This window comes from Scyliorhinus torazame, chromosome 16, assembly GCF_047496885.1.
Source record: "Scyliorhinus torazame isolate Kashiwa2021f chromosome 16, sScyTor2.1, whole genome shotgun sequence".
NCBI classification, from domain to species: Eukaryota; Metazoa; Chordata; class Chondrichthyes; order Carcharhiniformes; family Scyliorhinidae; genus Scyliorhinus; species Scyliorhinus torazame.
The window spans coordinates 183,410,297-183,529,633 of NC_092722.1; the positions used below are offsets into that span (position 1 = coordinate 183,410,297).

The 119,337-nt window shown below is 47.0% G+C and overlaps 1 protein-coding gene across 1 annotated transcript; it reads right to left on the minus strand.

Annotated features, from left to right (window-relative positions):
* Window positions 1-3,958: 3,958 nt before the first annotated feature.
* On the minus strand, window positions 3,959-74,421 carry LOC140393279 (alpha-centractin-like). The gene is given in 12 exon segments (XM_072479576.1): window positions 3,959-5,806; window positions 13,184-13,224; window positions 15,979-16,040; window positions 25,865-26,039; window positions 27,744-27,836; window positions 29,514-29,730; window positions 31,321-31,445; window positions 36,232-36,357; window positions 37,619-37,694; window positions 44,658-44,722; window positions 74,303-74,355; window positions 74,358-74,421. Coding segments are annotated over 12 exon segments (1,185 nt in total). The 5' UTR covers window positions 74,407-74,421; the 3' UTR covers window positions 3,959-5,703.
* Between the last annotated feature and the right edge of the window lie 44,916 nt (window positions 74,422-119,337).

Consider the following 119,337-nt stretch of genomic DNA (forward strand, 5'->3'; position numbering starts at 1 on the left):
CTCGTCCCTCTGTGCAACCGAAAGTACTCGGACCTCCTCCTATTTGTGGCCACACTCGCCATCGGGACCTCATACAACAGCCTAACCCACCTGACAAACCCCTCCCCAAACCTGAACCTCTTCAGCACCTCCCACATGTACCCCCACTCTACCCTATCGAAGGCTTTCTCAGCGTCCATCGCCACCACTATCTCCGCCTCCCCCTCCCTCGCCGGCATCATGATCACGTTCAAGAGCCTCCACACATTCGCTTTCAACTGTCTCCCCTTCACAAACCCCGTCTGGTCTTCATGGATGATCAACGGCACACAATCCTCAATCCTCGTGGCTAAGGCCTTCGCCAGCGCCTTGGCATCTACATTTAGCAAGGAAATCGGTCTGTAAGACCCACATTGCAGGGGATCCTTGTCCCGCTTCAGGATCAAGGAGATCAGTGCCCGGGACATCGTCGGGGGTAAAGCCCCCCTCATCCTTGCCTCATTGAAGGTCCTAACTAACAGCGGGCCCAACAGGTCCATATATTTTTTATAGAACTCGACCGGGAAACCGTCTGGCCCCGGTGCCTTCCCCGCCTGCATGCTTCCTATCCCTTTGATCAGCTCCTCCAGCCCAATCAGGGCCCCCAGTCCCGCCACCAGTCCTTCTTCCACCTTTGGAAACTTCAATTGGTCCAGGAAACGGCCCATCCCTCCCTCCTCCCGTGGGGGTTCGGATCGGTACAATTCCTCGTAGGGCTCCCTCCCCTGTCCTTAACTCCCCCGATCTCAATAGCTGTGTCCCGCTTCCGAAGCTGATGCGCCAGCATCCGGCTTGCCTTTTCCCCATACTCGTAGACCGCCCCCTGGGCCTTTCTCCGCTGCACCTCCGCCTTCCTGGTGGTCACCAGGTCGAATTCGGCCTGGAGGCTGCGCCTCTTCCTCAGGTTCTCCCGCATACCTCCTGTCTACCCTCACCATCTCCCCCACCAGCCTCTCCCTCTACCCCCGCTCCTTGTGGGCCCTGATGGAGATCAGCTCTCCCCTCACCACCGCCTTCAGTGCCTCCCATACCATCCCCACTCGGACCTCCCCGTTGTCGTTGGCCTCCAAGTACCTCTCTATACTTCCTTGGACCCGCTCGCTCACCTCCTCGTCTGCCAACAGCCCCACCTCCAAGCGCCACAGTGGGCGCTGGTCCCTCTCCTCCCCCATCTCCAAGTCCACCCAATGCGGGGCGTGGTCCGAAATGGCTATTGCCGAATACTCGGTATCCTCTACTCTCGCTATCAGCGCCCTACTCAAAATGAAGAAGTCGATTCGAGAATAAGCCTTATGGACATGTGAGAAGAATGAAAATTCCCTAGCCCCCGGCCTTGCAAATCTCCAAGGGTCCACCCCTCCCATTTGGTCCATAAATACCCTCAACACTCGAGCCGCCGTCGGCTTCCTACCCGTCCTAGACCTGGAGCGATCCAGTGCAGGATCCAACACCGTGTTAAAGTCTCCCCCCATTATCAGGCCCCCCACTTCCAAGTCTGGGATCTGACCCAACATACGCCGCATAAAACCCGCATCGTCCCAGTTCGGAGCATACACATTGACCAGTACCACCCTCTCCCTGCAACTTACCACTTACCATTATGTACCTACCGCCATTATCTGCCACAATGCTCGACGCCTCGAATAGCACCTTCTTTCCCACCAAGATCGCCACCCCTCGATTTTTGGCATCTAGCCCCGAGTGAAACACCTGACCTACCCACCCTTTCCTCAGTCTTACCTGGTCTGCCACCTTCAGGTGTGTCTCCTGGAGCATAACCACATCCGCCTTGAGCCCCTTCAGGTGCGCGAACACGCGGGCCCGCTTAACTGGCCCATTCAGCCCCCTTACATTCCAGGTTATCAGACGGATCAGGGGGCAACCCGCCCCCCTCCCCCGCCGACTAGCCATGACCCCTCCTCGGCCAGCCACGCGCCTGCACCCCACACCCGGCCAGTTCCCCACAGCGGCATATCCCCGTCTCGACCCACCCCCCTCGCTCCAGCCCCTCCTTGATCTTAGCAGCAGCAACTCGATTCTCCCCCCCCCTCCCCCGGCTAGGACCCATCCTAGCTGGTTTACTCCCCCCATTGCACTTCCGCAAGTCAGCTGACTCCTGCTGACCCCGGCCACTCCCGCCTCCCCTTCGACTCCTCCCATTATGTGGCACACCCTCCTCTCCCGCTCCCCATTCACAGGCTCTCCCCCTCCGTTCTAAGCGTGGGAAACAATCCTGGCTTCCCCGCCCAGTCCCGCCCACCCCCAGTCTTCGGCGTGGGAAAAGAAATCCCGCGCTCTCCACCTACCAGGCCCCCCCACCAACCAAAACAGTGCCCAACCCGCCCCATCCACCCTCCCCAACCCGAAAGAGAAAAACACAGAGAAAAAGAAACCCAAAACAATGCAGAGCCCCCCCCCCCCCCCCCCGCCGAACCAAAAATAGGCATAACATATCCACCACAGTCCCCAATCGCCTATCCCGACCCTCAGTCTGTGTCCAGCTTCTCGTCCTGAACAAAGGCCCACGCCTCCTCCGGGAACTCAAAATAATGGTGCCGGTCCTTGTAGGTAACCCACAGTCACGCCGGCTGCAACATGCCAAACTTCACCCCCTTCCTGTGCAGCACGGCCTTCGCTCGATTGTACCCGGCCTTCTTCTTCGCCACCTCCGCACTCCAGTCCTGGTATATTCGAACCTCCGCGTTCTCCCGCCTGCTGCTCCTCTCCTTCTTGGCTCACCTGAGCATACACTCCCGATCGAACCGCACCAGCACCGCCCGCGGAGGCTCGTTAGCCTTGGGCCTCCTCGCCAACACTCTATGGGCCCCTTCCAGCTCCAGGGGCCGCTGGAAGGACCCTGCGGCAAGTAACATTTGTGCCATACAAGCGCTAGGCAATGACCTCCAACAAAAGAAAATTCAGCCATCTACTGTTGACATTCAATGGCATTAACCCCTCCCATCCTGGGGGTTTCTACTGACCCGAAACTGAACTGAACTGGACCTGCCAAGGCAAAAGTCAGGAGTGTGATGGAATACTCTCCACTTGCTTGGATGAGTGCAGCTCCAACACCACAGAAACTCCACACCATTCAGGACAAAACAGCCCGCTTGATCGGCATCCCCAATTGCCACCACCTGAAAGTTCCCTTCCAAGCCATTTATTTTTTGATTTGTTCATGGGATATGGATGTTGCTCGCTGGGCCAGCATTTATTGCCCACCCTTGAGGGTATTCAAGAGTCAACCACATTGCTGTGGGCCTGGAGTCAGATGTAGGCCATGCCAGGTAAGGGCGGCAGATTTTCTTCCCTAAAGGACATTAGTGACCAGATGGTTTTTACGACAATTGACGATGGTCGTCATTCGACTTTTAATTCCAGATTTTTCCTTTATTGAATTCAAATTCCACCATCTGCCCTGGTGAGATTTGAACCCAGATCCCCAGACCATTACCCTAGGTCTCTGGATTACTAGTCCAGCTATTAATACAACTACACCACTGCCTCCTATAAACCTGACTAATTGCTAGGTTAAAATCCTGGAACTCCGTAACAGCACTGTGGGTGTACATACACCACATGGACTGCGGCAGTTCAAGAAGGTGACTCTCACCATCATCTTAAGGGCGCTAGGATTGGGCAACAAATGCTGGCTGAGTAAGTGACATCCACATCCTTTGAAACAATATGTTCTCCACTAAAATCTAAATTAAAAAATGGAAAGTTGCTAAAAGCAGTCTGTTGTGCTTGTAGAATGGTGGAATTACTCCCCAAATCCAATCTATGCCATATACAGATTATAGAATCACTATTATTCTGCTATAAATTGCATGAATTATAGTTTTATTGGATGTCCATGTGGCTTAATTTGATACCTTTCTGCTTACTCTTTTCAGTAGGAGTCTTGATCTCCCGTTACAATAATGGAAGCAATTGCAAGTGCTTTGAATAGCTTTATTTTAAGGTTTTCAAGTACAGTGGCATCACCTGGCAGCACAGTTTGCAATACTTCTGCATGGTAAAACATTGGATGATAACATAATAAAAGTTACAGTCAGAATGGACCTATTCATACTCTTCACCATCGTACAGGAGACCTAGATCTACAGCAGCCATGACAAGCTAATGCCGGGGGGGTTCAGTCAATTTTGGTGACTTGCCAAGGCATATGTGACAAGGTAAAAATTTCTTAAACGATTTCGTCTACCATTCAAATGAACTCTAAACAATAAAAAGGAGCCTGTCTTACTGTGTTGTCATAGTTATGCTGAGCAGAACACGATCAGTGGTACAACAGCAATTCCCTTCATTACAGCTGCATTAACAACTGCACTTCTTTTAAAAAAAAACAATGACTGGCACTTTTAACATCACTGCTCGACTGTAGTGATACAACCGACACTACAAACAGTTCTAAGGCTTAACGTCAGCTTTTCATTTTAAAATGAACACTTTTTTTTGTTGTTTCTTTCATGCTACACATTATGAGAGTTATTAAGAGGAAGGGTCTCCGCCATAGGTTTGAATTTTGTTCCTGATTCTAATCAACTCAAATTGCAATATCTTTCTCTTTTCTCCCACCACCACCCCATCCCCGCAGTGCCAATGGCTGGGAAATAAATATTTGAAACAACTGCAGCCCGAACCACTGTTTGCATTCCTTTTCTGGAAGCGAGGGTCAGCAAACCAGTGTTGTGCACAATGGGACCATGGGGTGGCGATCTGAATGAATTGAATGACACCTGTTTGCGATTGGCCTTGCATTTACTTCTCGCCTATTATTAACGACACGTTTCTATTTTTAATACGTTTCATTTCTTGCATGCAGCAACCAATATTTAAGCTGGGATTTCGCCAGGATTTCGGACCTGTTTGTAGAGGCTTAGCTTAAAACATTTGAGGGAAGAATGAAGAAAAATAACTTAAAATTATCTTACATGCTGCACAGCTTTACCACAAGTCTTTTTTTTTCTATGATGGGTTTTCCCGTAGGTTCTTTCTCTCCATTAACACCTGACTAAATATCACAAAATGCTTGCAGCCTGCAGGGGTAAGTAGTACCTCTAGTGGGCACACAAGCCAGTATATGTTAGTGTTACTAGACATGGACAAAAAGCATACAGAGCTCTGCTGATATATTTCTTTAAAAAAAATTCGGGAACATCAGGTCGTGCAATTTGTCTACACACAATAGGTTACAAATTCCTTACCAGTCTCAAAAGCAATAGAAACAAAAGCCTGTTAAAAATTATCATTCATACTGCACTTTTAACATCCACTCAATTGCCTCAGGAGCTTTCATTTTCTCTCACTGCTAACTCTGGCTTCTGATCAAAAGTTCAAAGAAATTACAGACAGTGGATGGAGCCAAATACACTTGGCATATTTTAGTGTATGTAGCTGGCTCCTACAACCAATATGTTAACAGCGAATGACAACACAACTGTGAGGGAAGAGTAAAGGGATGTTTGGGCAGGGGAGGGGCGGGGGTGGGGGGTGTTGTTGCAGAAACAATGAAAATGACCAAAACCTCTTATTTTGATCATGTGTCCCAAAACCAGTCTTTGTACCTCCTCTATGCTCTCATATTACACACATTCACCTTCTCACAGGCATACAGCATACCCAGACAAGCAAGGTTTACATCAGAGTGAGTTTGTATATGGACCAACTCCGACCAGTGCTTTAGAATGTCTTCCTGTGGATTGCCCTGGCCCCATCTTCCTCGTACTCTTTCTTGGACACCCACATTTTCTTAAACGTGTCAAGTGATGCCAGAATAGAACCCCTGTGAAAATAATAAGATATTTAAAGAACATAAGACAACAAAGATATCCTTCTCTACTTACTAATTTACCCTTTAGAACAAGCATTGTCAAACTCAGGGGCGCGCCCCGTGGGTGGGTCGCGAGCGGGTGTCGGGAGAGTCGTGGAGCCATCCGTCGCGGCGCTCCCAATCGCGTAAATCTGCGCGCAACAGCCGGTTGTTTTTTTTAATTTTAAATATTTTATTGAAATTTTTTTTCCCTGAGCAACATTTTTCCCGCTTACAAAACAAACGAAACGATAACAATAACAAAACAGAATTTTTTAAACTTTTTAACAATAGTAATAATAATAATAATATACAAGTGACAAAACCTCGTACTCTATTGACCTATACTCAACTAAGCCTCCTCCCCCCCCTCTCCCCCCCCCCCCCCCCCCCCCGGGCTGCTGCTGCTGGTCATCTGTCTTCCCTCTAACGTTCCCCTAGGTAGTCGAGAAATGGCTGCCACTGCTTGGTGAACCCTTGAGCCGATCCTCTCAGGGCAAACTTTATCTGCTCCAGTTTAATAAACCCCGCCATATCGTTTACCCAGGCCTCCAGTCCGGGGGGTTTCGCCTCCTTCCACATGAGTAGGATCCTGCTCCGGGCTACGAGGGACGCAAAGGCCACGACATCGGCCTCTTTCGCCTCCTGCACTCCCGGCTCTCCCGCAACTCCAAATAGAGCTAACCCCCAGCCTGGTTTGACCCGGGCCTTCACCACCTGTGAAATCACTCCCGTCACTCCCTTCCAATACCCTTCCAGTGCCGGGCACGCCCAAAACATATGTGCGTGGTTTGCCGGGCTCCCGCCACACCTCCCACATTTGTCCTCCACTCCAAAGAACCTGCTCAATCTTGCCCCCGTTATGTGTGCTCTATGTAGCACCTTAAATTGAATCAGGCTAAGCCTGGCGCACGAGGAAGAGGAATTTACCCTGCTTAGGGCATCAGCCCACATACCCTCCTCTATCTCCTCCCCTAATTCTTCTTCCCACTTTCTTTTTAGTTCGCCCACCGACTCCTCCCCCTCTTCCCTCATCTCTCGGTAAATCTCTGACACCTTGCCCTCTCCGACCCACACCCCTGAAAGCACCCTGTCCTGTATCCCCTGTGTCGGGAGCCGCGGAAATTCCCTCACCTGTTGTCTAGTAAACGCCCTCACCTGCATATATCTCAAGAAATTCCCCCGGGGTAACTTATACTTTTCCTCCAGTGCTCCCAAGCTCGCAAAAGTCCCATCTATGAATAAATCTCCCACCTTCCTAATTCCCAACTGGTACCAGCTCTGAAATCCTCCATCCATTCTTCCTGGGGCAAACCTATGATTGTTCCTGATAGGGGACCCCACCAGGGCTCCCCGCACCCCTCTCTGTCGCCTCCACTGTCCCCATATGTTCAGTGTTGCCGCCACCACCGGGTTCGTGGTGTACTTTTTCGGTGAGAACAGTAGCGGCGCCGTCACCAGCGCCTCTAGACTCGTCCCTTTACAGGACCTTCTCTCCAGCCTTTTCCACGCCGCTCCCTCACCCTCCATCATCCATCTACGTATCATTGCCACATTGGCGGCCCAATAATAATCTCCCAAGTTCGGTAGTGCCAGTCCTCCTCTGTCCCTACTGCGCTGAAGGAACCCCCTCCTTACTCTCGGAACTTTCCCTGCCCACACAAAGCTCGTAATGCTCCTATCTATTTTATTAAAAAAGGTCCTGGTGATTAAAATAGGGAGACATTGAAATACAAATAAGAACCTCGGGAGGACCATCATCTTAATTGCTTGCACCCTGCCCGCCAGCGATAAAGGCTGCATGTCCCACCTCTTAAAGTCCTCCTCCATTTGTTCTACCAGCCGTGTCAGATTAAGTCTGTGCAAGGTTCCCCAGCTCCTAGCGATCTGAATCCCCAAGTATCGGAAGTTTCTTTCCACTTTCCTTAGCGGTAAGCCTTCTATCTCTCTACTCTGGTCCCCTGGATGTATCACATATAATTCACTCTTCCCCATGTTTAACCTATACCCCGAAAATTCCCCGAACCTCCTCAAGATTCGCATAACCTCTATCATCCCCCCCGCTGGGTCCGACACGTATAGCAATAGGTCATCCGCGTATAACGAGACTCGGTGTTCTTCTCCCCCTCTAGTCACCCCTTTCCATTTCCTGGAGTCTCTCAACGCCATGGCCAGAGGTTCAATTGCCAACGCAAACAACAATGGAGACAGCGGGCATCCCTGTCTTGTTCCCCTATATAATCGGAAATACTCCGATCTATGTCGACCTGTAACTACGCTTGCCGTTGGTGCCCCATAAAGTAGTCTAACCCAGCGAATAAACCCGTTCACAAACCCAAACCTCCTTAACACTTCCCATAAATACTCCCACTCCACCCTATCAAATGCCTTCTCTGCGTCCATTGCCGCCACTATCTCTGCCTCCCCCTCCACTGAGGGCATCATTATCACCCCTAATAGCCGTCGCACGTTAACATTCAATTGTCTCCCTTTTACGAACCCTGTCTGGTCTTCGTGCACCACCCCTGGGACACATCTATCCTCGATGCCAGCACCTTTGCTAGCAGTTTGGCGTCCACGTTCAATAGTGAAATAGGTCTATAAGACCCACACTGCAACGGATCTTTGTCCCTCTTCAAAATTAGCGATATCGTCGCCTCCGACATTGTCGGGGGTAGTGTCCCCCCTTCCCTGGCCTCATTGAACGTCCTCGCCAACAACGGGGCCAACAAGTCCACTTATTTTCTGTAGAATTCCACCGGGAACCCGTCCGGCCCCGGGGCCTTCCCTGCTTGCATGCTTCCCAGTCCCTTAATAACCTCGTCCACCTCAATCGGCGCCCCCAGGCCTGCCACCGCCTGCTCCTCCACTTTCGGGAACCTCAATTGGTCCAGGAACTGCCGCATCCCCTCCTCTCCCTCTGGGGGCTGAGACCTATACAGTTCTTCATAAAAGGTCTTAAACACCTCATTTATCTTTCCTGCCCTTCACACAGTGTCTCCCCTTTCATCCCTAATTCCTCCTATCTCCCTCGCTGCTGCCCTCTTTCGCAGTTGGTGCGCCAACAGGCGGCTAGCCTTTTCCCCATATTCATACCTCCTCCCCTGTGCCTTCCTCCACAGTACCTCCGCCTTTCTGGTGGTCAGAAGGTCAAACTCGGTCTGGAGTCGTCTCCTCTCCCTGTACAGCTCCTCCTCCGGGGTCTCTGCAAATTCCCTGTCCACCCTTAAAATCTCCCCCAGTAATCTATCCCTTTCCTTGGCCTCTGGTTTCCTTTTGTGGGCCCCAATAGAAATCAGCTCTCCTCTGACCACCGCTTTTAGTGCTTCCCAGACCACTCCCACAGGGACCTCGCCGTCGTCATTGACCTCCAGGTATCTCTCGATACACCCCCTCACTCTTGCACACACTCCCTCATCCGCCATCAGTCCCACATCTAATCGCCAGAGTGTTCTCTGCTCCCTGTCCTCTCCTACTTCCAGGTCCACCCAATGTGGGGCATGATCCGAAACCGCTATGGCTGAGTATTCAGCTTCTTCCACCCTAGAGATCAACGACCTTCCAAAAACAAAAAAATCTATCCGGGAGTACACTTTATGGACGTGGGAGAAGAAGGAATACTCCCTAGTCCTGGGTCTAAGAAATCGCCATGGATCCACTCCCCCCATTTGGTCCATAAACCCCTTAAGTACCTTGGCCACTGTCGGCCTTCTTCCAGTCCTTGAGCTGGATCTATCTAGCCCCGGGTCCAGCACCGTATTGAAGTCCCCTCCTAAAATCAAATTTCCTGCCTCCAGGTCCGGAATACGCCCCAGCATCCGTCTCATGAACCCCGCATCGTCCCAATTTGGGGCATACACATTAGCCAACACGACCTCCATTCCCTCCAGCCTACCACTCACCATTACATATCTACCTCCACTATCTGCTGCGATGGTCTTTGCTTCAAATGCTACCTGTTTCCCCACCAAAATGGCCACCCCTCTGTTCTTTGCGTCCAGTCCTGAGTGGAACACCTGTCCCACCCATCCTTTCCTTAGCCTAACTTGGTCCGCCACCTTTAGGTGCGTCTCTTGGAGCATAACCACGTCTGCCCTTAGTCCTTTCAAATGCGCGAGCGCTCGGGCCCTTTTTATCGGTCCATTCAGGCCTCTCACGTTCCACGTGATCAGCCTCACTGGGGGGCTACCTGCCCCCCTCCCTTGTCGACTAGCCATTACCTTCTCTAGGCCAGTCCCATATCCCGCCTCCGCGCTCCCGCTCGCTCCCCCAGCGTCGCATTCCGCCCCCGACCACCCTCTCTTTAGCCATTTCCTTTTGGATTTCCGCAGCAGCAACCCAGTTGTCCCCTCCCCCCCCCCCCCCCCCCCGCTAGATCCCTATCTAGCTTGATTGCTCCCCCCATATCACTTCCGTAAGTCAGCTGACTTCAACTGACCCCGGCTACACCTGCTCGCTCCTCGACCCCCCCGGTGTGAGGGAACTCCCATCCGCCTTGCGCCTGTTTTCCCGCCTTATTCTTTCTGGCGCGGGAACATCCCTTTACCTGACCCGCCTCTTATGGCGCAGCTCCCTTTCTCCTCCCCCTCTCCTTCCCCATTCTCCGACTATGTCCCGCCTCTCCCCCCTCACCAGGGCCCACATTTCCCCAGTATCCCCCCCCCTTCCCTGTTTACTTCTCGATTAACTTTCACCATCCCATTAACAAAAACAATAATAACAACAATAACAGTTCCCTGCAGCATCAGTCCCTCAGTTCCGGTCCAGTTTCTCTTCATTGATGAAGGACCATGCTTCCTCCGCCGTCTCGAAATAATAGTGTCTCTCCTGATGCGTGACCCATAGTCTTGCCGGCTGCAGCATCCCAAACTTCACCTTCTTTTTGTGCAAAACCTCTTTGGCTCGGTTGAAGCTCGCCCTCCTTCTCGCCACCTCCGCACTCCAATCCTGGTAGATCCTTACCACAGCATTCTCCCATCTGCTACTCCGCACCTTTTTAGCCCATCTTAGGACCTCTTCTCTGCCCTTAAGGCGGTAGAATCGCACAATTATCGCCCTCGGTGGTTCTCCCGCTTTTGGTCTTCTCGCCGGGATCCGATTTGCCCACTCCACCTCCATGGGGCCCGCAGGGGCCTCAGCACCCATCAGTGAGCTCAGCAACTTACTTGCGTACGCTCCACAGTCCACTCCTTCCACACCCTCCGGGAGACCTAGTATCCTAAAGTTCTTCCTTCGCGCTCCATTTTCAAGGGCCTCAATCCTGTCAGCACACTTTTTATGAAGTGCCTCGTTCGTCTGAGTCTTGACCGCCAGGCCCAGGACCTCGTCCTCAATACCTGACACCTTCTGCTCCACCACGCGAAGTTCCGTCTCCTGGGTCTTTAAAGTCTCCTTAAGCCCCTCAATTGCCTGTAACAACGGGGTCATTGCCTCCTTCTTCAGCAGATCCACGCACCGTCTCACCACCTCGTCCTGCTCAGGCCCCCATGTCACCTGCGATCCCTCCGCCGCCATTTTGTTCTCCACTCCCTCTGACCTTCTGATTGCAGATTCTTCGGGCTGCAGCCGCCGCCGCCGGTTTTTCCCTCCGTCGTTCGGGGGGGGGGACTCCCTTCCCTCGCGCCTCGCACCGGGTTTTTCGGCCGGCAAAGTCCCCGTTGGGGCTCTCAAAAGAGCCCGAAGCTCAGTCGGAGCTGGAGCCGCCGAAACGTGCGGCTAGCTCATCCCTGCCGCAACCGGAAGCGCCAACAGCCGGTTGTTAATAACGCCGGCTGCAAGCCGGAAATTTTACCGGAAAAAAGTGCAGAACTTTGGACAGATGGAGACTCCATACTTTCCGACACTGGAAAGCTTCACCTTCATCCAACAGGTTCCATTGGAGGAGCGTGTACGAGGGCCAAAGGGACCCAAAACCATTTCCTCCATTTTTGTCAGCAGCAAACAAGGCAAGAGAAAATGGTGGGTCGCTCAGGTTGGCCGGCGTGGGTCGCGAAGGTCGGCCGGGTTGGGTCGTAAAGGTCGGCCGGGTTGGTAAAAATGGATCTCCGGGAAAAAAGTTTGAAGAACACTGTTCCAGCAGCAGCTTGATTTTAAAACTCTCATCCTTGCTTTAAAGTATCGAGGTACTGGTCACGCTCGACTAGCTGCGATGGGTGGGCCACATTATCCGCATGACCCACACAAGAATCCCAAAACAAGTGCTCTGCTCCGAGCTTCACAATGGCAAGCGATCACTAGGAGGGCAGAGGAAACGCTACAAGGGCACTCTGAAAGCTTCCCTAAATAAATGCAACATCCACATCAACGCATGGGAATCGTCTGCCTTAGAACGCATAAACTGGAGAAGCATCCACGAAGGCGCCAATCACCTCGAGCATCACAGGGTGGAGCACGTGGAGGCCAAGCGTAAACAGCGGAAGAAGGGTGCATAATCCGGAGCATCCCACCTCATCAAACACCAAACCTGTGGCAGAGTGAGCGGATCCAGGATTGGAATATTCACCCACCGCCCCGGGGTGGAAGCAAGTCATCCTCGACCCTGAGGAACTGCCCAAGAAGACGATGGGGGAGCAGATAAACTGGTTCCAGCAGGTAAGCAAAAAGGCACTTGAACTATCCTTGCCTACCGGATCCTGCAGTCCCCACCTCCCTTCAGTTGCCAGGTTTCCCCAAGCTCCTGGAAACCCAGTCAGCCAGGGTAAAATTGAAAACAAGGATTAAATTTGAGGCACGTGTCCTCATTATAATACCTAAATGACCTTCCGTCTCCTGGGAGTGAACTGGTTGCAAGTTTCCTGTTCTGCCTCTGTTAAAATTAGAAGTAGGATTGAGATTTTGAACATTTCTACATCCAACCTGATCCAAACCCACCTGTTCTGGGTTAAAATTATCCCCAATGTCTCTTCAAAAGCAGAGCCAGAGCAGTGGATGTTATACAGCTCAGTGTTTCCATAGCAATCAAACACCCCACTGATTTTTATATGAATAGCATTATAAAGTACTAGATGACAAGATGAGTTATGTTTTTAGAGGTTTGTTCTGTGATGTGTAGCAAGCAAACCAGAGCAGGAAGACATGTTTGCAGAAGAAGGCTATTACGAAGAAAGAAAATGGTTATTAGATGGGTTGAAGAATCGGCAGACTTCTCTCCCATTAATCAACCATCAACTGCAACAACCATGGTAAGTACCAGAATGTTATAAAAGATGGAACTAACAGACTTCCTTTCAGAAGGCAACATAGTGAACTCCTACCAACATTCACTATTTTGTCAAAGAAAACAGTGCCCTGACCAGGCAGGAACATGACCAAACTGTATTTTCCTGTGTTATCTCTCATATGAACACTTACCCTATCCATGTGGAGTATAGCCTTTCCTGAGGAGCAGAGATCTATAATGAAACAGGTACACAAAGGATAAACTATCACATTCTAGCTCAGACGTTTACATTTTATCTACAAGGTCTAGCTTTTCAGAAAATGTAATTTAAAATGTAAACTGCAACACATCTTTTAGGGGCTCAAACATGCCTGTTCTCAATAATTTTCTAGAAACTATTCCAAAATACAAGTTTTAACGTGGACTAGGGAAACTGCATCGGCACGTATGATTCTAGAGTCCTCTCTGCATTAGATTTTACAATACCCTGGAAATTAAATGTTTAAAACTTTTATCTAAAAGAAAACTATACTCCTAATTTGTTGATATGTACAACAGTGACAGTTCTATCTTTGTTCTGAATCTAAAATGAGAAAACCTTGGTGTGTGGTTGAGTCCAAATAGTGTTTGCATGAGATGGGCATATTATAATGGAGTGCTTATTTTACTGAATTAATAAACCAGAGACTGCAGGGTCAAAACCCGCCTTCGGGGTTAAAGATTCAAACAGATTAGCCAAGGTCCAATCGAATGATGGGACAGACTTGAGAAGCTGAATTAGCCAAGTACCTTAACTGACTGTAAACATTTCTGTAGGTATATAATAATCTTTATTATTGGTCACAAGTAGGCTTACATTAACACTGCAATGAAGTTACCATGGGGCGGCCGGTAGCACAGTGGTTAGCACCGTTGCTTCACAGCGCCAGGGTCGCAGGTTCGATTCCCGGCTTGGGTCACTGTCTGTGCGGAATCTGCCCATTCTCCTCATGTCTGCGTGGGTTTCCTCCGGGTGCTCCGGTTTCCTCCCACAAGTCCCAAAAGTTGTGCTTGCTAGGTGAATTGGACATTCTGAATTCTTCCTCAGTGTACCCGAACAGGCGCCGGAGTGTGGCGACTTGGGGATTTTCACAGTAACTTCATTGCAGTGTTAATGTGACAATAATAAAGATTATGTGAAGAGAAAAAGATGATGAAGACAAATGTAAGTCCCTTACAGTCAGAAACAGAGGAATTTATAATGGGGACAAAGTTGGCTGCGCAACTAAATATGGTTCTGTCTTCACAAATGAGGACACAAATGAGAACCAGAAATGTTGGGGAATGCAGGTTAGGGAGAGGGAGAAACTGAAGGTGATCAATATCAGTAGAGAAATGGTGTTGGGGAAATTGATGGGATTGAAGGCTGATAGATTCCCAGGGCCTGATAATCTTCATCCCAGAGTACTTAAAGGAAGTGGCTCTAGAAATAGTGGATGCATTTCCAAGATTCTATAGACTCTGAAACTGTTCCTACAGATTGGAGGGTAGCTAATGTAACTCCACTATTTAAAAGGTAGAGAGAAAACAAGGAATTATAGACCAGTCAGCCTGACGTTGGTAGTGGGAAAAATTCTAGAATACATGATCAAAGATTTTACAGCAGAGCACTTAGAAAACAGTGGCAGAGGGGCAGCACAGTGGCATTAGCCCTGCTGCCTCACGGCGCCGAGGTCCCAGATTCGATCCCGGCTCTGGGTCACTGTCCGTGTGGAGTTTGCACATTCTCCCCGTGTTTGCGTGGCTTTCGCCCCCACAACCCAAAGATGTGCAGGCTAGGTGGATTGGCCACGCTAAATTGCCCCTTAATTGGAAAAAATTAATTGGGTACTCTATAAATTTAAAAAAAAAACAGTGGCAGGATCGGACAGAGTCAGCATGGATTTATGAAAGGGACATCATGCTTGACAAATCTACTAGAATTCTTCGAGGATATAACTAGTAGAGTTGATGAGGGGGAGCCAGTGGATGTGGTTTATTAGGACTTTCAGAAGGCTTTTAACAGAGTCCTACATAAGAGATTAGTGTGTAAAATTAAAGTGCATGGGATTAGGGGTAGTGTATTAAGATGGATAGAAAACTGGTTGGCAGACAGGAAACAAAGAGTAGGAATTAATGGGTCTTTTTCCAAATGGTAGGCAGTGACTAGTGGGGTACCGCAGGGATCAGTGCTGGGACCCCAGCTATTCACAATATATATTAATGATTTGGATAAGGGAACAAAATGTAATATCTCCAAATTTACAGATGACACAAACTTGGGTGGGGTGGGGGGTGAGCTGTGTGGAGGATGTAGAGATCCTTCAGTGTGATTTGGACAAGTTGAGTGAGTGGGCAAATGAATGGCAGATGCTGCATAATTTTGATAAATACGAGGTTATCCACTTTGGTAGCCAAATTGGGAAGGCAGATTATGATCTGGAAAAAAAAGAGGGCTGGAAAGATACAGAAACGGAAAGCTATTCTCCTATTCTATATGGGTCTCTTACTCAAACCAGGCATCAGTAAAGTCTGTCTCACTTCCTACAAACCAACGGTGTGGCTATGGTACCCGCATGGGTCCCGGTTTTGCCTGTCTCTTTATGGGGTATGTAGAACATTCCTTGTTCCAGTCCTACTCCGGCCCCATCCCACAACTCGGTACATCAACGACTGTTTCGGTGCCACTTCATGTTCCCATCTGAATCTGGAAATTTTTCCTATTAATTTCACTTCCAATGCCCACTCCTATATCACCTTCACATGGTTCATCTCCGACACTTCCCTTCCTTGACCTTTATATTTCAATTTCTGGGGATAGACTGTCCACTAGTATCCATTACAAACCCACCGACTCCCACAGCTACCTCGACTATAGCTCTTCACACCCCACATCTGGTGATAATTCTGTCTCAGTGAAGTCTGTTCTGTATGCTCCCATCAATTAGCCCGTGCCACATAACAATACCTTTATTTTTATATCTTTTGGAGCCAATTTCTTTACTTCACTCAGCAGTCTATCACCAAATCCTGGGGATAAAAAAACACAGCAAATTAAAAGCAGTTGGCGATGAAGGCCAGTGAAAACTAAAAGCACTACATCATGTGCATCAGTCCTCAGTAGATTTTCCAAACAAATGTTGGTGACCGAGCCGAATTCAACATGTGTTTTGGAAATTAAATGTTGCAGATTGTGAAACTCATTTAGATCCAGACCCGTTTCACATCTCAGCTTGAGATTGAATGCATCCATAATCTACTAAACAGGCGGAAGAAATCCGAACATCTAAAAAAAATAAGTGATTTCTTGCAACAAGAAACCTGCCTCATAATCAAAAACCTTAGCGCTGGTATTTAAAGAATTGTGATGGAGAGGTTTCACTTGTGCTGGTACAGAATAGCGTTTGTTTTATAGAATTTACAGTGCAGAAGGTTATTCGGCCCATCGAGTCTGCACCGGCCCTTGAAAGAGCACCCCACTTAAACCCACACTTCCAACCTATCCCTGTTACCCAGTAACCCCACCAACCTTTTTTGGACACTAAGGGCAATTTAACATGGCCAATCCACCTAACCTACACATCTTTGGACTGTGGGAGGAAACCGGAGCACCCGGTGGAAACCCACACAGACACAGGGAGAACGTGCAGACTCCACTCAGACAGTGACCAAAGCCAGGAATCAAACCTGGGACCCTGGAGCTGTGAAACAACTGTGCTAACCACTGTGCTATGATCCAGTCACATTACATGCTCCACAGGGTCAAAAGATCAGAGCTGCGAATTCTATTCCTCCCAAATCCTGAATGTCTATGGGAAGATATTAGTTGGTCAGTTAATAGTTATTAGTTTCAACTGCTGTTGATAGGGAGAATCTACATTTATATAGCACCTTTCACAACCTCAGGATATTCAAAAGCACTTTACAGCCAATGAAACACATTTTTTAAAATTCTAAATTTAGATTATCCAATTATCTTTTCCAATTAAGGGGCAATTTAGCGTGGCCAATCCACCTACTCTGCACATTTTTGGGTTGTGCGGACGAAGCCCACGCAGGCACGAGGAGAATGTGAAAACTCCACACGGACAGTGACCCAGAGCCAGGATCGAACCTGGGACCTCAGCGCCATGAGGCAGCTGTGCTAACCACTAGGCCACCGTGCTGCCTATCAATGAAGCATATTTTGAAGTGAAGTCGTTATGGTAATATCGGGAATTTGCCGATAGTACAGGTAATTTGCACACAGGAAGCTCCCACAAACAGGTACAGAATGATACCCAGATATTCTGTTTCATTAATGTTGGTTGAGGGATTAACGTTGTCTGGGACACGAGGGGGAACTCCCCTGCTCTTCACAATTGTGCCACGGGATCTTTTGCATTCAACGGAGAGAGAAGTTGAGGCCTCGGATTAACATTGCGCCTCCAATAGTGCTGCACCCACAAGAGTGAGCTACAGCTAACGCCGGTTACATTACATTAAACACCAGTTCTACTCAACAGATTAAACAAGAATGAAAGAGGATACTTATTGGCTGGAAATTGGAAACGCTTTTCCCAAATGGCCGTCCTTACATCCTGTATCTTTTCAAATCTTGTCAACTCGAAGAACAAAACACCAAAGAAAAACTGAAAAGAACATAACATAAAGAGAGCTTCTTTGCTGCCCTGGACAGTTGCTCAATGTGCTGCGTGTTCCCAGTGGAACTTCAATTATTCACCAGTTGCCATTAATAAACTGTGGGTAAGGGTGTTCCCTATTATGGCAGATGACTGCTTAAGAACTACCTAATGGTTACTATAATTTCACAATCTGCCTGGGGTATGAGAAAAATTAAAACAGATCCAGAACTCAATTTCCTTCACATTGACAAAATGAGTTGTATTTATTGCCGAGACTTTCCCTGGCGCATCAAGGAAGCTAAACAAATGTAAATCGATTTTGAACTGAACATTCAAGACACACTCAAACGTGAGGACTGCTGGAGGATAATATTCAGCCTTCTATTTGGCCGGTTTGAAAAACATATCAAGCATTTAAGAGAACCAATCTTTCAGACAAATGGACATTCCCCTTTCTGTAAACTCTCCATATGTTGGTTTATTCACTAGGGGGCAGTGCACTGCTATAGAAGGACTGTTCCTCAGTAACACAGTGTTGTAAAACCCCAGTTACACTGCAAACTAAATTGCTGCATAATTCACATAAAGGTTCTAGTGGCACACAGTGGAAGGTATGAGACTTCACAACTACAATTTCAATGGAAGCGAATCACTGGTGCAACAGAGCCACATATAAGTGGTGCAGTCTGTTCCTGTAGCATTTTCTGTTGAATGCATTAAAGTCAGGTGATTTGCGTGCTGAAGAGAGAGGAATAAATGTAAGAAATAAAAAAGTGTCCGCTCTGTTATTCTTTAAAAGGCTCAGTATGACTTTGAAAAAGCTACTCAGAACAAGCATTCCGACTACTCATGTTATAAAAAGGATATAGAGGCACTGGAGAGGGCGCAGAGAAGATTTAGAAGGATGATACCAGAAATACATGAGTTTTGGGTATATACAGCAAAGAATTGACAGGCATTGGAGTGACCTAGTGGAGACCTTTAAAATTGTGAAAGATTTTAATGACGTGGATGCAGAGCGAATGTTTCCTCTTGTGGGGAAGAGCATAACTAAAGGCCAACAATATAAGATAGTTACCAAAAAATCCGATAGGGAATTCAGAAGAGACTTCTTCACCCAAAGAGTGGTACAAATATGGAACTTACTACCACGGAGTGGTTGAAGTGCATAGTATAAATGTGTGTAAGGGGAAACCAGATAAGCACATTAGGAAGAAGGGAGCTGAAAGTAATGATGTTCGGTTTAAATCAAAAAAAGGAGGTGGTTTGGGTAGACCATGAACCGCAGCATGGACTATTTCGGCCAAATATCTGTTTCTGTGCTGTATAAATGATCTGTTCCATTGTGAGTTGTATCAGGAAAATGATGAAGAGTAAGTAAAGGCAGCACTAGGCAGCGCAGTGGCACAAGTGGGTAGCGCTGTGGCTTCGCGGCGCCGGGGTCCCAGGTTCGGTTCCCCGCTGGGTCGCTGTCTGTGCGGAGTCTGCATGTTCTCCCGTGTGTGCGTGGTTTCCTCCGGGTGCTCCGGTTTCCTCCCGCGGTCCAAAGACATGCAGGTTGGGTGGATTGGCCATGCTAAATTGCCCTTAGTGACCAAAAAGGTTAGGAGGGGTTATTGGGATAGGGTGGAACTGAGAGCTTAAGTGGGTCGGTGCAGACTCAATGGGCCGAATGGCCTCCTTCTGCACTGTATGTTCTATGTTCCGATGTGGGTATATTCATGTTTCACACTCTTGCGGGAAGCGATGACAATCTAAGTAGAACATTCTCCACTGCTTCCCCCCCCCCCTTCCGCCTCTGTAGAAAATAAACACTCTCCTTTCCAACAGTTGGGCAGATTTTGTTAATTTTTAGCTGGCGAGGACTCTTGGGAATGTAGGAAGGGAGGGAGGAGAGAAAGGGGGGAGAAGGGACAAGAGGTCAGTAAGCCCCAGCAGGATTTTCTGACCATTAATTTTAAACAGACCAACTGATTAAAAGTAATGTAAAGAGGGAAAGAAGTTAAGAGTTACATTGAACTTTTAAAGGAATACTGTTTCCAATCATTGAAGCCCATAAGTGGTAGGTTCTTCAACTCTGGATTTTAGCTCACGTTCTAGTGCAATTTTTTTATTTGCATTGTTTCTGTCGAGACATTAATTATTGAGTCAATTGATACCATAACCAAAAAACACCATACCTCTGTCAAAGTCCTCCTGGGTGTTATTAACAGCAGAACAAATCCCCACAATTAGGTAATAAAATGCAAAATCTGCAGAGATGATGGGGGATTATGCTGAATAATTGTTACGTCCTTAGTTAATTTAAAAAAAAAATATTGTACTAAAGTGAAAGCAACATTTAACTCCGAAAGGGCAGATTAAAAGAGAGGGGAGCTCCGAGGCAGGACTACAGAAACTTTGACTCTATAATCTACACAAAGTGCTGAAAGGGAGATCTCACTGAGATATCCAAACTATTAGATGGTATAAATGGATAGTAAGGTAAGCCCACAATCTAGATGATGCAGCAAATAGACACGTAAACATTAACAACCTACACTTGTATAGTGCCTTAATAAAACATCTGGAGTATGAGACAGGGCAAGAATTTTGGTTAAAAAAGTTCAGGGAAATGCCTGAAGGTGAGGTCGAAGAGAATCACCTCAACATTTGCTGGTGAGAAATAGTTTTAATACAGATGCTTGGAAGAACCGTTTTACTCCAACTGTAATAAGTATTTGTAACAATCTGCTAGGCAGGGTTGTAGAGACGAAAACACAGTGGAGCTGCTTGATATAATGGGAGAACCAAGACGCTAGAGACATGGGTTTCAATTGGCCAATTAAACCTTCCATAACCACGACTTTTCTTTGGGTAGATGGGAGAAATGCATTTGATGCACTTTCCCCAGAGTTATGAGCAACCTAGGATTTTCAGAAAGTCTTTGATAAGGTATCACACAGAAGAGCATTGGGGAAGATTAAGGGATATGGGATTAAGAGAACCATAGAACCCCAACAGCACTGAAGGATGCTATTTGGCTCATCGAGTCTGCACAGATCCTCCAAAAGAGCACCCTACCTAGGCTCACTCCCACTCCCGATCCCCGTTTCCGCTTAATTCCAGTTAATCTGCACATCTTTGGACACTAAGGGGCAGGATTGGGAGTGGAAACTTCAAATCGGGTTAACTTTTTTATTGTGTACACAACAGCCAAATGCACAGTAGCAATCCTTCTTTTCTCCCCTAATAATGGGGAGAGACTTCCTCTGGTCAATATCTGCGCAATCTTCCGGAACTGTTTTAAGAATAAGCAAGAAATAGCAGTAAACATCAGTGGATAGCACTGGGACTGCGGCGCTGAGGACCCGGGTTCGAATCCCATCCCTGGGTCACTGTCCGTGTGGAGTTTGCACATTCTCCCCCATGTCTGTGTGGGTTTCGCCCCCACAACCCAAAAATGTGCAGGCTAGGTGGATTGGCCACGCTAAATTGCCCCTTAATTGGAGAAAAATTAATTGGGTATTCTAAATTTATTTTAAAAAAGAAATAGTAGTAAACATAGCTGAAAGATTTTCAACCTTGCTATCACATAGAAACCAAAGGAAATTTCTCCTCATTACCCCTCAAATTTCAAACAGAAAAATATTTCTTTGTGTATCACTGCGATAGTTCTGCATCTTTTCCCCGCAATCCGTGAATCCACCGGATTGGGAGTTTGCCAATTTAGACTTGCTTTGGTCTGAATTGTGGATATGTGGGGTTATATTCAATGGGACTTGGGATGTGTTACCCCAAACCATTACACTTTTAACTATAAAGTAAAGAGAAGTAGCCCACTGGACTTGAATGGATCCGAACTCAGGTCCCAAAGGTGGAAGGACAATGGGGTAAATGTTCCAGTCCTGCCTACCGCAGGAATGATCACGAGCAGGCGTAAAATTTGGCACATCTTTTTAAGGTCCGTTGACCTCGGGCAGGAATTTCCAGTCTCTGGGTGAGCTCGACCGGAAAATCCCACCCAATGAGTCATTCCACTGTGCAAAGAGTCCCCTAGTCTAAATCAGAGAATCTACAGAAGGAGGCCATTTGGCCCATCGAGTCTGCAGAGGCACTTGTAAAGAGCACCCCACCTAAGCACACGCCTCCACCCTACCCCCATAATCCGACCTTTTGCACACTAAGGGACAATTTAGCACGGCCAATCCACCTAACCTGGACATCTTTGGACTGTGGGAGGAAACCCATGCAGACACGGGGAGAACGTGCAAGCTCCACATAGACAGTCACCCGAGGCCGGAATTGAGCCCCGGACTCTGGAGCTGTGAGGCAGCAGTGCTCACCACTGTGCCACCAGTTCTAAAAATGAAAGTAAAAGAGAGTTCAAAATAATTTACTATTTCATTTTATGTCTCATCAGGGAGTCAAAAGTGATTTTTAAAAAAAAAACAGTATGCTAAAGTTTTAATTACTGCTAAAAAAAACTCTCGTATTTAATTCTGAATTATTGTCAGAAATATTAAAACTTCTTTTTCCTACAGCTCTCAAAATCAGGGGCGTCATTCTCCGACCCCCCAGCGGGTCGGAGAATGGCCGTTGGCCGCCATGAATCCCGCCCCCGCCAGTTGCCGAAGTCTCCGATACCGGAGATTGGGCGGGGGCGGGAATCGGGCCGCGCTGGTTGGCGGGCTCCCCCGCTCAATTCTCCGGCCCGGATGGGCCGAAGTACCGCCGAGAAATTGCCTGTCCCGCCGGCGTAAATTAAAGTAGGTATTTACCGGCGGGACAAGGCGGCGTGGGCGGGCTCCAGGGTCCTGGGGGGGCGCGGGGCGATCTGACCCCGGGGGGTGCCCCCACGGTGGCCTGGCCTGCGATCGGGGCCCACCGATCCGCGGGCGGGCCTGTGCCGTGGGGGCACTCTTTCCCTTCCGCCTCCGCAACGGCCTCCACCATGGCGGAGGCGGAAGAGACTCTCCCCACTGCGCAAGCGCGGGAAACTGTCAGCGGCCGCTGACACTCCCGCGCATGCGCCGCTCGGGGATGTCATTTCCGCGCCAGCTGGCGGGGCAACAAACGCCGTTTCCGCCAGCTGGCGGGGCGGAAATCCCTCCGCCGCCAGCCTAGCCCCTCAATGTCGGGGCTCGGCCCCCAAAGATGCGGAGCATTCCGCACCTTTGGGGCAGCGCGATGCCCGTCTGATTGGCGCCGTTTTGGGTCCCAGTCGGCGGACATCGCGCCGTTGGGGGAGAATTTCGCCCCATATCTTTCATTCCTTTATTTATTTTCTGTACATGATTTGACAATGAATTTAACTCACACTCCTGGTTTGGATTATGTGGGTCAGTGAGGGTTTTTCAATCTGATTGGGAATGGAGATACAATGTTGCTTGCCTTATTCACCCAGTCCCAGATCTGCTGCTGAGGGTGCTGTGCAACTTAGTTCTCTCATAATGACAAGTTCCATTGCAAAAGATCTGTAGGCAAGTGTAAGTATAACAAATGCCTAGCACTGTTCGTTCCAAAGATGCGCAGGTTAGGTGGACTGGCCATGTTATTTTTAAAATTTAGAGCACCCAATTCATTTTTCCAATTAAGGAGCAATTTAGCGTGGCCAATCCACCCAGCCGGCACATCTTTTGGGTTGTGGGGGCGAAACCCAGGCAAACACGGGGAGAATGTGCAAACTCCACACGGACAGTGACCCAGAGCCGGGACCGAACCTGGGACCTCTGTGCCACTGTGCTGCCCCCGGGGGATTGGCCATGTTAAATCGCCCCTTGGTGTCCAAAGATTTGCAGATGAGGTTATGGGGATAGGGTGGGGGTGTGGGCCTAGGTAGGGTGCTCGCTCGGAGGGTCGGTGCAGACACGATGGGCCAAATGGCCTCCTTCTGCACTGTAGGGGTGCTATGGTTCACATTTGACTCCAAAATCAAGACCAATCAAAGAATGAGAGGATTAAATGATACCTATGTAGATTTCGAAGCATGAATTACAGCTCAATTACAACAAAAGACCTTTCAGAAAAAGTGCATTGCCAATGCAACATTTCTTATGGAGTGGGGAGAAAAGTGGGTTGAGGAAACTAGTGCTTCTTCCAGCTCCTCGCCCCCTTCATCAGCACAGACATTGACAGCAGGCAAATTATTTGACTGTGGCTCCATCTCGGGCACACCCAATATCAAAAACATTTAGAAATGACAGATTTTCAGCAGAAATCACAGGACAGACATCAGACACCGGACATTTACCCCTCCACTTCACAAGCACACCAATGTCAATCATAGAAGCTCTTATAGATCTGACAGAGATCAGCTAGCTCAGCATTGAACAGGAATTGAACTTGGCACCTGCCTGGGTAGCATAAATCAATTCTATTTTTACCATATCACTGCAGTTCATTTTCACTGTTTTGACTTTTCCCAAAAAGATTTTCCTTATCGGATTCACATTGAACTGAATTTAAATTTCATTTTACCAATGACAATTTTTTTTTCTCGGATAAAAAATATTTTTTGACTCCCAACTGATATGGAAAAGAACAAACAATCGTTTAAAGCGCTTGTCTGATATTTGTTTATCCACTAGATTAGCAATGGTAAAATAAACGGATAAACGCAGATATTAAAATAACAGACAAATGCAATGCGTTTTTTTTCCTTTAACACTGTCAGCAGGATTTCCAGACTTATATTAAGTTGTCTAATTGTAAATCCCAATATGATGAATGTCCCTGTTATATTGCAAGTTTGGATCAATGCAGTGCGATCTTTTCATCATGTCAAACCAAACATGTAATTAAACATTGCTGATATAGTTTGTCATCAGTAGTGAGAACACTGAAAATCATGGTCATGCACCTGCGGCTAACAGACACTATTGAGGGGACCATTTAAAATGTCTAAAATATTTCCATTTCAAATGATAAAAGTGGAACAAAGAGATATTCAGTTGTCACCATAATTATAACTATCATCTGCAGCGTGAACTCTTGTATATACTACTGTAGAACTCTTGCTTCCTCCCAATTAATACAAAGGACATTGGGCAGTGTGATATTGAAGGTTCCCACTGGCACTTTAATTTTCAATGTGCCTGTTGTAACCTGCACAGATCCTATTGGGTAAGGACAATTGGTTATCTGGACAATTGGAGAATATGAGCTCCTTCGATAAGGGGGTGCGGCAATCGTTAACTGTTTCTGTCTTGTATATAATATAAATATATATATATGGAGCCAGCCAGTTAGGTACCGCCCAGAGAGAAGACCAGAAACAAAGTACTGTGCTGTGTAAATAAAGTTACGTTTCATTTGACTCACAAACTTGTGTTGGACTCTTCGTAGCCCTCACAAAAGGCTTTATGCAGTATTATCAGGACAAGGATGAATACACTGAAAGATCTAAAAGTAACCTATTACCAAATATAGGGGGCTCTGAATTTACTTGTCACACCTGAATGCCACATTTTTTTTAGACTGGCCACCTCCCAACACTCGGGTGCATGATGTGCATCATGAAATTCTCTGGTTGTGATTTGTCACGTGCTGTTGTCCCTGTCCAGGCAGGCGGTTGGGGTAGCCTGCCTCCTGATAGTAATCCTCATAGCAAGAGAAGGGAAACAGCAATAAATCCCAGCTCCACCAACATACCACACCCAACTGGGTCATGAGTGGAGGCTCAGACACAATGAAGCAAGTCTTCCGGGGGCCATAAATAAGCAGCGCCCAGCCATGCCACTGTGATGTTATGAACTGTTGCTTGTTAACTGGGACTTTTCCCAGAGTTATGTGCAGCCTAGAATTAAAAAATATATAATAATTAAATTGTACATCCTTATTAACAGCTTCTATAAGCCATCCATTTATGCAGTCCGAACTTGGTACCAGGTATTTAACTGCAGCTGGCTAGAGACTTTCTCTTGCCGTAGAAAAGCACCTGATCCACACAATCGCATGGCTGAGATCAAGAATTTGGTGAAATCGCATTTGCTTCCAATGTTATGTGACTGCTGTAATGCCCTAGTGCTACAACACTGTGCTACCACTATTTATACAGAATAAAAACACATTGTGCTTTCTGATAAAAATGTTGATGAATACAGAACATGAAACTTGCAAATGATGGTTGTAGCATTTTAACACGGGGAGGTAATTAATATAGATTGTATTGTACAAGTGTCCAGGTATGATAGAGCCAATCTCAGTTTGCAAGTTCCAAACGGTTCAGTTAATACATTAAATGGGTACCTTTGAATAAAGTTGATCCTCCCGACAGCACAATGTTAGAGAAGAGCGTTCGCCTAAGATCCATGTCAGATTTCTGAATTGCAAAGACTAAGACTTCATGGATTCCTTCGCACTCTTCACCAATCAGATCAGGTCGAAAGAGCAGCTCAGGTGCACGGAACCTCGCAGGGCCGATCTGCAAAGAGGAAAGAAATACGACTGTAAATGTTCTTGGTTGTCACAGGACACCAATCAAGAAAAAAATATAAATCAAGCCAGATGAAGCATTTCTCTAGACATTCAAACTGGCCAGAATGCTATTATTTATATCGCTATTTAACATATTTGAAACATGAAAATGCGCTCAGAAACTGATTGATTTGATTTTTTATTGTCACATGTATTAGTATACAGTGAAAAGTATTGTTTCTTGCATGCTGTACAGACAACGCATACTGTACAAAGGGAAGGACAGACTGCAATATGTAATGTTACAGTCATAGCTAGGGTGTAGAGGAAAGATTAACTTAATACGATTGTGTTGGTAGAAACACATTCATTGTTCAAATTTGAGAGTTTTGAAGCAGGTCCACGCAAAATATGGCCATCACACTCTAGCATTCTGGCCAGACTCTACGAAACTCATCTTGTTTGCGCGTATAACTTAATTGTCTGTCTAATTTGAATTTAATGGACCTGGGAGTTCGGAATGGACTATTGATTCTATGGCTGATAAATCCTAATTCAGAACACACAGATCTGTTGGCATCAGCAACCTGAGATATTTGCAATATAATGGGAACTTGGATTTAAACTTTATATTTGGCCTGCAATGATCTGTGGCATTCAAGAAAGATAAAATGTTTTGATACTGCTGTTCCCAAGGTTCCATGATATATGTATGTTAAATACAGAACAACGGAGTGCTTTTTGGATTCATTATTAACTAATTTGTTTATATCGTTTTTTTTAAATTAAGCTTATGGCTTTTGGGGACTGCTCTACTTACTCAGTATGCTATTTTAGTTACCTGCACGAGAGTCCCAGCAAATGAATCCAGTCTCCCAGCATCAACTATACTTTCTGGAAACTCAATCTCTATGTTAATCAGACTGCGGAAAGAAACCATTCCTAACCTCAATCCTAAATCTGCCTTTAACGACCTTGAAACGATGCCCACTTATTTTGCTGGCTCAACACACCGAAAAACATTATTCCAGATTCACTTCCTTGGTGCCATTAGTTAACTTATACACCGCCAATCATTTCCCCAATTTATCAAATCATTCTTCATTTGACATTGTGCACTGTCCATGAGACTTGGATGTCTTCACATTATAGACTGATTTTTGTGAATGAAGGAGTCAAGGGAGTAGGGTGATAAAGTGGAGTTGACTTAGAGGATCAGCCACGATCTTACTGAATTGCAGAGCAGGCTAGAGGGGCGTTTGGCCGATTCCTCCCATTTCTTCCGTTCTTATATCCTAACAGAAATCTGTTTCCCCTTTGGCACAGTAGGTACAGGAAGGAAGGAAACCTAATCATGTTGTGTATTATGGCACTAAATTCCTCCACTTCCAAAGGGTTGAGGAAAAAGCCACCATAAAATAATGCCTGATGGCCACAAGATCATAGGATATCATATTGATGAGGAAGGTCACTCACCTCATCCTAGCTCACCTAGACAACAAAAAAGAGAGTCCCCCCCCTTATAGCATCTGACTGTTCTCTCAAGGGTTCCTGCCCCCACTATCTGGAAATCCATTCCTCTGCCTTTTGCCAGGTTGAACCTCCGCTCTCCTTGTCCAGATTGACACTGTGCTTCCCCTTGTCCGTCTGTTATGACTTAACTTGAACAAGCAGCATTAGCAACCATGCATGAGTTGAGATTGAACCTTACTTCAATTGTGCTTCCATCAGGCAAGATGTACTGGGCTTTCTCAGTCTCCAGAGTTTCATCTTTTTGTGGATTTATTGACAGGTAACAGGCACGCTGCAAAGCACAAAGACCAGGTCATTTCCCAGAAAGGCACAATGAACATCAAAAATTAAAACAGTAATTTTAAATAATTTCCTCAAAGAAAGATGACAATTATAGGTGAGACATTCTTTAACGTGATAATTGAATTCAGGATTCTGCATAAAGGTAACCAATTGGTAAAGCTAGAAGGGCATTAGGCCTTCCTTTCTGGATTGGCACTGTCACACTACCTTCTAAGCATTCTAAGCCTTCTAAGCATTCACAGTTTTTAATTCAATCAAGGGAAGCATTTATTGCCCATCCCTATAAAACTGAGGGTTTGAATGGTCATTTCAGGGGGCTGTTAACAGCCAATTAGATTGCTATGAGTTTGAAGTCACATATAGACAAGACCAGGTTAGGACACCAGTGAACCAGGTGGGAGGCACGGTAGCACAGTGGTTAGCACCGTTGCTTCACAGCACCAGGGTCCCAGGTTCGATTTCTGGCTTGCGTCACTGTCTGTGCGGAGTCTGCACGTTCTCCGTGTCACCGCGTGGGTTTCCTCCGGGTGCTCCGGTTTCCTCCCACAAGTCCCGAAAGAAGAGCTGTTAGGTAATTTAGACATTCTGAATTATCCCTCAGTGTACCCGAACAGGCGCCGGAATGTGGTGACTAGGGGCTTTTCACAGTAACTTCATTGCAGTGTTAATGTAAGCCTACTTGTGACAATAATAGATTATTAATCATTAATGATACTAGCTTTCCATTCTAGTTTTATTTATTTAACTGAATTTAAATTCCACAGCTGTCACGGTAGGACTTGAACTTATGGCTCCAGATCTATGGTTCAGGCCTCTGGATTACTAGTCCAGTAACATAACCACTTTGCTATCATACCCCTCAGGTTTGCAGTCATATGGCAACGGTTTGCAGTCATATGGCAACATTTTGCAAGACCCCCCCCTCTCCGATTTAAATAATTAAGGGGCATTCAACGGGTTAGTTTGAGGGGTTGCTGGCATATCACCCTCATTATGTGGAGGGATCGCCCATCTGCAAGGAGATGGACACTCTGCAGAATCCCAGGTGGGTGCCATTGACGTCAGAGGTTCCATGGCCCAAATAACGAGACCCAAGCAGCACTGACACTGCCATTAGAATGGCTACACCTCCGACTGTTGGGGCCTACCTGTCTGGCAGAGGAAAATAATTTCCACTCCTCTGCAAGGGCTCCTCATTCACCTTGTAGCCTCAGCAGCAGCCAGCTGTCCCTGCTGCTAAAGTTACAGAGCTGCCTGGCCCCTGATTGGGCTGGCTGCGTGGAAGAGCCAGCCCACTGTCTTAATTGGATGTTGGGCTGAGTGATGGCTAATTAAAAGGCCAACTCCAGGAAGATAGCTGTGGTCCCGCTATCCACCAATACAGAGTCGTGACTCGCATATTGCTAGCCCCCCACATTGGACATACCCCTTCTGAGAAAATCATATACATCATTTGTTATTATTGCCTACATGGCGTATAAAAAAAAAATATTTTCAATTAAAGAAGGTAATCTTTGTAGTGATTAAGGAAGACATAAATTTATTGTTTTACATTACCAAATGAGAACTCATTCCCACCACTTTAAACAAATTATCAGTAATAATATCAATAATTATCAGCAATAAGTCAATTTTATGTGCAATAAAAGTATAAGATTCTATCTACCTCTTTGATTGTTTTCACAATCTCAAATTCTGATGATGTATGAAAGTCATATCCTTCTTTTCTAAGGAACAGACGTAAATAGCGAGATACATCACGTCCTGCAATATCAATCCTCATGATGGAATGTGGCATTGCAAACCCTTCATATATAGGAACTGCATGTGTGACTCCATCGCCTGAATCTAACACCACGCCTGTTGTTCTGCCTGTGGCATACCTTCAGAAAAGCAGAAAAAGAAACCCATTGGAAAGCAGACCCAAGTGTGTTAATATTTGAATAATCAAAAGACATTTTGGCAACTCAAATAAGCAGATGAAACATATTTGCACTCTCAAACTTTAAAAAAATGTATTTTTGTCCGGTCCTTCAATAAACATAATGAGCCATGCAAGCACCTTCCTAACCCATTCCCCTCTTGGGTTACCAATTAGAGACATTTGGGAGCACAGAATGTCACTTGATAGTCATTACAGCAAAGAAGGAGGCCATTCAGCCTGTCAAGTCCATACAGGCACTCTGTAGAGCCATCCAGTCAGTTCTATTCCCCTGTTTATTTCCCTCAAGTGTCTTTCCAATTTCCTTTTGAAATCATTGATTGTCTTCACTTTCACCAATCTCTTAGGCAGTAAGTACCAGGTCATAACCACTCACTGCCTATAAAAGTTATTTTTCATAAGAGTCACACAGTGCCAGCCAGCCGGTTTAGCTCAATTGGCTGGACAATTGGTTCGTGATGCAGCACGGGTTCAATTCCCATACTGGCTGAGGTTATTCATGAATGCCCTGCTATTCTCAACCTGGCCCTCGCCCGAGGTATGGTGATCCTCAGGTTAAATCACCACCAGTCAGCTCTCGCCCTCAAAGGGGAAAGAAGTCTATGGCCATCTGTGACTATGGCGACTTTACTTACAGTACAGAAGAGGCCCTTCAGTCCATCTAATTTGCACCGACAAAACTTCACTAAATCTACACTAATCCCACTTTCCAGCACTTGGCCCATATAGTAGCGAACGTTTTGACATTTCAAATGCTCATCCATGTACTTTATTGCAAGTTCAAACAAATTCAAAATTCAAAAAAAGTGCAACGTGATTAAGTCAAGGAAAGAGTGGGAGTATAGAAACCCAGACACAATTTCCAGTCTGCGTTGAGTCAGATAATCTCAGTTGAAGTTGCAAAAGGGATGATATCCTTGGTTAGAAGAGGAGAGAGGAGAAAATGATTAAATCTGCCAGGATCCCCACCTCTGAATATAATCCTGCAATCTTTGCTGGAATTGCACTTGGCTGTGACACTATCTACGGTCAAAAGGCTTGCCAAAATCTATTGTCAAGACTCACATAAATAATGGAAGCCATCTGAACAAGTATCTGAGGGTGATCTGTACTCATATAACAGTACACAACTGTGAGTCAATGCCTTCAGGAGAGGAGTAAAGAGGAAAAATTGGCAAGAATGAGAGAAATAAAATCTGGAAATAAGTATAATCTGTACTATCCAAGTCTGTTAATGTGTTTAAGAAGCATATTAGAGACTTGGGGAATCTCTGGTTGCGGCTGCCAGCAGAACCTAATTAAACACCAATCATTCCTGGTAAGTATGAAGTTCCATCCCTTCAAATAAATTAAGGTTGTCTACGTGAGAGAAGTATAATGTTTCAGTCGCTGCTTCGTCACTTGTAACTTACTGAACAAGATGGAAGCAAAAATCAAGGGAAAAAATCCTTTGGCTTGATGATAAAACAGACAAAGAGCTCAAAAAGTTAAATTTCATTTATTCATGCATTTCTGAATATGCAATACTAACAGGCTAAGTACTGCTTGCATCGAGATGAATAAAGCAGGAACATTGAAAGTCTCAAAGAAAACCTCGGCAGCACGTTCACGATTTTTTCTCGGATTCAAGGGAGCCTCTGTGAGGAGTACTGGATGCTGGGAAAGACACAACAGATAATACAAATCATCATCTTTTCAATTAGCAAAGTACTTTCTCACATGCCCGATAAACGTAGAATGATTCAAACCGCCAAAACAAAGTTATTTTAGGATTTAATTAAAAACTTGCACCAATTTTCAAAAAAGTGAAATGTAATCCAATTTTCTTAATTGGAAAATATCCCACTCAACAAATGACTAACCGTAACCTTGCTGGCAAAATACAGTTCACTTGTCACAGTTCGCGGGGCAAGAGAAATTATGCTGACCATGTAACTTTTAAAGACATTGAACGATTACAAAAGAAAACAAAGGTGTAGTGACTGAACAGGAAGAATGGGTAATAACTGCCAAGCAGAAAATTACGCTGCAGGTGGGAGGATATTTTTCAGTGGTTATGAACAATGGATGCTTCAGAGTAGGTTTAACAAAACAGTGAATGATTACCACTACTGAAATAACATTCCATTTTAGCCAATTATTTAAAAAAAGAGGAAGATTAATTAACAGTTGAATTCTAACATGTTGATTGTCTTCTGAAACCAGTGTTCTTTTGTCTTAAATCTTTAAAAAAATTTTTAGAGTACCCAATTATTTTTTTCCAATTAAAGGGCCAATTTAGCGTGGCCAATCCACCTACCCTGCACATCTTTTGGGTTGTGGGGGTGAGACCCACGCAGACATGGGGAGAATGTGCAAACTCCACACAGACAGTGACCCGGGGCCGGGATCGAACCCGGGACCTCAGTGCCGTGATGAAACCAGTGTTCTAAATCAAAGTTGAAGCAGGTTTTATTACTGTGAACACACTTAACTGCAGGATTTCCGAACATGAAACATGTTTTTACTGTGGTATTCTCAAATGAAAACCAGGAAAATTAACACTATTTATAGGTGAAGGTTTTTTGGGGGGACTGAAGAAAGGTATGTGGAGTTGGTACTAGGACCATGATTTTCTTGATGCACTAAAGGTATACTAATATAACAATAATAATCTTTATTAGTGTCACAAGTAGGCTTACATTTACACTGCAATGAAGTTACTGTGAAAATCTCCCAGTCACCACACTCCGGCGCCTGTCTGGGTACACGGAGGGAGAATTCAGAATGTCCAATTCACCTAACAAGCACATCTTTCGAGACTTGTGGGAGGAAAGTGGAGCACCCGGAGGAAACCCACACAGATACGGGGGGATACGTGCAGACTCCGTTCAGACGGTGACCCAAGCTGGGAATCGAATCCAGGTCCGTCCTGCTCTCTGAAGCAGTTCTAACCATTGTGTAACCGTGCCGCCTCTAATGGTCTAGATTCAGATGTGCAGGGCATAATTTCAAAATCTGCAGATGTCATAAAACATGGAAGGATTGTGAACCGAGAAGAGGATACGGATTGATTGACACCCTTGCGCATCATCAGCAGTAGGATTAGTTTCTTCTATCTTTTAAATTTCATAGGCAAGCTGGTGAATGGGCGGACAGGAGGGCTGATGAAATTTAATGCAGAGAAATGTGCAGTGATAAATTTTGGTCAAAGAACAAGGAAAGGCAATATAAAATAAAGGATGCAAGTCACAAAGGTGTGGAGGAGCAGAACAGCTCCCGGATGTTATATGAAAAGGGATCATTGAAGATGGCAGGGCAGATTGGGAAAGTGGCTAGTAAGGCATACACGATTCTGCCCATTCTAGAGAGGCATAGAGTACAAATACAAAGAAGTATGCTGAACCCTTTATAAAACACTGGTCCAGCGTCAACTTGAGGGTCATGCCCAATTCTGGGTCCCACTCTTAAGGAAGGATGTGACAGCGTAGAGGAGGTGTAGAAAAGAGAAACGAGAATGGTTCCAGGGATGAGTGGTTCCAGGGATGAGAGAGTTCAGTCATGAGGATAGATTGGAGAAGGTGGGGCTGTTCTCCTTCGAGAATGGGAGGTTGAGAGGCGATTTGATAGAGCTGTTCAAAATCCTGAAGTATCTGGACAGAGTAGAGGGAGAAACTGTTTCCTTTGAAGGAACGGTCGAGAACCAGTGGACATTGATTTAAAATGAATGGCAAAAAAACAACGGTGGCACAGGAAAAACATTTAACGCATCACGTGGTCAAGATTTGGGCCTAACCGAGTGTGGTATCGGCAAATGTGATTCTAATTGCAAAAGTTTTGCACACAAAATACATCTCTGGAAATATACAATGGTATGACTAAAAATCTAGTTTTAATAAATAACTAAAAATATAAGGCAATGAACCACCCTTGCGCATCATCAGCAGTAGGATTAGTTTCTTCTATCTTTTAAATTTCTGGGTTCGCGTTGTCGGGTGGAATGCTTTGACAAGGTGCCAGCTGGAGGGCATGATATACGTTAACAGTTTATAAAAGGAAAGCTCGGTTGAAAGAAAAATCAACGACATACTCTTCCACATTAGGGGCTGGTTTAGCACACTGGGCTAAATCGCTGGCTTTTAAAGCAGACCAAGCAGGCCAGCAGCACGGTTCAATTCCCGTACCAGCCACCATGAACAGGCGCCGGAATGTGGCGACTAGGGGCTTTTCACAGTAACTTCATTGACGCCTACTTGTGACAATAAGCGATTTTCATTTCATTTCATAAACTACCAGCCATTTCTGAGTAACATTAGTCAAACCTTGAAAGCAGATCATCTTCCTGCTTAACCAAAAGACAACGGGTAAAAAAAAAGGAACTGTACCCTGTAAAGACTGGGGGCCTACTGTACCCTGTAAAGACTGGGGGCCTACTGTACCCTGTAAAGACTGGGGCCTACCGTACCCTGTAAAGACTGGGGGCCTACTGTACCCTGTAAAGACTGGGGGCCGATTGTACCCTGTAAAGACTGGGGGCCTACTGTACCCTGTAAAGACTGGGGGCCTACTGTACCCTGTAAAGACTGGGGGCGTACTGTACCCTGTAAAGACTGGGGGCCTACTGTACCCTGTAAAGACTGGGGCCTACTGTACCCTGTAAAGACTGGGGCCTACTGTACCCTGTAAAGACTGGGGCCTACTGTACCCTGTAAAGACTGGGGGCCTACTGTGCCCTGTAAAGACTGGGGCCTACTGTACCCTGTAAAGACTGGGGGCCTACTGTACCCTGTAAAGACTGGGGGCCTACTGTACCCTGTAAAGACTGGGGGCCTACTGTACCCTGTAAAGACTGGGGGCCTACTGTACCCTGTAAAGACTGGGGGCCTACTGTTCCCTGTAAAGACTGGGGCCCTACTGTACCCTGTAAAGACTGGGGGCCTACTGTACCCTGTAAAGACTGGGGGCCTACTGTACCCTGTAAAGACTGGGGGCCTACTGTACCCTGTAAAGACTGGGGGCCTACTGTACCCTGTAAAGACTGGGGCCTACTGTACCCTGTAAAGACTGGGGGCTACTGTAATCCATTACAATCTAATTTCATCTCTCCTGGCTTCTGCTTTTGGAAACAAAGTCCTTCTACAAATGTAAAATAACTCATCTTAATTTTACAATCTGCAGTAAATTTCATTTTGGTTATCTTCCTGAAAAATAACTGTTTTGCATTTGGTGAGTAATCTCCAGCTGCATCATTAAAAAAAGAGTTGAAATAGGTAATGGTAATGCTGCTACACCATTGAATGATAGGTCAAAGATTTGCATTTGATTCCCCACTGAGGAAACTTTACCTCACCCATTCTAGTTCCCCTTTGTGACAACAAGCGAAGGGCTGGATGGTCCCCACAAAGAGAAAGGTTAAAAAAAAAAAAAACCCATCTGAAGCCCAGTAATTCTACGCCACTTTCATAGATTCCTTTAAGGCTCAAAAGCAGTCCTCTTGGTTTGTAAAGTGCAAGTACTGAGAGGGAGGATGTAGGGAACGGGAAACAAAGGCAGTGAGTACGACAGAGATAACAAGCAAGCAAGGAGCATGGGCAACAAAGGGGGACAGAGACAGGAGACAGAGGGGGCGAAATTCTTTTACCTAAAAAAAAATCTAAGGTTAATCAAGGTTCCCAATTCCAAATGCTATCCAAAAGAGAGGGGAGTAGATGGCTATGATGTACTCAAAGCGAAATACCCTGATAACATTTATCGTTTACGCTACTTTATGAAACATGATCACTTGGGTAAGGTGCCAAAAGCCTACTACTGCTCATGGAACCACATCGTAGCAAGAAGTTAACTCCTTCAGGACAGCACAGCGAGCAGATGGCAGAAAAAGAGGAAATAACTATTTTGTTGTGCCATTTTCAGAAGTAGAAAAAGAATCAAGCATTTCACAGTGGGTTAGCCCTGATGCCTCACGGCACCGAGGTTCTAGGTTCGATCCCGGCTCTGGGTCACTGTCCGTGTGGAGTTTGCACATTCTCCCCCGTGTCTGCGTGGGTCTCACCCCCACAACCCAAAGATGTGCAGGGTAGGTGTATTGGCCACGCTAAATTGCCCCTTCATTGGAAAAAAATAATTGGGTATTCTAAATTTTAAAAAAAGAATCAAGCATTTGTATTTATGTGCAAAGCTTATTAAGTGTTTTAAGGGGGAAAAAAGGTATAGCCGTATCATTTTAGAATTACATTAGAGATGCTGAAAGTTTACACCTCAGAGGTAAAATAGCAAATGCATGATATTTCCCAGCAATGGCAAATGCATGATATTTCCCAGCAATGTTAACTATCTGTATAGTGTGTACATACCACCAAACAACACTTGAGACTTTTAAAATTGAAAATATATAATCAGTGACTATGGTAACAATAGTCATTGTAAGAGTGAAAAGGTTTTATACGGAAACTATCCACCTCACCTCTTCAGAGAAAGTCTGGAGTTGGTCTTTGGAATACACGTACTGCCAGATTCGTTCCATATCATTCCAATCTTTTACAATTCCATGTTCCATTGGATACCTGATTGTTAACAGGCCCCTGTGTTCCTAATCAATCAAAATACATTGTGATTTATGGTAGTTAAATATCATTCAGATTCTTTGCTAACAATATTCAAGAAAGTGGGTTATGAGAAAAATACAGTAATTACACAGATGTTCCTTGCTGTGGTTCTAGTTTGTCACCTTTCCAAATTGTTTATGGAAGTCTTCACCAGATATTTAAATATGTGTTCTCATCTGTGCTTCCCCTGTCCCTCTGCTGAGGGTGTTTTAGGAGGGAGTGGGTGGGCGACATGTTATTAGATGGCTAGCCCACTGCCATTACCACCTCTGACCCGGTCCTCATAATGGCGGGAGGGGGTGTTAGGTGCCACTAGCCTTTTGAAGGCCTTCGGTGGCCAATTACTGCCCACTTAAGGCTCGCAACCCAACTCCACTGCCGTAATATGCTGGGTAGTAGCAGATGGGCAAGAGTGAAAAGGCAGGAAGGGGAGGCACATTATGCGATGAATAATGAAAGGATAAAGGATCTTTGATGCACTAGGATGCTGGAGTTCAAGCTTTTGTTTCAGTACTTCTTCCATCTAGGCTTGAGATGGTTTTCTATGGCATGGTTATCTACTTTTTTTGCAGATTCAGGAATAGTTCAAGTATACAGCAAAGATATACCATGCACTCACTGGTTTTAGAACAATAAACTAGTTCTTTATTATGGGGTTCTTTGGGTTACGGCGATAGGATGGAAGTGAAGGCTTAAGTGGGTCGGTGCAGACTCGATGGGTCGAATGGCCCCCTTCTGCACTGTTTGTTCTATGTTTACTTCAGCAGTGAGAGTGCGATAGAGGGAAACTGTCCCTTTCACTCCCAAGGTCTAAACACATCTGCTCAGTTCTCTCAGACAGCATCACACAGGAACCAATCACTGACAGTCCGGCAGACCACTGTCCCTGGTCAACCCATTGGTTGCCAGTTCGCCAATCAAACCGACTTCCTTCAAAACGGGTTCCTAAGATTCACTCGGCGCCGAAGAATCTGGCCTCTCCTCTCCAAACATAAAACCTGGGAACACAATGCCCTGACAAGCAGGGTGCTTCAGCTCGAGTCTTCTCCTTAAAGGCATGTCCCAATTATGGGTCCACCGACCAAGAATAATAAAATAAATGGGAACAAAGGAAATAACGGGAATGACTCTTACAATGGTTAATGCTGACCCTTGACACTGGCACTGAGCACTTCGGAAAGCAGAACATTCACCTGAAATTTTAGTGAACGTTACATTTTCAAAACCAGCTGAACAGAAAATTACCTCGGCTTTTGGTCCAATGAAAATATCGCCCTCCAGAGCACCAGCCATAACGCGTACATGCTTGGGCCTTCCCACACTGAAAGAAATATTTTGGAATTACATGGACTGATAAGAGCTTTCATCTTTTGATTCATAGTGTTAGAGTAATACATAAAAGAGAGTATTAAAAAAAACATCTTGTACTTATAAATCCTTTAACCTCATCAAATGTACCAAGGTGCTTCCCAAAGGCATTATAAAAGAAACTATGACACCAAACCACAGAAGACAATATTGTAGCAAATGACTAAAAGCTTGATCAAAAAGGTAGATTGTAAGAAGTGTCTTAAAGGAGGAAAACGAGATAGAAAGATGGAGAGGTTTAGGGAGGAAATCCCAGAGATTAGGGCCTAGGCAGTTGAAGGCACGGCCACCAATGGCAGAGCGATTAAAATTGGAGATGCTCAGCAGACCAGAATTAGAGGAATGCAGATATCTCAAGAGTTGTAGGGCTGGAGGAGATTACACAGAAGGGCCTTGGGAGATTTGAAAACAAGGATGAGCATTTTAAAATCCAGATGTTGTTTACCCACAACATAGTGTAGGCCAACGAACACTGGGTTGATAAGTGAACGTGATATAGTACAAGTTAGGACAGAAGCATCAGGAGTTTGATGACCTCAAGTTTACGGAGGGTAGAATGTGGAAGGCTGGCCATTAGAATAGGCAAGTCTGGAGGCAACAAAGGCATGGATGAGGGTTTCAGCATCAAAAGAGTTGAGGCAGGGCAATGTTACAGAGGTGGAAACAGATGGTCTTAATGATGGCTCGGATATGTGGTTGAAAGCTGATCTCAGAGTCAGATATGATATTGAGGTTGCAAACAGTCTAGTTGAGTTCCCAGACAGTTGCCAGGGAGAGGATGAAACTGGTTGCTAGGGAATGGGTTGTGGTAGGGGATCAAAGACAATGGGCTGGGTTCTCCCGCCCCACCGCTGCAAGATCGCCACAGGCGAGCCACATGCAATAGAGAACTCCATTGACTCCATTGACCAGCGGCGGGATTTTCCGGTCGCTGGGTGGACGCCAGGAGGAAATTGTTACTTATCCAGTCCTAGATGTCGGGCAGTCAGTCTGACAATTTATTGACAGTGGAAGGATCAAGAGAGGCAGTAAAGATGGTGATGTTTTACATCAACCATTTGTGATTAAAAGGTAAAGATGGTGTCATCAGTGCACAAGTGGAAATTGACGATCTCACTTTGTTACACAACTCATGGCACCTTTGTAGCAAGTATTTTTGAACATATAAATCAAAAAAAAAAAGTACACTTAGCTTGAAACATATTTACCTCCATTTAAGGTAACTCATAGAAGTAATTCCGCTCAAAATCTATTTTTAAAAATCCATGACTCTTATCAAAAACATCAACATCACACTGCTTCCATCCCTGTGTTGGAGCAGGAAGTGCAGTCAGAAGGAGAGCTGTCATTTAAACATGTCTTTAAATTCTCCACTGGAGAACCTGAGCAAAGCAAAAGCCAACAGCTATTGCTGATGGAAGTACACTGTTTCTTCCGGTGGACAGACAGTCTTTTGTAAAGTCATTTTTCAAGGAGGACATAATTTGCGAATAGCTGACTTTTAATCACAAATGGTTGATGTAAAGCATTCACTTGACCAAAAACAATAAATTTAGTAACATACTGATGAGTATAGTATTACTACGAGGTTGAATGTATTTTGATGTTCTGTCAGTTCCTACTGTGTTAAATTCCAGCAAAGGACAGTCTTTTCCCTTTCCAACATAACTTCAGTAAATATGCGAGAGCATGGGGGAATGACTGGGCGAGAGTTCAGCAGTGTGTTTTTCATCTGTCTTGTGGTTAGATCTGCAACGTCTGGGCTTTTCATTGAACTTCATACGATACTCATCTTTTTAAGTCTTAATTATAAGGGATATGATTCCACAATTACTTTCATAAAAATGTTTACTTTTAAACTTACGTCTGATCACGCTAAAATTGCAATATTATGTAGAATTTACAGCACAAAACAGGCCATTCAGCCCAACTGATTCATGCCATCTTGCGTGCTCCGCAGAAGCCTCAACTGCCTTCCTGCACCTCATCCAGTCAACATATACTTCTTTTACTTTCTCCCTCATGCTTTTATCTAGCTAACCCATTAAGTCTTTCTATGTTATGCAGTAGCCGGGTGGCAGGTTCCACATTTCAACTTCTCTCTGGGTAAAGACATTTCTCCTGAATTTACTAATTTATTGATTAGTGACTATCTTTTTTTTAGTGGATCCCTAGTTTTGGTCACCCCACAAGTGGGAACACCTTTACATTTATCCTATCAAGCAATTCATATTTTTTAATGCCTCCATTTGATTACCCCTCCGCCGCATTCTTTCTAGAGATGAGACCCCCAACCTTTTCAGTCATTGGCAGTATATTGCCGATATTTCACCGATAGCCCACTATGTGTCGAGTTTCATTCTTTGCCATGCCATAAACATAACTCCAAAGGACACCGATTTCATGTAACTGACAAGAGAATCAGAGGCAAGATGAAGAGAAATATGTATCTGCAGGAAGATGTTCCAGGCTGGAATGCATGTGCCTGAAAAAGTGGTTGAAATAGATTTAATAATAATTTCCAAAAAGGAATTGGAGAAATACTTGAAGGGGAAATGCTTGCAAGGCCGTGGGGAAAGGAACTAATTGGGCAGCCTCCCTCTGTGCTGCATTATCACTGCAGATTAATCTGCTGAGAAGGAGAGCTTCGATCCACTAAAATCTATGGACAGCACACAGTTCCTCTCTGCTTGAGAAGGATGGATCTGTTTGGCGAGTTCATAGATGTGCTCTGCATGGTGGACTGTTTTTTAAAAAAGCGATACATTCCCCACCTAGAGCCTCATAGATGCTTCCAGTGTAGAAATTCATAGTTGCTGTTAATGAGTAATACACTGCAAGTTAAATATCAATATATTATTGATGGTATGTCAGCTGCACATCTGTTGACATAAAGAGCAGTACACACAGGTTCCTGGTCTATTTATGTCAAATTTCTGGCATCCAAATTCCCAACTGAATAACTTCTTATCCTCCGGAGGATCCAAATCCCTCTTCTGTCTGAACCCATTAATTTAAAATAGGCAACATATTTTCAGGCCAAGGTTTAAAGCGCACTGTGGCAAGTTTTCAAACACAGTGTTCGAAGAATGGTCATTTACAGACAGCCATCAGGAAAGAAAAAGACCCTGATCCAGACATTTGATTTTAGAGCACCCGTTTTCTGGATCAAAATCAGGCACTTAAAGTTCCAATATGGCATGTGGCGTACTCATGCTCAATCCATGCCAGGATAGCCCCGAATGTTAAATCTGCCCAGACTAAATTCTCAATGTAAATACAAAATATTCTGCTCTATAGTTGTCAGATACTGTGCAATGAGGCATTAGGGAAGGCTGACAATAGACCTGCACAAAATAGAATCACGTTTTATTTCTATCTGTACTAACATGAATACCAAAATGCCTTCAAAATATAAGTCAAAAAGGACGGCACGGTAGCTCAGTGGTTAGCACTACTGCCTCACGGACCCGGGTTCGATCCTGGCCCCGGATCACTGTCCGAGAGGAGTTTACACATTCTCCCTATGTCTGCGTGAGTCTCACTCCCACAACCCAAAAAATGGTGGCACGGTGACATAGTGGTTAGAGCTGCCTCACAGCTCCAGGGTCCCGTGTTCAACACTTCCTCCCAGTGTCTGCATGGGTTTCCTCCGGGTTTCCTCCCACAGTCCAAAGGTGTGCAGGTTAGGTGGATTGGTCATTCTAAATGGCCCTTAGTGTCCAAAACAATTAGGTGGGGATACTGGGTTGCGGGGATAGGGTGGAGGCATGGGCTTAGGTAGGGTGCTCTTTCCAAGGACCGGTGTAGACTCGATGGCCTGAATGGCCTCCTTCTGCACTATAATGTCTATGAATTTATGAATCTATGCAAAAAAATTAATTGGTAACTCTAAGTTTATTAACAAGAAGAGAAATACAAGCCAAAAACCTATGATTCTAATGCGTAATTTATCAACCATGCTAACTCACTCAGTCCACCCATCATGGGTGGATCTCAGAACTCTGTTGAGATTAAACAGTTCTTAAATATCTATTGATGAATTCACTATTTAATTTCCCTTAATCACTTGTAAAAACAAGCACTGGAATTCAGTCCCACTCCAAACCATTTGGAGGTGTCAATCAAACTGAAATGGCAGGCGTCCCATGGTGATAATGAAATGTTGTGAAATCAATCAGCAGCACTAATCCTGTAATGGTAACCCTCAGGTTTTATCAAGTGTGAACAGAGTGAAATAGCAAGCACTTTTTTTTCTCCAAAAAGCACTGCAGAGTTATTTCAAATAGTTATAGAACAGGAGTTTAGACAGTCTTGACAGTTCCAATGAGCTTGACAGTTCCAATGTGTTTATCCACATTTTACATACATTCATGCCTATTTTTAACAATCATAAATGCCACCTGATCTCCAAAGATGCCCTGGGACCATATCCAAAAGGGTCCCCGACTTCTCCAAAGAATATCCTATCTCTCCAAAGAACATCAGCAGCTTTAGACCTCCTCCTACCAGGTCTAAAGTGAATGTTGGTGTTTTAATCATCCTACCAGCTAAAGTCAAATCAGCCTGAGGCAGCTGCACTTTAAATGTGCAGTTCCCTCGGTGAACCACAGCTGTGGACCTTTGAGCCCGCCCCCATTGCCCATCCCTCGCAAAAATGGTAGGTGTTGTGTTTCGGTGCAAGACTTCTGGATTCAAGCCTCTGCTGCCATTTTCGTAACGACGGCCAGGCTCTCCATCTTTACGAACATTCAGGTCCATGTTTCGGAACGGTTTAATGGCTAATTAGCAGTAAAGGAACAATAACAATCTTTGCCCGTTTCAGTTCAGGGACACCAAGTGTGGCACTTTGGCCAACTGAGTCTCTGTAGGAGTTCAAAGGTGAGTATCTTTATTAACAGAAACTTCAGTTGTTGCAGTACTTTACCACAAAATGAACAGCAATATTAAATTACATTTTAACACCAACATTTCTCATACACACAATGTCTTTTTAAAAATAAATTTAGAGTACCCAATTCATATTTTCCAATTAAAGGGGAAATTCAGCGTGGTCAATCCACCTCGCCTGCACATCTTTGGGTTGTGGGGTCGAGACCCATGCAAACACGGGGAGAATGTGCAAACTCCACACGGACAGTGACCCAGAGCCGGATGACACAGTGTCAAATCAAAGTTCGCAAAGGTAACTTTTCCCAAAAAATATTTTTATTCAAGGCTTTTTACATATATACACAAAACATCAGAACACTTAGAGCTAACCAAATAACCACAGATCCCCAAACTCCCGATACCAACACCCACCACATCCCGCCTCCCCCATTTTAACGCCCTTACCCCCACCCCCCAACCAAACCTTCCCCTTGCTGCCCCCTCAATCTTTGAAGAAATCAATGAACGGTTTCCACCTCTGGGTGAATCCTTCTACCGACCCCCGCAAAGTGAACTTGACCTTCTCCAACCCCAGGAATTCTGCCAGGTCGCTCACCTACACCCCTGCCTTCGTTGGCTCAGAGTCCCACCAACACAACAAAATCCTTCTCCGGGATCAGGTAGGCAAAAGCCACATTGGCCTCCCCCAGGTCTTCCAACACATACACCAAATGTCATCACCACCAGACTCGGTGCCATCCCCACACCCAGAACTTCGGACATATCATCCAAGAATCCCTGACAGAGCCCCTCCGCCTTGGACATGCCCAGAACATGTGGACGTGATTCGCGGGCCCCCCTTGCGCACTGCCCACACATGTCTTCCACCCCCGCAAAGATCCTGCTCATCCTCGCCACCGTCATGTGGGCCTAATGCACCACTTTCAACTGGTTGAGGCTCAACCTCACACACAAAGAGGACGCATTCCCCTCCGCAAGGCCTCCGCCCACGTCCTGGCCGCACCCCAGTTCCCAGCTCCTCATCCCACTTGGGTTTGATCTCCTCCACCAGAGTGCCCTCTCTCTCCAGCAATTCCTCATATCCTCCCCTGCCCTATATCGTCCTCTGACAACAGCTTATCCTGAAACACCGGAGGTGGCAGCCCCGGGAAGGACGGCACCTCTGTCCTCACAAAATCCCTCACCTGTACACACCTAATGTCTTTGGCCTGCTCGTACAATTCCTCCATCTCCTCCAGCCCAGTGAATTTGCCCTCTATAAACAAGTCCCTAAAATACTTGATCCCCACCTGCCGCCACCCCAGGAACCTTGCAACCAGCCCCGCCGGCACAAACCACTGGTTGTCGCATATCGGTACCCACAACAACATGCCCTCCAGCCCAAAATTTTACCTGCACTGACCCCACACCCTTAATGCCACCACCACCACTGGACTCACAGAATTCCTGGTCAGCGAGAACGTAAGAGTGCCAACAACTGAGCCCTCAAACCCATTCCTCTACATAAGACCGCCTCCATCCGCTCTAAGACTGACCTCACAAAGTAAACTTATAACTACAGTTCTTATTGCATGTGATATTGTAACTATGTTATTGCTACAAAATGTTGTAAAGCTTAATGCTGAGCTGTTTAAGAATCAGGTTCTGGGGATTTCCCAAGATTGGCAATAGAAATGGCAATTGGAGGGCAGCACGGTGGCACAGTGGTTAGCATTGCTGCCTCACGGCACCGAGGTCCCAGGTTCAATCTCGGCTCTGGGTCTCTGTCCGTGTGGAGTTTGCACATTCTCCCCATGTTCGCATGGGTTTCGCCCCCACAACCTAAAAGATGTGTAGGGTAGGTGGATTGACCACGCTAAATTGCCCCTTAATTGGAAAAGAATAGTTGGGTACTCAAAATTGAAAAAAAAAAAATGGCAATTGGCTTCTGAAATGTGGCTTCTGCCTATATATTCTACAATGTTCATACTTGTAAGTCATATGATTCCAGTATAAATATATTTTGTTAAAAAAAGGTACTTACTAATTAGGGAAGCAGTACTTTGGAATCTGATCACCTGCAAAACCAGCTTTTACAACACCGGAACCCTGGAACAAAAATGTAAACATGGATGAATATGAACATCTCGACTTCATACTTTGCTTTGCAAATTTTCAATCCACGTGGTCTCTGCAATTACTGGTATCTCTGCAGGGACCTCCTGCAATTACTGCCAAATGATCTCAGCGGTTTTATCCTAATCTCTAAAAGACAGCGTCAGCTTTTCAATGGAAAATGTGTCACCATTGCAGACTGTTTTATTTCTGTTGCTGCTTAATAAATAATATGCAATTGATATAGCAAATGCAGAAGAATATAGCATACAGAATTCTCCAGACACTGGGCTTGTGGTTTTCTGGTTCTCCCACAGATCGCAGCTTGAAACCCTGCTCTCTAACACAAAATCAACAATGTTCATTAAAACAGCAGTACTGGGGGATTTTCCAATTTACCACTTGCAATTCAATCAAAATTGTTTTTTAAAATTTAATCATTCATGAGTTGCGGGCGTCGCTGACAAAGCATTCATTGCCTTTGAAAAAGGGACAGTGCTGAGCTGCTTTCTTCAACCGCTGCAGTCCATACTTGTGTTAGGATTTTAATAGCAGTGACGATGAAGGAAGAGCAATATATTTTAATAATAATGATCTTTATTAGTGTCACAAACAGGTTTACATTAACACTGCAATAAAGTTACTGTAAGAAATACCCTAGTCGCCACATTCCGGCGCCTGTTCGGGTACACTGAGGGAGAATTCAGAATGTCCAAATCACCTTCTAAGATGGGATGATGTGTGACTTGGAATGGAAATGGGAGGTGGTGGTGTTCCCATGTAGTTGCTGGCATTGTCCTTCAAAGTGGTAGATATTGCGAGTTTGAGAGGCGTTTCATGCTTAAATAGCTCTAATTACATCTTACCCTGCATTTTATTTTTTAAATGTCTTTACATTTTTCCAATTAAGGGCAATTTAGCGTGGCCAATCCACCTACCCGGCACATCTTTGGATTGTGGGGGTGAGACCCACGGGGAGAATGTGCAAACTCCAACACGGACAGTGACCAGGGGCCGGGATCGAACCCGGGTCCTTGGCACCATGAGGCCCTACTACCCTGCATTTTTGGACACAGTTTTACCACTGGAGATATTTAATTTATTCAGACCAATACCATATAGCAAAAATCACATTTAAAAAAAAAAAAAAAATTGATTCTCCTTTTTCACATTTTCATTCAAATTTAAACCTACCAACAATTAACAATAACAAATACAATGTCAAACCCCTGGTCAACAATCCCCTCCTCCCCCCAACAAAAATCACATTTAACCGAACCATTTGCATGTTCCACTTTGTACTTTAAAAAAAATTTAGAGTACCCAATTATTTTTTTCCAATTAACGGGCAATTTAACGTGGCCAAGGGGTTGTGAAGTGAGACCCACAAAGTCACAGGGAGTACTTTCTACTTCTTGTATGATATTCTTAATGCAGCACATCAAATTGCTCCCATCAGCTGACAAAGCTGCACTACCAGTGGATCAAGCTGGTGTCATGTCGCTTATAAAGTTCCTTCAAAATGCAGCTCTAGTTTAAATCGGCAGCTGTACCTCTGGTACCTCTTTGCCATAGTTCAAGTGGGCAGAGTATGAATATCTCACTCACCCAATATTAAGGAACACTGAAAAATCCTCGTCACAGCTGTAGCTATCTGGGATGGCCACGTTCAGATTACAAAATGGACACTTTGCAAAGAATGCAGGGAAAATTGGACAATACCGAGAAAGTAAGCAGGTGCAAGGTTTGTCTGTTGATTGGAGCTATAGCTCCCAGCCAAGACCGAGACTGCAGAACCATCTACATACTAATGAGCCATCTCCGGGGACAAAAGGGTAACATTTAGGTAAACAATGCTAAGACAGACACCCCGGCGCCAGAGGAGACTAAAACAAAGCAGACCAACGGCCACCTAGGACACGCCCAGCAATCAGGGAACCCACTCTCTATTGGAGGAAAATCGATAAGAACGATTGGGAAATGGCCCAATTAATTGGGGCCAAGTTCAAGGCCCGCCCAAAAGCGCGTGAAGCCCTTTCGAGTAAAGAAAGGACACCCCAAGAGAGAATCGCTCTCTTGGTCTTGGCTCTCAGCGAGGAGAGACATGCCAAAGCTGCTCCAGACCAAGTAAGTTCCAAGTCAACGCACGCTACGAGATAGACGCTCCCAGTTGCTATCCTGTAAACAGCTCCACCCAGCAGCCTCAAAACCGAGCAACGGCCATTGTTCCTCTGACTGAGTGGGCACCCGAAGCTAAGTATAGGTTTTTGTATAGCGATAGTTTAGTCTGTAGAGTTTTATGCATGAGTATATTTGACTATGTGTGTAAATAAATGAGCATTGATTTTGAACTTACTAACTGGTGTATTGAGTCTTTGATCAGTATTCGGTTTGAACCTTGTGGCGGTATCGAAAGATACCTGCCGACTCTTGAGCAAACGCAATTAAACAGAGCCAAATTAAGAGAGAACACAATTAGCAACACAACACTGCTGCTTTTGCTTAAGCCATAAGTGTTCATGAAAAGGCACTGACTTTGATTCTCTGTTCCTTCTCGCCGGCGGTCCTGCTACAGTGAATGGAGATATGGCTGAGCGCCCAATTCTCCGTTCTCGCTGGTAGCGGTAGCGAGCCGGACTCGCAACGGAGAATCCTGCCCATTATATTTTTTTGCAGGAATTACAGGAAAAGAAATAAACTGTGGGATTGTAAGAGCAAGTCAATGATTCAATAAGATTCCATAATAAACCACATGCAGATAACATTTTGAGCTGTATGACATTATGGGGAAGTATTAATGGCTATGGTTCCAGTGCTACCGGTGGTTGTGATGATTTAATTTGATGAGAGTAACACATTGTATAGTTTAATTTATTTTCTGTGCTATATTTAAGCACATTAATTAGCACAGGTTAACAACTGCACTAAAATAGTGCAAACAATGTGTTAACCAGTGCACTAAAAATAGGAAACTAAACCTACAGAGGAAATTCAAAGAGTGGATCTCAGAACATTAAAATGCAATGGCTTTAGTAGAATTTTTCCTAAATCATATTGATATACTAGGCAAACGACAGCAGTTTTTAGACTTAAAAAGTATTTTGATTGTTTTCTTTTTAAATGGCTGACATCAACTGATGAGAGGATGTTTTCTATTATGATGTCCTTCTTTAAAATAAAACAATGAGGGGTATTTTCCGCTGTGTGTTTCTCGGCAGCATCTTCTGGTCCCGCCGCTCTCAATGGGATTTCCCATTGGCTCCATCCCCAGCCACTGGGAAACCAACGGTGAGGGTTTACCGTCAGTGGGACTGGAAGATCCCACTGGCGAGAATGGCCTGAAAATCCCCTCCACCCCAATATGTTTCTCAAATGTTCAGTTGAACTGCTCAGAATCCTTACACTGAAGATTGGGCGGGATTCTCGGTCGACAAAAGCGTGTTTCTCGGCCACTCACCGTTCACTGGCAGCGGGATTCTGTCTTCCCGCCGCTCGTCAATGGGATTTCCCATTGTAACCACCCCATACTGCCGCGAAATCCACTGGCGGGGGTTCGCTGCCAGCGGGAAAATTGAGTCATAATGACCGGAGAAATCCGGCCAATGAAATGTATTGTGCAGCATACTTCGAAAATTGTCTTCAACACTCGAAATCATCCGGAGTAGAAAATTCTTTATCTTAATCACCCTGTGCAAATTATTCCAAAGTATGCCCATCATTCAGGTATATCATGTATGAATAGATAAAAGAGGCAGAAAATTCCAGCAAAGTTCAAAGGTGCACTTGAGCAGACCAAGTTAAAGTCCAGTTTTGGGCATGTTTTGTGGATGAGATCCTGTTCCCCCAAGGGGGTTGGAGAACCAGCAGCAGGGTGAACAATGCCGCCTGGGAGGCAGTGCAATGGTTGTCAGTGTGGGCAGCATGACAAGGAGGACGATGGTCCTGTGGGCTGCAGTGACATTCATGGCCAACAGGAATTGGTGTCCTCCTCCTCCACGGGGTGCCATGTCCTCAAGGACATGACACAGGTGCCACACTATCCCTCTGCCGAGACAGAGTGTCCATCAGCTCATGGAATGACAACAATGCCTGCACTCCTTGGGACATCGCCGGCCTCCCCTTGTGGCTCCCTCCTCAGCCTGATGGGCAGCTGGGTCTTCAGAGGGTTCGGCAGCCCCCTGCACATGGGGTGCTGCCTCCAGCCTGCGTCGTCACTGCTACATTCTACAGTGTCTGCCCATCTCGGCTATCGCAAGCACAGCAAGAGCAGCCTCTGCGGAATCTACACCTGCAAAGTTTTATACGGGAGGAAGTGGAGAAGGAGAGAGAGAGACTGGCAATCAGTCAGGGCTTCCATCCAGGCACCCTGAAATTCCCACAAGCCTCTACCTTACCATGACTGTCCCACCTTCTCTCAAGAGTGCCATCCACCGTGTCAGTTGTGCTGGCAAATCTCACCCTGCACACTCAACCCCGGACAGATCAGGAATCCCTATACCTCGGAGCTCTGCCGGGAACATTAGGGAGGCTGTGCTGAGCTGCCCTCCGCTCATCCAGACATTTACCCTTTGGCCGCGAGAGGATCCTCAGTGGCGAAGCTCTGTTTGATTGTTGGCAGCTGCCTCTGTGATGCTGCTGCTTCTAGAGTACTGGCACAATGCTCAGGCATCAGAGTTTGCTGGACATGCAGTGCATTAATCATGCTCTGAGACATGGCACCTTCGAGGAAGAACTTGAGAGTTGAGAATATTTTTGTTTATTAAACGGTCAACAATAACAAAGATTTGAAAATCAACTATGCAACTTTCGACATATCTCACTAATCATTAACCAATAAGGAAACCTCACCGTACATATTTGTACCGTACAAAGCTATATCAGCTCATTTTCACACAAAAAAACACATGGTATCACCACTTGTAGGTTCCTCAACAGAAATGGAAGATAAGCCTGAGAATGTATTATCATATCTGGAACTTTGTCATAGAAATGATCTGTCTATCAATGTGTTACTTGTTCCGTCCAGGAGCCGCAGCTGTGCACATGCCGATTCACCGGAACCAAATCCTGGTATCCACATATTCCACTGGTGCAAGGTGCAGTTGAACTTCCTTGACTTCTAGCATGTTTAATCCGTGGTGACATGCCAGTTACATGCATCACTCACCACACCAGTAACAAAAGCATCAGCAATCTGCGAAAGCATTTCTTCATCAGGTGGCCATTAGGATCAATGTCACGCACCAGGTCCCGCAGTCTTCCGTTGCTTCAAACCGGATTGTCTTCTGGTCTCATACATCCCCCTGAGCTCGGTATTCCAGGACCCAGGTATTTTCGAAAAAATTGTCCTTTCGGGCTACAGAAAAGGAAGGAAACAGCAACAGCAGCCTCCAGGCATTTGCAGCCACCAACAGGAGCAAGCAACAAACACAACTTGCAGACGTGAAGTGCTCTCACAACTAACAAGGCTAATTTGTCCTTTGCAGTAGCCTTAGTTGTGAAATGTACTTTCTGGAGAAGCTGCAATATGCCTCTGTCCTAGAAGGGTTTGGTAGGACAGACAGGCTGAGTCTGTGGTTGCCCTGTTATGGGTCTCCACAATATTTAAAAGATGGCTTGATAGCCTCAGAGATGCAACCCCGCCCCCCCACAAGGGCCATCCCCTGACCTGGAAAGCTTCAGCTCCCCCATGCCCCGCTGGAAAATGGAGTGGGCTACTCATCTCCTCATTTCCCCTCAGTAGCCATTGCGCCAGCTTCATGCTTTTAAAAAGGAGTACTAAACGACGCACGCGTGACCTCTGCGAGGGAATTGGGTCATTCCCGGAAGGCAGCCGCATTCGACTTCAATCTCGTTAATGGGATTCAAATAAATGCAAATAATGGTTGCCTTCTTCCACTACTTACCCGCAGCCCCGATTCGCACTGGGCGCAACGTGGTCGCTATATGAACCCTGATTTGCTCATAATGGTTGCTAGTTTGCTGTTCTTGGTCAGGCGTCAGGAAAGTCAATGCTAAAATACAATTTTGGGATTCAGATACCATGTATCAAATAATAAATACTTTGCCTTTTGCAGTGAATGGTATTGTTTGTACTTTGCTCAATCTGGATGGTTTTATATCTACATCCCACCAGGTATCAGTATTAATGTTTCTTTCTTTGCCTTTCAACTTTCAAAGAAAGAAAAGAAAGGTACAGGGCAGGAACAGGCCCTTCAGTCCTCCAAGCCTGGGCCGGTCATGCTACCTGTCTAACCTAAAACCTTTTACACTTCTGGGGTCCGTATCCCTCTATACCCATGCTATTCGTGCATTTGTCAAGGCATCCATTAAACGTCATAAAAAAAAGACTTCCCTCGCACATCTCCTCTAAACATTGCCCCTTGCACATTAAACCTATGTCTCCTAGTAATTCCACCTTGGCATTTTGAAATGATTCAAAACCAGTGCTGGTTAGTTACTTCTTCTCTTGATTGTTTAGATTCCCCTGTGACATATTAATCAAAAGAACTGAACGGTGACGATATGCAAATAAGGCTCCTGGTTTAGGCCACAGTCAGCTCCACAAACCCTGTACATCCAGACTCACTGCTTGTTTCCTAGACATTGGCTGAGAGCAGGCGTTAACCAACTTGGGATTCCTTTTGTGCTCGTGTGGATACAAGAATAACGCATGCTCCAGCATTTACCAGTACAAATGCAGCGCAAAAGAGTCACCTTCATTCTAATTACTTTTAAAGATGAATCATTTCAACATTTGTTAGCAAAAAAAAATAATGGAGGCTTATTTTTGAAAGTTCATGATATTGACGTCCAGTGGTTCACCAGAGTCTCCAGGTAGCCTGTAGGCATGTCCAAAATTCAACTGACTGCCACGCAATGCCACGGTTGAGGCCATAGAAGAGAATAGGCCAGAAATCTAGCATAGTGGGCTAAACAGCTGGCTTGTAATGCAGAACAATGCCAGCAGTGCGGGTTCAATTCCCGTACCGGCCTCCCCGAACAGGCGCCAGAATGTGGAGACTAGGGGCTTTTCACATTAACTTCATTGAAGCCTACTTGTGTCAATAAGCGATTATTCTTATTAAATCTCATCCCCATTACTTGCATGGTACTACATAACCAGACCACTCCTACATGTGCAGCACAAACCGCCTCAAGTGGAAGCAACAATGACATTTTATAAGCAAGATTTATTTTACTATTTATTCTGGTATAATTAATACCCAAGATATGTATCGCTGATGAAGATGATGATTTTATAACATATTAGAATGTTTCAAATAAACATGTTCTCATGTGGTATTGATGTTCACAATAGGAAAGTATATATATTTTGTTTCTGGCGTGAATTAATAATGATCTCTAATTTTTAAAAATGCACATAAATTTACTATATTTAGTAACAATAAAGCAAAGCATTTATAGTTTCCATAATTTTCCAATAATTCTGATGATTGTTTTGCAGTGGCAAATGAAAGTGGGTGGGTTAGGAGCAGTAGGTGGCCCATGGGATCTTTTGTTCCACCTAAATGATCTGCGGACAAAAACGTTTGAGAACCACTACTCGAGAACAAAGTGTAGCAGTAGTGTTTTCACTGAGATTTCAATCAGGCATGACAGTCTCACCCAGCAGCACCAAGCAATTTTTTCCACTAGAAATACAGTAATGCAACGGTGCAAAATGTTTAACGTACGTTCACATAAACTGAAATATACCCCAACAGCTCAGTCATATTTCTTCTTTCAAACTAGGGTTGAGAGTATTTTGAGTTAGTTATAACGTCGGGGTAAAATACTGGCAGAGCTTGGTGAAAGCAATTTTACCAGATGAAGAATACTGAACAAAAGATGCATTGTCCCAAAATTAAAATCTATTGGTTTGAGCATGATTTTTCAAATGGTGTAATGGTACCAATCTGCTGAATTAACCTTGTAACAACGCACTAATCTCTCTGCAATTAAAACTGTAGTGGAAATATTTCTTCAAAGAATTCCTGTAGACTTTCATTCGAGCTACACAAAGGCCACGGACCAAGTGTTGGAAAATAGAATTAGAAGAGATAGAGGTTTGATGGCCAGCACAGAGACGATGGGCCGAAGGATCTCTTTCTGTGCTGCAAAACCTCACAACTCTAAAGAAGCTAATCAGTAGAGCACAATATTTTCACAATACAGGTATCGAAGACTTTCTGGTGAGAGAAGCATTATTGGTAATTCATGTATATTTTTAAATTTCTAGACAAATTACTAGCAAATCTCCCATGCCAATGTTCACAGCTTGAGGAGGAACTCACGAGTGTAGGGTACACCAAGGTTTAAGTTGAAGTGTAGGGTCGGGCTGAGTAGCGGGGAGACAGGTTACATTACAAACAAAAATTTAAATAAAAATAAATCACGACCCAGAATGGAGTAATGGGAAGAGATGGCTTCCTTAAATCAGTCCAAGCCCAAGTTTATACATTCGCATGCAATAAATGGAGGTGTGGATTTGTGCATATTATCAATCGCTGCACTGTTTTATTCCAGAAGCATGTAATTGATGCATTTCAAAATTCATAATGGCTTTAAATTTGACACAGTGCAAATATTAACACATCTTCAGTTAACACAGGCTTGTAAAATTTCTTGTGTTTTTTTAAGAAGTGCAAGATCAAACTTATTTCATATAAAGTGTTAGTTATTCATTGGTTAATTACAGAACCTTACAGCAAATAATAAAAGGGCATTTAACCTCTTAAATATGTGCCGATAATTGTTTCCCCATCTTCTCATTCTGTCGCTTGCAGTTCCTCTTTTTGAAGCAACTACTTTCTACTTCCGTTTTAAGAGGATTTGTGAACCCTGTCAATAATCATGTAATTCTTATGTAAAGAATCTCCACTTTTACGATTATTTTCAATTTGTTTCATTCATGTGGTATTGATCTCTCATTTATTTCTTCCACCAGCTTTGCCCACCTTCCCTCTCCTTTTTTTAAATAAATTTAGAGTACCCAATTCCATTTTTTCCAATTAAGGGGCTATTTTGCGTGGCTAATCCACCAAACCTGCACATCTTTGGGTTGTGGGGGCGAAACCCACGCAAACACGGGGAGAACGTGCAAACTCCACACGGACAGTGACCCAGCGACAGGATCGAACCTGGGACCTCGGCGCAAATAGGCATCAGGGCTAACCCACTGCGCCACCGTGCTGCCCCACCTTCCTTCTCCTGAAGGTGCTCATTCATGATGTGGTATTTATTCCACATCTGCCAGAGACCTCAGTTACATCAATCAAACCATCATTGTTCACAGCAAGCCATCACAGGGAACGTTGGGATGCTATAGGACAGTAGGGACATCAAGCTGATGTTACCTTTACACAATACCAATACATTAATACCAATACATTAATTATCCAGAAAGCGGCAGCAGATAAGAATCAGAAAAAGCAATACCAGGTTTCCCTCTCAGCATTGAGGTTATGAACAATTTACACACCTTGATTGCTCTATGGCTCTGATCAGAAAACACAGCACAAAGGGTTGGTAGAAGGGCTGGGGGCCCCGATCGGGTTGGAAGAAATAGTAGAAGGGCTGAAGGCCACGCAGCCGGGTAAAGCCCGACGGACGGGTACCCAGTGGAGATTTATAAAAAGTTCTCTAGGATACTGGGGTCACTGCTGATGAGGAAATTTAATGAGGCAAGGGAGAGAGGGGGCTTCCCCCCGACGATGTCACAGACCACTATCTCATTGATCCTGAAGCGGGATGAGGACCCGGAGCTTTGTGGGTCCTACAGACCGATCTCCCTACTAAATGTAGATGCCAAACTGTTGGCCAAGATCTTGTCAAGGATTGAAGACTGCATTCCGGACGTGATTGGGGAGGACCAGACGGGATTTGTTAAGGATAGGCAGTTGGCGGCCAATGTAAGAAGGCTGCTGAATGTAATTATGATGCCCCCAGAGGGTAGGGACGTGGAGGTAGTGGTCGCAATGGACGCAGAGAAGGCATTTGATCGGGTGGAATGGGATTATCTGTGGGAGGTACTGGGGCGGTTTGGATTTGGACAGGGCTTCATCGACTGGGTTAGACTGCTGTATCAGGTGCCCGTGGCGAGTGTTCACATGAACAAGTTGACATCGGACTATTTTAGGCTGCACCGGGGGACGAGGCAGGGATGCCCCCTCTCCTCACTGCTGTTCGCGCTGGCCATAGAGCCGCTGGCAATTGCGCTGTGAGCCTCAACGGGCTGGTCCGTGGTGGTGGAACACAGAGTCTCGTTATAGGCAGACGACCTGCTCCTAAATGTTTCGGACCCACTAGAAGAAATTATGAGGATTCTGGGGGAATTTGGCCGGTTTTCGGGTTATAAATTGAACATAGGGAAAAGTGAGATGAGTGAGATGTTCGCGATCCAGGCATGGAGGTAGGAGAGGCGATTGGGGAGCTGCTGTTTAGAGTGGTAGGGGGAAGCTTTCTGTACTTAGGCATCCAGATGGCGCAGGAATGGGAACGGCTACATAAGTTAAATCTGGCCCCACCGGTAGACCAAATGAAGGAAGATTTCTGAAGGTGGGACGTGCTCCCGTTTTCACTGGCTGGGAGGGTGCAGACAGTGAAAATGACGGTCCTCCCAAGATTCCTGTTTGTGTTTCAGTGTCTCTCCATCTTTATTCCACGGTCCTTCTTTAAACGGGTCAATAAGGTGATCTCTGGCTTTTTATGGGCAGGTAAGACCCCGCGAGTAAAAAAGGGGATGCTGGAGCGCAGCCTGGGTGAGGGCGGGCTGACGCTGCTGAACTTCAGTAATTATCATTGGACGGCAAATACAGCCATGATTAGGAAGTGGGTGGTGGTGGTGTGGGAGCCAGTGTGGGAGCGGGTAGAGGCGGCATCATGCAAGGGCACTAGTTTGGGGGCATTGGTAACGACGCCCCTGCCGTTCCCACAGGCACGGTACTCCACCAGCCTCGTGGTGGTAGCGGCCCTGAGAGTCTGGGGGCAATGGAGGAGACATGTGGGAGCAGAGGGAGCATCGGTCTGGTCTCCAATCTGTAATAATCACCGATTTGCCCCGGGGGAGCTAGATGGAGGGTTCCGGAAATGCAGAGAGCAGGGATCGAGAGGATGGGAGATATGTTTATAGAGGGAGCTTTCCCAGCCTGAGGGAGTTGGAGGAGAAATTTGAATTGACGGGAGGGAACGAGTTTAGGTACCTGCAGGCGCTGGACTTCCTACACAGGCAGGTCTCAACCTACCCGCTCCTACCACCAAGGGGGATACAGGACAGTGTAGTTTCCAGAATGTGGGTGGGAGAAGGGAAGGTTTCGGACATTTATAAGGAACTCACAGGGTCAGAGGAAAAGCAGATCGAGAAGCTGAAACACAAATGGGAAGGAGTTAGGAGGAGAGATAGAGGACGGTCTCTGGGCGGACGCGTTGAGCAGAGTCAATGTGTCCGCATCATGTGCCAGGATCAAGTTCGTTCACCGGGCCCACATGACAGTGGCCCGGATGAGCAGGTTCTTGGGGTAGAAGATAGGTGCGCACGGTGTGCAGGAGGATCAACGAAACATGTTCATATGTTCTGGGCATGTCCGAAGCTCAGGGGATTCTGGCAGGGGTTTGTGGAGGTCGTGTCCAAGGTGTTAAAAACAAGGGTGGCACCGAGTCCAGAGGTGGCGATTTTGGAGTGTCTGAAGACCCGGGAATTCAGGAGGAGAAAGAGGCAGATGTTCTGGCCTTTGCCTCTCTGGTTGCACGGAGACGGATATTATTAGCTTGGAGGGACTCAAAGCCCCCAAAGTCGGAGGCCTGGCTAACTGACATGGATAGCTTTTTTGGCTGGAGAAAATCAAGTCCGCCCCAAGAGGGGAACAGCAAGGGGGGGGGGGCTCGGGTTTAGTTTAGAGTAGGGTGTTAGAAAAGGTGGGACCTGTGAGGGAGGAATTTTGCACTATGGTTATATTTGTATGTACATTGTTTCTTCTGTTGTTGTTATAAAACCATAAATACCTCAATAAAATGTTTATAAAAAACACAGCACAAACTAGAGCAGGATTTTCCCTGTGAACTTCAAGACTATAACATCAGGATCAAATGGGGGTCAGAAGCACGCAATGTGAAGGAAACAGTTATCCTTTTTCATTCATTCATTCACAGGATCGCTGGATAGGCCACCATTTATTTCCCTTGAGAAGGTGCTGGAGAGCCTCCTTCTTGAACTACTGCATCCCATGTGGTGCAGATAGACCCACAGTGCTGTTAGGAAGGGAGTTCCAAGATTTTGACCCTAAACAGTGAACAGTATTTCCAAGTCAGGATACTGTACGGCTTGGAGGGAACTTGCAGAAGGTGGTGTTCCCATGTATCTGCTACCCTTGCCCTTCTTAATGGTAGGAGACGCAGGTTTGGAAGGTGTTGCTGAAGGAGCCTTGATGAGTTGCTACTGTACACCTTGTAGATAGTACACACAGCTGCCACTGTTGATCAGTAAGTGCTGCTTGATAGCACTGTCAACAGCTTCCATCACTTTGCTGATGATTAAGCGAAAACTGACCTGGTTGGACTTGACCTGCTTTTTGTGGACTGGACACATCTGGGTGATTTTTCACATTGCCAGGTGGATGCCAGTATTATAGCTGCACTGGAATAATTTGGCTAGCAGTGTGGCTAGTTCTGGAACACAAGACTTCAGTACTATCGCTGGAATATTGTCAGGGTAAATAGTCGTTGCAGTAGGTGATGTCCCGGAGGACTGGAGAATAGCCAATGTTGTTCCTTTGTTTAAGAAGGGTAGCAAGGATAATCCAGGGAACTACAGGCCGGTGAGCCTTACATCAGTGGTCGGGAAATTACTGGAGAGAATTCTTCGAGACAGGATCTACTCCCATTTGGAAGCAAGTGGTCGTATTAGCGAGAGGCAGCACGGTTTTGTGAAGGGGAGGTCATGTCTCACTAACGGTAGAGTTTTTCGAGGAGGTCACAAAGATGTTTGATGCAGGTAGGGCAGTGGATGTTGTCTATATGGACTTCAGTAAGGCTTTTGACAAGGTCCCTCATGGCAGACTGGTACAAAAGGTGAAGTCACACAGGGTCAGAGGTGAGCTGGCAAGATGGATACAGAACTGGCTAGGTCATAGAAGGCAGAGAGTGTCAATGGAAGGGTGCTTCTCTGATTGGAGGCCTGTGACTAGTGGTGTTCCACAGTGATCAGTGCTGGGATCTTTGCCGTTTGTAGTATATCTAAATGACTTGGAGGAAAATGTAACTGGTCCGATTAGTAAGTTTGCGGACGACACTTGCGGATAACGATGAGGACTGTCAGAGGATACAGCAGGATTTAGATCGCTTGGAGACTTGGGAGGCGAGATGGCAGATGGATCCGGTCAAATGTGAGTTAATGCATTTGGAAGGTCTAATACAGGTATGGAATATACAGTGAATGGTAGAACCCTCAAGAGTATTGACAGTCAGAGAGATCTTGATGTACAGGTCCACAGGTCACTGAATGGGGCAACACAGGTGGAGAAGGTAGTCAAGAAGGCATACGGATTCTCCCCATGTTGGCATGGGTTTCACCCCCACAACCCAAAGATGTGCAGGGTAGGTGGATTGGCCACGCTAAATTGCCCCATAATTGGAAAAAATGAATTGGATACTCTAAAAAAAAATTTTTTTAAGGCATACGGCATGCTTGTCTTCATTGGCCGGGTATAAAAATTGGCAAGTCATGTTGCAGCTGTATAGAACCTTAGTTAGGCCACACTTGGAGTATAGTGTTCAATTCTGGTTGCCACACTACCAGAAGGATGTGGAGACTTTAGAGAGGTGCAGAAGAGATTTCCTAGGATATTGCCTGGTACGGAGGGCATTAGCTATGAGGAGGGGTTGAATAAACTTGGTTTGTTCTCACTGGAACGAAGGAGGTTGAGGGACGATCTGATAGAGGTCTACAAGATTATGAGGGGCATAGACAGAGTGGATAGTCAGAGACTTTTTCCCAGGGTAAAGGCGTCAATTACTAGGGGGCATAGGTTTAAGGTACGAGGGGCAAGATTTAGAAGAGATGTACGAGGTAAGTTTTTTTTACAGAGGGTAGTGGGTGCCTGGAACTCGCTGCCGGAGGAGGTGGTGGAAGCAGGGACGATAGTGACGTTTAAGGGGCTTCTTGACAAATACATGAATAGGATGGGAATAGAGGGATACGGACCCCAGAAGTGTAGAAGATTTTAGTTTAGACGGGCAGCATGGTCAGCGCAGGCTTGGAGGGCCGCAGGACCTGTACCTGTGCTGTACTTTTCTTTGTTCTTTAGTATCCAGCAGATTCTTGAAATTACGTGGTGAATCAAATTGCCTGAAGACTGGCTTCTGAGATGCAGGGGACTGTTGAAGGCTGCCAAGTTGGATCATTCACCAGCACTTCTAAATGAAGATAGCTGAAAATTGAATTGATGTGCTGGGCTCTACCACCATTGAGGACTGGGCATATTTGTGGAGCATCTTCCTTGTGTTAGTTGTTTAATTGTCCACCACCATTCACGACTGGGGGTGTTAGGTCTGCAGAGTTCAGATCATCAGATTATCCATTAGTTGTGGGATCGTTTAGCACTATCTATTGGCATGCTGCTTCTACTGTTTAGCATGCAAGCAGTCCTGTATTGTAGCTTCACCAAGTTGCCTCCTCATTTTTAGATATGCCTAGTGCTGGCATTCCCTCCTGCACTCTTCATTGAACCAGAGTTGATTCCCGGATGTGATGGCAATGGTAGAGTGCAGGATATGCCAGGCCAAGAGGTTATAGATTATGGTTGAATACAATTCTGCTGCTGCGGATTGCCCACAGTGCCTCACAGGTGCCCAAGTTTTGAGTTGCTACATCTGTTCAAAGCCTATCCCATTTAGTACAGTGATAGTACTAACGTATCCTCATTGTGAAAGCAAGGACTGTCCAATGATCACTCTTACCAATGCAATCATGGACAGATCTGTGACAGTAGATTAATGAGGATGAGCACAGTAAGAAGTCTTACAACACCAGATTAAAGTCCAACAGGTTTGTGTGTACACAAACCTGTGAGGCTTCTGACTGTGCTCACCCCAGTCCTAGGACTTGGCTCCCCACTCTGCAACTAGATCCTCGATTTTCTGACCAACAGACCACAATCAGTAAGAATGAACAACAACACCTCCTCCACAATAGTCCTCAACACCGGGCCCCGCAAGGCTGCGTACTTCGCCCCCTACTCTACTCCATGTAGAGACACGACTGCGTGGCAAAACTTGGTTCCAACTCCATCTACAGGTTTGCTGACGATACAACCATAGTGGGCCGGATCTCGAATAACGACGAGTCAGAATACAGGCGGGAGATAGAGAACCTAGTAGAGTGGTGTAGCGACAACAATCTCTCCCTCAAAACTAAAGAGCTGGTCATTGACTTCAGGAAGCAAAGTACTGTACACACCCCTGTCAGCATCAACGGGGCCGAGGTGGAGATGGTTAGCAGTTTCAAATTCCTAGGGGTGCACATCTCCAAAAATCTGTCCTGGTCCACCCACATCGACGCTACCACCAAGAAAGCACAACAGCGCCTATACTTCCTCAGGAAACGAAGGATATTCGGCATGTCCACATTGACCCTTACCAACTTTTACAGATGCACCATAGAAAGCATCCTATTGGGCTGCATCACAGCCTGGTATGGCAACTGCTCCGCCCAGGACCACAAGAAACTTCAGAGAGTGGTGAACACCGCCCAGTCCATCACACAAACCTGCCTCCCATCCATTGACTCCATCTACACCTCCCGCTGCCTGGGGAAAGCGGGCAGCATAATCAAAGATCCCTCTCTTCCAACTTCTTCCATCGGGCAGGAGATACAGAAGTCTGAGAACACGCACGAACAGACTCAAAAACAGCTTCTTCCCCACTGTCGCCAGACTCCTAAATGACCCTCTTATGGACTGACCTCATTAACACTACACCCTGTATGCTTCATCCGATGCCAGTGCTTTTGTAGTTACATTGTATATGTTGTGTTGCCCTATTATGTATTTTCTTTTATTCCCTTTTCTTCTCATGTACTTAATGATCTGTTGAGCTGCTCGCAGAAAAATGCTTTTCACTGTACCTCGGTACACGTGACAATAAATAAATCCAATCCAATCCAATGAAGTTACTGTGAAATGCCCCTAGTCGCCACATTCCGGCGCCTGTTCGGGTACACAGAGGGAGAATTCAGAATGTCCAAATTACTAACAACACATCTTTCAGCAGGAAACCGGAACATCTGGAGGAAACCCACGCAGACACAAGGAGAACGTGCAGACTCCGCACAGGCAGTGACCCAAGCCAGGAATCGAACCTGGGACCCTGGCGCTGTCAAGCAACAGTACTACCATTAATCAATTAGAATAAACCAAACAAGCTGAGGGACAAATTAAGGGGGCAGCCCCTTAAAGAGATACTGTCTTAAACAAAAGCAAATGACAAATGAATCTAAAAGCAATAAACCAAAACCTGATTGAAAGGGTCAATAAGGCACCCCCAATGCCTGCAGTGCCTACCAGGCACGGAACCAGTGACATTACCACTATTTTATATAAAAGTAATTAAACTAAATCAAATAAACTAAGGGACAAATTAAAGGGGCAGCCCCTTGAAAGGATACTCTCTTAATCAAAAACAAATCACAAATGAAACTTAAAACATCAAACTAAAATATGATTAAGGAGGTCGATAAGGCACCTCTCTAAAGGATATTTCATTTTTCTTTCATGGGATGTGGTAGTTGCTGATAAAGTCAGCATTTTCTGCCCAACCCTAATCGCCCTTTGACTGAGTGACTTACTCAGCAATTTCAGAGGGCAATTAATAGTCAACCACATTGCTGCTGTGGGTCAAGCGTCACAAGGAGGCCAGACCAGGAAAGAAATGGCAGATTTAGGGCAGCGCGGTGGCACAGTGGTTAGCACTCCTGCCTCGCAGCACCAGAGTCCCGGGTTCAATTCCGACCTTGGGTCACTGTCTGTGTGGAGTTTGTACGTTCTCCCCGTGTCTGCGTAGGTTTCCTCCGGGTGCTCCAGTTCCTCCCACAGTCCAAAGATGTGCGGGTTAGTGGATTGGCCGTGATAAATTGTCCCTTAGTGTCCAGGGATATGCAGGTTAGGTTATGGGGATAGGGTGGAGTGGACATGGGTAAAGTGTCTTTTTGATGGGTCAGTGCAGACTCGATGGAATGAATGACCTCCTTCTGCACTGGACGGATTCTATGATTTCCCTACCTGAAGGACATTAGTGAGCCAGAAGGGTTTTTACAACAATGGTTTCATGGTCATGGGAAGTGCATAAAGCCTGCCTGGAGCATTGTCCCCCTAGATCTGCTCGCAGGAAGTTGTCTTCAGGCAGCCAGCCTAGTCCCTGATGCCTCAGGGAGCTTCAAGGCTACCTGAAAAATCCCAGTCAGCCTCAGACAACAGGCCTTAATATGCCTTTTAGGGCCCTGAATTAGCCACTCATCGCCTGCAGGTAGCCGCTCACCCATCCTGCCTCCAGGAAATAGCCCTGGAGCGGAATGGAGTCAGTATATCAGCATGCTGGCCAACCAGTACACTAGCTGGTGCAGTTCGTTTCCATGCCACCCACCTCCAGGCTCTCCCCCCATTGGGATCTAAAGTTCAACCCCTTGGGACCAAAACTGGTATTTTCTCAAGAGTGACTCAATATCACAGCTGGCTGTATATTTACTCAGTGAGTTCAGCCCTGCGGAAGAAAAAGATTTAACGAGCACCTTTCATGATGCAATTTACAGCCAATAAAGCAGCTTTAAAGTATAGTCACTACTGTATTGTAGGGAAATGTACCAGTCAAATCGTGTAAACACCATGAGACTAATGAGTTTAATGACCAGATAAATCTCTTTTCGTGATGTTGGTTGAGGGATAAATATTGGTCTAGACATCCAAAACTTCCTGTTCTTTTTTAAAAATTTAGAGTACCCAATTCATTTTTCCAATTAAAGGCGACAGGGGCAGAGCAGGCATCTGCACCACCGCCTTCCACTGGCCCAGGACCCCGGGAGGAGCCTGAGGAGATCCCCCCTGTCGATGATCCCGGTGGCGGCATCAAGGCAGCCCCTGGGTTGGTTGGTGGGCCCGTGACGCCCACCGTACTCAGTATGGTGGAGGATTCGGGCCCGGAGGGCAACTGTCCAAAGGCTGTCAGTGGCACAGTGGCGGGAGCGCAGGGTGCACACGAGGCTCTCTGCAACGGGTTGCAGGGCTCACTCGTGCCTGACACTGTGTCGCCCCTCACCCCCACTGGGAGACTCCCAGAATCTGGCACATCATAATTGAAGGTTCTTTTATTTTTCTGCCTCCGTAGATAGTTCAGGCAGTGCCCTATTGGGCCCCCCTCCACCAACACCCCGACTCCCCCCCCCCCTTTCCTTTCCCTTCTGTTGGTACAGAGGCGAGGGTATATGGACTCTCCAGCGCAAAGTTTAGTGCTTGTACCATTTGTTTTTTATAGAAATATGTTGTGAACTGTTTTAATAATCAGAGTATCCTACCCCCATTCCCCGTACATTGGTACTGAGGGAGGGTACCCTGTTTCTCCAACACAAAATTAGTGTTTGTACTGTTTGGCCTTGTATATATTTTTTTACTGTTTTAATAAAAAGATATGGCCAATCCACCCTGCACATCTTTGGGTTGTGGGAGCGAAACCCACGCAAACACAGGGAGAATGTGTAAACTCCACACTGACAGTGACCCAGAGCCGGGATCAAACCTGGGACCTCGGCGCCGTGAGGCAGCAATGCTAATCACTGCGCCACCGTGCTGCCCCCTGTTCTTCTTCTAAAGACCCAGCTTTGACAAGGAGTCATCGGACTCGAAACGTTAGCTCTTTTCTCTCCCTACAGATGCTGCCAGACCTGCTGAGATTTTCCAGCATTTTGTCTGTCATTTCAGATTCCAGCATCTGCAGTAATTTGCTTTTATCCATGGATTCTTTTAATAAACTTACGAAGGCCGATGGGCCTTGGTTCATCTGAGAAACAGCATCTCATGGTCATGGGGAAGGCTCAGTACTGCACTGAATTGTCAGGCTGGATTATGTGCTCAGTCCTGATGTGGAGCTTGAAACCACAATCTTCTGACTCAGAAGTAAGACTACCTCCAAGTCAAGATTGGCAGCTTTGGTGTGAGTCAGAAGATCAGGAGTTTAAACATTCCCATCTGTCCACTCCAGAATTTAAGCATATGATATAGAGGTTGCACTTCAGCACAGTACAGCACAATTGGAGGCATTGTCCCTTGGTTGAGACATTAAACTGAGGCCCTTTCTACTGTTAAAATTTACTTATAAGTTCCCAAGAAGAAACAAGGCGATCCTCTGGTGTTAGTCAGAAATCCCCCATCAAGCACCAAAAATATATCACATTAACATCTAACTAATTTGCTGTTTGCAAATCACAGATTTTCATACCTAATAGTGGTGACTAATAGTGGGTGAAGCACAGTGACAAGCACTGCTGCCTCATAGCGCCAGGTACCTGGGTTCAATTCCGGCCTTGGCTGACTATGTGTGGAGTTTGCACTTTCTCCGTGATTGTGTGGGTTTCTTCCGGGTGCTCCGGTTTTCTCCCACAGTCCACAAATCTGCGGTTTAAGTGGATTGACCATGTTAAATTACCCCTAAATGTCCAAAGGTGCACTGGTTAGGTGGGGTTACGGGATAGGGCAGGGGAGCGGGCCTAGGTAGTGTGCTCTTTCAGAGGGTTGGTGCAGACTCGATAGACTGAATGGCCTCCTTCTGCACTGTCGGAATTCTAAGGCTCTATGGACTTCACTCCAAAACAAATTAGTCATTGAGACAACTCGAGGGCGACATTTGAACTCCTTGGTTAAAAAGAGCTTTGTTATCACGCACATTATGTTTTTCTCTAAAATATTTCTTAAAACTTTGGTAGAAGTGGTATTGAGGATTTTTGTGAATCTTTGTTGTTTTTTAAAATAAGTAATAAGTCCTGGGATTGTCTCTAGAGTTGTGTTTCTGTTATCTAGTGTCAATTAATTTAGAAGTATAGAATCATAGAATCTACAGTGCAGAAGGAGGCCTTTCGGCCCATCAAGTCTGCATCGGCCCTCTGAAAGAGCACCCTACTTAAACACCCTACCCTGGAGCTGTGAAGCAACTGTGCTAACCACTGTACTACCGTGCTGCCCTGACTGGGTGACTGTTGGTCAGCTCACAGGCCATATGGTTTTTTTTGAAAATGTATTTGAGCCTCGCTCCAAGTCCTAACACACAGCACAAATGATCAATCAATAAATGATCAATCCAAGTCAGAGAGCTGCTGGTGCAACGTGGTCTTCTGAAATTTGGGTAAACTGCATTGTTGGGGCAGTGCTAAACTTAAAATGAGAGTTAATTCTGATATTTCTGGGTGATATAGCAAGGCATTATTTTTTTTTTAAATTTAGATTACCCAATTATTTTTTCCAATTAAGGGGCAATTTAGTGTGGCCAATCTACCTACTCTGCACAACTTTGGGTTGTGGGGGCGAAACCCACGCAGACACAGGGAGAATGTGCAAACTCCACACGGACAGTGACCCAGAGCCGGGATCGAACCTTGGACATCAGCGCCATGAGGCAGCTGTGCTAACCACTAGGCCACTAGGCCACCATGCTGCCCAACAAGGCATTATTTCAAGAACCATTCCATCTATTTGATAAAGTTCCCCATGGTAGGCTTATGCAGAAAGTAAGGAGGCATGGGATAGTGGGAAATTTGGCCAGTTGGATAACGAACTGGCTAACCGATAGAAGTCAGAGAGTGGTGGTGGATGGCAAATATTCTGCCTGGATCCCAGTTACCAGTGGCGTACCGCAGGGATCAGTTCTGGGTCCTCTGCTGTTTGTGATTTTCATTAATGACTTGGATGAGGGAGTTGAAGGGTGGGTCAGTAAATTTGCAGACGATACGAAGATTGGTGGAGTTGTGGATAGTAAGGAGGGCTGTTGTCGGCTGCAAAGAGACATAGATAGGATGCAGAGCTGGGCTGAGAAGTGGCAGATGGAGTTTAACCCTGAAAAGTGTGAGGTTGTCCATTTTGGAAGGACAAATATGAATGCGGAATATAGGGTTAACGGTAGAGTTCTTGGCAATGTGGAGGAGCAGAGAGATCTTGGGGTCTATGTTCATACATCTTTGAAAGTTGCCACTCAAGTGGATAGAGCTGTGAAGAAGGCCTATGGTGTGCTCGCGTTCATTAACAGAGGGATTGAATTTAAGAGCCGTGAGGTGATGATGCAGCTGTACAAAACTTTGGTAAGGCCACATTTGGAGTACTGTGTACAGTTCTGGTCGCCTCATTTTAGGAAGGATGTGGAAACTCTGGAAAAGGTGCAAAGAAGATTTACCAGGATGTTGCCTGGAATGGAGAGTAGGTCTTACGAGGAAAGGTTGAGGGTGCTAGGCCTTTTCTCATTAGAGCGGAGAAGGATGAGGGGCGACTTGATAGAGGTTTATAAGATGATCAGGGGAATAGATAGAGTAGACAGTCAGAGACTTTTTCCCCGGGTGGAACACACCATTACAAGGGGACATAAATTTAAGGTGAAAGGTGGAAGATATAGGAGGGATATCAGAGGTAGGTTCTTTACCCAGAGAGTAGTGGGGGCATGGAGTGCACTGCCTGTGGAAGTAGTTGAGTCGGAAACATTAGGGACCTTCAAGCAGCTATTGGATAGGCACATGGATGACGGTAAAATGATATAGTGTAGATTTATTTGTTCTTAAGGGCAGCACGGTAGCATTGTGGATAGCGCAATTGCTTCACAGCTCCATGGTCCCAAGTTCGATTCCGGCTTGGGTCATTGTCTGTGCGGAGTCTGCACGTCCTCCCCGTGTCTGCGTGGGTTTCCTCCGGGTGCTCCGGTTTCCTCCCACAGTCCAAAGATGTGCGGGTTAGGTGAACTGGCCAATGATAAATTGCCCTTAATGTCCAAATTGCCCTTGGTGTTGGGTGGAGGTGTTGAGTTTGGGTATGGTGCTCTTTCCAAGAGCCGGTGCAGACTCAAAGGGCCGAATGGCCTCCTTCTGCACTGTAAATTCAATGATAATCTATGATTAATCTAGGACAAAGGTTCGGCACAACATCGTGGGCCGAAGGGCCTGTTCTGTGCTGTATTTTTCTATGTTCTATGTTCTATATTCTATGTTTGCATTACCAGCAGTAGAAGGGCTGATATTATGATCTGTTACCAATTAAAGTATATTTAGCTATTTCAAAAAAATAATTAGCTCAGACAACATTCTTTATATGCCACAAAAGTCAGCAATTTACTACAGGTGAGGTGCAAACGTGGCACCACATGATCCTCCTAAACTACAATCTCACCCTGTTCCCCAAGGGTGGTGTGGTACAATTACAAACATAATCGATTCCATAATAACTTTGTTGTTCTCGCTGAACTGTAGGATCGACCTTACAGAGTTTACTATATGATCGCCATGAAACAGAACTAATCAAATACATGAGGACATGTTGTGCAGACTTTTAATAAATCAAACAGACGAGGAAAACAGAATGGTGACATTTTAATGTAGCGGATAGGGCCAGAGATAGAGAAAATCTTGAAAGTTGAACAAGCTGCCTTTCGGAGAGGCGAAGCAAATGCGACCAGATCCTTGTCCTAACCACCTTCATTGAAAATGGCTTTGAAAATAACCTCAAAACAGGGGCTGTCTTTCTTGATTTCACTGCAACATACGACACTGTCTATCTGGCACACTGGCCTCCTTGTCAAAATCTCAAGCTTCCTCCCTCTGTGGATTACTGATGCCATCGAACTATTACTCCAAGAAAAGATAGTTCAGGGTGCACATGGATGATGAGACAAGCGCCTGTAGCAAACAGTCCAACGGATCTTTTCTAGCCCCAACGCTTTTCACTCTCTATATCAACAGCATCGAGATTGAAAAAGACGGCACGGTGGCACAGTGGGTAGCACTCACAGATCCAGGGACACGTGTTCAATTCCGGCCTCAGGTGACTGTGTGGAGTTTGCACTTTCTCCCCATGTCTGCCTGGGTTTCCTCCAGGTGCTCCAGTTTCCTCCCACAGTCCAAAGATATGCAGGTTAGGTGGACTGGCTACGCTAAATTGCCCCTTAGTGTCCAAAAGGTTAGGTGGGGTTACTGGGTTATGGGGATAGGGTGGAGGCGCGGGCTTAAGTAGGGTGCTCTTTCCGAGGGCCAGTGCAGACTCGATGGGCCGAATGGCCTCCTTCTGTAAATTCTATGATCTGCCTTAAACAATGTCTTGGAAGTTTATCTATGCTGAGGATACCTGCTGTGCCTCTCAGGCTCAGACGTTTCCTAAACCAGAGGCAACACACAAACAATGATATTGCAAAGCTGACCAACTACTGTAAGACATGGCACCTTCAGCTCATCAGCAACAAAACCGTCTCAAGTATATTCCATCTCCACAATGCCAATGCCAAGTGGGAATTCTACATCTCCTTGAATGGTAGGGCGTCACGTTAGTTAGCACTGCTGCCTTATGGCACCGAGGCCCCGGGTCACTGTCCGTGTAGAGTTTGCACATTCTCCCCGTGTCTGTGTGGGTCTCACCCCCATAACCCAAAGATGTGCAGGTTAGATGGATTGGCCACGTTAAATTGCCGCTTAATTGGGAAACAAATTAGGTATTCTAAAAAAATTCTTTTAAATCTCCTTGAATGGCAAGAGATTGAATCACGAACAACATCCCATTTATCTTGGTGTTACCTTTGACAGGACACTGACATTCAAAAAACACCAGAGCAAGGCAGCAGCAAAGGTCAAAATGCGAAACAACCTCCTCAGCAAACTTGCTGGTTCTTCATGGGTTGCAAATGCTCACACCTTAAGGATCTCAGCTCTTGCCATTGTCTCTTCAACCGTAGAGCAGTGTACCAGTCTGGTACAACTCATCCCATACCAGTCTTGTAGATACCCAGCTCAACCCAACCTGTGTGTCATCTCAAGAACCCTAAATTCTCCTGGAGAAGCTTTACATCAACCCAAGCCTGCCACTACACAAGGACCTTACCAATCTACCTGCCGCTTGCCTCCTATCATGCCAGCCTGTATGGCTAAGATTACCGAGGAATAGCAGCAGAGACCCTGTGGCGGCAGGAATGGAACAACACACCACCATTAAAAACCACTTGCTCATCTCAGATCCCACATCGTCCACCCGGCTTCAATTTGTCACGCCAACACTGGGCACTCCTTAACTGTTTCCGCACTGACCAAGGCCTTTTTGCAGCAAATTATAGGCCTCGCAGAGAATCCGAACTCCAGCTGTGGTGCACCCCAATCAATGACTCACATTACTGAAGACTGCTTCCTGACAAAACTCCGCAGAGGGCTCAGAGAGCTCCACGTAGCCACTATGGAGGCTGTTGGCTGGCTTAGTGATTATTGCACACGGTAAAACAAAGTGCAGAAGGTCACTCATTCCTTTGAACTTGTGCTAACACTAGCTATCCCACCAGAGTCATCTACTCTCATATCACAGGGAAGAAAATAATTTATGTATCTAGTGTCACATCACAGACTTATTCTCCGGGAAGGCATCACTGTGGGCTCTTACCCGCACAGCATTTTTAATTGATATTTGAAGAGCATCACAGGAGCCACAAAGGTAGCATCCCACAACATGGTTGCTCCTGAGGGATTAATGTAGCAAGCATAACATTGACACATGAACAAATTTCTTGCCATGTATTAATAATCTTTCTTCACAACTTAAAAGAATGGGAGGTGCTCTCATTAAAACAATTACTATTCTGACAGGGTAGGTGCTGAGAGATTGCATTCCTGGCTGAAAAGTCTAGAACTAGGGGCATAATCTCAGAATAAGGAGTCAGCCATTCCTTCCTGAATTTCTTCACTCAAATTATTGTGAATCTTTAGAATTCTCTACACTGGAAAGTGATAGACGCTGAGTCATTGCATATAGTTAAGGCTGAGAAAAATAGATTTTTGAATTCTTGTGGAATCAAGGGATATGGGGGAATTAGGTGGGAAATGGATGGCCTGCTCCTTCCCATATTTTGTGTGACACATTGTTACAAATATAAAGTTTATAAGATTGTTATGTTTAAGACTGTCTCTTTAACTTTGGATAAAATAAAGGAATGAACGGGGTCAAGTGCCCTGTTCTGAATTCTGCTCGTTAACCAGCTTGGGTGGCTTGGTTGTTTAGAGTGGGGAAAAGACTATCTTACTGGGAAGTATGTGCAAGATGTCTTCACCTTTAGACAATGGCAAGAACAGCTAGCTACGGATAGACTGTTAGATTCCAGGTCTCACAGGGGGATGTTAAAAATGTCAGATTTTATAAATGGGTATACTTTAAATTATCTATTTAATTCCAAGATAGAATAAATTTGAAGTTCTACAGGATAATTAATTAGCATTCATACCTGTACACAAGGCCCATACAATTTATCATGATGAGCTTTGAGAGGGGAAAGAGTCAATAGTAAGTAAATAAGCTTACATGATTTCTAAGATACCATCAAATCTGACAGAAACAAGTCAGTCTGCGGGAATCTGAGGGAGAACAGAGAGATAAAGGCAGCCAGTTCTGCATCTGAATCAGAGAAAATGCTGATGCTATTATTCATCATACAGAAGGTAGGCGAAAGCTCATGTTCAGATTGAAGACCAAGTTCATGAAGATTTAAACAGGACTGGAAGATTTGCCTAGCTTTGGCTAAAGGGAAGACTTTGTAGCTTAAGCCTTACTGTGAAGATCTGTCCTGGAATAAAAAGCTACTCTTCTGGGATAGGAAAAGGAAACAAGCCATTGGGAGCAGAGAATAACTTTTGGGAGAATAAAATGTCCACTTAAGGGCCAGAGTAAAGTGTAACACTGCTGTGGGATTGTTGATCATGTTAGAAGTCACATGGAGGTCTTTTCTCTAGTTTAAAGTACAAGTTGCCTACTAAATAGTCATTAGTCAATGTTGCTTTTAGTTTCAGTAAAAGTCTTAAAACTTGCGATCTTGTTTTGTGAGCTTTTCAGTCAGTCACTGGAATTAAAAGTTACGGGTCTCTGTCGGCATCAATAACAACATCCAAAAGAAACTAAGTTACAGCAGCAATGCAAAATGCTCACAAATACTGATACAGCTTACATTCTTAGATTTATTTTTGCTAAGATTCATATGTAGTATATGAACATTTTGTGAATGGGTATAAGGCTTGGCTGATCAGTGACAATTAAAATTCACCCCATACAAGAGCCATCTCCAAAAATACAGTCTAAGCACTTTCTCTTGATATTCAAAGGCTGTAACACCTGCTCCTGGCATGCTGTCCTCACTGAATCAGAGTTTGTCCCCATGGCTTTATGGCAATGGTAGAATGAGGGATATGCTAGGCCATGAGGTTTAGATTTAGGTTGAATACAATTCTGTTGGTACCAAAGGATGCAGCGCTGGATGACTGATGCCCAGTTTTGAGTATCTGGATCAGTTCTGAATCTATCCCATTTGGCAAGGTGGTAGTGCCACACAACACGATGGAGTGTGTCCTCAGTGTGAGATTCCTACAGGGACCATGCAGTGGTCACAGTACTTTAGAAAAAAAAAATTCCAATTACATTTTTAGCGTGGCCACCTGCACATCTTTGGGTTGTGGGGGTGAGACTCACGCAAACACAGGGAGTATGTGCAATTCCACACAGATAGTGACCTGGGGCCGGGTACGAACCCCCGACCTCAGCGCCGTGATGCAGCAATGCTAACCACTACGCCACCATGCTGCCCTGCAGTGGTCACAATACTGTCATGGACAGAAGCATCAGCAAGATGTAGACTGGTGAGGACAAGGTCAAGTAGGCTTTTCCCACTTGTTGGTTCTCTCACCACCTGCCGCTAGCTCAGTCTGGCAGCTATGTCCTCCAGGAAATGACTAGTGCAGTCAGTAGTGGAGCTACGAAGTCACTTGGTGATGGACATTAAAGTTCATTATCCAGACTACATTTTGTGCCCTTGCTAGCCCAATGCTTCTTCCAAGTGATGTTCAGCATGGAGAACAGGTTCATCAGTTGGGGGGTTATTCGCTGTACTCCTTGCATTGAAGTAGATAGTCAAACTGTCTTTTCTAACCTTTGTGTCCTCTGCTTCCAGACTCATCTACTAATTTTCCGCCTTCCATTTCCATTTCTGATTTTGTTCCAACTGAATCTGCCCTTGGGTCGCTATCCAAAGCCGAACTAGCAAAACATTCCACAGGGAACTCAATCCTGGTTCTGTTGAGGTTGCAACCCACCCGGCCTGTATAGGTCCATCTCTCCCAGAGTCAGTCCCAAGGATGCAATTATCTGAAACCCTCCCTCCTGCACCAATTTTCCAGCCACACATTCATCTGTCTTATTCTCCTATTCCTGAAGTCACTTGCATGTGGCACTGAGAATAACCCGGATTACTACTTTTGAGGTTCTGCTTGCTAATTTTCTGTTCAGCGCCCTAAATTCTGACTGGAGCACCACATCCCTCTGTTTACCCATGTTGTTGGTTCCAACATAGACCACGACTGCCGGCTGTGCACTGCGCCTCTGAGGATGCTCTTCGACTGTTCAGTGACATCCTTGAGCCGGAAACCAGGGGTGCAACACATCATCCTGGAAACATGTTTCTGGCCATACTGATAGGGAGTTTGTTAGTTAGGCGAGCCCAAATGCTCCCCTAATTAACAAATTCCATCAGTATGGCTCCTTGGATTGGATTTGTTTATTGTCACGTGTACCGAGGTACAGTGAAAAGTATTTTTCTGCGAGCAGCTCAACAGATCATTAAGTAAGAAAAGGGAAGAAAAGAAAATACATAGTACGGCAACACAAGGTAATTTAAAAAGATTAGAACGAGTATAAGTTAAGTAAAAAGTGGATTTGTTGGAGAGAGCTCGCAGAGAGTCGCCTCGCTCCGGTGCCATCTTCTGAAACAAGCCTACCCCTCCAGTCTCCCTTGTCCACCACTGTGCAACCTTGGTGCCATTGACTTCGCTCAGCGTGTACTACCCAGATGAACCATCACTCTCATCAGTATTCAGAAGTGAATACTGTAGCAGGGTGCACTTGGAGGACTTCTGTACTACTTGCCTGGTCCTCTTTGTGACTGTCTGGTGGTCACCATTCCCTCTCTTTGCTGCATACTCTTAATATGCGAAGTGACCACATTGATAAACATGCATGTAGCTTGGAACATATGAATAGGAGTAGGCCATTCAGCCCATCAAGCCTACTCCACTATTTAATATAATCATGGCTGATTGGACATTTCAGTGCCTTTTACACCCACTATCTCCATAACCCTTTACCTTATTGTTAATTAGAAATCTATCAATTTAAACATACACAATGACTGAGCTTCCACAGTCCTCTAGCTTAGAGAATTCCAAAGCTCTCAGCCTCACGGATGCTCCGCAGTGACAACTACTATTCAGAGTTTTGAAACCCAGAACTCAAGCAGTTGCAACTGACGACACTTCCTGCACACTTCTTGCATCCTGGAGTTCCCACATTGCACAGTACGTGCATTTGAGGTTGGAACAGCCCTGCCATTCATTTATTGGTCAAAGGTTGGGCCCCACGATTGACTAAGGATTGACATCAAGAGAACCAGGTGGGTTTTTACAATAAGCATGATTACCATTCCTGAGACAAGCTTTTGATTCCAGATTTATTAATTAATTGAATTAAAATTTCCAAGCAGCCGACTTGGGATTTGAACTAGTTTCCAAGGCGTTCATCCAGGCCTCTGGATTACCAGTGACACTACCACCAAGCTATCATTTTGCTGGTCATTATCACATTGTTGTTTGTGGGAGCTGCCTCTGTGTAAATTGGCTGCAACATTTCCAACACCAGAGACTGGTCTTTGGGAAAAAAAAAGTCCTTCTTTGGCTGGTTGCTCGTTAAGCAGTCTGAGGTCACGAAAGGCGCTACTTAAATCCTTTCTCCTATAAACTCTTCCCTGCTCTCATGCCAAAGAGACCGTTTTGAGCAGTGGATGTTGTTGTTTCCACTAATCATCCTCCCTTCCAGACCACATTCCGGCCGTCTGGGAAACCGGAAGCAGTCCTCCCGCGCCCTGATTGACAGCCGTCTGGGCCAATCAGACGGGGCGGTGACGTCACTGACCAGCTCACGCCAATCGGCGCTGGCTGTTGGGGCGGGTCCGGCGAGCCACTCAGCAGACAGGCCGGGGCGCTAGGCCGCAGGCTTTCAGTCTGCCCTCTCGCCAACGGGGAGAGAGAGCAACCGGGGTAAACCGGGGCCAATTCAGTATACTCCGCCAAAGCGGCAGCTGTGTAAATAAGCCGGCGCGGGATTCCGAGTGACGACTTTTAATTCCCCTCAATGAATGGCGGTTGGGGCGCGGCTGCTGCCATGGCAGCGACCGGCGACGGGAAGCGTTAATTGCCCCCTCGCCACAACCGTAGCCCCCTTCCCCCGCCTCGCGTAAGGCGGTTTTATCAAAGAGCGGGGAGCCGACCGGCTGGTTACTCACGTTGTCGATAACCACCGGCTGGTTGGCGATCACATCGTACGACTCCATCCCGGACAACCGTGCCCACCGCTGCCGGCAACTGCGCATGCGCCGCCCCGCACCATTACATCATCACCGCCTGCCTGTCAGTCAAAGGGGAGCCTCCCTTTTTGAACAGAGTCGTTTGTTTCCCTATCACTTTTCACGACCACTGGATGTTTCGGAGCGCATTTCAGCCAACCAAGCGCTCTGAAGCTGCAACAGGAAATGCTGCATAATCTCAGCAGGTCTGGACAGCATCTGTGGAGAGAGAAGGGAGCTAAGGTTTCCAGTCTGGATGACTCTTTAGGTGCGATTCTCTGGCCTCCTTACGCTCTTGCTCAAGCGAAACGAGGCCGGCGATTAGCGTGAGAGGCCAAACACGAGGACCTGTCAAGCGCCAAACAGTTTGCGATGAGTGGGCAGCGCGGTGGCGCAGCGAGTAAGCACTGCAACCTCACGGCGCCGAGGTCCCAGGTTCGATCCCGGCTCTGGGTCACTGTGCCATCACAGCCTGGTATGGCAACTACTCGGCCCAGGACCGCAAGAAACTTCAGAGTGTCGTGAATACTGCCCAGTCCATCACACAGACCTGCCTCCCATCCATTAACTCCATCTACACCTCCCGCTGCCTGGGGAAAATGGGCAGCATGATCAAAGACACCTCCCACTCAGCTTACTCACTCTTCCAACTTCTTCCCTTGGGCAGGAGATACAGAAGTCTGAGAACACGCACGAACAGACTCATAAACAGTTTCTTCCCCACTGTTACCAGAGCCTGTATGCTGCATCGGATGCCGATGCTTATTTAGTTACATTGTATACCATGTGTTGAAATGGAATGAAAATCGCTTATTGTCACAAGTAGGCTTCAATGAAGTTACTGTGAAAAGCCCCTAGTTGCCACATTCCGGCGCCTGTTCAGGGAGGCTGTTATGTATTTTCTTTCATTCCCTTTTCCCATGTACTTAATGATCTGTTGAGCTTTTCATTGTACCTCGGTACACGTGACAATAAACAAATCCGAATCCAGGTGGTGTTTGCACATTCTCCCTGTGTTAGCGTGGGTTTCGCTCCCACAACCCAAAAAGATGTGCAGGGTAGGTGGATTGGCCACGCTAATTTCCCCTATATGCAACCGGCCCGCTCCCATTGGTGAAATCGGGATCTTGCCGTAGCGTGGCGAGAAACCCTTATCACCACTTAAGACCTATTTCCATACAATTAATGGGAGCCAAGGCATTGCGGAAGAAAGTGACAGAGGCATCAAACTGGTTGTGCACAAGGGTGTTTAATGTGTGTAACAGTTCCCCACTCTCCCGATGGTGCTCCCCCTCACCGATGCCCTCAGTGATCCTCAGCGTGCTTGGCCCTCCTAGCTCTACCACTACATCTAGGTGTTTCTGATGTGAAGGCTTACCTCATCCCATGACCTTCGATTCCCCATGGGTGTCCTGTGGGGGCTCTGAGGCTGGAGGGCCCCGGCTGACTTGTCAATGGCACATTTACAATCCTGTCCTGTGTGCTGACTGAGCGATGTGGCCTCATTAGGGGGGTGGAACTTGGGGGAGCTGATGGCCACCTTCGCCACTCCATTGACGGTCCGCGTTGGCACCCAGTGCCCCTCCTCCGGTCGGTGCTCATCGGGCCCTGGGGTTCACCTTGGGACGGAGGGGCAGCTGGTTCGAGCCCCAGCTGCCCCTGCATCATCGTCTCTGCCAGCACTGGTGGCTCCCCATGGTCTGCACCATCATGTCGACACCCTCGGCGATGCTCGTCAGTGACTGGGACATGCTCTTCAGTGCCTCGGCAATGCCCACCTGCGATTGGTACAAGTTCTGCAGCACCTCGGCCATTCCCATCTGAGAACTGGAGATCCCGCAGAACCTCATCAAGGTCGGCCTAGTACTGGTTGACATCCCTCAGTGAGGCAGACATTCTGCCGAGACCCTCAGCCATGGCCATCACCGACTGCGCGACGTCCTGGACACCTTCACTAATGGTGCCGACGTCATGCACCAGGCTCTCCACTGTGGACGCCACCTTAGCAGTGTTGGCCTCGGTGCCACACATTGCCGATGACATATCCTGCGCCTGTAGCCTCTGGGTCTCCTCCAAGTGGCTACGGATCTGTTGGAGTGACGCTGACATCTTCCTCTGAATGTCCCGGCTGCTCCCTATCATCTCCAACAGCTCTGGGTAACTCTGTTCAACAGGCTCAGCATCAGGCTAGGACCCAGCTGGGTGCTGGGATCCAGCAGCCCTCCGACTGCTGTCTTGCCTCGGGGTTCCTGCCTCCACGTGTGCATCAGCAGCAGTGTGGTGCTCACCAGATTATGCCCAAGAATCCTGTCCACTAACATGTCCCACCGAGGTGCGTGTACCTGCGCTGGTGGAGGATGGGGATGACAGCTGTGGGGCGACTATAATGGTGGCCTCCTCGGAGCTCTCCTCCGAAGTGGTCAAGGGAGACAGGAGAGGGTGTCGCCCGGGATTGGCCGGCGCTGTCGGCTGGAGGATCTGTGGGAGAATGGACATGTGGCCAGTAATGCAATAACCATTCACGTTTGACAGGTCCTCTGGGTGGAGCCTTCTGATTCCTCACCTCTGCGGCATCCGCATGGGTGACCAATCTGTCCTCGGCCACAGTAGACACCTCTAGGGCACCCTCCTCGAAGGAGGTGAAGATTCACAAGTCCAGCAGCCCTCCGCCAGTCTGGGCACACTCCCGACGATTCTGGGAGAGCTTTTCCTGAGCTGATACAGAGGGGGCATCATTAACCATACGCGTAGTTCACAGTGGTGGAGAGGGGGGCGTGAAGGGAGGATTTGGGGTGGGGGGCTGAAGGGGGCGGAGGGAGGTTTGGGGGTCGCATGAAGAGTTGGGGGGGTGGGGGAGCTTTGATGTCTACTCAATCATGCTGCCCGGTGTAGGTCATTGACCTTTTTCCAGCACAGGAGGCCAGTCTTCTTGGTCACACCCCCTGAGCTCCCAGCTGCTGCAACCTCATCCCAGGCTGCCCTATGACTCACCCTCCGGGACCCTTGGGGGAACCCTCCTGGCCTCCACTGCATCTAGAAGCCTCCCCAGGTCAGCGCTCCCTCAGCTGATCTCCTCTGCACCATTGTTGCGAACTGGCTGGGTTGGCCGAGCATGTGCATCTTAAGTGCTGCTCGACCTTGTTAGCGAGGGGCTGGCCAGCGCGTCCCGGCGAATCAGCTGGTGAGCCTTCATTTGCAGCGAGAAGCCCGTGAGGCCTCGTTAAGTGGACCAATTGAGGACTTCCGGTGACAGCGGGCGGGAGGCGACCGCACAATGGAGGGCTCCCGTTCGGGAACGGCATTTTCGGGGCCTTAAGCCCGGTCCACGGAGGCGGCAAAAGCAGGGAGGAGGCAGAGTGAAGGCACAGTGAAGAAAAATGTCGAGAGTGAGCAAAAGAACGTCCGTAAGGAAAACAGCTGAAGATCCATCGGGGAGTGGAAAGGTCACCGCGGGGTCACCAAGGAAAATGGAGGCTGGAGCTCCAGGGGAGCCGCATTGCTTACGGCTGAAGAAATAACTAAGGTGATGGCTGCGGAATTCGAAAGGCAGTTTACAAAATACATGGAGACAATGAGGAAGGAGATGAGAGAGGTCTTGAGTGTGCTGGTGGAGAAGGCGATTTCCCCGGTGATGAAGGCGGTGGCGAGCGGAGAGCAAGGGGAGGCGCTGAAGCAAGTGGAGGAGACGGTATTGCAGCACGGTGATCAACTTGCCTCGATGGGGAAAGAGATGCGGACGGTGATGGATACTAACAAGGACCTGCGAGGAAAAATGGAAGAGCTGGAAAACAGATCCAGTCGACAGAATTTGAAGATTGTGGGGCTGCCCGAAGGAGATGAAGGACCGAGGCCGACTGAGTATTTTGCCGCGATGCTGGCAAGACTATTGGGGGAGGGGGAGGATCCCTCCCGATATGAACTGGATCGGGCTCATCGGTCGTGGAGGCCTGTACCAAAGGCGAGTGAGCCGCCAAGGGTAGTGACTCTGTGCTTCCGTAGGTACAGTGTGAAGGAGAAGGTCCTGAGCTGGGCCAAGCAGAAGCGGGTGGTGCAGTGGGCTTGAGCTGGTATACGTGTATACCAGGACTTTACGGTGGAGCTGGCGAGGAGGCGGGCTGCCTTCAACCGGGTGAAGAGGGCACTGTACATTAGCAAGGTGCAGTGCGGCATTGTATATCCAGCGAAGCTGAGGGTGACTTACAAGCTCAGAGACTTTTATTTTGGAATGGCGGAAGCAGCGGAGGAGTTTGCGAAGGCAGAAGGACTGTGGCAGAATTGAGAAATGGCCATGTGCCGATGTAACCTCATGACTGTATTTTCTTCTTTTTTGTTTCACTGCGTGCGGGTGTATGGGCTGAAGGAGCCAATGTTGTACATATTTGGACAAGGGAAGTGATGGGACTTTCACTCGAAATGAGGGCTCTTTGGGGTGTAGGTGCGGGGTTTGTGTGCTAAAAGGGGATTTCTGGGCTTTTCTAGGGCAGGGCAAGGGGGAAAGGGACCCGGGCGGGGGCCTCCACGCTGGCCGGTTTAAGCCGGCCAGTGAATGGGAGTGAGGTGGGGGGAGGGGCTGCGGCCATCGTTGCCTGGCAGAATAGGGTCCGAGTGGTCTAGCCGGGGTGGAAAGTTGGGGGGAAGGAACCGAGGTTGGGAGGAGGAGTTTTACAAAAGGCAGTGGACGGGAGGAGTTGGAGACTTGGGGGGGGGGGGGTACAACTCTTGGGTATCATGTACGGTACTCTTTCAGAGGTTGGAGGGCGTTGAGTGTAGAGGGGGGAGGGGGAGTGGACTCTATAGGTCAATCGTGACCATGTGCGGTCCCAGACTCCTTTTTCTTTTTCTCCTTTGTTTTTTTGTTGAGCTGCTCGCAGAAAAATACTTTTCACTGTACCTCGGTACACGTGACAATAAACTAATCCAAACCAATCCAATCTTCATCATGACCCACTTGTCCAAACCTCTTCCCCATCTCTGGCCACTTTGGGGACAGTGACCACAATTCGGTGACGTTTACGTTAATGATGGAAAGGGATAAGTATACACCGCAGGGCAAGAGTTATAGCTGGGGGAAGGGCAATTATGATGCCATTAGACGTGACTTGGGGGGGGGATAAGGTGGAGAAGTAGGCTGCAAGTGTTGGGCACACTGGATAAGTGGGGCTTGTTCAAGGATCAGCTACTGCGTGTTCCTGATAAGTATGCACCGGTCAGACAGGGAGGAAGGCGTCGAGCGAGGGAACCGTGGTTTACCAAGGAAGTGGAATCTCTTGTTAAGAGGAAGAAGGAGGCCTATGTGAAGATGAAGTGTGAAGTTTCGGTTGGGGCGATGGATAGTTACAAGGTAGCGAGGAAGGATCTAAAGAGAGAGCTAAGACGAGCAAGGAGGGGACATGAGAAGTATTTGGCAGGAAGGATCAAGGAAAACCCAAAAGCTTTCTATAGGTATGTCAGGAATAAGCGAATGACTAGGGAAAGAGTAGGACCAGTCAAGGACAGGGATGGGAAATTGTGTGTGGAGTCTGAAGAGATAGGCAAGATACTAAATGAATATTTTTCGTCAGTATTCACTCAGGAAAAAGATAATGTTGTGGAGGAGAATGCTGAGCCCCAGGCTAATAGAATAAATGGCATTGAGGTACGTAGGGAAGAGGTGTTGGCAATTCTGGACAGGCTGAAAATAGATAAGTCCCCGGGACCTGATGGGATTTATCCTAGGATTCTATGGGAGGCCAGGGAAGAGATTGCTGGACCTTTGGCTTTGATTTTTATGTCATCATTGGCTACAGGAATAGTGCCAGAGGACTGGAGGACAGCAAATGTGGTCCCTTTGTTCAAAAAGGGGAGCAGAGACAACCCCGGCAACTATAGACCGGTGAGCCTCACGTCTGTAGTGGGTAAAGTCTTGGAGGGGATTATAAGAGACAAGATTTATAATCATCTAGATAGGAATAATATGATCAGGGATAGTCAGCATGGCTTTGTGAAGGGTAGGTCATGCCTCACAAACCTTATTGAGTTCTTTGAGAAGGTGACTGAACAGGTAGACGAGGGTAGAGCAGTTGATGTGGTGTATATGGATTTCAGCAAAGCGTTTGATAAGGTTCCCCACGGTAGGCTATTGCAAAAAATACGGAGGCTGGGGATTGAGGGTGATTTAGAGATGTGGATCAGGAATTGGCTAGCTGAAAGAAGACAGAGGGTGGTGGTTGATGGGAAATGTTCAGAATGGAGTACAGTCACAAGTGGAGTACCACAAGGATCTGTTCTGGGGCCGTTGCTGTTTGTCATTTTTATCAATGACCTAGAGGAAGGCGCAGAAGGGTGGGTGAGTAAATTTGCAGACGATACTAAAGTCGGTGGTGTTGTCGATAGTGTGGAAGGATGTAGCAGGTTACAGAGGGATATAGATAAGCTGCAGAGCTGGGCTGAGAGGTGGCAAATGGAGTTTAATGTAGAGAAGTGTGAGGTGATTCACTTCGGAAGGAATAACAGGAATGCGGAATATTTGGCTAATGGTAAAGTTCTTGAAAGTGTGGATGAGCAGAGGGATCTAGGTGTCCATGTACATAGATCCCTGAAAGTTGCCACCCAGGTTGAAAGGGTTGTGAAGAAGGCCTATGGAGTGATGGCCTTTATTGGTAGAGGGATTGAGTTCCGGAGTCGGGAGGTCATGTTGCAGCTGTACAGAACTCTGGTACGGCCGCATTTGGAGTATTGCGTACAGTTCTGGTCACCGCATTATAGGAAGGACGTGGAGGCTTTGGAGCGGGTGCAGAGGAGATTTACCAGGATGTTGCCTGGTATGGAGGGAAAATCTTATGAGGAAAGGCTGATGGACTTGAGGTTGTTTTCGTTGGAGAGAAGAAGGTTAAGAGGAGACTTAATAGAGGCATACAAAATGATCAGCGGGTTGGATAGGGTGGACAGTGAGAGCCTTCTCCCGCGGATGGATATGGCTGGCACGAGGGGACATAACTTTAAACTGAGGGGTAATAGATATAGGACAGAGGTCAGAGGTAGGTTCTTTATGCAAAGAGTAGTGAGGCCGTGGAATGCCCTACCTGCTACAGTAGTGAACTCGCCAACATTGAGGGCATTTAAAAGTTTATTGGATAAACATATGGATGATAATGGCATAGTGTAGGTTAGATGGCTTTTGTTTCGGTGCAACATCGTGGGCCGAAGGGCCTGTACTGCGCTGTATAGTTCTATGTTCTATGTTCTATCTCACTATTTAAATCTCGACCCTCACCTGTTTGTAAATGCCCTGACTTCTTTTTCTTCCTTGAAAGCCCCCCAAACAACTATTTTTTTCCCCCGTGTGCTTTCAATTTCTCTTGACTAGTTTCTCCATTTTCTGCTAAGCACCACATGTCTCCCTAGTAAATTGTCCTGAGACAATGTTTGTGAGAAGATCTGTGAAAATGCTAATTATTGTTACTCTGAAATTAACAGCAAGCCATAAGAATTAATTGGATTGTTTCTTTTGTTAGGGAATGAAAAGTAGTTTTAAGGGATTTATATTTGTATTTGGTCAAAGTAGATTTGTGGATAGAACTAATAAGGTGTATGCATGATTGTCAGAAGAGGTACCTGTAGATTATGGTGTAGTAAATACAGCTATCCGTAGTGTGTATGTGTTGGTACCTGAGATGTACAGGCCAAAATTTTGAAATGCGAGGAAACAGCCTAGTCAAACTCATATTGAATTCGAAAGAGTTAAGCAAAATAGTTTTGACTGTTGGATACAGGTGTTAAAGTTAGAGAAAACATATGAAGGCCTTAGAGAGGTGATTTTTTTAGAATAATTTAAAGATTCACTTCCTTTGGTTATTAGGATGCATGTGGAGGTACAGAAAGTTTAAACTACAAGACAGGCAACAGAGTTAGCTGATGATTACGAACTGGTCCATAGGAGCAAACCTTTTTCTGTCCTCCTTTTGAACATGAAGAGGATAGAAAGTGGGAAGGAAAAGACAAAGTCAGGAAAGAGATGGAACAGTTGTCAGGAAATTTCACCTCAGATCAAAAAAGGAGCTGAGGGTGGAATTGATACTCAGAGGCCTAAGTGTTTCCATTGTGGACATGTTCAGGCAGATTGTTGGAAATTAAATGGAAGACCAGTTGCAGAGTAGGAAATGAAGTGTCTGAAAAGGAAATGGCTATTAAAACTGTAGCAGTGGTACAGGTAAAACATGCTCTTTCAGAATCAATGAGAAAGTGGGATGGATCTCAAAATAGTTCAGAGAATTATTTAAGTACTGGTGAAGGAAGTCAGGCTATTGGAGGTCTGGATGTTTTGTTTCAAAGGGAGATGTTTTCCCTAAGTCGTCTAACAAAATAAGTGAACAAGTTAAAATTTTAAGAGATACGGCAGCAGATCATTGATGGTAGCCGATGGTACAATTTATATTCTAGAAGGTTTTATGAATGAAAAGTATTATTAAGTGGTATTAATGGAAGGGATAAACCTATTTCTTTGTGCAAAGTTAAAGTGAGAAATAATTTTGTAAATGGAATTGTTACGGTGGGAATTATTCCTAAATTACATATTGGATGAATAGATTTCATCCTAGGTAATGATTTGGCTTGTGGAGTCAGTAATGTGATGTCAACTGCAATACATCAGGCAGTTGATCATGTGATCTTAGCAAAGTTTTGAAAACTAATATGCAGAAAAATTAGCTGATAACAAGCAATTGAAGGATGAGATACTCATAGAATCATAGAAGTTTACAGCATGGAAACACTTTGCAGATAACAAGCAGCTTTCACGTATAAAAGAGTTTACAAATAAAAAAAGACAAATGTTGAGAACAATTGAGAATCAGTCAAGGAAAGTGGAACATTTGACTGGGGATTTGAAAAGATAATCTTGAAAAAACAAACTTGGCAAATGTTGATCTTCAGTTAAAACTTGGTGAGCTTCAACCATCAGAAGTATTTATGAAATATCGTGAAAATGTCTTTAACACAAAAAGGAGGTCCTGGTAAATTGGTGGAGCCAGGGTTTCATACTGGGATCTTCAAGTCCAGTTATAACATCAACTGGGATCGTAACAGTTTTAAATGTTAATGTTCTTCATCTGAGTTAAAAAGCACTGAAATATACATATGGGGCGAAATGCTCCGCATCTTTGGGGGCCGAGCCCCAACATTGAGGGGCTAGGCCGACGCCGGAGGAATTTCCGCCCCGCCAGCTGGCGGAAAAGGCCTTTGGTGCCCCGCCAGCTGGCGCGGAAATGACATCTCCGGGCGGCGCATGCGCGCATGCGCAGTGGAGGGAGTCTCTTCCGCCTCCGCCATGGTGGAGACCGTGGCGGAGGCGGAAGGGAAAGAGTGCCCCCACGGCACAGGCCCGCCCGCGGATTGGTGGGCCCCGATCGCGGGCCAGGCCACCGTGGGGGCACCCCCCAGGGCCAGATCACCCCGCGCCCCCCCCCCAGGACCCCGGAGCCCACCCACGCAGCCTTGTCCCACCGGTAAGGTAGGTGGTTCAATTTACGCCGGCGCGACAGGCAATTTATCGGCGGGACTTCGGCCAATTCGGGCCGGAGAATCGAGCGGGGGGGCCCGCCAACCGGCGCGGCGCGATTCCCGCCCCCGCCGAATCTCCGGTGCCGGAGACTTCGGCAACCGGAAGGGGCGGGATTCACGCCAGCCCCCGGCGATTCTCCGACCCAGCGGGGGGTCGGAGAATTTCGCCCATGTTGTCTGTTACTATCCAGAGTGCTTGGGATCACAGTTTCAATTTATTTACATTTCAACAGTGACTACACTGCAAAAGTACTTCATTGACTGTAAAGAGCTTTGGGACGTCCTGAGGATGAGAACAGCACTCTAGAAACTCAAGTTCTTTCTTTCCTACAAGTCCAAGAGCACAAACAAATAGTTAATGATCGGAGTATAACAACGCCGGAGGATATCTGGGCACCGCAATGGTGCCTTACTTCCAGGGTATGCAGCAAAATCCAGTCTCAATCATTAGGAGTGACACTTGCTGAGTTTGGTTTCAGAACATAATCCTTTGAAGGCATGGTACTCAAACAAAACAAGCACAGCTGCACTTGCTCATAGAGCTGCACAATCTCTTTCACTCCTTGTGAACATAAATTGCACACCTAAGACAGACTTGCCGAGTGCCTTTCAGTAGGAATCGCAACAAATAACAGATCCTCTTTCATTTAAAAGTATAGTTTGCCAGTCATAAAAGTAGGCTAAAGCCCATGTGGGACAAATAGAGTGAGAAGATATAAAAAATACACATCCATTGCGCACTCCCAGTATTTTCTATTTCCACTTATGACATAATAAAAGCTAATTTGACAGGCAGTAAAAATCAAAGCCGTCAGTTTTTGGCTCTTCCCAACAGCCATGTTCCTCTGGTCTCTACTTCATCAACTTCCAAGATGGCATCTCAGGCAGAGACTGGTGATGTGAGGTGCTCCACTTGATGCTGGGTTTAACTTCTTCCCCAATGTTCACTCTATTAGCAAGATTGCTGCCCTCAATCTCTTTGACATAGCCTGCCTCTTCCCCGTTCTGTTCCCCCTCTGCTGTCAATAACCCTCACGAGTGATGTAATCATCTTGAGAATCAACATCTCCTATGCCCTCCTCGCCAACCTCCCTGCCTCTAGCCTACACAAGCATCACTTCAAAATGATGCAGCCCCCTCACCATACTTAAAACCCCCTCTTCCAAGCTCCATACCTCAATGAGATGACTTTAAAGTTCTCTCATTCAGGTCAGTGCAGTCTTACCTTACAGAGTTCCACTTGCCATCTGCCCCCATGTGTATCCTTGGTTCTGTTAACAGTATCCTCTGTACTCCACTATTGGTGGCTGGTCATTTGTCAAGACACCACTGACCTCAAGAACTCGGTCTCCCATTCACTGATTTCAAACGTTTTTCAAAATCCTTTTCTTCCGCTGTGACTTTTCTCCCCATTCTAGCCCGCATTGTTCCGCCTTGCTGTGTAGTCCTCCTCAAAGCATTTGAAACTTTTTCCTGAACATGAAAAAGTGACAAGGCTCTGGGAAAGAGCAGGGGAGTGGGATTAACTGGATAGTTCCAACAAAGAGCTGACATGGGGATGAAAGGCTAAACGGTCTGTTTCCATGTTGTGTTTTTCTGTGATTCTTTGAGGATCACTGGAAATTGAGTTATTGCTGGAACAGTTTAAGGGAGGGAATTTCTGGTGGTGGGAGTGGGATCCCTGTGTATGCTTCCTCAAATCATTTATAGCCAAAATCTCCTCAAATTAATAAGTATCAATTTTTGGGCAGTAGCACCTTGTTATTTTAGATTTATTTTAATAGCTCTTGATTAATAATCTTTATTAGTGTCGCAGGTAGGCTTACATTAACATTGCAATGAAGTTACTGTGAAAAGCCCCTAGTCGTCACATTCCGGCGCCTGTTCGGGTACACTGAGGGAGAATTCAGAATGTCCAATTCACCTGACAGCACGTCTTTCGGGACTTGTGGGAGGAAACCGGAGCACCCGGAGGAAACCCACGCAGACACGGGGAGAACGTGCAGACTCCGTACAGACAGTGACCCAAGTCGGGAATCGAACCGGGGTCCTCTGTGCTACGGTGATTATTTTGCAATTTATTATAAATCATTATTTTCTTGCGTTTTAATAGAGATTTGAATTCAGGATATATGAAAGAAAAACATAAAACACAAAAGTTATATAAAAGATCAAAATTAACCTGAAAGCCATTCAGATTAGATGTGACTTTTAGACTTACCTGCTTTGCATTTCCAGTTTTAATTTTTTCTTTTCAGTTTTTTTCCCCTCTTTTTGTTTACATTTTAAAATGTGCCTTTTTCTCATCTGGTTCTTAAGTCTGTGTTTCAGCTTGAGTTCAGTGGAGATTTTACTACATGCTTGCAAACTTTTAATAGACTGACAGTTCAGGGATGAGCACCAAAAACTCTCAACACAAAACCTTTATCCAAATAAGCTCTGTGTAAATTTACAAAGTGTATAAAAAAGCTAACAGATCCCCTGCTGCCTTTTCAAACCAAACTTGACTTACTCCTTGAACTGTACTCCATATGGTGTCTCGCCACAGATGTGATACGCCCATTTTCCCCAGAGTTTCTCTTTGCAGCAATGCCAAAGTTCCACAATTAATGCATCCTGACTTTTGTAAGGGCCACGAAGAATCCAGCACGTGTTTTAACGATACAAAGTAATAACATTTATTTACAATATCATATATATATATATATATATATATATATAACAGCAGCAGCAACTTCCCTTGCTGCACACTCCTTCCTGCTGCTTCCAAACTGGCCAGCTTTATTTATACATGGAGTTTACTAATGGTTTCTCCGCCCCCCTCATTGGGGAAGCTCATACTCCCACAGGATTGTGGGATTGTCATTAGTCCCCAGCCAATGGTAAGCAGGCAGGTTATAACACTGACTGTACTATTTTGTTCAGATTAATATCTTATTCATGTGGCAGAGTTTTTTACATTACCATTTCCTTTGTTAAATGCCTTGAACTGGAAGTTTGTAATTTGGGCAATGCTTATTCTGTCATTAAAACACAGAGGAGGCCTTTCGGCCCATTATGTCCCTGTCAGCCCCATTTCCACATGCTCTGATTATAGCCCTACAAATTGATTTCCCTCAATTGCCCATCTAATTTCCTTTTGAAATCATTGATTTCCTCTGCTTTAAATATATGCAGTAAAGATGAAAACAGCTCCACATATACACATATAGAAAATGTTATGTTTGCACGTTATGTTGTCACAATGTTTTTTACCACACTTTAATTTAACATTAAAGCTGCTTATGTAAACAACTAGATTGGAAATTTGGTATGGAAGCATTTGCCATTGGGGGTGGCATGGTGGCACAGAGTTTAGCACTGCTGTCTCACAGGCCAGGGACCCAGGTTCGATTCCGACCTGTGGTGACTGTGTGTGAAATTTGTACGTTCTGCCGTGTCCGCGTGGGTTTCCTCTGGGTGCTCCGGTTTCCTCCCTCAGTCCAAAGATGTGCATGTTCGGTGGATTGGCCGTGCTAAATTGCCCCTTAGCAACCAAAGGGTTACGGGAATAGGGTGGGGGAGTGGGCCTCGGTTAAGGTGCTCTTTCAGAGGGTCGGTGCAGACTCGATGGGCTGAATGGCTTCATTCTACGCTGTAAGGATTGAATAGGGGCAGCAGGGTGGTGCAGTGGTAGCACTGCTGCCTCACGGCGCCGAGGTCCCAGGTTTGATCCCGGCTCTGGGATTCTCATGCACATTCTCCCCGTGTTTGCGTGGGTTTCACCCTCACAACCCAAAGATGTGCAGGCTAGGTGGATTCTCCAGAAAAATTTCTAAGTATGGTAGTGAGTGGGAATTGCCGCGAGCTTCCCGGCGCTCAGCCCAGTGTGGCCGGCAACGCTATTTAACGTTAATTGGTCCACTTTTTAAAAAATGTTTTTTTATTCTCCATTTTCACATTTTCCTTCAAAATTTACACCCTACCCACAAACAGTAAGCGGTAACAAATACAAAATCAATCCCCTTAATAATAGTTTCGAAATAGTGGTGCCGATCTTGGAATGTGACCCACAATTGCGCTGGCTGCAGCATACCGAACTTCACCCCCTTCCGATGGAGCACCGCCTTGGCCCGATTAAAGCCAGCTCTCTTCTTGGCCACCTCTGCACTCCAGTCCTGGTAGATTCGGATCTCCGTGTTCTCCCACCTGCTGCTCCGCTCTTTCTTGGCCCATCTCAGGACACACTCTCTGTCCGTAAAGCAGTGAAACCTCACCACTACAGCCCTTGGCGGCTCGTTTTGCCTTCTGTCTCCTTGTCAGGACCCGATGAGCCCCATCTAGCTCCAGGGGCCTCGGGAAAGCTCCCGCGCCCATCAGCGAATTGAGCATCGTGTTCACATATGCCCCGGTATCGGGCCCCTCAACTCCTTCAGGGAGTCCCAGACTCCGAAGATTCTTCCTTCTCGACCTATTCTCCAGGTCCTCAAATCTTTCCGCCCACCTCTTATGCAGCGCCTCGTGCGCCTCCACCTTCACCGCCAGGCCCAAGATCTCATCCTCGTTCTCCGAGGCTTTCTGCCGCACCTCCCGGATCGCCGCCCCCTGGGCCCTCTGGGTCTCCACTATCTTCTCAATCGCCGCCTTCATTGGCGCCAGCATTTCTGTCTTCAGCTTCTCAAAGCAGCGTTTAAGAAACTCCTGCTGCTCCTGCGGCCACTGCGCCCATGCTGCTTGGTGTCCACCTGCCGCCATCTTGCTTTTTCTCCCTCTCACTTTTCGCTGCTCCAAGATCTCTTTTTTCACCGCTCCACTCCTGGTCCAATCCATATACTGTCGGGGGGACCTTGCTGTCACCTTCCCACACTGGAAGCCGTCGAACAAGTGCCGTTGGGGCCCCTCTAGAGAGCCCTAAAGTCCGTTCCCGGTGGGAGCTGCCGAACGTGTGACCTATTCAGGCATGGCCGCAACCGGAAGTCCTATCACACTAACCATTAAACAACAAGGAGGGCAGCACGGTGGCTCAGTGGTTAGCACTGCAGCCTCACGGCGCCGAGGTCCCAGGTTCAATCCCGGCTCTGGGTCACTGTCCGAGTGGAGTTTGCACATTCTCCCCGTGTCTGCATGGGTTTCACTCCCACAACCCAAAGATGTGCAGGGTAGGTGGATTGGCCTCGCTAAATTGCCCCTTAATTGGAAAAAATGAATTGGGTACTCTAAATTTAAAAAAAACAAGGAAACATCACCGTTCCATATTAATACCAATACAAAGCTCATCAGCTCATTTTCACAAAAAAAAAGGAACACACAGTATCATCCCTCACAGATTCCTCATCAGTAACGGAGGATAAGCCTGAGAATGTGTTATCATGTCCAGAACTTTGTTGTAGAAATTATCTGTCCATCAATGTGTGACTTGTTCCACGTATCAGACCCATTCTCCATCCAGGAGCTACAGCTGTGCAGGCCCCTCCCACGTGGCCCAATCTCACCGGAATCAAATCCTGGTATCCACATATTCCATTGGCGCAAGGTGCAGTTGAACATCCTTGACCTCCAGCGTGTTTAACCCGTGGTGACGTGCCGGTTACATGCAGCACTCACCACACCAGCAACAAAAACATCAGCAATCTGTGAAAACATTTCTTTAACGGCGTTATCAGGTGGCCCATTTGGATCGATGTCGCACACCAGGTCCCGCAGCGCCTTCTTGCTTCAAACCAGATTGCCTTATGAAATCATACGCCCCACTGACTCCAGTATTCCAGGACCCAGGTATCTCAGACAAAATTGGCCTTTTTTCCAGATAAGGAAAAGGAAGGAAACAGCAGCAGCAGCCTCCAGGCAATGGCAGCCACCAGCAGGAGCAAGCAGCAAACACAACCAGCAGGTGCAAAGCGCTCTCACAACTAACAAAGCTAATTTGTCATTTGCGATAGTCTTCAGCTGTGAGGTGAGAGGCTGCTCACAGTCAAAGGGAGTGAAATTGACTTTGACTTTCAGCATTGAAGTCACAGCAGGGCTCAGTCCTGGAGAGTTTAGGACAGTCAGGCTGCAGCTGTGGTTGCCCCTGTTATGGGTCTCCATAATATTTAAAGAGGGCTTGAAGGCCTGACAGATGCAAAGCCCCCCCCCCCCCCCAGCCAGGGGTGGCACCCAACCTGGAAGAGGGGGTACTAAGAGGCACCAGTGTGACTTCCCGTTGGGAAAACGGGTCATTCCCGGGAAGCTGCTGCATTCGACTTCAATCTCCCTAATGAGATTCAAATGAATGTAAATGAGGGTTAATGATATGCTCGCCATTTTTGTGCGAGATCCGGAACGTGCTATTGGGAGCGGGCCGGGTGAATTGCAAACTGGTTCGAGGCTGACGCAAATCTCAATTTTGTGTTTTCCCACTATTTTCCCGGCGTGCCCAGACCCGCACCAGGTGCAACGTGGTGGTTCTCTGGTTCCAGGGACTTTTCAATGCCTATATTGACTCAGAGAATGGTGAATCTGTGGAATTTGCTGCCATAAAAGGGAGCTGAAGCCAAAACGGTGTATAATTTAAGAAGGAATTAGACATCGCTCTTGGGGCTAAAGGGATCAAGGGATACGGAAGGAAGGTGGGATCACGGTGTTGAACTTGATGATCAGCCATGATCATAATGACTAGCAGAGCAGGCTCGAAGGGCCGAATGGCCTCCTCCTGCTTCTATTTTCTATGTACGTTTCTATGTATTTGCACAATTAATAAACTGTAATGATAGGTAAACTTTGAACCCTGATAACATAAAGGCCTTACCCAACGTAATAATCAATTCACACTTACTTGGATAACTGATCAGAAAGCTTGCCTCAATTCAGCCCCTGGCCGTAACAGAAATTGATTTGAAATAAATGAATCTTTGATAATATAAGTAATAATCTTTGAAAGGCAAGGCAGCAACAAATATAACTTTGGATGTCGACAAATTTAGGTTATGAAGAAAGATTGAGAAGGTTGAATTTGTTTTACTGGGAAAGAAGAGGTGATCTAATTGAATTTCCCAGGATCATGAAGAGGATGAGCAAAGATAATCCAGGCAAATTGTTCACTCTGGTGCAAGGTTCAAATGTAAAATTGCACAAGTTAAAAATTACCAAATAGGAGGAAGAAGGGAAGTCGGGTGGAACCATTTTACTCAAATAATAATAACTTACTCGTAAGATATTGACGCAATCAGTGTAGATTGTTCATTGTGGGTGAGATCAGGATCATTATTCAGCTGTAACGCCTTTGTAGTCAAGTAGCCTGCCGATACTTGTTGTGAAACAGCAACAGAAATGATCATGGCAAGGATAATTCATACAACAGGGACCCATGGATCTGTATTCCATCCAAGAAACAAATGAATTGAGGGGCGCAGGGGAAGAGGGAAAAAAGACTGGAAACTATAGAGGCAGCATATTGTAGGCACAGTTAATGGCCACATGGTGGCACCTTTAACTAAATGCAAGCTGTGCTTTGATGAAGGTTGCTGCAGTTTTGAAACAAGATACGCGTCATGGAGAAAGATTTTCCAAAACAATACTGACTGATGGTTGCCTTGTTAAGGTTCCTAACTGTTTTGCAGGTCGAATTCTAAATGTTTCTTTAAAAAAATATTTTTAATCTCCTCCTTTTTCACATTTTCTCCCAAATTTACACGCACCAACAATAAACAATAATCAGTAACAAATATGTCAATCCCCATCTCAATAATAACGATCCCATCCTCCCACCAAACCCCAAACATTAGCCCGCATGTTCACACAAACAAATGACAAAAAGGAATTCGGGAATTCTAAATATTTTAAGGTTTTTTTAATTTCCCCAATTAAGGGGCAATTTAGCGTGGCTAATCCACCCACCCTGCACACCTTTGGGTTGTGGGGGTGAGATCCACGCAGAATGTCCAAACTCCACTCGCTCAGTGACCCAGGGCCGGGATCGAACATGGGTACTCCAACGCCGTGAGGCAGCAATGTTGTTTAATGGTTGCGGCAGTGCAAATAAAAGATGTACCCATGCTATGGTGACAGCCTAAGACATTTTAAAACGTTGGTATTTTTGTTTTGTAAGCAAACATGGCAGCCAATTTGTACGCAGCAAGATCCCTCGAAGAACAAATTAGATAAATGGCCCGTTGATTTTTTTTGGTATTGGTTGAGGGAAAATGTTGACCTAGACAACATCTGCTTGCTTTTCTTCAAGCATTTTTAATAATAATCTTTATTGTCACAAGTCGACTTACATTAACACTACAATGAAGTGACTGTGAAAAGCCCTAGTCGCCACATTCCGCCGCCTGTTCGGGTACACAGACAGAGAATTCAGAATGTCCAAATTACCTAACAGCACGTCTTTCGGGACTTGTGGGAGGAAACCGGAGCACCCGGAGGAAACCCGCGCAGACACGGGGAGAAGGTGTACAGATAGTGACCCAAGCCAGGAATCGAACCTGGGACCCTTGTGCTGCAAAGCAACAGTGCTACCCTGCTGCCCATTGGTGTTTTACATCTACCTGTGCAGGCAGGTAGGTGTTTCTCTCAAAAACCTCAGTACTGGACTGAAGAGAATAGTTTGGATTGTATTCATCTTGATATACAATCTCCTCACTCATAGGCAAGATTAGGTTTTGGAACATTTATGTTACAGCCTAACACAATGGCGTTAATTGAACCTCTGTCCTGGTCACTTGCTTGAATTCTTAAAGTAACTGAGGTAGGCAAAAAAAAAGACTGTCTGAAATTACGCAAAGATTTCAGAAGGAAATTTTACCATACGTCACCATAAAGCATCATGAAGTAACAAGTAACAAGGGACAGGAGGTGGGATTCTCCATTTCTTTTTTAAAATAAATTTAATGTACCGTTTCTGAGACTAATGTTTTTTTTTTAAATATATATTTTATTAAAGTTTTCAAACACAATTTTTCCTCCTTACAAATCAACAAAAACGGTAACACGATAACTAATAGATAACATTGTTTAAATAAAGTAGTGAACTAACAAAATAACACAAAATAGTGCTCCCCCCCACCCCTCCACCCCATCTAGAACAAAAACAATTTACCCACCCCCCTCCTTCCCTCCCCCTCCCCCCCCCCCCCCTTCTTTCTGGGCTGCTGCTGCTGGCTATCTATTTTCCCCTAACGTTCCGCTAGATAGTCGAGGAACAGTTGCCACCGCCTGGAGAACCCCTGAGCCGATCCTCTCAGCGCAAATTTCATCCGTTCCAGTTTTATGAACCCTGCCATATCGTTTATCCAGGCCTCCACGCCGGGTGGGGTTTCGCTTCCTTCCACATGAGTAAAATCCTTCGCCGGGCTACCAGGGACGCAAAGGCCAGAATATCGGCGTCTTTCGCCTCCTGCACTCCCGGCTCATCAGCTACCCCAAATATAGCTAACCCCCAGCTTGGCGTGACCCGGACCTTCACCACCTTCAAGATCATTCTTGCCACTCCCCTCCAGTACTCCTCCAATGCTGGACACGACCAAAACATATGTGTGTGGTTTGCCGGGCTTCCCCCGCACCTCCCGCACCTGTCCTCCACTCCGAAGAACCTGCTCAACCTAGCTCCCGTTATGTGTGCTCTATGTAGCACCTTAAATTGGATCAGGCTAAGCCTGATCCTTCCCCTCTTCTCTCATCTCCCGGTATATTTCAGACACTTTGCCCTCCCCGACCCACCCCCCCGAAATTACTCTCCTGGATCCCCTGTGTCAGGAGCAGCGGGAATTCCCTCACCTGTTGTCTCGTGAATGTCCTCACCTGCAGATATCTAAAGATATTCCCCGGAGGCAGCTCATACTTTTCCTCTAGCGCTCCCAAGCTCGCAAACGTCCCATCTATAAATAAGTCTCCCACTCTCCTAATTCCTGCCCGGTGCCAGCTCTGGAACCCTCCGTCCAGCCTTCCTGGGACAAACCTATGGTTGTTCCTGATCGAGGACCACACTGAGGCTCCCAATACACCCTTCTGTCGCCTCCATTGCCCCCAGATAATTAATGTTGCCGCCACCACTGGGTTCGTGGTAAACCTTTTCGGGGAGAGCGGTAGTGGCGCCGTCACCAGCACTTTTAAGCTTGTTCCTTTACACAGGACGCCATCTCCAGCCTTTTCCACGCCGCCCCCTCTCCCTCTATCATCCACTTGCGGATCATCGCCACATTGGCGGCCCAGTAATAGTCGCCCAAGTTCGGCAACGCCAGTCCCCCTCTGTCCCTGCTACGTTGCAGGAACCCCCTCCTTACCCTCGGGGCCTTCCCTGCCCACACGAAGCTCATGATGCTCCTATCTATTTTCTTGAAAAAGGCCTTAGTGATCAATATGGGGAGACATTGAAACACAAATAGAAACCTCGGGAGGACCATCACATTAATCTCCTGCAGTCTGCCCGCCAGTGACAGCGGCTGCATATCCCACCTTTTGAAATCCTCTTCCATTTGCTCCACCAGCCGAGTCAGATTGAGTCTGTGTTAGGTTCCTCAGCTCCTGGCTATCTGAATCCCCAGATATCGGAAGTTTCTTTCCGCCCTCCTTCGCGGCAGGCCATCTATCCCTCTACTCTGGTCCCCAGGGTGTATCACAAAAAGCTCACTCTTTCCCATGTTAAGCCTATATCCCGAGAAATCTCCGAACTCCCTCAATATCTGCATGACCTCTGTCATCCCCCCCACTGGGTCCGCTACATACAGCAGTAGGTCATCTGCGTAGAGTGACACTCGGTGTTCCTCTCCCCCTCTAACCACCCCCCTCCATTTCCTGGAGTCTCTCAGCGCTATGGCCAGTGGTTCAATTGCCAGCGCGAACAGTAATGGGGACAGAGGGCACCCCTGCCTTGTTCCCCTATGTAACCGAAAATACTCCGATCTTTGCCGATTTGTGACTACACTTGCCATTGGGGCCCCATAGAGGAGTTTAACCCAGCTGACAAACCCCTCCCCGAACCCAAACCTCCTCAGCACCTCCCATAAATACTCCCACTCTACCCTATCAAATGCCTTCTCTGCATCCATTGCCGCCACTATCTCTGCCTCCCCCTCTGCTGGGGGCATCATTATCACCCCCAATAGCCGTCGCACGTTGACATTCAATTGTCTCCCCTTTACGAACCCTGTCTGATCTTCGTGCACCACCCCCGGGACACAATCCACTATCCTCATTGTCAGCACTTTTGCCAACAACTTGGCGTCCACATTCAGGAGCGAGATAGGCCTATAAGACCCGCATTGCAGCGGATCTTCATCTCGCTTCAGGATTAGTGATATCGTCGCCTCCGACATTGTCGGGGGTAGAGTCCCCCCTTCTCTGGCCTCGTTAAAGGTTCTTACCAGCAGCAGGGCCAACAAGTCCACGTATTTCCTGTAAAATTCCACCGGGAACCCGTCAGGTCCCGGGGCCTTCCCTGCCTGCATGTTCCCCAGCCCTTTGGTCACCTCGTCCACCCCAATTGGTGCCCCCAGGCCTGCCACCTCCTGCTCCTCCACCCTCCGGAACCTTAGTTGGTCCAGAAACTGCTGCATCCCCTCTTTTCCCTCCGGGGATTGGGACCTATATAACCTCTAATAAAAGGTCTTAAAAACCTCATTTAGCTTCCCTGCTCTCCGCACCGTAGTTCCCGTTTCATCCCTAACTCCCCCTATTTCCCTCGCCACTGTCCTCTTACGAAGTTGGTGGGCCAACAGGTGACTCGCCTTTTCCCCATATTCATATCTCATCCCCTGTGCCTTCCTCCACTGTGCCTCTGCCTTCCCTGTGGTCAGCAGGTCAAACTCCGTCTGGAGTCTTCGCCTCTCCCTATATAGTCCTTCGTCCGGGGCCTCCACATATCTTTTATCCACACTCAAAATCTCCCCCAGTAATCTTTCCCTCTCTTTGGCCTCTGTTTTCCCCTTGTGAGCCCTGATGGAGATCAACTCTCCCCTGACCACCGCCTTCAGCGCTTCCCATACTACCCCCACTCGGACCTCCCCATCATCATTAGCCTCCAGGTACCTTTCGATACATCCCCGCACCCTTCCGCAGACTCCCTCATCCGCCAATAATCCCACATCCAGTCACCAGAGTGGGCGCTGTTCCCTCTCCTCTCCTAGTTCCAGATCCACCCAATGTGGGGCATGGTCTGAAACAGCTATGGCCGAGTACTCCGTTCCTTCCACCCTCGAAATCAGTGACCTTCCCAAAACGAAGAAATCTATCCGGGAGTATACCTTATGGACATGGGAGAAAAAGGAGAACTCTTTGGCCAGCGGCCTAGCAAATCTCCACGGATCCACTCCCCCCATTTGGTCCATAAACCCCCTAAGCACCTTGGCCGCTGCCGGCCTTCTTCCAGTCCTGGATCTAGATCTATCTAACCCTGGGTCTAGCACGGTATTGAAGTCCCCCCCCCATTACCAGGTTTCCTACCTCCAGGTCCGGGATACGTCCCAGCATCCGCTTCATAAATCCCGCATCATCCCAGTTTGGGGCATATACGTTGACCAGCACGACCTCCATTCCCTGCAGTCTGCCACTCACCATCACATATCTGCCCCCGCTGTCCGCTACAATGTTCCTAGCCTCGAACGACACCCGTTTCCCCACCAATATGGCCACCCCTCTATTCTTTGCGTCCAGCCCTGAGTGGAACACCTGTCCCACCCATCCTTTCCTTAACCTAACCTGGTCCGCAACCTTCAGATGCGTCTCTTGAAGCATGGCCACGTCTGCCTTCAGTCCTTTTAAGTGCGCGAACACTCGGGCCCTCTTAATCGGCCCATTTAGGCCTCTCACGTTCCACATGATCAGCCAGACTGGGGGACTGCCCGCCCCCCTCCCCTGTCGACTAGCCATCACCCTCTCTGGGCCAGTCCCACGTCCCGGTCCCGCGCACCTACCCGTCCCCCAGGCGGCGCATTCCCGCCCCGACCACCTTTTCTCTTACCACTCCCTTTCGATCCCAGCAGCAACCCAGTTATCCCCCCCCCCCCCCCGCTAGATCCCCATCTAGCATGGTTACTCCCCCCATATTGCTTCCGAAGGTCAGCTGACTTCAACTGACCCTGGCTTCTCCTGCTCTCTCCTTGACCCCCCCCCCCCCCCCCCGTGTGTGGAACTCCCATCCTCCTTGCGCCTATCTTCCCGCCATCATCTCTCTAGCGCGGGAAAAAACCCGCGCTTTCCTGGAACCATCCCGCCCCCTATGGCGCAGCTCCCCCTACAGCCCCATTCCCATTCCCCATCCCCCGCCTGTGTCTCTTTTTCCCCCCCCACCGGCGCCCACATTTCTCAGTGTCCCCATCAAAGACCGTCCCGATACAGTGAACCTCCCTTTCCCCAATTTACATCTCTATACATCAACATTGTCGTTTCCCCACCAACATCAGTCCCTCAGTTCTGGTCCAGTTTCTCTTTTTGGATGAAGGTCCATGCTTCTTCCGACGTTTCAAAATAGTAATGTCTATCCTGGTACGTGACCCATAATCGCGCCGGCTGCAACATCCCGAACTTTACTTTCTTCTTATGCAGCACCTCCTTGGCTCGATTGAAACTTGCACTCCTTCTCGCCACCTCCGCGCTCCAGTCCTGATACACTCGTATCACCGCATTCTCCCATCTACTACTTCGTACCTTCTTGGCCCAGCTCAAAACAAACTCTCTGTCGTTGAAGCGGTGGAATCGCACGACCATCACCCTAGGTGGTTCTCCAGCCTTTGGTCTCCTCACAGGGACCCGGTGAGCCCCTTCCACTTCCAAGGGGCCTGAGGGGGCCTCAGCTCCCATTAGCGAACGTAGCATCGTGCTCGCATAAGCCCCGCCGTCAGCTCCTTCCACTCCCTCGGGGAGACCCAGGATCCGAAGGTTCCTTCTCCTTGATCTATTTTCCAGGACTTCAATTCTTTCGATGCACTTCTTATGAAGCTCCTCGTGTGTCTGCATTTTGACCGCTAGGCCCAGGATCCCGTCCTCGTTATCAGTTACCTTCTGCTCCACCACACGGAGCTCTATCGCCTGGGCCTTTTGTGTCTCTTTAAGCCCCTCGATTGCCTGTAACATCGGGGCCAGCACCTCCTTTTTTAACACCTCCACACACCGTCTGAGAAATTCATCCTGGTCCTCTTGACGAAGCTCCCTCCGACGCCATCTTGTTTCTTTCTTTCCTCTGCCGCTGCCCTCGAGGATCCTCCGTGATCTGGTCACCGCCGCCGATCTTTTTCTTGCACACTGGGGGGGGGGACTCCCTGTTGCTTCACCCCACACCGGGATTTGTCGCGAAAATTTCCCGTTGGGGCTCTCAAAAAGAGCCCGAAGGTCCGTCAGAGCTGGAGCCGCCGAAACGTGCGGCTTAGCTGAGCATCGCCGCAACCGGATGTCTTCTGAGACTGATGTTGACACCAACCCAGAATCCGTGGACTTTCACGACAGCAAAACTAGCGCAGAACCTGGATCGATTCAGTCAGCGACTGTGGAGGGGCTAGCACCGGCGCCACGTGGAACACAATCGATTCCAATGAAAAACGGTGCCGGATTCACCGGGTCCCTGATTGACACTCGGGAGGCTGGCAAGCTGCAGCCGCACATGCACATTACAATCCCCACACACACTCATCCCAGCCAACAAGGTAGCACTGGTTTGTGTTAGGATTATTACTATTTATGGCGATGTTGGACACTTTCCGTCCCCCCCCCATCCCTCCCTCAGCAGCCCCGACGCCGTGATTCTTGCGTCGGAACCTATTCTCCGCCCAATCGCGTTCCGCGACTTCAGAGTCAGCCAACGGAAAACCCTGCCCACGGTTTATGTAGCGCCGTTCAGGACCTCGGGAATTCCAAAATGTTTTACGTCCAATGAAGCAGTTTTGAAGTGCATTCAATATTGGACGTTTAACAGGAAAGTAATGTGCAAATCCAGCTCTTATTATAAATATCGAGGTGGCAGCACGGTGGCGCAGGGGTTAGCATTGATGCCTCACTGCACCGAGGTCCCAGGTTCGATCCCGGCCCTGGGTAACTGTCCGTGTGGAGTTGGCACATTCTCCCCGTGTTTGCGTGGGTTTCACCCCCATAATCCAAAGATGTAGGTGGATTGGCCATGCTAAATTGCCCCTTAATTGGAAAAAATAAATTGGGTACTCTAAATAAATAACGGGGACGTTAAGAGCGTGATACCTTTTGTATAGAGTGTAGCGCACAATGACTTGGATATATGCGGGGCAACCGAACAGTGTGAATATGGTGCTAAGGGCTTTAATAACTGTGGCCGCTGTCATGTCGGGGCAGGGAATGGTGAAAGGGAAACGAGAGTACTCGTCCACCACGTTCAGGAAGTATGTGTTGCGGTCGGTGGAGGGGAGGGGCCCTTTGAAATCCAGACTGAGGCGTTCAAAGGGACGGGAAGCCTTGATCAGGTGCGCTCTATCCGGCCTGAAAAAGTGCGGTTTGCACTCTGCGCAGATGTGGCAGTTCCTGGTGACTGTACGGACCTCCTCCACAGAGTAGGGGAGGTTGCGGGACTTTATAAAATGGTAGAACCGAGTGACCCCCGGGTGGCAGAGGTCCTCGTGGAGGGTTTGGAGACGGTCTATTTGTGCATTGGCACATGTGCCGCGGGATAGGGCTTCGGACGGCTCGTTCAGCTTTCCGGGACGGTACAAGATCTCGTAGTTGAAGGTGGAGTGCTCGATCCTCCACCTTAAGATCTTGTCATTTTTAATTTTGCCCCGCTGTGCATTATCGAACATGAAAGCTACCGACCGTTGGTCAGTGAGGAGAGTGAATCTCCTGCCGGCCAGGTAATGCCTCCAATGTCGCACAGCTTCCACTATGGCTTGGGCTTCCTTTTCCACTGAGGAGTGGCGGATTTCTGAGGCGTGGAGGGTTCGGGAGAAAAAGGCCACGGGTCTACCCGTTTGGTTAAGGGTGGCCGCCAGAGCTACGTCGGAGGCGTCGCTCTCGACTTGGAAGGGGAGGGACTCGTCGATGGCGCGCATCGTGGCCTTTGCGATATCCGCTTTGATGCGGCTGAAGGCCTGGCGAGCCTCTGTCGACAGGGGGAAGGTAGTGGTCTGTATTAGGGGGCGGGCCTTGTCTGCGTACTGGGGGACCCACTGGGCGTAATATGGAAAGAACCCCAGGCAGCGTTTCAGGGCTTTGGAGCAGTGGGGGAGGGGGAATTCCATGAGGGGGCGCACGCGTTCGGGGTCGGGGCCTATTATCCCATTGCGCACTACATATGCCAAGATGGCTAGCCGGTTTGTGCTAAACACGCACTTGTCTTCGTTGTATGTGAGGTTCAAGGCTTTAGCGGTCTGGAGGAATTTTTGGAGGTTGGCGTCGTGGTCCTGCTGATCGTGGCCGCAGATGGTTACGTTGTCGAGATACGGGAACGTGGCCTGCAACCCGTGTTGATCAACCATTCGGTCCATCTCCCGTTGGAAGACCGAGACCCCGTTTGTGACGCCAAATGGGACCCTTAGGAAGTGGTATAGTCGCCCGTCTGCCTCGAAGGCTGTGTACTTGCGGTCACTTGGGCGGATGGGGAGCTGGTGGTAGGCGGACCTGAGGTCCACGGTGGCGAAGACCTTATATTGGGCAATCCGATTGACCATGTCGGATATGCGGGGGAGAGGGTACGCATCTAGCTGTGTGTACCTGTTGATGGTCTGGCTATAGTCAATGACCATCCTTTGCTTCTCCCCTGTCTTTACTACTACCACCTGTGCTCTCCAGGGACTATTGATGGCCTGGATTATGCCTTCCTTCAGCAACCGCTGGACTTCGGACCGAATAAATGTCCGGTCCTGGGCGCTGTACCGTCTGCTCCTAGTGGCGACGGGTTTGCAATCCGGGGTGAGGTTTGCAAACAAGGATGGGGGTTCAACTTTGAGGGTTGCGAGGCCGCAGATAGTGAGTGGGGGTATTGGGCCGCCGAATTGGAATGTTAGGCTCTGCAGGTTGCACTGGAAGTTTAATCCCAGTAATGTGGGCGCGCAGAGTTGGGGGAGGACGTAGAGCCTGTAGTTTTTAAACTCCCTCCCTTGCACCGTTAGGGTCACTATGCAGAACCCTTTGATCTGTACGGAGTGGGATCCTGCAGCTAGGGAAATCGTTTGCATACTTGGGCGGATGCTCAAGAAACAGCGTCTTACCGTGTCGGGGTGGATGAAACTTTCAGTGCTCCCGGAGTCGATCAGGCATGGTGTCTCGTGTCCGTTGATCAGCACCATTGTTGTCGTCGTCTGGAGCGTCCGGGGCTGTACTTGGTCCAGCGTCACCAAGGCCAGATGTGGTCGCAGTGTCTCAGCGTCTTCTTCGAACCCCGTGGAGCCGTCGATGCTGGGGTCCTTTGTTGTCGTCCAAGATGGCGGCGGGGGTGGACAAAATGGCCACCCCCATGCATCGCACATGGCTGGGGGGTCCCAAGATGGCAGCGGGGGTGGACAAAATGGCCGCCCCTTGCATCGCACATGGCTGGGGGGTCACAAGGTGGCGGCGCCCATCCTCCCCTCGTGGTGGCCGGGACCCAAAATGGCGGCGCCTGCGGGTCGCACATGGGGCGCTGGGGGGGGGGTTGGGGAGCCTTTGGGATGCGCTGGACTCTTTCTTCTCCGGGGACAGCGGCGACCCCCCGGGACCGGCACACAGCCGCGAAATGGCCCTTTTTGCCGCAGCGCTTGCAAATCGCTGAGCGGGCCGGGCAGCGCTGCCGGGGGTGTTTCGCCTGGCCGCAGAAATAGCAGCGGGCCCCCCCGGGATGACCTGCCGTCTGAACCACACAAGCCTGTGAGGGGGGGGGGGGGTCCACGGAGCCCAAGGGGCTGCCGCGCAGTCGGGGCCATACGCGCGGGCGTTTTGCGCGGCCACATCTAGGGACGCTGCAATGGCCCGTGCCTCTGAGAGTCCTAGCGACTCTTTTTCTAACAGTCTTTGGCGGATTTGGGGAGAGTTCATACCTGCCACAAACGCATCGCGAATTAACATGTCCGTGTGTTCAGCCGTGTTTACCGGCGGGCAGCTGCAGGCCCGTCCCAAAATTAGCAGCGCGGCGTAGAATTCGTCTAGCGATTCTCCGGGACTTTGCCGTCTCGTTGCGAGTTGGTAGCGTGCGTAGACCTGGTTCACTGGGCGAACGTAGGTGCTCTTTAGTGCTGCGAACGCCGTCTGGAAATCCTCTGCGTCTTCTATGAGAGGGTAAATTTCCGGGCTTACCCTCGAATGCAGGACCTGCAGTTTCTGGTCTTCTGTGATCCGGCCGGGGGCCGTTCGGAGGTAGCTTTCGAAATGTTTTCGTAACTGAATTTTAGAAAAGGCGCTCTCTTGGATAAATCAAGTCCAGTTTAAATGCTCAGAACACCTGCTTTTGAGACATTTATTGTAGTTGAAAAGGTTATGCAGAGAGGTGCATGAGTATGCCATTACATTCTGAGGAATTCCTTCAGTTTATTTTGAATGAAGGGAATCAATGTCAACCAGTCTGCAGAATTTTATACAGGTAGATTTTCTTCCCTTAGAGTATGCATTTTTAATACATAGCACATTGCTTTTTAACCACCAGTTATTTTGACATGTATTTATGCTGAATATAGTCATTGTTTGGATGATTAAAAATGTGTACTAGTTTTGACAATGTGTTCCATACAGGATTTGTTTCCCTTCTGGAATTGTTTCAATCAAAATACTTTGTTAACAAAGCTAAATTAAAGTTTTGAAGTGGGAGAGGAAGAAAGAGCGATGGGTAGAGCTGTTGTGGCTCTTCGAAACAAGCTTGCCAGTGTTTAAAAACTGCTGCTGAGTTCACTGCGTGGGGGCTGATCCGCAGGCATTCCGGGGCGATCCTGAGCTCCATAGTCCTTTAAGTCACGCTTAATAAATTGTAGCGCACAATGACTTACGAGAGACGAATAGAGATGAAGTCGATGAGGCTTTATTAAGCGTGACTTGTTCCCCGCAGTTCAGCAACAGACTGGAGCTGCGGGGAGAACTCCTGGTTCTTATACTCCGCCTTCAGGGCGGAGCTAGAGATCAACAGCCAACCAGGACCCGGGATCTGTCAGCCAATGGCATCATGGCTTCACAGTCCCACATGACCCCTAATGCATACTACCACATAGAGCAAATGGTGAATTGTAGTGAATTGAGCAGCAGGTATTGGAGATTTGCAATTCCCAACATATCTCCTCATACCTGAAACTGCTGGTCGATTAATAAAAGCAAGCGTCGTTACCGTGCTGTTATTTTTCCAGTAAGAGCCCGCTTATCATTGTCATGATATGCAAACATGCAGCTAATGAACACATAGAATAGGACATGGCCAATGAGCAGTCAGGACACTCAGGGGTGGTATCTCACTATAAACGGGACGAGGCACTCACACCCCGACTCTTTCCACAGACCAACATCTACAGAGTGAGACAGGGTGTATCCTCAGCATCACACCCCAGCACGTGACTTAGAGCAAGGCTGGTTCAGTTAGACTGAGTTACTACATTTAGATTGGCAGAGAGTCGAACTCATTGAGAACTGAGCTGATAGTTCAATAAAACACATTGAACTCACTTCAAAGTCTGGAGCATCTTTTACTCAAAACTGCATCAAGTGGCAGCTTGTGTTATTCCAAATTACATAACACAACAATCATTTCATCATTGGCGTATAAATGCAGGCAATAAAATATTGTCCAGAGCAGTTTGAACAGCTGTTTGGTGGAAGGTTGCTGGGGGCAGATTAACGGGAGCTCTTGCTTATATAACAATAGTAACTCCACTTTGTTCATACAGCCTGAGTCACAGAAGTGTGTTTGGTCCAAAATGCCGTATCAATTTATGCAAGTGCAAATTTCAAATCTATGTGGGACATCATGCACGTCACATCGAATGGTTAGCGTTCCAGAAAGACCAGGAAAATGTTGGGGCTCTTCCACCTTGAAGTGCAGCAGCATTGACATTGGTGACTGGGAGTTTGCTACCACTTGTTCAGATTAGCAGCAGCTTGTCCATGAGACTGCGTCACGCTTTGAGTCACAGTGCCTGGAAGGTGAGGTGAAGCGGTGACAGAGCGAGGTGGGGTGGCCACCGGACCACGCTGCCTTGTGGGACAATTAAGAGTTGAAGTACCTTTTAAGTGACAGGATAATTGTTAATGCAATGCCCATCACCCACCCTAGCTCTGAAATGTAATAATTTAACTGGCAAAGTCTCTTTCCTTCAGCTGAAAAATTGTTCGTGACTGAAAGGTGTAATTTTATTTTTGCCTACTTTTATCTCTCTCTTTCTCTTAATCCAATCTTCTTCTTTCCCCCACTTTATTTCTCTTTCTAATTTGATTGTACTTCATCCATTTTTTGTTGTTCTTCTATTTCTTTCTCATTGCTTAAGAAGATACACTGTTTGCACTGGCACTCACCAGTCTGCTTGGTTCCCTCTTACTCTTGCTGCGTCATGGTCAACTTTACTTCCAGCAAGTTACAACACAAAAATCTTTTGAGCTGAAGAAGCAGAAAAAGTCTAACGAATGGTATAAGCTGCAAGATTCGGCCATAAGATGTAAGAGATGTGAAATGTCAACAAGACCTGTTTTCAATTTACTTTTGTGCAGCAGAAACAAAACTGGCAACTGCTCTGGAGAGGGAGCAGAAGACGTTTACAAGAATGTTGCCAGGGCTGGAAAAGTGTAGCGACGAGGAGAGATTGGATAGATTGGGGTTATTTTACTTGGAACAAAGAAGGCCGAGGGGTGACTTAATTGAGGTGCATAAAATTATGAGGGGAAGTGATAGGGTGGACAGGATAAAAATCATTTCCCTTTCTGGAGAATTCTAGAACCAGGGGGCATAGATTCAAGATAAGTGGCAGAAGGTGTCGAGGGGACATGAGAGAGAACATTTTTACACGGAGTGTAGTGGGAGTCTGGAATTCGCTGCCCGAATTGGTGGTGGAGGCAGAGACCCTAAAAAATACCTGCATCGGCCTTCCGGTGGCGGCCATGGAGTGAGTGGTCGCACATTAGATGGCTCCTGCCCGAGGTGGAATTGTTTTGGTCCTTTTACCCTTTTTGCAGGGGGGATACACTGATAGAAAGTGTAGGAGTATCGAGAACTAAGATTCCTCCTTCGGTAGGGAATGCATAGGACCTACCAAACCAGGACAAATAAGGGGCAACACTCTGAATGTCTGTGTTTGCATGTAGCAAGGCCAGCTGCTTCTCTCTTTGTGTCTAGATGTTCAAGCTTGCATCTAACTTTCAATAGGAATTGATCTGGGCCCTTTGTCCCCATGGCAAACAGATCATATAGGCCAGAAACGAACAGTACAAGCTCACAACATCCCCATACCAGAGCATTCTAAGTTATCTTAAATTAAAAGAAACACTTCAACACATAATCATCATGTATAGTCTAGCGGTGATCACAGTATTGGAAATGGAAGAGGATGAACAAACTAGTGTCATTCTGTGAAAACAGTTATGGACAAAACCCCCAGGATGCAGCTCAAATCTTTCTACTTTCTGAATATAAAGAACACATTTTAGAAATAGAAGGTGGGGTGTTGTTGGTATTGCATGAACATTTATGATTGCTAGCAAGTTTGACTATTCACAGTCTGCCAGAAATACTTCCATCGACCACAACACCAAGCAGAGCTCGGCCCAAATTCCCAGGAACAGCTCGCAAAAATGCTGACACTCTTAAATTCAAATTGCAGTCCCAGGAACACTTGAAGTTCTGCCACAGGAACACTTCAACCTGGACCCAGTACAGAAACACTTTTAACGTCTAGTTTTAGGCCTAGCATCTTTCTTTCTCCGACCTTTAGAGCCAGGAATTCTCTATTCCAAAACTGGATCTCAGGAATAATACTTGCTGCCTCAGATCCTGGAACATAGAATATAGAACATACAGTGCAGAAGGAGGCCATTCGGCCCATTGAGTCTGCACCGACCCACTTAACCCTCATTTCCACCCTATCTCTGTAACCCAATAACCCCTCCTAACCTTTTTGGTCACTAAGGGCAATTTATCATGGCCAATCCACCTTACCTGCACGTCTTTGGACGTTTGGAATTTTGGAATTTGCTGTTCTCATGCACCAGATAGACTCTATCCTCTCCACTCCTGATTCGTGTCCCACTCCAGCTCCCAGTTCTCCAGGCGGCCTCGATCCTTGTTCCATTATTTTTTTTTCTTTTAACAAACAATTTTATTGAGGTATTTTACGCATATAGAAAAAGTGACATTGTACAGTACAAAAAAAAGAAGTCAAGACGCAAACCACGGCTCTGTTCACGCAAGGACCTGCCTCAATATCCCCCTACTCTACTCTACTCTACCCTAACTCTACCCTACCCCCCCCCCCACTGACGCTTACTCCTCTGCAAAGAAGTCAATAAATGGCTGCCACCTCCGGGCGAACCCTAATAGCGAACCTCTCAAGGCAAACTTGACTTTCTCTAGGCCAAGAAAGTTCGCCATGTCCGATAGCCATACCTCAGCCCTCGGGGGGCTTTGAGTCCCTCCATGCCAACAGTATTCGTCGCCGGGCTACCAGGGAAGCAAAGGCCAGAACGTCGGCCTCTCTCTCTTCCTGGGCTCCCGGGTCCTCCGAAACCCCAAAGATTGCCACCTCAGGGCTCGTTACCACCCCAGTTTTCAATACCTGGGACTTGACATCTGCGAATCCCTGCCAAGATCCCCTGAGTTTAGGGCACGACCAGAACTTGTGTACATGGTTAGCCGGCCCTCCGACGCATCTAGCACACTTGTCCTCCAGCCCGAAGAATCTGCTCATCCGGGCCACCGTCATGTGGGTCCGGTGCACGACCTTAAACTGGATCAGGCTGAGCCTGGCGCATGTTGCAGTCGTGTTTACTCTGCTCAGGGCTTCTGCCCAGACACCGTCCTCCATCTGCCCCCCCAGCTCCTCTTCCCACATAAGCTTCTGATCCTCGGTCTGCGTATCCTCAGCTCCCATTAGTTCCTTGTAGAGTCTGAGACTCTACCCTCTCCCACCTCTCCTCTACAAACTGCCCTGTCCTGCCTCCCCTTCGGCGGGCGACGGGGGAAGAACTGCACCAGTCTGCGTACAAAATCCCGCACCTGTAATTATCTAAATTCGTTCCCCCTCACCAGCCCAAACTTCTCCTCCAGTGCCCTCATGCTTGGAAAGCTCCCTTCCAGGAACAGATCCCCCATCCTCACAATCCCCGCCCTCCTCCACAGTCGATACCCCCCAGTCCATGTTCCCTGGGGCAAATCGGTGGTGCCGCAAATTGGGGTCCACAGCGATGCTCTTACCTCCCCTACATGCCTCCTCCACTGGCCCAAGATCCGAAGAGCCGCCACCACTATCGGGCTTCCTTATTTCATTCTTGATTGGTGCTCCATTCACCCATTTTGAATAGGCCCAAGAGTGCCTAGCATGCACGGGCAGCACGGTAGCATAGTGGTTAGCACAATTGCTTCACAGCTCCAGGGTCCCAGGTTCGATTTCCGGCTTGGGTCACTGTCTGTGCGGAGTCTGCACATCCTCCCCGTGTGTGCGTGGGTTTCCTCCGGGTGCTCCGGTTTCCTCCCACAGTCCAAAGATGTGCAGGTTAGGTGGATTGGCCATGATAAATTGCCCTTAGTGTCCAAAATTGCCCTTAGTGTTGGGTGGGGTTAGTGGGTTATGGGGATAGGGTAGAGTTGTTGACCTTGGGTACGGTGCTCTTTCCAAGAGCCGGTGCAGACTCGATGGGCCGAATGGCCTCCTTCTGCACTGTAAATTCTACGATATGATGCACCCTTGATTCTGAGTTAGGATATGGCATATTGAGAAATGTCTATCTGCAGTGTTTCCATGCATTGGAATACTACCAGGAGAATGGTGGACCACAGTTTCATATGCAAATGTACTGACTTTCTAAACTGAGTTATGCTGTAACACTTGGCAGGTCCCCACTGAGCTGCTTTCACGCACCTTCTGGGCAATTGGCCAAAAGCAACATTAGTGGCGCCTGGGAACAAGTTACTTGTCCCATCCTCTCAGACAGATAGTAGGTGCTGGAAGTTGAAGATAAGTCAGATGAGAAAACCAGGATTATATGGAGAATTAATAAAGCTTCATAAAGCACAAATACAGTGTGTCTTTCCAACTTACTTTATATGGGGTAGGTATACTTCTATTTTAAAGCTTCACTTTAAGTCTGTTTACACTTATACGTATTAAATTAAAATATGCTCTATTTTCACTTTCTCTTCTGTTTTCTTTCTGAAATAAGACAGCTAACTCAGTACCCTAACTGGGTATCCTACAACACACAAGTGCCTGTGTAATCGTACCCCAGTACCTTGCTCCCGGTTTTCCTGGGCAATATTACTTCTTCAACTAACACCTAGACTAACACTTAGAAAGGTTCATCTGGTGATAAATAAGTGGGACTTTGCTGTCTGCAGATTGACTGCTTGGTAATGGGCCTACCTGAGAATCCTCTAGTGTTGCTTAATAAGAATAAATGTTCAATTGAAATATGTAAATACTGGTGCACTACACCATTGTGATATTTAACTACTTGTGCAATCTCAGACCCACTGGCACCAGCAGCTGACAATTTTCAGGAGTTATGCAATAATTGTATATTGTAGAAGGAGCAGCAAAACAATTATAAATAACCTGGCTAGAATTGCATGAAAAAGTCAGCTATCAACAATAGTAAAAGAGAATTGGATAATAAACAGAGGCATCTATGTTCTCTTTGGTACCAAGAACAGGCAGGTAAGCTAATCAATTTTGGGGTGTGGTCAAAGAGCCAAACTATTGGTATATTTGGAGAATGATTGGAACACTTGATAAATGAATCTAACTTTATTGTGGTGAGTTCTCTCTCATATCTAGTGTTTGTTTCCCGCTCTACGTCACATTACATCGCTTCCTTGCATACATTACCATAGTAAGAGTTCTTACCTGTTCTTACAGGTTAAAGTCCAACAGGTTTGTTTCAAACACTAGCTTTCGGAGCACTGCTCCTTCCTCAGGTAAATGAGCAGTGACCCGAAAGCTAGTGATTCGAAACAAACCTGTTGGACTTTAACCTGGTGTTGTAAGACTTCTTACTGTGCTCACCCCAGCCCAACACCGGCATCTCCACATTCCTGCAAACATACTCGATGTGTCCACATTACCACAGCATGGTTCTACAGTGAAACAAAGGGTCAAATGTATAACAGTTCTTCCCCTCTTAATTAAAATGTCCCCAAATCAAGTTCAACATGAACAATAATCAATAGGTTAGTCACTACTATAAATTTAGGCAGTCTGGAGGTCGGAACGGTTGACAGCGAATCTCTGCCGTTTTCATCTTCACGCTGATGTCAGCGGTGGTTGGCTTAATTGGCATTGATATGGGAACTGGAGGTTGTCTCTGCGTTTGAACAGAGGGTGAGTTGTTGACTTCCTCAATGGTGTATGATGGTGTAGGGGTTGCAGGGAAGTCCTGAGTTGGTAAGGTGGAACCAGGGGCGTCATTCTCCGACCCCCCCGCCGGGTCGGAGAATGGCCGTTGGTCGCCGTGAATCCCACCCCCGCCGAAGTCTCCGGTACCGGAGATTGGGCGGGGACGGGAATCGGGCCGCGCCGGTTGGCGGGACCCCCCGCTCAATTCTCCGGCCCGAATGGGCCGAAGTCCCGCCCAGAAATTGCCTGTCCCGCCGGCGTAAATCAAAGCTGGTATTTACCGGCCGGACCAGGCGGCGCGGGCGGGCTCCGGGGTCCTGGGGGGGGCGTGGGGCGATCTGACCCCGGGGGGGTGCCCCCACAGTGGCCTGGCCCGCGATCGGGGCCCACCGATCCGCGGGCGGGCCTGTGCCGTGGGGGCACTCTTTTCCTTCCGCCTCCGCCACGGCCTCCACCATGGTGGAGGCGGAAGTGACTCTCCCCACTGGGCATGCGCGGGAAACTGTCGGCGGCCGCTGACGCTCCCGCGCATGCGCCGCATTTCCGCGCCAGCTGGCGGGGCAACAAATGCCATTTCCGCCAGCTGGCGGGGCGGAAATCCATCCGCCGCCGGCCTAGCCCCTCAATGTTGGGGCTCGGCCCCCAAAGATGCGGAGCATTCCGCACCTTTGGGCCGGCGCGATGCCCGTCTGATTGGCGCCGGTTTTGGCGCCAGTCGGCGGACTTCGCGCCGTTGGGGGAGAATTTCGCCCCTGAATTCTCAACAGGCTCCAATTTTAGCGGATGTTTTTTTCCAGGCAGTAAATGATCTGCACATATGAAATGAAAATGAAAATCGCTTATTGTCACGAGTAGGCTTCAATGAAGTTACTGTGAAAAGCCCCTAGTCGCTACATTCCGGCGCCTGTTCGGGGAGGTTGGTACAGGAATTGAACCGTGCTGCTGGCCTGCCTTGGTCTGCTTTAAAAGCCAGCGATTTAGCCCAGTGAGCTAAGCCAGCCCCCTATCCTCCAGATAATGTCATCTGACGCCTGGACAGTCTAAGAGAAAGGTCCAGTTTGCACAAGGACTGTGGCAGGAACCCATCTCTCCTCTGAGGAGTCATTCCGAGCCAGGACGCCTTGCCCTGGTGGAACGCTCTGGGCTTTACCTTGTTTTCATGCCATTGCACTTATGCTTGTTGTTGTCGCACAATCTCCTTGGTTTTTGGAGGTTTTAGAAGATCAAATGCAGAATACAACTGCCTTTTCATCATGAGTAATGTAGCCTAGGTCTTGGTCGTGGCATGTGTGGTGTTCTGATAGACCAGTAAGAATTTGATGAGGTATTTGATAAGAATTTGGACAAAGTGTTCTGTTAATCCATTAGGGGCAGGGTGATGTGGCACGGATGTAATGTGTTGAATGCTGTTTCCTGTCAGAAATTCTCAGATTCCTGTGAAACAAATAGAGATCTGTTGTCACTCACCAACTGTTCTGGAAGCCCAAAGCGACTAAACACTTCGCCCAGCTTCTTAATGGTCTTCTCAGACGAGGTACGTGTCATCACAGCGACTTCTGGCCATTTGGTGTGAGCAGCATCGGTCACTAAAAACTTGTCGAAAGGTCCTGCAACATACACATGCACACATTGCCAAAGTCTCTTCAGGCCACTCCCAAAGATGCAGCGGTGCTAAGATTTTGATTGTATTGGAGTTTCTCATTATAGATAGTCTCTGGCGCCAGCGAGGTTGCTGCCCCAGTGTCAACTTCCATCCTTACTAGCTGTCATTCCAGCGGTGGAGTGATCTAGTATCCGTGTATAGTACCGGCAATGTCTAACACATGCAGTGATTGCTCCTCCTCTGACTGTCACTTCACTCTTCTCAACCCTGTTGTACATCATGGACATTTCTCCTTTTGTTTACGTGCTGTCTTGGTTTGTTCCTGCTTTTTATTTTTATTTATAGTTTGCTTTTTATTCCTGCAAACTCACTCGATGTGTCCACAGCTTCGACATATCATGTCTTTATACCAGCATTCAGAAGCAAAATGTCCTGGCTTTGCACACCGGTAACATATACGGACCCCAGCGGCTTTGGGTGTCGATTGAACGGACATTTCATGCACCCGTGTGGGTGAACTCAATTACTGGGCTTCCTTTGTAGCCAGCTCCACAGGAACAGCGATTTCAATGGCTTTCTGCCAAGTTAAAATACTCTCAGTTAACAGAAGTATTTGTGTTGCTTTGCTGCGTAGACCACAAACAAATCTGTCACGAATGGTGTCATTGAGCACATCTGCAAATTCACAATATTCTGCAAGGGTTTAAGCGCTACAACAAATTGTACGATTGACTCCACCTCCTCTTGGTTTCTTTTATGGAATCTGAAGCGTTTTGCAATCACCAGGGGTTCAGGTGAAAAATGTGCTTGCAAAATCTTCACAATTTGTTGTACATTTTAGAGTCTGACCTTTCATGTTGTACAAGACTGCGCAGGAGATTAAAGGTTTGATGCCTGGCTTGGGTCACTGTCTGTATGAAGTCTGCACGTTCTCCCCGTGTCTGCGTGGGTTTCTTCCGGGTGCTATGGTTTCCTCCCACAAGTCCCGAAAGACGTGCTGTTAGATAATTTGGACAATCTGAATTCTCCCTCACTGTACCCGAACAGGCGCCGGAATGTGGCGACTAGCTTTTCACAGTAACTTGAAAAGTTTATGTGTGACAATAAAGATTATTATTATTATAAAAGCTTTTCCTCCCGTCACGCTCGGAAAGTGGGCACCATAGTATCTTCATCTATATTGTTTATCAGTGCCAAATAATCAAAACGCTCCGTTTAAGAGCTCCACATTCTCACTGAAAGCTCCAACGATGCTGAAAACTCTTGCCATTTTTTACTCATTCAGGTTTCCTGTATAGTTCGGGGGGGAGTTTATTAATTTTTTTCATTTATTTTACTCTTTTTTTTTTACAAGTTCGGGGGGGCGGGTGGGGGGGAGGGGAGTTATTTGATAAAAGTTTACAGGGAAAAAATGCAGAACTTTGGACAGATGGCGACTCCATACTTTCCGACACCGGAAGGCTTCACCTTCATCCAACAGGTTCCATTGGAGGAGCGTGTACGAGGGCCAAAGGGACCCAAAACCAAATCCTCCATTTTTGTCAGCAGCAAACAAGGTAAGAGTAAATGGTGGGTCGCGCAGGTCGGCCGGCGTGGGTCGTGAAGGTCGGCTGGGTTGGGTCCCGAAGGTTGGCCGGTTGGTAAAAATGGGTCCTCGGAAAAAAAGTTTGAAGAACACTGCACTACAGTATTAATTTAAGATTAAATGCTCAAATCCTGGCCCGGGAACATAGAACATAGAACATAGAAAATACAGCACAAAACAGGCCCTTCGGCCCACGATGTTGTGCCGAACCTTTGTCCTAGATTAATCATAGATTATCATTGAATTTACAGTGCAGAAGGAGGCCATTCGGCCCTTTGAGTCTGCACCGGCTCTTGGAAAGAGCACCATACCCAAACTCAACACCTCCACCCAACACCAAGGGCAATTTGGACATTAAGGGCAATTTATCATTGGCCAATTCACCTAACCCGCACATCTTTGGACTGTGGGAGGAAACCGGAGCACCCGGAGGAAACCCACGCAGACACGGGGAGGACGTGCAGACTCCGCACAGACAATGACCCAAGCCGGAATCGAACCTGGGACCATGGAGCTGTGAAGCAATTGCGCTATCCACAATGCTACCGTGCTGCCCTTAAGAACAAATAAATCTACACTATATCATTTTACCGTCATCCATGTACCTATCCAATAGCTGCTTGAAGGTCCCTAATGTTTCCGACTCAACTACTTCCACAGGCAGTGCATTCCATGCCCCCACTACTCGCTGGGTAAAGAACCTACCTCTGATATCCCTCCTATATCTTCCACCTTTCACCTTAAATTTATGTCCCCTTGTAATGGTGTGTTCCACCCGGGGAAAAAGTCTCTGACTATCTACTCTATCTATTCCCCTGATCATCTTATAAACCTCTATCAAGTCGCCCCTCATCCTTCTCCGCTCTAATGAGAAAAGGCCTAGCACCCTCAATCTTTCCTCGTAAGATCTACTCTCCATTCCAGGCAACATCCTGGTAAATCTTCTTTGCACCTTTTCCAGAGCTTCCACATCCTTCCTAAAATGAGGCGACCAGAACTGTACACAGTACTCCAAATGTGGCCTTACCAAAGTTTTGTACAGCTGCATCATCACCTCACGGCTCTTAAATTCAATCCCTCTGTTAATGAACGCGAGCACACCATAGGCCTTCTTCACAGCTCTATCCACTTGAGTGGCAACTTTCAAAGATGTATGAACATAGACCCCAAGATCTCTCTGCTCCTCCACATTGCCAAGAACTCTACCGTTAACCCTGTATTCCGCATTCATATTTGTCCTTCCAAAATGGACAACCTCACACTTTTCAGGGTTAAACTCCATCTGCCACTCCTCAGCCCAGCTCTGCATCCTATCTATGTCTCTTTGCAGCCGACAACAGCCCTCCTTACTATCCACAACTCCACCAATCTTCGTATCGTCTGCAAATTTACTGACCCACCCTTCAACTCCCTCATCCAAGTCATTAATGAAAATCACAAACAGCAGAGGACCCAGAACTGATCCCTGCGGTACGCCACTGGTAATTGGGATCCAGGCTGAATATTTGCCATCCACCACCACTCTCTGACTTCTATCGGTTAGCCAGTTCGTTATCCAACTGGCCAAATTTCCCACTATCCCATGCCTCCTTACTTTCTGCATAAGCCTACCATGGGGAACTTTATCAAATGCCTTACTAAAATCCATGTACACTACATCCACTGCTTTACCTTCATCCACATGCTTGGTCACCTCCTCAAAGAATTCAATAAGATTTGTAAGGCAAGACCTACCCCTCACAAATCCGTGCTGACTATCCCTAATCAAGCAGTGTCTTTCCAGATGCTCAGAAATCCTATCCTTCAGTACCCTTTCCATTACTTTGCCTACCACCGAAGTAAGACTAACTGGCCTGTAATTCCCAGGGTTATCCCTAGTTCCTTTTTTGAACAGGGGCACGACATTCGCCACTCTCCAATCCCCTGGTACCACCCCTGTTGACAGTGAGGACGAAAAGATCATTGCCAACGGCTCTGCAATTTCATCTCTTGCTTCCCATAGAATCCTTGGATATATCCCGTCAGGCCCGGGGGACTTGTCTATCCTCAAGTTTTTCAAAATGCCCAACACATCTTCCTTCCTGACAAGTATTTCCTCGAGCTTACCAATCTGTTTCACACTGTCCTCTCCAACAATATCGCCCCTCTCATTTGTAAATACAGAAGAAAAATACTCATTCAAGACCTCTCCTATCTCTTCAGACTCAATACACAATCTCCCGCTACTGTCCTTGATCGGACCTACCCTCGCTCTAGTCATTCTCATATTTCTCACATATGTGTAAAAGGCCTTGGGGTTTTCCTTGATCCTACCCGCCAAAGATTGTTCATGCCCTCTCTTAGCTCTCCTAATCCCTTTCTTCAGTTCCCTCCTGGCTATCTTGTATCCCTCCAATGCCCTGTCTGAACCTTGTTTCCTCAGCCTTACATAAGTCACCTTTTCCCTCTTAACAAGACATCTAACCTCTCTTGTCAACCATGGTTCCCTCCTCGACCATCTCTTCCCTGCCTGACAGGGACATACATATCAAGGACACGTAGCACCTGTTCCTTGAACAAGTTCCACATTTCACTTGTGTCCTTCCCTGCCAGCCTATGTTCCCAACTTATGCACTTCAATTCTTGTCTGACAACATCGTATTTACCCTTCCCCCAATTGTAAACCTTGCCCTGTTGCACGTACCTATCCCTCTCCATTACTAAAGTGAAAGTCACAGAATTGTGGTCACTGTCTCCAAAATGCTCCCCCACTAACAAATCTATCACTTGCCCTGGTTCATTACCAAGTACTAAATCCAATATTGCCCCTCCTCTGGTCAGACAATCTACATACTGTGTTAGAAAAGCTTCCTGGACACACTGCACAAACACCACCCCATCCAAACTATTTGATCTAAAGAGTTTCTACTCAATATTTGGGAAGTTAAAGTCGCCCATGACTACTACCCTATGACTTCTGCACCTTTCCAAAATCTGTTTCCCAATCTGTTCCTCCACATCTCTGTTACTATTGGGGGGCCTATAGAAAACTCCTAACAAGGTGACTGCTCCTTTCCTATTTCTGACTTCAACCCATACTACCTCAATAGGGTGATACTCCTCGAACTGCCTTTCTGCAGCTGTTATACTATCTCTAATTAATAATGCCACCCCCCCCACCTCTTTTACCACCCTCCCTAATCTTATTGAAACATCTATAACCAGGGACCTCCAACAACCATTTCTGCCCCTCTTCTATCCAAGTTTCCGTGATGGCCACCACATCGTAGTCCCAAGTACCGATCCATGCCTTAAGTTCACCCACCTTATTCCTGATGCTTCTTGCGTTGAAGTATACACACTTCAACCCATCTCCGTGCCTGCAAATACTCTCCTTTGTCAGTGTTCCCTTCCCCACTGCCTCATTACATGCTTTGGCGTTCTGAATATCGGCTACCTTAGTTGCTGGACTACAAATCCGGTTCCCATTCCCCTGCCAAATTAGTTTAAACCCTCCCGAAGAGTACTAGCAAACCTCCCTCCCAGGATATTGGTGCCCCTCTGGTTCAGATGCAACCCGTCCTGCTTGTACAGGGAAGATTGAACCCATTACCTACTCAGAGGTGAGAGGAACACCAACAGAGTTAAGTCAACAAATTTGGAAAGTGGATGCGGTGTGTGCTGTTCTTGCTTCATGATTTCACCCAAGCATTGTGAAAGATTTTGCAAAGTAGAAAAATGATGCTCTGAGGAAAGACCAGCTCCTGTTCGGGGATTCTGTTTATCCAATAGTAAGGAAGAACTCAAATTGAAGTACATTATATAAATGTAGAGAGGCCGAGGTGAAAATAACAACCACAAAATTAGTTAGATCATTTTTATAAAACAGCACAAACTATTATTACACATTTTAAGCAAAACAACTACTATATGCATTTAGTTTATAAGGACCTTATAATTATCATCCAGCTTTTGCAATTTCCTGTTAAAGAATTTTGGGGAGGTTTGGAAGAGTTTTTGTTGTTATGTGGAGTGGTGGATAGGTCAATTCGATTCCCAACTAAATAATATAATGCTTCTTGAACTAACACATTTGGAATAGATTCGTGAATATCTGGAGCTGAGGTTGTAAAAATATGTTGAAATAACAATGATCAAATGCTATGTGGAATGTGCCAAGTCTGAACTGATTCCTTGCCAAGAAAAAAAAACAAGTTCCGTACTACAGAGCCAAAATACTGCAGATGCTGGAAACTTGAAATTAAAAACAAAAACCATTCGGTGGCTGGAATTTTCCAGCTGTTCACGCTGGTGGGATCTTCCAGTCCCGCGATAACGTCCCCCGCCATGGGTTTCCGGATGGCGAGGGGTGCATTCAGCGGGAAAGCCCATTGACAAAGGTAGGGCCAGAATATCCTGGCGTAAACCAATGGTAGGCTGCCTGCCACGGCAGTGACACACATGTTGGGTTGTGCGAAAATTCCTGCCCGGTATCTGTGGTGAAACAGAGTTAATGTTCTGGGTCGGTGTTCCTTTGGCAGAACAGGAACATTTTACAGATGTAACAGAGTTGAAACAAGCGGAGACGCAGAGAAAGAGGGGAAGTGAAGAAAGAACAAAAGGGAAATTCTGAGAGCAGTTAAGGCAAGAGCAATTAAATGACAAAAGGGGCCGAGGTCCCAGGTTCGATCCCGACTCTGGGTCACTGTCCGTGTGGAGTTTGCACATTCTCCCCGTGTCTGCGTGGGTTTCACCCACGCAACCCAAAGATGTGCAGGGTAGGTGGATTGGCCACACTAAATTGCCCCTTAATTGGAAAAAATGAATTGGGTGTGGTAGTCACCACTGTTATATTGTATATACCGCATACGAGGGGTATTACGGTAAGGCCCCTGTACTACAGGTACGAGGGTAGATCCCTGCCTGCTGGCTCCACCCAGTAGGTGGAGTATAAATGTGTGGGCTATCTGAGCTGCAGCCATTTTGGCAGCAGCTGCAGGAGGCTACACATCTCTGCGTAACAAAGCCTCGATTACACTCTACTCTCGTCTAGTTGTAATCGATAGTGCATCAATTTATTTTGCAGAGATTTTACAACGATGGATCTCCGCATCAAGCCGGATCACCTGCAGCTGCACCCTCAAGCAGACAATGCCAAGTCGGCCTTCGCCCATTGGCTAGCTTGCTTTGAAGCTTACATCGGATCTGCGACAGAACCACCCTCAGAGGCACAGAAGCTCCAGATCCTTTACATGCGGCTGAGCTCAGATATCTTTCCCCTCATCCGGGACGCGCCGACCTACGCTGAGGCCATGGCCGCTACTGAAGGAGAACTACACTCAGCAGACCAACAAAATCTACGCCAGGCACCTCCTGACCACACAACATCAACTCCCTGGTGAGTCTGTGGAAGATTTCTGGCGTGCCCTGCATGCCCTGTTGAGAGACTGCGATTGCCAGGCCATTTTGGCCATTGAACATTCTGACCTGCTAGTTAGAGACGCATTCGTTATGGGCATAGGGTCGGCCTATATCCACCAGCGCCTCTTAAAAGGGGCTACCCTCGACCTCGCAGCGACCAAGAAACTAGCGATCACGCTCACAGTCGCCTCACGCAATATACAGGCGTATGCCCCCGACCGCACGGCCCACCCCTCCTGGGCATCGTGGATCCCGCCAGCGAACACCCCATCGTGGACCCCATCAGCGACCATCCCCAGCCAACCCCAGGCGTGCGCCGCGCGGCAGCCAACCAACCCCGGGGGACCCAAGTGCTACTTCTGCGGACAGACAAAACCCCCCCAAGCAGCGCTACCCGGCGCGGAGTGCACTCTGCAAGACCTGCGGGAAGAAAGGACATTTCGCTGCTGTGTGCCATGCCCGCTCGATTGCCGCTATTGTCCCTGCACCCCCCACATGCGACCCGTGGGCGCCGCCATCTTCCTCGCTTCAGACCACGTGCGGCCTGTGGGCGCCGCCATCTTCCTCACCTCAGGACACGTACGGCCCATGGTGTAGCCACCTGGGTTGGCCAAGTCCCGATTTAAAATGGAGAACAGCAAAGGTTGAAGGGAAATTCAGCCAACACAGGCAGAAACCAGCAGGTGCGAGTTACTGTGTATTAAACTCTGCAAAAGCCCAGACAGCATCGATACTAGCAGCCATCTGCATAATAATGTAGCAGCCATCTACATACTAATAAGCGATCCCCGGGAACAATCGCAACATTTGGGACAAACAAAGCCAAGCCAGACTCTCCGGCGCCAGCAGGAGCCAACATAAAAGAGGTTAACGGACACCTCAAGACCGCCCATCGATCAGGGAACCGCTCCAGTATTGGAGAAATCGATCCAAGCGATTGGAACAAAGTCCAATCACTTGGAACCAGGTACAGGGTCCGCCCCGGAAGGCAGTAAGCCCCTGGGGACAATAAAGTTAAGCCCCCAAGTTCAAATTGTTCTTCTTGACCGGGTCACTCAGCAACGCGAACCAACCTTGACAGTGACCGGTGCAGTTGCTGCCGATATCCAGTAAGTCTTAAGTCAACGCTCGCTACGAGATAGGCGCTCCTAGCTACCAGTCCGTACCAACTTCGAATCCCGCAGACTCAGAACCCGAACGAAAGGCCATTTGTTCCCCTGACCTGGTGGGCCAGTCCGAAGCTAAGTATAGGCCTGTTAGTTGTAGAAGTAGCTTAGAAGTAGAATTTGTGCATGAGTAGCGATTACTGTGTATAATAAATGTGCTTTGATTTGAATCTTACTAATCGGTGTATTGAGTTATTGATCATTACTTGAACTTGAACCTCGTGGCAGTATCATAAAGATACCTGGCGACTCGAGAGCAAAGGTTATAAAACAGAGCCAATTGAACC